Source organism: Anomaloglossus baeobatrachus, chromosome 5 (assembly GCF_048569485.1).
Source record: "Anomaloglossus baeobatrachus isolate aAnoBae1 chromosome 5, aAnoBae1.hap1, whole genome shotgun sequence".
Classification (NCBI taxonomy): Eukaryota; Metazoa; Chordata; class Amphibia; order Anura; family Aromobatidae; genus Anomaloglossus; species Anomaloglossus baeobatrachus.
In genome coordinates, this window is record NC_134357.1 from 569,623,931 (window position 1) to 569,768,109 (window position 144,179).

The 144,179-nt window shown below is 45.4% G+C and overlaps 2 protein-coding genes across 2 annotated transcripts; both read left to right on the forward strand.

The window, feature by feature from the left end:
- The first annotated feature begins 11,614 nt into the window (after positions 1 to 11,614).
- On the forward strand, positions 11,615 to 115,016 carry LOC142310583 (uncharacterized). Its single transcript, XM_075348102.1, is given in 10 exon segments — positions 11,615 to 11,762; positions 11,846 to 11,943; positions 12,451 to 12,541; positions 17,839 to 18,991; positions 22,309 to 22,382; positions 33,651 to 33,746; positions 36,918 to 37,282; positions 37,396 to 38,301; positions 69,912 to 69,999; positions 112,988 to 115,016. Coding segments are annotated over 10 exon segments (4,515 nt in total). The 5' UTR covers positions 11,615 to 11,629; the 3' UTR covers positions 114,499 to 115,016.
- Positions 115,017 to 136,063: 21,047 nt separating this feature from the next.
- On the forward strand, positions 136,064 to 143,272 carry LOC142312371 (uncharacterized). The gene is made up of 5 exons (XM_075351310.1): positions 136,064 to 136,628; positions 136,710 to 136,833; positions 136,917 to 137,014; positions 137,209 to 137,299; positions 140,767 to 143,272. The coding sequence occupies exons 1-5, from the start codon at positions 136,374 to 136,376 to the stop codon at positions 141,858 to 141,860; spliced, it is 1,662 nt and encodes a 553-aa protein (XP_075207425.1). The 5' UTR covers positions 136,064 to 136,373; the 3' UTR covers positions 141,861 to 143,272.
- Positions 143,273 to 144,179: the final 907 nt, after the last annotated feature.

Sequence of the window (144,179 nt, forward strand, 5' to 3'; positions counted from 1 at the left end):
TTCTCATGGGTCTTTGGATTGATCATTTCCCGATACAGCTTCCCCTGATGTAGGCACAGCTGGTTTCTCTCCTTCCACAGCTGTTGGGCTTCTGAGGGGGCCGCGGGATCCATCCTGGAGGAGCCCCGCGCGATCTTGGCTTCGACCAGCTAGACCGCAGGTTCCTGATCCTGAACTTCCTGCTACCCCAGGCTGGGCAGCGGGTCAAGGTTCACCTGCTGTTGATTAACGCAGGGATTTTCATCTCGTGGCCGATGGAATGCGGGTAGCTCAATTTCTTCAAGGTCATCGTCCTCCAGCCCTTCATCAGGCAGGTGCGGCATTCGGGACAACGCATCCGCATTGGTGTTCTTGCGGCCGGCCCTGTACTTAATAGTGAAATCGTAATTGGACATTCGAGCCATCCACCGCTGCTCCAGGGCACCCAGCTTGGCCGTGTCTAGATGTGTCAACGGATTGTTGTCCGTGTAGGCAGTAAACTTCGCCGCCGCGAGGTAATGCTTGAACCTTTCGGTTATTGCCCACACAAGGGCTAAGAACTCAAGCTTGAAGGAGCTGTAATTTTCGGGTTCCTTTCTGTCGGCCGGAGTTTTCTGCTAGCGTAGGCGATCACCTTTTCCTTCCGATCTTGAACCTGGGACAGGACCGCACCCAGGCCCACATTACTGGCGTCGGTGTAGAGGACAAACGGGAGGCCGTAGTCCGGGTAGGCCAGGATTTCTTCGCCCGTCAGGGCTGACTTCAACTGGCGGAAGGACTCCTCATGTTTCTCGTTTCAGACGAACGGGGGGCCTGGGGCTCTCCCATTCTTGGTCTGCCCCACGAGGAGGTCTTGCATGGGCGCAGCCATCTTCGTGTACCCCTTGATGAAAGGGCGGTAGTAGCCCACCAGGCCCAGGAACTGCCTCACTTCCCTCACCGTGGTCAGTCATGGCCAACTCTGGATGTCAGCAACCTTCTCTGGATCCGGGGCCACGCCTTCTGCACTCACCATATGTCCGAGGTATTGCACTTTGGGTTTCAGCAGATGGCACTTAGAGGGCTTCCGCTTCATCCCGTACTTGGAGAGGGCTGCGAACACTTCTGCCAGGTGCTACAGGTGGGCTTCATACGTCTTGGAATACACGATCACATCGTCCAGATACAACAGAACAGTCTCGAAGTTGAGATGCCCCAAACAGCACTCCATGAGTTGTTGGAAGGTTCCCGGGGCATTGCACAGCCCGAACGGCATACTATTGAACTCGCAGAGTCCCATAGGGGTATCAAATGCAGTTTTCTCGCGGTCTTCTGGTGCAACCGCCACCTGCCAGTATCCGCTGGTAAGGTCAAGGGTAGAGAAGTAATTAGCAGTTTTTAGTGCAGCCAACAACTCTTCAATGCGGGGGAGAGGGTAGGCATCTTTATGCGTTATCTGATTGATCTTCCGGTAATCCACACACATTCTCATGGTACCGTCCTTCTTCTTTACCAGCACCAATGGAGCTTCCCAGGGACTACAACTATCCCGGATGACCCCTGCCTCTTTCATGTTCCTCAACATGTCTTTGGCGCATTGATAGTGTGCTGGTGGTATCGGCCTATATCTCTCCTTGATAGGTGCATGTGTGCCTGTGGGGATATGATATTGGACCCCTTTAATCCTCCCAAAATCTAGCGGGTGCTTGCTGAAAACCTGCCCATACTCCTTTACTACCCTGTATACCCCATCTTTGTGATGTACCGGGGTAGATTCAGTGCCGACATGTAGCTCCCGGCACCACTCCTCTAATGGCGGAGATGGAGTGTCACTACTCATGTCGGATGTAGGGGTAGTGGGGGTGGTCTCATGGATGGTGTGGGGGTCGATAGTGAACAGCTTAGCTATGGTGGCATAGCGGAGGAGCCTAACCTCTTCCTCCCCGCAGTTCAGCACTCTCACAGGCGCTCTCCCCTTTTTGACGTCAATCACCCCTCTGGCTACCATTACTGTGGGCCAGTGCTCTGAAGGCGAAGGTTCCACCAACGCCGGGTAATCCCGGGGGGCCTACTTCTGCCCTGCACCAAATTATCATCTCGCTCCTTGGTGGGATCACCAAAGGGGCGGCGTCCATCACTCGCACTCCATCAATCTCTCCATCCGTCAGGTTCACTTGCTGCCGGTGCAGGAGGGCCCGGATCTCACAATGTAGGGCCCTCTGACGACTTCCTCCTGCAGTGGCAGACAGTTGCTGCAGCAAGTTCAGGACCTCTCCCATACAGTGCTTAATCACATTGGTCCCTAGGACCACTTTCGGGTTACGGTCACTGGACTCATTCAGCACCACAATCATCCCTTGGCATTTCAGCTGGGTCCATCCCATGGTCAGGGTCACCTCTCTGAGTCCCACTTGGGTCATGGGTAGCCCACTGGTTGCAATAACGGTCATGCTATTGTGACGCCTTGGACTAGCCAGGTAGTCACAGACATAACACCATACACACACCCCCACCCTAGACAGTTACACCAGTCAGACAAAAACCCTTGTTGCCTCCCTCCAGGATCTGATGTCCACACCAGGTGGGGCGGAGCCAGGTGGTTGGCCCCACCCACCGAGGAGTTCACAGGCCTGGAGGCGGGAAAAGGCAATGAGTTCAGTTTGAGTAGTGGAGTTGAGAGGAGTGAAACGTCTGTGTGTGCCTCGGTAGGAGCCCAGGCACTGACAGCAAGGTTGGCAGACGGTGGTGGCCGTCTGCAGGCGTGGTGGATCTTCGCGGAACCGTAGGACCGGGGTCGAGCGGTGGCACGCCGGTACCGAACCGGGGAGCGGAGTGAAGCTAAGCACACAGGCAGGGCCATCGGACCCTGACCAGGCTTGGAGCCACCGATAATAGTCAAATCCGAGTGTGACAGGAACCCCAGGGGTTTCCTAACAACCAAGACCCGATAGAAGGCAACCGTCCGCACCGAGAGGATATACAGCCACCGCTACAGGCTAGAGATCCAAGGGCCAGCGCCTGCGGGCAACACGGGCTCCTACGGCACCTATACGCCGGGGAGCGGACTACCGGTGGGCAACCACAGGAGTCAGAACATTCTAACAGGTGCAGGGAAAGACAGCCACCATCAGCCATCCGGGGAGAGCACAACAACACTGCAGCCGGTTGCAGGACCCGTCCATCCGGCCGTTTGGTTTACCAGAGACTCTGTCGTTGATTGTCTGAGTGAGTACACCGGTGCCATCCGGCACCGCGCCGCGCTGTCTCTGCAACCCTGCACTCCCAGCCATCCAGCCTCCCCGTTACACCATCGGGCCCCGGGATCTTCAAACCCCCTACCCACGGAGGGGACAACATCCTAGCTGCTCCCTACCATCTCTCCCGGGATCCCCGTCACCAGCAGCGGTGGTGCCATCATCACCACGTCCCGTGGGTGGGGTCACGGACCAACTCCCCAAACCAAACCATCCCTTTTCACTCACGGGTGAGGAGCGCTGCTCGAGTCCCCGGGTCCGGCCCACCGCTCGAGCCACCGAGCAGCAGCAGCAAAAGCCCGACACTATCATCGGGAGGGGAAAGTTCACTAGGCCCAATATTGCTGATACAATGAATAAGGCATAGTGGTTACCTGCGATCCAGTGTCCAACAGGGCCATGGTCGGGACGCCATCCACTGCCAGGGAGATGATGGGGCAGCCTCCTACAAACCGCTCTCGCCAATCAGTCAGGCCATGGGGTCTTCTCCTGAGGATTGGCCCTTGGCCTCAGGGGTTGCTCGTTTAACGGGCATTGCCTAGAGTAATGTCCACGCTTGTTGCACCTGTAGCACACAGGTGGCCCATACCGCAGGTCGGTGTTCTTCCTCCGCTGCATCCAAGGGACGTCCTCTGGGCTGTCGGCGAGCTGGATCTTCTCCTGGGGCTTGACTCTCGTCGGGAGCTGGAGTGCGGCGAGGATCCGGGTAAGATCTTCATTCATACATTGGAGCTGTGAGGCCAGCGCTTCTATCGTCCCGACGGGCGTAGCAGGGGCCGGTAGAGCTAAGGGAGGGGGTGCTACCGAGACGGGAGCGGTTTCGACCGGCCAAGGGGCCGCGTCAGGAGTGCCAACAGTTGATGCTTGTAAGGCCTTGATGGCCTGCTCCTTTAGTACTGTAAAGTCTAGGTCGGCGTGCTCCAGAGTCCATAACCGCAGCTGTTTGCGATCTTCAGCAGACCCCAATCCCTGTAGAAACTGCTCCACTAACATCTTGTTGCTGTCGGCCTCTCTGATGGTGTCCACCCGCTTCAGGGTCCGGAGGGCCATCTGCAAGCGCAAAGCATAGTCTCTGATACTGTCTGCGGGCCGATGCCGACACTGGTAGAACCGCATCCGCAACTCAGCCTCGGTACGGGTTTCAAAGGCGGTCTGGAGTTTCTCGAAGAAAGTGGTTACTGAGACCCGGTCCGCGTCCGTCCAGGTGTCCGTCTCCTGCTCGGCCGCGCCGGTCAGCTGCCCGACTACTACCGTCGCACGCTGTCTGCCAGTCATGGCATACAAGTCAAGGATCAGGTTTATTTTTTCCGGAACACCTATAAGGTGTGACGCCCTGGGCAAGCCAGGGGTCACAGGTCATCACACCACCACACCCTACATCCCAGTTAGGAACACCAAAGCTACCAAAATCCTTGTTGCCTTCCTCCAGGGGCTGATGTTCACACCAGGGGGTGGGCCAGGCGGTTGGCTCCGCCCACCGAGGAGTTCACAGCCCTGGAGGCGGGAAGAACCAGGCAGATAGAGAAAGGAGGAGGAAGTGAGAGGAGTGAAGCTAGGGAAGTGAAGGAGTAAACAGCTAAGTGAAAGTGAAGTGGTAGTGGAGCAAAGAAGTAAAGGAACAAAAGGGAGCGTAGAAAGGCCTGAAGTAAGTCCAGCTAAGTGCAGGACAGGTCAGCAAGGTCAGCAACAGCGGTGATCGTCTGGAGGGGGACTGCTCGGAGGTTGCTGGAAGGACCGCGGTCGAGTAGTGGCCCGGCGGTCTGGAGCAGTATACGAAGGACAGTCAGCACCAGGGCAGGGGCCTCTCGGACCCCGGCAAGGCTAGGAGTCACCATAATTTGCCGAATCCGTCAGTGAAGGGGACGTCGATCCCCCAACAACCAAGTCCCGATTGAAGACAACCATCCAACCATTAGTGAGGAACACCGCCACCGCCAGGGCACCAGCTCCTCAGGGCCAGCGTCTGCGGGCAAAGTAGGGCTCCTCCGGCCCATATCCAAGCCGGGTAGCGGGTTACCGGTGGGAACCCATCGCTACCAACTTAGAAACATCAGGTGCAGATCAGAGGGACATCACCGTTACCTACTGGGAGAGCAAGTGCAGCCGTCCGTGGTAACCGTCTTTCCAGCCGTGTGGTTTACCGTAAAACTGTGTCAACGTCTCAGGCTGAGTGAGTACCACAGTGCCGCAAGGCACGGCGCTGTCCCCGCGTCCCTGCGGCCACCCTTCCACCCCATCACCGGGCCCTGGGATCACCAACCCCTACCCACGGAGGGGCAACACAACACCTGGCTGCTCCGCATCACCACTCCCGGGATCCCCATATTGAGCAGCGGTGGTGCTACAAATCACCACAACCGTGGGTGGCGTCACGGACAATCTCCCCAACAAAACCCCTTTCACTCACGGGCGAGGAGTGCCGCTCGAGAACCCCCGGGATCCGGCCCACCGCTCGAGCCACCACTGAGCAGCAGCAGCCGGACCCAAGCAGAGGGGTGAGCGCGGTGCCGGCACCCTCCTCCCCGCCCGCGACAACTTGGCGTCACAAACAGGATCTTACCGCTCTGCCGTTGGGTAGAGGTGCGCCTTGTAACCGCCGGAGGTATCCGGCTGAAAATTTCCAGAAGTCGCCATCTTTGGCGCGAAAAGTTCCCGCTCGAGCGTCTTCTCGAGTAGCAGAGGCGCGAAGGCCAAAACTCCGCCCCAACAGAGGAGTGGCCGAAAGGAAGCTAAGGGGGACGCGATGGCGGCTGGCGGCATGTAACCGCAGCTATAAAAGCAGGGACGCCAGGACTCTGCAGTCACTCCGTTCCTGGAAGAAGAAGTCGCTATGTGGATGCCGTCCCGAAACACCGTGGCCCCCGCGCCGGGAACCGCAGCGTGGGTGGAAATCCGGACCGCACAGCTCCACCTAAGGCTGCAGGTCAAGATGCAGCTCCTCTTGGAGGAGTGGGAGACCGACATGGCGGACGTTATAGCCACCGTGCGGAGACGCGAGGAGGAGGCGGAGGAAGGGAGGGTGAGTGACCCATGCCCCTATGTCCCCGAGGGACCGGTCGCTGCGGCTGAGGGACCCGGTCCAAGCCCTCTCCCTCCGCTGCCTTCTTCGCCACCCGTCTTGGAGGCCGTGACCCCGCCACTAGGCCCGCTGCCACCGCAACTGGTAGCGATACCCAGCATGCCCGCCCCGGCGGGCCGACCTGTAGCCGGAGCCCGTAGCAAGTCGGAGGTGTTGCCGTGGAAGGCCCCGAAGTCTGCACCGGAGGCAGCCCCTGAGAAGTTCCCCGAGTCGGAGCCGATGACCCGCTGCGAGCCGAAGGCCAAGCCGCGGAAAGCCCCTGTGCCCATCCCCCACACCTCGGCTGAGGTAGTGCCGGGTTGTTGCTGTAAGGCAGCGCCCAAGGCCAAGACACCACGGGACACGCTGCCCAGATTCCTGACAGTGGGCAATGTCCAGGATGTCCCGCGGGGCCCGACCCGTGCGCCGGAGCTCGCAGCAGCGCCGTATTGGGACAGGGAGCCGGTACCGCTGGGCCTGGAGATCGGAGAGAGGGAGAGGAAGAAAGCCGAGCTGGTGGCCCGAGCTATCCGGGAAAAGGAGAATCTCCGCCAGGCCACGTTCCGTGTCCGGGGTCCGCTGTACGAAGGGCAGGTGAGGCGGTTTGATGTCCGCCGGGGCTACGGGTTTATCTATGAACCGGGCCTGGAGGCCGAAGTGTTTGTAGCCCGGCGGGATGTGAATGCCCACCTGCCTGAGGAGCATCCCGGCCGCAACCTAATGCCGGGAGACATTGTTCAGTACACCCGACACTGCGGAGAGAGGGGGTGGTTTGCCCTAGATGTCAAACTGCGGGGCAGCCAGGAGAGCAGAGTGAGTCCTGCACCCCCTCCCTCGGATGAAGCTGAAGGGCCTGGAGTAGGGCAGCGGAGCACCGTTGTCCAGTCCCCGTTGGGACCACCTTGAGTTTGTTTAAAAGTTTGAAAAGTTTACAGAGATAGAATAAGAAAAATGATGATTACCGAGTACTTCACCTGATTCTTTGTGATTGACCCGGCCGGAGCCGGCACCGTTGTCCCCGTGGGGACCGTTAAAAAAGTTAGCATGGGAACTATCCATGGACAAGCCCGTGAACTTGCAGGGCAACCACAAACGTTAAGTGGCTTGTAAATATGTTGTTTTACCGTACCGTTTTCCGCAGTTGCTGCCTCCGGAGAGGCAGGTTGGAGGGAGGGCCCTCAGCAGAGCAGGCTGGGGCCCAGCCACCAAAGGAACCGGTGGCTACCTTCTGGAGGGGAAGGACAGATCCCGCTCGGGTAACTTGTGCTGGACTGTGGGTCAAGGGGTGCTGCCTGGGCTTTAGGGGCAGCATCAGGGCCAGGTTGCTTGGGTGGGAGAGAGCGGAAACCGTACCCGTAAAACCGTTTAGTAACGTTTAAGAAATGTGCCTCCCGTTGTGGGATGATGTTATGCTTTACATGTTATCTTTTTACATTTACAGAAAATAAAACCGGTGTTGGACGGGCAGCCCGCGGACGGTCTGCATTTTGCTAAGGGGGAATGTGACGCCCTGGGCAAGCCATGGGTCACAGGTCATCACACCACCACACCCTACATCCCAGTTAGGAACACCAAAGCTACCAAAATCCTTGTTGCCTTCCTCCAGGGGCTGATGTTCACACCAGGGGGTGGGCCAGGCGGTTGGCTCCGCCCACCGAGAAGTTCACAGCCCTGGAGGCGGGAAGAATCAGGCAGATAGAGAAAGGAGGAGGAAGTGAGAGGAGTGAAGCTAGGGAAGTGAAGGAGTAAACAGCTAAGTGAAAGTGAAGTGGTAGTAGAGCAAAGAAGAAAAGGAACAAAAGGGAGCGTAGAAAGGCCTGAAGTGAGTCCAGCTAAGTGCAGGACAGGTCAGCAAGGTCAGCAACAGCGGTGATCGTCTGGAGGGGGACTGCTCGGAGGTTGCTGGAAGGACCGCGGTCGAGTAGTGGCCCGGCGGTCTGGAGCAGTATACGAAGGACAGTCAGCACCAGGGCAGGGGCCTCTCGGACCCCGGCAAGGCTAGGAGTCGCCATAATTTGCCGAATCCGTCAGTGAAGGGGACGTCGATCCCCCAACAACCAAGTCCCGATTGAAGACAACCGTCCAACCATTAGTGAGGAACACCGCCACCACCAGGGCACCAGCTCCTCAGGGCCAGCGTCTGCGGGAAAAGTAGGGCTCCTCCGGCCCATATCCAAGCCGGGGAGCGGTTACCGGTGGGAACCCATCGCTACCAACTTAGAAACATCAGGTGCAGGTCAGAGGGACATCACCGTTACCTACTGGGAGAGCAAGTGCAGCCGTCCGTGGGAACCGTCTTTCCAGCCGTGTGGTTTACCGTAAAACTGTGTCAACGTCTCAGGCTGAGTGAGTACCACAGTGCCGCAAGGCACGGCGCTGCCCCCGCGTCCCTGCGCCCACCAGGCCCTGCACCCTTCCACCCCATCACCGGGCCCCGGGATCACCAACCCCTACCCACGGAGGGGCAACACAACACCTGGCTGCTCCGCATCACCACTCCCGGGATCCCCATATTGAGCAGCGGTGGTGCTACAAATCACCACAACCGTGGGTGGCGTCACGGACAATCTCCCCAACAAAACCCCTTTCACTCACGGGCGAGGAGTGCCGCTCGAGAACCCCCGGGATCCGGCCCACCGCTCGAGCCACCACTGAGCAGCAGCAGCCGGACCCGAGCAGAGAGGTGAGCGCGGTGCCGGCACCCTCCTCCCCGCCCGCGACAAAGGCGTCAGGCTTCCCATCGTATTGGGGTAGCCAGGTAGCACCGGGCACGTATGGCAGGGAGATCGGCATTACCTGGGCGACTGCTGCGACCGGAGCGGGGGCCGCCACGCTCCTGTCTTCGGGTGCCGCCACTCCTGCGGCTGACGCCCCTCCGCCGTCTCTGGTAGGTACGGACATCTTCTTCCCATCCCCCCTTGGTCTTTTCCGAGCACTTCTCCAGCTTTTCGCTCCGCTTCGCTCTCGGGGGGTGGGCCTCGCTTTTGCTCCCTTTCTGCTCAGGGAAGTCGGCTCGGGTGGAAACTCTTCGCGCCAAAGATGGCGGATTCTCAAATTTTTTAGCGGGACGCCGCTGACGAGGACTTCAAGGCGCACTTCCACTGGTAAGTGGACTGGTTCAATCCTGTTCGCAGACGCCAGAAGAGTTGATGCGACCGCCGAGCCGCTCGGATCCGTGCTTGTACTGCGGGTCTTGGCTCGAGCCTCTCACGGACCCGAGGGTCACGTCGCTCTGCAAGGAGGGGTTGGCGCTACACACGGGGATTTGGGGTATTTGGATTTGAAGTGATAGTTCGTGACGCCACCCACGGGTTTTGGTGATTGTAGACACCACCGCTGCGGTGAAGGTGTTGGGGGCCCCCGGGAGCGGTGTAGTAGCGCAGCTAGGTATTTACCCCTCCGTGGGTAGGGGATGTTGGTCCCGGGGTCCGGTGGGCTGGGTCCCGGGTGTAGAGTGTAGTGTTGCGGTGCAGCACGGCGCGGTGCCGGATGGCACTGGTGTACTCACTCTGACACAAGACACTGGAGTCACTTGTAAACCAAACGGAGTGATGAACGGGGCCCGCAGCCGGCTGCAGCTTCTCCCAGAGTAGGTTGGTAATGTCCGCCTTTCTCCTGCATCTCTGTATGTGAATCTTGACTCCTGTGCCTAGGCACCGGTAGTCCGCTCCCCGACTTGTATCTGTCATAGGAGCCCGTTTGCCCGCAGACGCTGGTCCTTTGGATCTCTGGCCCTTGGCGGTGGCACTTATCCAGAATGGTTGGGCTGTTGCCTTCAATGGGACTTAGGTGGGAATGAACCCCTGAGGTCCAGACCGCAATCAGTGAATTTGACTATGGTGGTGGCTTCTAGCCTAGTTCGGGGTCTGAGTATCCTGCCTAGTTCTCCGATATCCAGTTGGCTCCCCGGTTCAGTTCCGGGGGGCCACTACCCTGTCCCAGTCCCTTACGGTTCCACCGGTCATATTCCCCGTTTCCTGCAGGTGGCCACTACCGTCTGCCTCCTTGCCAATGGTGACTGGGCTCCAACCCAGCCACTGGAGTAGTCTTTGGTAGGCCTGAGCACAGGTATGCTTCTGGACTTGCACTTGACTCCTTCCAGAGCCTGAGCTAGACTCCAACTCCAACTACTCTGTTCTCCCACCTCCAGGCCTGTGAACTCCTCGGTGGGTGGAGCCAACTGCCTGGCTCCACCCCCCCTGGTGTGGACATCAAACCTGGAGGGTGGTGACAAGGCTTTTAGTTTGACTGCTGTTACCTAACTGGGAAGGGGGTGTGTAGTGTTGTTGTGTCTACCTGGGACGACCTGGATAGTCCAGGGCGTCACATGTGTTTGTTGTGAAGGGGTTTTTCTTCAACAAGGAAAGGATTTAGCGATCATCCACCACTGTCATCTTTGGATGTCCAGGCCTCGTTGAGTTTTCAAGCTCACCAGTGTCCTTTTTTTTTGAAGAATGTACCAAACTGTTTATTTGGCCATCACTAATATCTCTGCCATCTCTCTGATGGATTTTTTTTTCAGCCTAATGGAAATGCCAACAATTTTATGCCACTGTCCAAATATTTCTGGACCTAACTGTACAAAAATAAAATAGGTAAGGGTGAACTTGAGAACATTTGTGATACATTTTCTCTAAAGTTGCAGTTGATGAATGGTCCAAAAACACATGAGAACCACAGCTGTGAGGATACGTATATATAAAAAAAAAACAAAATACAGGTGAACACTATATAATGGCATCATTTGTGTGGTCAGTAATTAGATATAAAGTCTTCAGTAATTGCATTCTTTATGATGTCACATCGTCATCTTCTCCCCCATTCAGTTTTTTATAATATCGGATCCTCTCAGTGGAAATCTTCTATATATATGAGAATTCTCCTGCTTGCTCCGTGAAGGATGGATATGGACAGGGACAAGATGGCGGAGAGGATATTACACCTCACCCTAGAGATCCTCTTCCGGCTTACTGGAGAGGTGAGAGTTTCTGATGACGTCACATTACATCATTCTTATCTATGGGAATAACAGATGGACAGAACTGGAGAGGTGAGGACTCTGGAAATGTCTGTAGTGAGATTTATTACTGTGTCTCTCCATAACCAGGATTACACAGTAGTGAAGAAGACCTCTAGTGAGCGCTGTCAGGCCCCTGTGTCTGAGGGATGGGGAAGACCCCTGAGCCCAATCACGGGGCCTCCACCTCACCCCCTGATACATGGGGACATCAATGACCAGAAGATCCTAGAACTCACCTACAAGATGATTGAGCTGCTGACTGGAGAGGTGACACTGCTGGGAATGCTGGGACATTATACAGTAACGCTATGAAGGGATCGGGGGTGACGGTATCATTGTATGTGTCAGGTTCCTATAAGGTGTCAGGATGTCACCGTCTATTTCTCCATGGAGGAGTGGGAGTATTTAGAAGGACACAAAGATCTGTACAAGGACGTCATGATGGAGGTTCCCCAGCCCCTCACATCACCAGGTAATAGACAGGACTAAATACACACGGCCTATAATTATCTGTATGTAAGGAATGAATTCAGTCCCTATATGTGTCTCCTCCAGTTCTATCCAGTAAGAGGACAACACCAGAGAGATGTCCCCTTCCTCTTCTACCACAGGACTGTGAACAAGAAGATCACGATGTTCCTCAGGATCATCAGGTAGATGGAGAGAAGGTGCCATGAAATCTCCCTATGATGTGTAGACGGCTGTGAAGGTCTTGTGCTCAGTCTTGTTTTATCCTCCAGTATTATATTATTATTATTATTTATTATTATAGCGCCATTTATTCCATGACGCTTTACAAGTGAAAGAGGGTATACATACAACAATCATTAACAGTACAAAACTGACTGGTATAGGAGGAGAGAGGACCCTGCCCGCGAGGGCTCACAGTCTACAGGGAATGGGTGATGGTACGATAGGTGAGGACAGAGCTGGTTGCGCAGTGGTCTACTGGACTGAGGACTATTGTAGGTTGTAGGCTTGTTGGAAGAGGTGGGTCTTGAGGTTCCTCTTGAAGCTTTCCACGGTAGGGGAGAGTCTGATGATTATATGTTTTATATGTTTTATACTTGTGTAATGAGAACGGTGGAGATGGCAGGATTAGAGCTGATCATAGATGGGACTTCTCCATCTGTCTGTGACTTTTACAATATTTGTTTCAGGGGGAAGATCTGCCCCGTATTAATACTACAGAGACATATATGAGGGGCGATGAGCGGAGTAAAGAGGAGATTCCTACAGATAACAGCCCAGGTGAGTACTATCTTTGTAGCTTCTATATTTATTACTTACCAATTCGGAGACAAGAACACACAACCAGTGTCTGTCGGCGTACCAGCTTGTTTGGACTTGGACACCAAGAGACGAGTATTTATTACATTAGTACTAGAGCTGGTTGAACTCGGAAAAAACCCGATCCGCTCCAGAATCCGGTACCCATATAAGTCTGTGGGGACCAGAATCCGGAGATGAAAAACATTGGTGGAAGGGATAGGAGGGTAGGAGCACGCGCGGTGTACTCACCGATGCTGTGTCATGGCGACACACTCCTTCTGGGTCACACTTTCCCTTCCGGAGCCGACAAGTAATTAATTGAATATTCACTGTTTTGCCCGCCCAATGACGTGTGTAATTGGTTGCAGTTAGACGTGCCCCCACCCTGAGTGGCTGCGTGTCAGCTGACTGCAACCAATCACAGGCGCCAGGACGGCTGGTGGGCGGGAAAGGCAGGCAAGTGTCTGCAGGTCAGTATGCTGGTATGTAAATAAATTAATAAATAAAACAATCGGCGCAGTGTCACCCATATTCTGATACCAGCACAGATGAAACCCATGGCTGCAGCCCCCAGCTGTCGGGCTTTTTCTGTGCTGTGTATCAAAATAAACCCAGAGTCACACGTGCGAGGGACTCGCATCACCCGGCACGGCCTGCCGCTCTTTAAACAGGAGCGTGCATGTACATAGAAACACATGCGGCCTGCTCCTGTCAGAAGAGTGTGCGGCTGTGCCGGTTGATGCGATGCCAGACTCGTGGAAGTCTGGCATGACATCGCTTAGCACAGCCTGCCGCTCTCAGAACATGAGCGTGCTTGTACATAGAAACACAACGGCCGACCAGCTCCTGTTAGGAGAGTGTGCGGCTGTGCCGGGTGATGTGACACCTCGCAAGTGTGACTCTGGCCTAATAGAAACTGCATGCGGCTTTTTTTATTAATTTTTAAATAAATAATTTAAAAAAAAGAAAACAAAAAACGACGTGCGGTTCCCCCTAATTTTGATACCCAGCCAAGATAAAGCCAGCTGAGGGCTGGTAGCAGCCTGCAGCCGCCCAGTATTGCCGCATCCATTAGATGTGACAATCCCAGTGCTTTACTGGCTCTTCCCGTTGCCCTGGTGAGGTGGCAATCGGGGTAATAGTAGGGGTTAATAACAGCGCACAGCTGCTACTAAACCCTAAGTTAGTGATGGCAGGTGTCTATGAGATACCTGCACCACTAACCTGTAAAGGAAAATAAATAAGTACAAACACAGAGAAAAAATCCTTTATTTGGAATAAATACAAAAACCCACCGTCTTTCATCATTTTATTAACCCCAAACACCCATCTAGGTCTGGTGTAATCCACACAAAGTCCCACGCCGCTTTCAGCTCTGCTGCATCTCACAGCAAGCGGCCATAGTACAAGACCGCCTGGTGTGAGTGCAGACAATGACTGAGCTGCGATGAGTGCAGGCAGATGCTGTCACAGGCTGGGGGCGCATCTGACTGCAACCAATCACAGACGACAGGACGGCCGGAGGGCGGGGAAAGCACAGAAAGCTGTGTGTATGCACAAGCCTACTGCGCAGTACAAGAAGTGAATGTGCGACCTGGAAGCAATTTGCCATCATGACACCGAGTCTCCGTAAGCCTGAAATGCTCGCTTAATTCTTGTTTTCTTAATTTTCCCTTTAATTTCCTACGTGTCGAATCTGGATCATACACCCAGAATCCCGGTCCCGGGTCCGGCACCCGGGCATCTTTGAAACTGCGTGGATCCGGACTTTTACAGTCCGGGTCCGCTCAGCCCTACTTAGTACTTATCTAAAAGGCAAATACAAGTGCTTCCCAATAAATTAGAATATCATCAAAGATAATTTATTTCAGTAATTCAGTACAAAAATGGGCAATACAGGGTAATATTGTGGTATTATGTTAGCCAGAAAAATCAATTGAAATACTATGTCCCAAGAATGACAAAAGTATTTTAGGAGTGATACCTTTATAGGCTAACCAGAAAAATCATATTAGCAAGCTTTCAGAGCACAAAGGCTCCTTCTTCAGGCAGATTACAAATGAATTACTGAGACCAAACACAACATTTAAATGAATGTTACAACAGGACATGGGAAAGATGATGCCTCCTAAAGATCAGCCAAGGAAATCAAATTAAGTTTTTTCTTAAGCCTGCTTTACTTGTTACGATTTCGCATAGGATATCGTATGCGATCGTAACCGCCCCCATCGTATGTGCGGCACGTTCAATTTTGTTGAATGTGCCGCACAAACGATTAACCCCCGTCACACGTACTTACCCGTCCATACGACCTTGATGTGGGCGGCGAACGTCCACTTCCTGGAGTGGGAGGGACGTTCGGCGTCACATCGATGTCACGCGGCAGCCAGCCAATAGAAGCGGAGGGGCGGAGATGAGCGGGACGTACAAATCCCGCCCACTTCTTTCCTTCCGCATTGCCGGCTGGAGCCGCGGGAGGCAGGTAACATCTGTTCAATGTTCCCGGGGTGTCACACACTGCGATGTGTGCTGCCTCGGGAACATTGAACAACCCGACGTGAAATTCGTCAGGATTCAACGACGTGTATGCGATGAACGTTTTAACGTTCAATCGCAAGCGCACGTACCTGTCACACATTACAATATACCTTACGATACCGGATGTGCGTCACTTACGACGTGACCCCGCCGACACATCGTAAGATATATTGTAGCGTGTAACGCGGGCTTTAGAAATGCAGATGAGTTGGAAGTGGTCTGTTCAGATCACTTCTGAGGTTCTTCTGTTGGAGGTGTGAAGTGTGTCCATGTAGTGAGTCATAAAACCAGGTGTTAAATTGAGTCCTTTTGTTAAGGATCCAAACATCCTTATCAGTTTGAATTCCCAAATTTTTCTCTCTCTGTCATCTTTAAAATGACCTTTCAGTATTAGTACTTTTAAATCTGTCATACTGTATCCCGGTCTGGAGAAATGTTTTCCCACAGGCTTTCCAGTTCATTTTTTATTGTGTGCCTGTGTAGATTCATCTTTGTTTGTAGTTTTTGTTTAGTTTCCCCAATATATATTCCTCCAGGGCACCTTGTGCACTGTATCAGGTATACCACATTGGAGGATGTACATGAAAAGAGGTACATGATCTTGTAGTTCTGATTTGTGTTGGCTATGTGGACCGTATTTGTTGGTAAAATGTGGGTACAGGTCTTGCATTTCTTACCATTACAGGGGAATGTGCCCATCTCTGATGGTGATAAGAGGACACTTCTAACAAGGAGATTCCTTAAGTTAGGGGGCTGTTTGTAGGAGAGAAGTGGTAATTCTGGGAATATTAATTTCAGTCTATGGTCCCTGTGGAATATGGGTTGAAGATCAGCACCAATTTTCCTTAGGATGCTCATGTGGGGATTATATGTGACCACAAGCGGTACCCTATTGTTATCCTCCCTCTTTTTGTAATCCAGGAGGCTGCTTCTTGGGATCCTTGTAGCTCTGTGAATCTGTTCATCTATTACCAGTGGATAGTATCTTTGTTGTAGGAATATATTTCTCAGGGATAGCAGATGTAGTTTTCTGTCCTCACTGTCTGAGCAGATCCGGATGTACCTCAGAGTCTGACTGTAAATCCATCATCTACACAGTCATTACACACAGTATTCTATTTCAAAAGCAGTATCATGTGGAGTGTTTGACTCTGTTGTGTGAACAGCGTTAGAAGTAGTCCTGACACTCAGCGAGTTTCTAGCCAGACATCATGTGACAAAACTATGCTAAAAATGTAGCTTTTCCATAATACAAGAATTTTTTTTATATAAAGTGAACAAAAAGTCATGTTACAAGAAAAATCGTAGAACTGAAACTGTTTAACCATCCTGAAAAAAACAAACCACAAAGTGCCTCAATCGACAAAAAATAAAGAACTTATAGCTCTCAGAACATGGCGATGCATAAACAAATTAATTTTTGTAAAATATTATTTTGTTTGTAAAAGTATCAAAGCATAAGCGAAACATTAACAGAAATAAACACGTGAGTTGCACAGACAAGCTCGGGCGTCAATCAGCTGTGCTCTTGTTAGTATTCGGGCTTGCAGGAGCTAATTTCTGCTAGTCTGTGGATTACTGCTTGAGTCACATGTTGCAGAATACCTATCACAGTCGCCTCCACCCTTTTTAAGAAGGGGGAGTCTGGTCTCCCATGCCAATGATGGCTTTTGTGATCCCAGTCCTTGTGCTTTGGTATCCTGTTGCTGGTGAACTTCTGTGTGCTGTTTGGTGTGTTGTGGAAATACTCTTATTGTCTGATTATTTCCCTCCTTCCTTTTAGTTTCCTCCTGATCATGTATTATCTATACCTCTGAGTTTTTTTCCCCCCACCCAACTACTTACTTGTGTAGGATTAATCACTCTTATCCCAGCCTTCTCCTTGGTGGAGGGGGGTAGGGGGCCACTAGACTAGGGTTCTTCAGGAGCTAGGATAAGAATGGTGTCCCAAACATCACCACTTTTAGGTGTATCTTTGGGATCAGGGTCAATGAGGGTTCCCCTAGCCTGAGGGCCAGTTTAGGCTCTACTGTTCCTAGTGATCCCGTCACATCCAGTGACACATTTTAGGCTTTTTGGGTGTGTTCTCCGTGCTGAATAAATGACTTGACAGTCATCAATTCTGTGTAAAAATATTTTGTTTATTTTTGTTTTAACTCAGAAGTTGCATTTTTAGTGGCAAAACAGGTTTTCATATGTTGTGTGTGTTGTTTATTTTGTTTGTTTTTTAACATATTTAACTTTTTTTACTTTTCACACAGTAGCACTGTTGGACATTGCATTTTTTTTTTAACTTGGTCTTTGGTCTTATTTATTGCAGTACTGGTGCACTGCAGTGCCTGAGACCTGTTAGTGTCTCACTCACTATGCCTTTTAGACTCTGCATATAGCTAGGTCTAACAGGCTATCGTACCCTGGCATCATCAGATGACCTCGGGGTGCGATTGCGCAAGGTGTCACCTGTCATATACAGCTGTCACCCACTGGATGTTTACTCACTGAGTGGCGCTATACACAATTCTCAGCAACATGAAAAAGCTGCACTGAGGATTAAGGCCCCTAATGGCTGCCGTAAAAAAGCGTATCGGCTGTCATTAAGGGGTTAATATCATAATCTATTAGTTCTTGCGTTGATGTCTGCAGTTTGTACCCCTGTCTTCATCAGCTAGTAATTGAATTTTAATACAATTTGTTTCAAAAGTCAGCATTTCTGAAAAAATATTTTTCTCTCTTGGCAGATAACTGTGTGGGAGATCTGCCATTTACTAATTTTGAAGGAGCTGATTATGGTGTAATGCCATATACATCTAAAAATCATGACATGATTCAAGATATACCGCCAGCCATTCACAACAAAAATCTATCATCTATTCCTTATCAACAGGACCTGTCTTCTGATTCATTACAGACTGTTAAGCAAAATGAAAATAACAAAAAAGATGCTGGACATCAAAACACTCATAATGGGGATAAACCATTTTCATGTTCAGAATGTGGTAAAGGTTTTAACAGGAAAAACTATCTTATCGTACATCTGAGAAGTCATACAGGGGAGAAGCCATTTTCATGTCTAGAATGTGGGAAATATTTTACTAGTAAACAATATCTTACCTCACATCTGAGAATTCACACAGGGGAGAAGCCATTTTCATGTTCAGAATGTGGGAAATGTTTTACCTATAAATTAGATCTTAAAGTACATCTAAGAAATCACACAGGGGAGAAGCCATTTTCATGTCACGAATGTGGGAAATGTTTTACCAGTGAAAAATATCTTAAAGCACATCAGAGAACTCACACAGAGGAGAAGCCATTTTCATGTTCAGAATGTGGGAAATGTTTTACCAGTAAATCAGATCTTAACACACATCTTATAATTCACACAGGGGAAAATCCATTTGCATGTTCAGAATGTGGGAAATGTTTTAACAGGAAAGACTATCTTATTGTACATCTGAGAAGTCATACAGGGTTGAAGCCTTTTTCATGTCCAGAATGTGGGAAATATTTTACCAGTAAACATTATCTTACTTCACATATGAGAATTCATACAGGGGAGAAGCCATTTTCATGTCCAGAGTGTGGGAAATATTTTACCAGTAAACAATATCTTACCTCACATCTGAGAATTCACACAGGAAAGAAGCCATTTTCATGTTCAGACTGTGGGAAATGTTTTACCAGTAAATCAGATCTTAAAATACATCTGAGAATTCACACAGGGGAGAAGCCATTTTCATGTCACGAATGTGGGAAATGTTTTACCAGTGAAAAATATCTTAAAGCACATCTGAGAGTTCACACAGGGGAGAAGCCATTTTAATGTCCACAATGTGGGAAATGTTTTACCAAGAATTCATATCTTGCTGCACATTTGAGAACTCATACAGGGTATAATCCATTTTCATGACCAAAATGTGTGTATTATTGCTTCTGTAAAACAACCCTTGTAAGGAATCAAAGAATACACACAGGGGAGAAGCTATTTTCATCCTTAGAATGGGTAAATGTTTAACAAAGAAATTACATTTTTCTTTAAAGTAGAAAAATTACACATTTTATACATTTCTTTTGATTTACTGTAAGTTATAGTCAAAGTTAAGTCAAGTCTAAAAGGGAAAGTAATTTAGAACAATAAATAATAATGAGGAAATGTACTGTATGCAATGACCAATAAACATCAGCAAGTAGAATGCATAGAACAAGCCAAAATAATTCACTATGTATAAAAAACAATGTTTATGTGAGCACTATAACTGCATCTTAAAGGGACTGACCAGACTTTCTCTGATATACATGTTCAGGATAGATGCTGAGGCAAATGTCAGACACCAAGTATGTCACGTTTAATAATTATCATGTCTTATTGATCACATGAAACTAATAGGCGTATGACAGCATCTACCCACACCTAAATGCGAGGTCACATGGAAGAGACAGGCATCAGACCACCTTTTTAAAATTTTTAACTAAGGACTAATACACATCTGTCTTTAATTCTAATATTCATCTGTCTGTTGGCCTCTTTATTTTTTATTGTTTTATGTAAGATATTGCCATAGAACTTGTTTAGTTGAGGTAGAGCTGGTGTACAGTTTGTATAGAAATATTGAAGCAAGGATATGAGCAGGAGTTCAGCTATCACTTACGCCAAGCTCACAGGGGTGATCATATGTGCACACCTTCATGATGGCCATGATGTATCCATGTGTCATAGGTCAGGAACCTCTTCCCAACCATGACGTATGTGAACATTAAAGGTTGTGAAGGGGTTAACATAATTAAACAATTGGAAAAGTATTCTCTAATAGGGGACTAGTACAATTACCTGGCTTTGCATGGGTCTATAAGGTTGTAAGAAGAACTTACATCAGTTTGAGCATGTTATCTGGCCACATTATGGATTGGTGACTGCAGAGCTGAGCAAAGCATAGTTTTTATTCTTTAATCTCTCATCTCCATTGCGGAGATATTAGAGATATTACAATGTTTTCCCAAAAATAAGACAGTGTATTATTTATTGCTCCTCCTGCTGGCCATAAGCAGTATCACCAGATGTATGTGGAATGTTACTGCAATTGGATGTGTGTGTGTGTGTGAGTGGATTGCTACTGCGATCTTGTGTGTGTGTGAGCAGTGATACATGGACCTGATGTCCGATCTATGTGTGTATCTGTGAGCGGAGCTATACTTGACCTAATCTCTGTGTATGTGTGAGCAGAATGGCAAGGGACCTGACAGATAAACAGATCTGTATGGGAAAGCCCATCTACCGTCGCCGTTTGTCACTTGTGGTGTTCAGAGTCTGGTGAGTGCAGATTGTTTTATTTTGCGGGGGGGGGGCTTTCTGCTTTCTATCGGGACTGTCTTTTTTCTTTTGGGGGTATCTGCTTTTTTAATGGGGTGTCCTGCTGTATTCTTAAACTTTTTTAGCTGCATGGACACTTTATTATTGAACCGCAAGTAGGGCTTATATTTTATGCATACTCAAATGGCCAAAAATTCCTGCTAGGGCTTATTTTCGGGGGTAGGTCTTATTGTCGGAAAAACATGATAGCTTGTAAGGTTTAGGCTATTATTTATGTTGTTTAACTGGGTATTACCAGGAATTTGTTTCTGGGAGTGTGTATATCTTCCCCTAAATGCGATTGAAAATCCTAAGTAGGCAGCATCATGTAGGGGAGAAAAGAATACAACCTCCTCTCCTCACTGATGTGTGCAGATAATATATAGAAATACAGCAGCATTACATATCATTATAAACACCTACAGATCTCATCTCCTGGCAGTCAGTGTGGGGGGAACAGAATTGATGGCAATATGAGATAAGATCTGGAAGTGTTTGTAATGATATATAATTCTGCTGTGCTGTTTCTGTACACAATAGCTGCAGAGATCAGTGACTAGAGAAGGGCTTATTTTTTTTTACCCCTGTGTGTTGTCAACCTCATGCAGTGGAAGAAGTACTGGATGTGCCCTCAGACAAATTTCTGCTAACTTTCAAGTAAATGATACCAAATTATGAACTAAAGTTTACAAGCGAATATCTCCACAACAGTGATGAGAAATTAAATAATATTAACCACATTTTTAACTCAGCATTGCAGCCACTATACCATGATGTGGCCAGTTTGTTTGCCTGTGTCGTTACAAATTACTGATATGAAGCCAATATATCTGAGTTATGTACGGGAATTTGGTGTGCTAACTGTGATAATCTATGGTGTCATTCACGTCTGCTTTTTTGTGGACCATGCTGTCCATGGAAAAACAAAGTTGACATTTCTGATTTTGATCTGTCTGTGTCGGATCCACATCAGCAATGCAAGTCTATGGGGCAGTGAAAAAATATACCACACTTGGATAACTTCTGAGTGTGGTCTGACTTTTCAAAGACTGTCAAAATAAAGAAGGTTAAAAAACTTCTCTTTTTATGTCTCCATGTATGAAAAAAACTGGTGCTGCTCAGATCACACTTTGGTTAAATGCTGATCAAAGACTGGTCACCAAAAAATCAGTTCGGTTTTCCTTGTATGTGAGAAAATTTAACGTCTAAGCAAACATGGCCAGAAAATTACGTCTGTGCAGTGATGTCCTGAAGAGATTTACAGATTTGCTTATATTTTCCATTTTTTGCAAATATGTTGAGAACGGAAGATCGTAGAGAGCTGGAACCTGTACTACATCTTTCCGAAGTGTTAGATTTAGCTATGTGGTGAATTTCGACTACATTGGTTTAAATATTTCTCCGTACATTTATTTTTGATGTTGGGTTCTATTTTTTTGTGAATATGTGGAGAACGCTGGGTCATAGAGATGTAAATCCCACTTTAAAATATTTCAAAGTTCCTCATCTACCTGTGATGCAAATTTGGTGCAGAATGGTGCAGTCATTTCATCATAAATTAATATGTGATTGTGTTAAAATTTTTGACGAATATCTCAAGAATAGCAGGTCATAGAGAACGGAAATTTTGTTTCAAATCTTCCTAAGTGCCTGATTATCGATGTGCGCAATGTGGTGCAGATTGGTCCAGTCGGTTTGGCGTCAAGAACAAACAAATAACAGATTTAATTTTTCATGTATATAATTCTATTAATCATCTAACACCACTGAGCCAGGTTCACGGGCATCTATTCATCCATTTATTCTATTATAAATTCTCACATATGAATATACCATTATGATGTACCCACTGCTCATCAAGAAAACCCAACAAGATTATCCCAGGCGTAAATAGGACTGGAGATTGGACCACCTCAAACAGGTCCATCATTTCAGGTAAATGTACATACACCGTGTGCAGAGTTATTAGGCAAGTTGTATTTTAGAGGATTTTTTTATTATTGATTAACAAATATGTTCTCAATCAACCCAAAAGACTCATAAATATCAAAGCTTAATATTTTTGGAAGTTGGTGAGGGTTTTTTTTTAGATTTGGCTATCTTAGGAGGATATCTGTTTGTGCAGATAACTATTACTGTGCAGAATTATTAGGCAACTTAATAAAAAACAAATATATTCCCATCTCACTTGTTTATTTTCACCAGGTAAACCAATATAACTGCACAAAATTTTGAAATAAACATTTCTGACATGCAAAAACAAAACCCCCCAAAATATGTGACCAATATAATAATAATAATAATCTTTATTTCTATAGCGCCAACATATTCCGCAACGCTTTACAATTCAGGAGGATCATATACAAACAAGTAACAGTTACAGAAAATACAATATTTAGAGGAGAAAAAAAGAAAAAACACAACCCTGCTCGTGAGAGCTTACAATCTACAATGAGCTGGGGGGTTAGGGGCAAGCTACAAGAGCTTATTTACAATGACAATCCAGCCATCTCACGGAAATGGGGGCTAGATAATGACTTCCTGGACCAGTGGGCCAGAGGCTTGAGATGCCTTTGGGTGCCATGGAGTTTGATGTGGAGTTATGTTGTGAGAAGTTGTAGAGGGACTATGTGAATTGAATTTGATTAGGGAGTGTGATAGGCCGCCCTAAAAAGATGCGTCCTTAGGGTGCGTCTGAAGCTTAGTAAGTTGTGATTTGTTCTAACTTCTTGGGGTAGAGCGTTCCAGGGTTGGAGCAGCTCGGAAGAAGTCTTGGATCCGGGAGTGGGAGGTTCGAATTAGTGTGGATGTTAGTCGAAAGTCGTTTGCAGAGCGTAGAGAACGGGTGGGGTGATAGACAGAGAGGAGGGTGAAGATGTAGGGGGGTGCCGCACTGTGGAGAGCTTTGTGGGTGAGAACAAGCAATTTGAATTGGATCCTATGATATATGGGCAGCCAGTGCAATGACTGGCACAGAGCAGAGGCATCCGAGTAGCGGTTAGCCAGATAAGTGACCCTGGCTGCTGCATTAAGGATGGACTGGAGAGGAGAGAGTCTAGCTAGGGGGAGACCAATTAATAGAGAGTTACAGTAGTCAAGGCGAGAATGGATCAGGGCCACGGTGAGGGTTTTTGTCGTTTCCATTGTGAGATAAGGGCAGATTTTAGAGATGTTCTTGAGGTGCAAGCGGCAGGAGCGGGCAAGAGATTGTATGTGGGAGGTGAAGGAGAGATCAGTGTCAAGTATAACACCCAGACAGCGGGCCTGCTGCCTAGGACTTATCGTTGTGCCACACACAGAGAGGGAGATGTCAGGTTTAGGAAGGTTGGAGGATGGAGGAAAAAGAAGAAGTTCAGTTTTGGAAAGGTTAAGTTTCAGATAGAGAGCAGACATGATATTGCAAACTGCAGTCAGGCAGTCACTTGTGTTCTGTAGTACAGCGGGGGTGAGCTCAGGGGATGAGGTGTATAGCTGTGTGTCATCAGCATAAAGATGGTACTGAAAGCCAAATCTGCTGATGGTCTGTGCAATTGGGGCAATGTAGAGGGAGAAAAGAAGAGGGCCGAGGACTGAACCTTGAGGGACCCCAACAGTGAGAGGAAGAGGAGAAGATGTGGAGCCAGCAAATGATACACTGAATGAACGGCCAGAAAGATAGGAAGAGAACCAGGAGAGCACAGTGTCCTTTAGGCCGATAGAATGGAGCATAGAGAGAAGGAGATGGTGGTCAACAGTGTCGAAGGCAGCAGAAAGATCAAGAAGAATAAGCAGAGAGTGGTCACCGTTACGTTTTGCTGTCAAAAGGTCATTGGTCACTTTGACAAGGGCAGTTTCTGTGGAGTGTAAAGGGCGGAAGCCAGACTGTAAAGGATCTAGAAGAGAGTGAGTGGAAAGGTAGCGGGTGAGGTGAGAGTAGACCAGGCACTCCAAGAGTTTGGAGATGAAGGGGAGATTAGAGACTGGTCTGTAGTTGCTTGTGCAGGACGGATCAAGAGAAGGTTTTTTAAAAAAAATGGAGTAATGATAGAGTGTTTGAGGGAGGAGGGGAAGATACCAGAAGAGAGAGAGAGAGAGAGACACCTTTCTTTATGATGACACTCAACAGCCTACCATGCATAGATTTTGTAAGTTGCTTGATCTGTTTACGATCAACATTGCGTACAGCAGCCACCACAGCCTCCCAGACACTGTTCCGAGAGGTGTACTGTTTTCCCTCCCTGTAGATCTCACATTTTATGAGGTACCACAGGTTGTCTATGGGGTTCAGATCAGGTGAACAAGGGGGTCATGTCATTATTTTTCCATCTCTTAGACCTTTAATGGCCAGCCACGCTGTGGAGTAGTTGGATGTATGTGATGGAGCATTGTCCTGCATGAAAATCACGTTTTTCATGAACGATACCGACTTCTTCCTGTAACCACTGCTTGAAGAAGTTGTCTTCCAGAAACTGTCAGTAGGTCTGGGAGTTTAGCTAAACTCCATCCTCAACCCAAAAAGGTCCCACAAGTTCATCTTTGATGATACCAGCCCATACCAGTACCCCACCTCCACCTTGCTGGCGTCTGAGTCGGAGTGGAGCTCTGTGCCCTTTGCTGATCCAGCCTCTGGGCCATCAAGAGTCACTCTCACTTCATCAGTCCATAAAACCTTTGAAAAATCAGTCTGAAGATATTTCTTGGCCCAGTCTTGACGTTTTATCTTATGTTTCTTGTTCAAAGGTGGTCGTTTTTCAGCCTTCCTTACCTTGGCCATGTCTCTGAGTATGGCACACCTTGTGCTTTTTGATACTCCAGTAATGTTGCAGCTCTGAAATATGGCCAAACTGGTGGTAAATTTCATCTTGGCAGCTTCACGCTTAATTTTCGTCAATACATGGGCAGTTATTTTGCATCTTTTTTTGCCCAACACGCTTCTTGCGACCCTGTTGGCTATTTGCCATGAAACGCTTGATTGTTCAGTGATCACGCTTCAAAAGTTTAGCAATTTCAAGACTGCTGCATCCCTCTGCAAGACATCTCACAATTTTGGACTTTTCAGAGCCCGTCAAATCTCTCTTCTGACCGATTTTGCCAAAGGAAAGGAAGTTTTCTAATAATTAAGCACAGCTTATATAGGGTGTTGATGTCATTACACCACACCCCTCCTCATTACAGAGATGTACATCACCTGATTTACTTAATTGGTAGTTGGTTCTGAAGCCTATACATCTTGGAGTAGAACAACATGTGTAAAAAATATCATGTGATCAAAATATTAATTTGCCTAATAATTCTGCACATAGTGTATGCTGGAACAGGAAAATATTAGCTATATAGAATCTGCTCACATGACATTTATCACATTGTGATAATTTTTTGTGAGGTAGCATTGATGCACAGTGTATAGTGTAGTAGGCTGATTGTTAGCTGCAGGGAATCACTTACATGGTGACCAGAACCTCTTTTCAGCCTTCTTTGTAAGGTGCAGGGTGGAATCCTCCATGTAATGTGCTCTGGTAGAATTTACAACATTATCCCTCCTACACTTGGAATATTGTGCTTTTTTTACTTCTTAATTAATGATCACTCTGATGCAAACACTCAGGGCTAGAGGAAGAGTTAGTGGATGCAAAATGGCTGCCTCCCGTCATGCGCTTTCCTACAGCCCCCTGTGAGGATGTATTTGGATTTATAATTTAAGAAATAAAAGATTATTTTTTTTGTGAGTGCTGTGTTTTTCGTTCTACTATTCCAGATTCCTTAACTAATGATCATTTATTGAAATAAATTGATTTATCGCAAACTTTAGTTGTGATGTTAATGTTTCTGTTAATATCGGTGTGAGTGCAGACACAAGGCAACCTGGAAGTCACAGAGGAAGAATTACTGATCCAGTAGATTAAAGCTGATATACTGCTAGAGCATTGGATCAGCCAGACGACAACAAGCCCTGCACGGGGAATTCTTACCCAACTCGATGAGATTAAACAGTGACTCAGTATTGTCACGTCTCAAAAATGCAACATCAGAGAGCCGTGACTCTACCACATTCAGAGGAATCCCTTCACCCTTTATCCCTTGTATAGAGATTCGGTGTTACAGCAGAGCACTGGGTCGATTCTAAGGGGCCGGCTGGAGTAGAGAACCAGAGGCAACAGAAATCAAGGTCAAGGTTACCGGGTCAGAAGTAGAAGAGCAGATAAGGCACAAAATCAGAGTTTCAGGGGTTTAAATAGATGACAGCCCCGCCCCAGGCTCACAGAAAGGAATCCGAACTAAGCAGCACCAAGAGACCCAGCAATTAAAGAGGACGACTCTACCGCATCAATTGCACTAAAGGTGCACATCCCAGTGACTGAAGTGGAAACAGAGGGGACAGGCACTAATCTGGATGTTACAATTAGCTCCACTGTCACGGGTGTGTCATGGTTGACAGACAACCCTGTGGTGTCTGGCTGCAGAAGGTCATTGTATTTGGGGAACAAACTGCTCCTTGATATTCCATCCTTTCCTCTGTGGTGTGACTGGAGTTTAATGTGTCTTCTTTGTTAGGGTTTACTCTTTCCCCTTTCTCACCCTACGGAGATCTTTATCCCTCACCCTCTGTGTCTTTATATACCTGCATTTCCCTTTGGTATGTTGCTGGTGATAGCGTTAAGTTTCTGTACAGTCCTGATTGCAGGCAGTCGGCTTATAATTATCTGGAGAAACATTGTATGTTGCTGTTCCTCTCCCTAAGTAATCTTGGAAATAAGTTGTTTGTTTCTTTTCCCTTGTTTACTTTCCCTGTATTCTTTAAGATGTCATGGGGTTGACTAGCGCTCATCCCGTCTGTTCACTCCTTAGGGTTTAGTTCAGGGTCAGCTGCTACAGTGAGTCGACGGAAATCCCTGCACATGTCTGCTGATTTGAACAGCAGACGTGGGGCTATCAGGTGCCGGTGGTTCTGTTGTCAGATAGGACCAAAATTGAGCTTTTTGGCCAGTGTTTTGCACTCCCTTCATTTTGCATTCTGGAGAAAGAGTTAAGGGTTCTGGAGGCCGATAACCATGTGTTGGTGCATCAGGTGGTTGCTTGATTTGGGGATTACTTTTCCAATGTTTATCTGAGAATGTGGCCTAGAGATTCCCTCAGCCATACCTTGTGTACCACTATTTCTCCTCATCACATTCAAGAAGATGAGGCTTAACTGGATATATATTCACATAGGCATCAATGTCAGATGTGATCTAGTGAGACCCTGAACATCATGTAGGCTCCTCCCGCTCATCATCACCTTTCATCTCCTGTGCGCCTGTGTCAGGCTCTTCTGCAGCATCTGCTCTTCTCTCCATTGTAGGAAGCTGCAGAGTGATGAGCAGATCCCGATGAGAGAGAGAGAGACGTGAGCGACACACAGATATCAGGTGGACAAGATGTGATTGTATTTCTAGAGGAAAGTCTCAGGGCGAAAACACCGGAGCGGACATAACTTAAAACAGAAAAGATACACGCGGCTCCGCTACACACACACACACACACACCGTAGACACACACGGCTCTGTTTCATACATGTTGTACACACACGGCTCTGCCCCTTACACGTCAGTCACATGGCTCCGCTTGGTACAAATCATTTACACAACTCTACTTCGAACACACACATGTACACACGTCATACACATGGCTCCACTACATACACGCCATATTCACACTGCTTTGCTCTGTATGTGGCGCCCTGGGCAAGCCAGGTCGTCACAGGTCCTGCAACAACACATCCCACACCCCGAGATAGGCACATCAGTCACACACAAATCCTTGTTGCCTCCCTCCAGGGGCTGATGTCCACACCAGGTGGGGTGGAGCCAGGCGGTTGGCCCCACCCACTGAGGAGTTCACAGTCCTGGAGGCGGGAAAGGAAGTCAGATCAGTTTTAGAGTTGAGAGAGTGAAGTAGTGGTAGAGGAGCAGACTGACCGTGTCTGGGTACGTGGCCCGGGCACCGAGAGCAAGGTTGGCAGACGGTGGTGGCCGTCTGCAGGAGAGGCCAATCGACGCAGAATCGTAGGACCGGGGAGGGGCGGTGGCCCGCCGGTACCGAACCGGGGAGCGAACCGGTGGGAAGTCATCGGGACCGAAGTTACACAACAGGTGCAGGGAAAGGCAGCCACCACCACCTGTCTGGGAGTGACCACCGCAGCCGGCTGCCGGACCCGTCCATCCAGCCGTTTGTTTTACCGGAGACTCTGTATTCATCATTGGCTGAGTGAGTACCACCGTGCTGTCTAGCACCGCGCTGTCCCCGCGACCCTGCACCTCACCAACCCTGCCTCCCCCGTCTCACCTCACCGGGCCCCGGGTCAACCAACCCCTACCCACGGAGGGGGAAAACAACATCCAAGCTGCTCCCCGCCATCGCTCCCGGGATCCCCGTCACTAGCAGCGGTGGTGTCCAACCTCACCACAAACCGTGGGTGGCGTCACGGACCATACCCTCCAACCCCAAACCACCCCTTTCACTCACGGGCGAGGAGCGCCGCTCGAGTCCCCGGATCCGGCCCGCCGCTCAAGCCACCGAGCAGCCAGCAGCAGGCAGCAGCAGCACCGGAGCCGAGCGTTAGCGAGAGCGCAGCGGCGGCGGCCTCCTCCCCGCAAGCGACAACTTGCAGTCACGAACAGGATCTTACCGTTCTACCGGCTGGTAGAAGTGCGCCTTGTGTCCGGCCGGAGGTGTCCGGCCGAAAAATTTCAGAAGCCGCCATCTTGGGCGCGAAGATTGTCCCGCTCGAGCATCCCCTCGAGCAGTGGAGGCGCGAAAGCCGAAACTCCGCCCCTGTAGAGGGAAAAAGACTAAGGGGGACGGATGGCGTCCGGCCACATGTAGACCGCGGCTATAAGAGCAGGGACGCCAGGACTCTGCGGCCATATTTGGTTCCTGGAAAATACCGCTGCCAGCATGCATAGTCCGTCCAGCAACACCGTAGCCCCCGCGCCCAGCACCGCGGCGTGGGTGGAGGTCCGGACCGTCCAGCTGAGTAGCCGTCTGCAGGTCCGAATGCAACTCCTCCTGGAGGAGTGGGAGGCTGACATGGCGGACGTGGTGGTGGCCATACGGAGACGCGAGTTGGAGGAAGCTCTGGAAGAGCGGGTAAGCGACCCACGCTGCTGTATTCCTACCAGGTCGGTCGTCGCGGCTGAGGGGCCCGGTCTGCGCCCGCTCATCCTGCTGCCTCCCCCGCTACCCGTGTTGGCTGCTGCTGCCCCGCCACTAGGCCCGCTACCCGCACAACCGGTAGCGGCACCCTGCCCGTCCGCCCAAGCGGACTGACCTGCAGCCGAAGCCCATAGCCGCCCTGAACCGCTTCCCAGGAAGTTGCCGAAGCCGTGTCCCGCTGATGAAGATGTACCGGAGGCACTTACAGTGATCGTGCCTTGTTCCGTGCCGGCTCCGGCGGGCCGTCCCGTGCAGGAGGAGGCGGAGGTCAAGCGGGAGAGGAGCCCTGTACCCGTTCCCCACGCCTCAGCTGAGGCTGCGCCGGGTCGTTGCTGCAAGGCAGCGCCCCAGGCCATGTCACCGTCGGAACTTCCACCTAGGATGCCAGTGGTGGGCAGTGTAGTGGAAGTCTCGTGGAGCCCGACCCGTGCGCAGGGGCAAGCAGTAGCCCCTTACTGGGACAGGGAACCGACCCCTCTGGGCCGAGAAATTGCGGAGAGGGAAAGGCAGAAGGCTGAACTGATCACCCGCACCATCCAAGAGAAGGAGAGCCTCCGCAGAGCCACCTTCCAGGTACGGGGCCCGATACATGAGGGGCAAGTAAGGAAGTTTGATGTCCGTCGGGGATACGGGTTTATCTTCGAGCCGGGCCTGGAGGCCGAAGTTTTTGTGGCCCGTCGGGACGTTAATGCCCACCTCCCGGAGGACCACTCGGGCCGTAACCTACTTCCAGGTGACTTAGTAACCTACACGCGGTTGGCCCCACCCACTGAGGAGGTCACAGTCCTGGAGGCGGGAAAGGAAGTCAGATCAGTTTTAGAGTTGAGAGAGTGAAGTAGTGGTAGAGGAGAAGACTGACCGTGTCCGGGTACGTGGCCCGGGCACTGAGAGCAAGGTTGGCAGACGGTGGTGGCCGTCTGCAGGAGAGGCCAATCGACGCAGAATCGTAGGACCGGGGAGGGGCGGTGGCCCGCCGGTACCGAACCGGGGAGCGAACCGGTGGGAAGTCATCGGGACCGAAGTTACACAACAGGTGCAGGGAAAGGCAGCCACCACCACCTGTCTGGGAGTGACCACCGCAGCCGGCTGCCGGACCCGTCCATCCAGCCGTTTGTTTTACCGGAGACTCTGTATTCATCATTGGCTGAGTGAGTACCACCGTGCCGTCTAGCACCGCGCTGCCCCCGCGACCCTGCACCTCACCAACCCTGCCTCCCCCGTCTTACCTCACCGGGCCCCGGGACAACCAACCCCTACCCACGGAGGGGGAAAACAACATCCAAGCTGCTCCCCGCCATCGCTCCCGGGATCCCCGTCACTAGCAGCGGTGGTGTCCAACCTCACCACAAACCGTGGGTGGCGTCACAGACCATACCCTCCAACCCCAAACCACCCCTTTCACTCACGGGCGAGGAGCGCCGCTCGAGTCCCCGGATCCGGCCCGCCGCTCGAGCCACCGAGCAGCCAGCAGCAGGCAGCAGCAGCGCCGGACCCGAGCGTTAGCGAGAGCGCAGCGGCGGCGGCCTCCTCCCCGCCCGCGACATGTACACATCATAAACATAGTTTTGCTTCATACACATGATTCCTCTACATATGTAGCGCTCCTGAAGCCATCAGAGTTCTACAATGTTCTGCATTCCCCCAAGGATACAGGGCCTACCCCCTAGGGCCCCGGGAGACCAGTGTCGGTAACACCAAAAACCCAGGTAATCCCAGTTTTTTCCCAACAATGCCCCATGCTATGGTGCTTAGCTAGGGTCGGACCAATGGATAGCCATCTAGAGGTGGAGCCAGACCAGTCCACTAGTTTACCAGGTGGGAGGGGCAGACTGTTGAGAGGAATCAGAGAGTTCAGAGTAGTCAGACAAGAGTAGAGTGTGGTGGAGTAAAGGTGGAAGTGTGGAGACGTGCTGACTCAGGGTAACAGTGACCTGGCTGGTACCCAGGAGAGTAGTTGCCGGTGGAGTACTCCCGAAACTACGCTCCGACGGGGTAAAGGACCCTAGGACAGGGACGAGCTCCACGCCGACCTGTTAACACCTGCACAGCGAGGGGCCATGAAGGACCTCGCTGACCTTAAAAATCTGAAGACTCAGTAGCAAAGGGAGAGACGGGGACAGGACCAGGGACTCCAACCCCACAGGGTTCACGCTACCGTCAGGCGGACAGAAGTGGACAAACCACCGGATGGGCACCCCCAGTTGCTCTACGCTACGGGGACCCACCAACCAGAGAAAGGTGCAGGGGAAGAAGGTACCAGAGTACTGAACTGGCACTAGGATGAAGGGGACCTGAAGGTGAAACCATCCGGCCTCGGGTAACCTGTTACAACCTACCAGCAGTGAATAAAAACCAGTTGCACTAAACCTCTGTGTGGACTACCTTCTTCCGACGCCCGTCACATCACCCATCCTCTGGGGCCTGGCCCTGCTTGCGGAGGCCTTACAATCAAGGCTGCAATTAACACCAGCCCCAGTAGTGACATTCTGCAGTGGCAGCTCCACATAGAGTATATATAGCCGCAACACCGCAAGTGGCGTCACGTATGAACATTACTCCAATACCCTGTAAATACACCCCATTACAAAAAGGGCCCAGGGCACGGAACCGGGCAACGGCCACCACTGTGACATTCCCAAGAGGTATACTGCCCGAAACCAAGTACCCCATATCCCTGGGCGCGATACATACACTCCATACACCTTGTATACACACGGCTCCGCTTCGTACACCTCGTACACACACGGCTCCACTCCGTACACCTCGTACACACACGGCTCCACTCCGTACACCTCGTACACACACGGTTCCACTCCGTACACCTCGTACACACACGGTTCCGCTCCGTACACCTCGTACACACACGGTTCCGCTCCGTACACCTCGTACACACACGGATTCGCTCCATACACCTTGTATACACACGGCTCCGCTCCCTACACACACGGCTTTGCTCCGTACACAACGTAAACACATTGCTCCACTCCACAAATCTCATAGACAGACGACTCTGTACAGGTCATACACACATGGTTCTGCTCCGTACACCTCATACACACGGCTCTGCTCCATATACTCACAGCTCTGTTCACCTCCTACACACACGGCTCTGTTCAGTACACCTCGTACACACACGGCTCCGCTTCGTATACACACACGGCTTCGTTCACCTCGTACACACACGGCTGTTTTACTATATTTTTAGCACTAAGGTTCAGATACGACATTAAATAAGGCAATTAAGTAATTTTATTATAAAGGTTAATATGAAATACAAACTTAAAGGAAAAGTATGATATTGCGTACACTTTTGCATATTCAACATACAAAGGTTAAGTACAGTTAAATACTTAAATCACCAAGGAGCTTTGAACATCATCTGTCTGGAAATCAGAGAAGCATGACATAGACAGAGAACTCCTGGACATACCACACGGACCGGACGTCTCACGGTGCAGGTACATGAGCTTCTGTCTTTGCCATATTTTATCTGATCTTAAATAGAGGCTTGAACAAAAATTACAAACCTTACAGTTAATGTGTTGTAGTCTTATTGATCCATGCCCTTTGATGGCCAGTCAATGGGCGTAGATGAATCAGAGATACACCACACATCAGACAATGGGGTAATAAACCCACAGCATTCAAATCTCCCAAGAATACACATCCAGTATTTGAGCTATGTAAATCATAAGGTTTCTGTTGCCACCTTGCTGCCATCTGGTGGCCATTTCACGCAATTACAATTTTCCATTTGGTTTTCTATATATAATTGTACTGTGTTGTGGGATCCTCCTGTCATCATTAACCTTGCATATAAATTGTTGTTTTAATTTTATTATTAATAAAGAAATGTATATTTTTATTGGACTTTGGCTGTTTTTCTAGTTGTCGGTTTAATATTTATATCAATAGCCTATTTATTGGAGTTGGGGGTGTATTTATTTATTTATATATAGTGACAGTTTTTATACACTATATTATACCCCCCACATTAATCTGTCTAGCTTATGCTTTTTCCTGTTATTACAGACTCTCGTGCCAATCCTACTATGGATTATAGGTCCAGGGAAACTTCCTGGACGGATCATCTCAGCAAGGTTTTTAATGGTGATTCTGGTTTTAATGGTAATAGTGGTCAGGATACTACTTTGGAGCTACAGAAAAATCTTAAAACACTTACCGTATTTTTCGCTTTATAAGACGCACTTTTCCTCCCAAAAATGTGGGAGGAAAATGGGGTGTGTGTGACGCCCTGGGCAAGCCAGGGGTCACAGGTCATAACACCACCATACCCTACACCCCAGTTAGGAACACCAAAGCTAACCAAAAGTCCTTGTTGCCTTCCTCCAGGAGCTGGTGTCCACACCAGGGGGTGGGCCAGGTGGTTGGCTCCACCCACAGAGGAGTTCACAGCTCTGGAGGCGGGAAAACCAGGCAGTCCAGCTAGGGACGTAAAGGAGTAAACAGTGAAGTGGAAGGGAGTGGTAAAGGAGCAAAGGAGAGAAGCTGAGGAAAGGGAAAGTGACAGTTTGTAAAGCCTGAAGTTAGCCCGGGTGTGTGCCCCGGGCTGAGAGACAGCAAGGTCAGCAGACGGCGGTGACTGTCTGCAGGGGTGACTGCTTGGAAGTTGCTGGAAGGACCGCGGACGGGTGGTGGCCCGGTGGTAACGGAGCGGTATACAAAGAGCAGTCAGCACCAGGGCAGGGGCCTTTCGGATCCCGGCAAGGCTAGGAGTCGCCATAATTTGCCAAATCCGTCAGTGAAGGGGACGACTGTCTCCCAACAACCAAGTCCCGATTGAAGGCAACAGTCCAACCGTAACAGAGAGACACCGCCACCGCCAGGGCACCAGTTTCTCAGGGCCAGCGCCTGCGGGCAAAGTAGGGCTCCTCCGGCCCATATCCAAGCCGGGGAGCGGGTTACCGGTGGGAACCCATCGCAACCACTATCATCTTAGGTGCAGGAAAAAGGGACCGTCACCGTCACCTTCTGGGGAAAGCAAGTGCAGCCGTCCGTGGGAACTGTCTTTCCAGCCGTGTGTTTTACCGAGAACTGTGTGATCGTCTCAGGCTGAGTGAGTACCACAGTGCCGCAAGGCACGGAGCTGCCCCCGCGTCCCTGTGCCCCACCAAGCCCTGCATCACCCACCTAAATCACTGGGCCCCGGAACAACCAACCCCCCCCTACCCACGGAGGGGAGGACTAACATCCAGCTGCTCCATACCATCACTCCCGGGATCCCCACACAGAGCAGCGGTGGTGTCAACAAATCACCACAACCGTGGGTGGCGTCACGGACAATCAACAATCCCCACACCCAAATCCCCTTTTCACTCTCGAGCGAGGAGCGCCGCTAGAGTCCCTGGGATCCGGCTCGTCGCTCGAGCCACCGAGCAGCAGCAGGCCGCAACAGCTGCGGCAGCCGGACCTGAGCAGTAGGGAGAGCGCGGCGTCCCCTCCTCCGCCCGCGACAGGTGCGTCTTATATAGCGGTACCTGGGGGGGTCCTGTCTGAGGCGATCGGGCGGCCGGGTGCCTGTGGCTGCATGCAAGAGGCCGGGTACCTGACCTTGAGTGCGGCGGCAGCCGGGTGCTGTGTGGGGTCGGCAGCCGGGTCCCTGTGCTTGCGTGCAGTGGCAGCCGGGTACCCATGGCTGTGTGCGGGCGGCAGCCGGGTGCTGTGTGCGGGCGGCAGTCGGGTGCCCGTGCGGGCGTCAGCCGGCTGCCGCCTTCACACAGGCACCCGGCTGCCGCCCTTACACAGGCACCCAGGTGCCGCCCGCACACAGTACCCGGCTGCCGCCCGCACACAGCCACGGGTACCCGGCTGCCACCGCACGCAAGCACAGGTACCCGGCGGCTTGCACGCAGGGTGGGCGGGCAGCCTGCTGGCTGCCACTCTGTGTGTGCGGGGCGGGCGGCTGTGCAGCAAGTTACCAGTTGTCCGCGGTCCCACTTTCAAATGATGGCGCCAGTGGAGCTCTTGGATGAGAGCTCCATCTGCGCACACGCTGCTCCGGGAGTCAGCGCGTGCGCAGATGGAGCCCTTGGATGAGAGCTCCATCTGCGCATGCGTCGCTCCGGGCGGCATTACTTGAAACGGGACCACGGACACACTGGGAAAACACCGCATCCGTCTGCTACACCACTAAGCAGTCGCCGCTGCTGCCACCACTGAGCAGTCCCCGCCGCTGCCACCACTGAGCAGTCCCCGCCGCTGCCACCACTGAGCAGTCCCTGCCGCTACCACCACTGAGCAGTCGCTGCCGCTGACACCACTGAACCGGGACCGCGGACACTCACTGCACGGCCTGCTGCACGGCTCACCTGCCGCCGCTGCTGCCGCCACCACGAACCCCTCGGCTCCTGCCACCACGGACGCCACCACGCCTGCAACCACGGACGCCACGGCACCTGCAACCACGGAGCCACTGACCTGCCGCGCCTGCCAGCACAACCTGTGCCTCCGCTTCACCACCACTGCTGCCCCCCTCAGGTAAGAGAACACCGGAGTATAAGACGGACCCCATTTTTCTTTTTTTTACCTTTTTTTATGTCTAAATTTGGGGTGCGTCTTATAATCCGGTGCGTCTTATAAAGCGAAAAATACGGTATGTATAAAAGAACAAGATTATGGTGGAATGGCGGTTTCTTGAAAAATTATTCCCAAAAAAGATTGATCCCTAGGGGATTGCGTATCCAAATTTTCCCCTCTTTCCCGGTTGAGGACAATAATTTTATCAAACAGTGGGAGGAAGTTTGCACTGGAGCATCATTGAAATTCATAGAACTCCTGATTGATCTCAATAAACAAAAATTAAGTGATGTAGAGAAACAAATTGATGAACAGATTAATGTCTTTACATCTAATGCGACTGGTACTCAAGTGGCGAGTTTTAATCAAAAAATGGAACAGAATTTTGACACATGGGAAAAGGAAATCCAAGAGAATCAAAGAAATTGAATCGTGATTTACAAGATGTACAGAATAATCGTGTGTACAGATGGAATAGTAAGCCAAACAATCCTCCCTATAGGAGTAGATCTGTATCTATATCTTCATTGTCATCTGGAGGTCAATCGGACAGTACGACTGGTACTATAAATACCCGATCTAATGCTAACAAGAGGAAATGGGGTCCGAAATTCAACCAGAATAAGAATTCCTATGGGGAAACCTCCAATGATGCTTTGAAGGTAATAAATTTATCTCAACATGTGTTTTCTGACTCTGACATATCGGTTTTGTCAAAAGGATTCTTCTTTTCCCCATGTAATAAATTTAATTTATTTTCAGCGGTCAAGGATCTGAATATTTTTGCCAGGTCCTTGATATGTAAAAAGTGGTTTCACGATGAGGACCTCCGTAAGCAATTTCCAACTGCCCAGGAACAGGAAGCTTTAAGAGCACTTGAGGAATTGGCGATAGAACATACCTCTGATGCCATCAGTAAGATACCTCCGTCTATGCGTTCAAGATCCACCACCTTCCCTCCTTTGTTGGTCTGCCCTACAGTGGATATTTTTGTTAAATCTGTGATTAATGAACTTAGATATATTCCTGGTAGTGTCTTTAATGACAACTTGACACAGCAGGAGAGAATGAGTCTTAACAAATTGAAAAATTTATCTGATGTTGTTTTAAGCCGGCCGACAAAGGAGGTAATGTGGTGGTCTGGCCACGTAAAATGTATGAGGGTGAGGTATATCGCCAAATCAGAGATGGTAAATGTTATAAAAAATTTACTTATAACCCGCTGTCTGCTTATAAAAAGATTTTGGATTCCTTCTTGCAGCAGGCTCTTAGTGAGGGAATTATTAGTAAAGATCTTGTTAAGGACCTCACTATTATTGACCCAGTAATCCCTACTCTGTACTTGCTTCCTAAAGTACACAAAAATGAGAGAAATTCACCTGGAAGACCGATAATCTCGGGGATTGGAAGTCTTACGGATAACATAGGCAAATACATTGACAATCAATTGCAGGGCTTAGTTGAGAGTCTACCTTCACATCTAAAAGATACCTCTGAATTCCTTCGGAAAATAGATGGTTTATGTATTGATGAGGGGATGCTTCTCGTCACTTGTGACGTAGAAGCACTATATACCAGCATCTGCCACACTGATGGTATCCAGGCTACAAAATTCTTTCTGGGAACCAGCAATATAGAGAGACCTCAGGTTGATTTTTTGACTGGGCTCTTGGAGTTTGTTCTCTATCATAATTTTTTCACATTTAATGGCTCTTTCTTCCTGCAGCTCCAGGGAACTGCGATGAGCACGGCGTGTGCGCCGGCTTACGCAAATTTGTTCCTGGGGCTGTGGGAGAGAGAGCTATTTTCTGATGAGTCTTTGGTGTCAATGGAGCGGGACATTTTTTTCATTTGGAATGGGTCATCTGTTGAGCTGGAAAGTTTCTTTCAGGCACTTAATGAGAATAATCTCAATATCCATCTGACATTTCAGTACAGTGCTACTAACATTGAATTTTTGGATGTCACTATTAAACGTGACCAAAAGAATTTCCTGCAGACAGATGTATACCGTAAGAAAACATCAGTGAACTCTTTTCTCCATGCTGGATCTTCACATCCTCCACATATTATAAAGGGGATACCCACTGGACAATTTTTAAGAATTAGACGAATATGTTCTAGTGATGTGGATTTTGAAACCCAGGCTAGTGATCTAAAATGAAGGTTTAAAAACCGGGGTTATAAACAACGAGTTATAGATCATGCATATAAGAGAGCTAGGAATTCCAACCGGCATGATCTTTTGTATAACCCCAGAAAGCAGGGTGATCCTGGCCCTGTTAGGTTAGTTATGGACTACCATTCACATTGGCGGTTAATGCAACAGTGTATTGGAAAATTTTGGCCCATCCTTATGACGGACCCTATTGTGAAACAATACATCATGCCACAAATGAGTGTTACAGCAAGGAAGAGTCGTAATATCGGGGATCTTCTTACATCTAGTCATTATGTTCCAATGGTTAGTAGGCCTTTTCATCATTGCCAGGACCTAAATGGGGGTGTATACCCTGTGGCAAGTGTGTGGCGTGCCCGAACGTGGAAACTGCCACGGATTTTATTGATTCCTCTGGCAACAAGAGATACAAAATTACTCATAGTATCACTTGCACGACTAAGGCTGTAACTTACTACGCCACATGCCCATGCCCACTCATTTATGTAGGCCTCACAACTAGGGAACTCAAAGTAAGGGTGCGTGAGCATGTCCGTGACATCAATGCTGCCAATACAACTCTAGACACCAGTACATTAAAAACAATTCCTCAACACTTTTTGGAATGTCATCAAGGGGACTCTTCGTTGTTAAAAGTAAGGGGCATAGACCACATTATTACAGGGATACGTGGCGGTAACGTCATGAAGAGACTTGCCCAACAAGAATGTCGGTGGATATGGTTATTGGATACTATACACCCCAAGGGTCTAAATGAGACAATTAGTTTTGGACCTTTTCTACATTCCAACCAATAGGATGAATTATTTTCTGATACTCTTCTGTGGCAACGGAATTTTATCCTGATCGCTATTTTATATATATATTTTTTAACTTGTTTTTAATATTTTTTATCATGATTATCTATTAAAGTGTTTTGTGGATATATTTGTATGGTCTCTTGGATGTTTTTATTTTTAAATACTATTTTTGTGTATTTTTCTAATATTTATTTTTGTTTATCGTAGCTTATTAATATATTTTTTTTTTAATCCAATCAATTTTTATTGTAGGAAGTTACATTACAAAAAAAAAAGAAATTCAGGTATCATTGGCAATAATACACAAAGAAAACAACGCTGTAACATGTGGTAGTATCACCTTGTAGCAATGTCCCCATCCTATAGTACACTCCCATCCTATAGTAATGTGCCCATCCTATAGTAATGTGCCCATCCTATAGTAATGTGCCAACCTTGTCCCCATCCTATAGTAATGTCTCCAGCATTATCCCTATTCTATAGTAATATTTCCCTATCCTTGTCCCCTTGTAGTAATGTCCCTATCCTGTAGTACTGTGCTCATCCTAGTCCCCATCCTATAGTAATGTGCTCACCTTGTCCCCAGCCTTGTCCCCATTCTATAGTAATAATGTCCCCATCCAATAGTATTGTGCTCATCCTTGTAATGTCCCCATCCTATAGTAATGTCCCCAGCATTATCCCTATTCTATAGTAATGTCCCCAGCCTTGTCCCCTTGTACTAATGTCCCTATCCTGTAGTACTGTGCCCATCCTAGTCCCCATCCTGTAGTAATGTCCCCAGCCTTGTCCCCATTTTATTGTAATAATGTCTTTTTTTTTTTTACTCCAATCAATTTTTATTGTAGGAAGTTACATTACAAAAAAAAGGAGAAATTCAGGTATCATTGGCAATAATACACAAAGAAAACAACGCTGTAACATGTGGTAGTGTCACCTTTGATTATGATTCACATTTCCTGTCACACCACCACCAATCATGTCTGATGCAAGTTGCAACTTTTTTTAGGTTAATCAATACCCAATACGTATAGAATCAACCTACCAATTTACTCTTTAATCCTCAAAATGAGGGATCCAAACAACCAGAACCAGAGAGTAAGAAAGGAAGATAAGAAAAGGGAGGGGAGAGAGAGGTGGGGGAGAGGGGGAGAACCATGGATGGTTGCAAGGAGGCAACCAGGGAGGGGGAGGGGGGGGGAGGGAATTGGATGGCGTTTTGGGGTAGCCCGAGCAGTAACAACAACAGAGATTTAAACACCTTGACTATTGACATGTGGTATGGGTGAACTCCCTGCGTAACACACACTTTGAGCCTATTTGACCCGTTTTTAATTATCAACAGTTTGCCCTGGAAACAGATGCCTGACAGGGGATGCATATACAGAGTTTAACCACGTGTCCCAAATCTGAAGTATTTTGTTTTTGGCGCGGATGGAGTGAGCCAGACAGAACTCGTATTGGCATTGGAGATTAATTCGGTTATATAGTTCAACTAATGTAGGCGTCTTTGGGGATTTCCAGTGCAAACTTATGCAATATCTGGCAGCTACTAGAATGTGAACTAATAAACCCCTGGATTCCCAAGAGAACTCCTCTATACCCACGTTTAGCACTGCCAGAGCTGGATTCGGATTAATACGATTGCCTGTCAGCTCACCCATCAGGCCAAACACCTCCAACCAGAACGAGAAAACCTTGGGACAAGCCCACCAGCAGTGACCAAGAGTACCCCTTTGGAAGCAGCCCTTCCAACAATGTGGCGAATAATTTGGGAGGAACTGTGCTAAGTTGGCTGGGGACCGATACCATCGCAGGTGTACTTTTTTCAGTTGCTCCAGATGATTTATACACTTGGAATATTTTTGGATATTTGCTGATGCCGAGTGCCAGTTTGAAGGTGAGGTAGAGACACTCAACTCCACGTCCCATTTATTCATATAAGGAGATTTTTTCTCTTCGGGGGGGTTATTGAGCCATTTGTATGTCGAGGAGATACCTTTGGATTTAATTATCTTTTTAAATACCAAAGCTTTTGTTGTAGGTAACAGAGGCTTTGACTTTGGAGGAAATTTAGAGGCCAGAAAATGACTAATTTGGATGTGTTGATAGAAACAGCCCTTTAAAGAGGGGTGTTCCCGTACTATTTCATTAAAGGGGTTAACACCCAAATCAGAGTATAGATCCGCCAGCACTGTAATGCCCGATCCCTCCCACCTGGCCAGATTCAAAAAGGGGATTTGAGATTCCAACGACTTGAGGGAAATCTCTGAAAGAGGAATCTGAATCTTATGAATCAAGTCATTTCGCCAGACCTCCAGGGAGGCTGACATGGTGGGAACACACGGGGAGAACCGTGAACGGCTCAAATATTCTGCTTCCATCATTCTTCTGACCGAGCCCTGGCGGGACAGGAAATTTTCAATCTGAGCCCATCTATGTGAATTACCTGGACGCCACCATTCCTTTAGTGATTCAATTAGTAAGGCTTTATAATATGCCGATATGTTTGGGGTGCCCAATCCCCCTAAGTCATATGGGGGGTATAACACTTTACCTGCGACCCTAGCCCTTTTATTACCCCAGACAAATGTGTTAGTCAACGATTGAAGTTTCATCAGGGTTTTGTGAGAAATTTTGATGGGAAGGCATCTGAGCACATACAATATTTTGGGTAAGAAAACCATTTTAAAGGACTGTATCCTGGCCATCCAGGACAATGATATTTTTTCATATCTTCCCAATTCCTTTTCTAAATTTTGGATCAGAGGTTCCAAATTTTCTTTAATTAACATCTGCGATGGTGTCAGCTTAATACCCAAATAAGGTATCCCCCTGTCGCACCATTTGAATTGAAAGGCCCCCTCCAGCGCACTCCTGGCCTCCGCCGGTACATTAAACGGCAGTATCAAAGACTTTGCCACATTAAGCTTATAATACGACACTTTAGAAAAGTTTGATAATGTGTTCACCACTGCTGGAATCGACACTGCAAGGTTAGAACAGGAAATTATCACATCGTCTGCGTATAAACCAAGTTTATGTTCAAATTCCCCAACTCTTATACCAGAAATGGCTATGTTTTTTCGTATAGCTTCCGCCAGAGGTTCTACCACTAAAGCAAAAATAGCGGGAGACAATGGACACCCCTGGCGGGTGCCATTACTTATTTGAAATTTAGATGACAGAAACCCCGATGCCAACACTGACGCATTTGGGTAAGAGTAGAGGGCTAGAATGGATGACTTGATGTTCCCCAAGAACCCGAATTTTGTTACAACTCTCTCCAGGTATCCCCAGTGCACCCTGTCAAAGGCTTTTTCAGCATCAAGAGACAGGAATGCACTGGGTTCACCCGATATCTCCACCAGTCCAATCAAGTCAAGCATCCGTCTGGTGCCATCCTTAGATTGCCTCCCTGTCACAAACCCAACTTGGTCTGGAGCCACTAAGGTCGGGATCACTTTATGAAGTCTATCTGCCACTAGTTTGGCATAAATTTTAACATCACAATTTAGGAGTGAAATGGGCCTAAAATTACCCGGGGTGTCTGCAGGTTTCCCTGGCTTTGGTAGCGTGATAATTATCGCTTCTAAGTTGTCTGGGGAAATTGACCCTTTATTTTGCCAAAAATTGAAGGTTTTTGACATAAAGGGGGACAGAGTGGATGTAAATTGTTTGTAATATTCGTATGGCAGCCCATCGGGGCCCGGGGCAGAGTTAGACTTAGTCATTTTAATGGCACCTAGGATTTCATGTGTAGTAAAGGGAAGATTAAGTTCCTCTAATTGCTCATCTGAGACCCGGGAAAGATCCAGGGTGTCTAGGAAACCCTGTATATCCACTTGAGTCGGCTGTGACGTATTGGAATCATATTTTAGATTATACAGGGCCTCATAGTATTTCGCAAATGCTTCTGCTATTTCAATGGGATGTCTAGTGATTGTTCCGTTCGGGTCCCTCAGGAATTCTATTTTAGATTGGATCTCACGTTTTTTCGTCCTTCTTGCCAATAAGGACCCCGCTCTATCCCCCATAGCATAAAATGTCGATTATTATTATTATTATTATAATTAAGTTTAAAATATTCTGTTAACACTGACTCTACTTCATCATGTACCTTCTGCCTACCAAGCAAGCTGGTATTCAGTCTCCACCTAGGGGAATTTTGAACATTAAAGCTACCCTGAACAGACAAAGAGATCGGCGCATGATCTGTCCAAGTAATTAAACCAATATCAGCTGCCACACAATTACTTATAGATTTGCTGTCGACCAAAAAAAAATCAATTCTACTGTATGAGCGATGCCTGGAAGAGAAGAACGTATAGTCTCTTTCTGATGCGTGCAAATATCTCCAGATGTCATGAAAATGGAATTCATTGATGAGATGCTTAAGTTCCTTAGCATGTGGGATGCTAGTGTTGGAGCAATCCATGGAGCGTATTACAGGTATATTAAAGTCTCCACAGATGATTTCCGCCCCTGTGGCAGTATCTTTGAATGCTTGGAAAAATTTCCTAGCAAAGGTCAATTGTGATGAATTTGGGGAGTAGACCGTTGCCAAGGTATAAGGGACGCTGTTGATATAACAAGACAAAATAATATATCTTCCATCCGCTCCATAACTGACATTTATCAATTTAAAGGCCACTGAGTTCTTTATTAAAATGGCCACTCCTCCTCTTTTTTTTGAGTCATTAGCAAAAAAGGTGTGTTGGAAGCTTGGATGAAGTAGCCGTTTATTATCTGTGGAAAGAAGGTGGGTCTCCTGAATGCACGCTATATCACAGTTAGATGCCTTCACCTCTCTCCACATCATTGACCTTTTTGCTGGGGAGTTGAGTCCGTTCACATTAATAGACAATATCTTAATTCTCATATTGGAGCCGCAGGGGGGGTTGAATTCCTAGGAACGCCATCAGGGATGAGAGGGGCTAGACCAGCAAGGAATTGAGAGAAATTTCCAGAAAAAATTAAGGAACATTTGTGAGAAGAGGAACAAAAACAAAAAAACTCCAACAACACCGGTTTGCCCCGAGTAGGGTGCCCGGTGTATAACCGCTCGCCATAGGCGAGAACATCAGGGGGGCTACGTGACATCCCGTGTCACAGGAGCAGGGACAGCAGGTGCCATAAGCAGAAAGGAGTCCCAGCTAAGCTACTGACCATTCAGGGTTAATCCTGTCTGGAGGGCCTCTATGATTCTCCTGCCCACCAGGGTTTGGTGGGTGGGCTATTCCCCAGTCATCCAGCAATTTGCCCAGCTGAGAAGGAGTATGACATATGTAAGTGCCTCCATCTTTGAAAATTATCATCTTCACCGGAAAACCCCACTTGTACTTGATGTCTTGATCTCTAAGGAGTTTAGAAAGGTGGGCAAATTCTCTTCTTTTATTAAGAGTTGCAGCAGAAAGATCTGGGAAGATTTTTAGTCCCATGAAAGTGTCTGGCAGGGCTGGATTTCCCCTCAGTGTGTGCAGCACAGCTTCTTTTGTTTTATAGAAATGAAGTCTAGCCAGGACATCTTTAGGCAGAGCTGGATCTATACCTTTGGATTTAGGGACTCTATGAATCCTGTCCACTATCAGGTCTCTGGTGTCCCATCCAGGGAGTATAAGCTGCAGAAACTTGAGAAAGTATTCCTGGAGGTCTTTATCTGCTACTGATGAGGGAATCCCTCTGATTTTTAGGTTATTTCTTCGGGATCTGTCCTCTATATCACTGATTTTAAGTTTTAGTGCCTCCACCTCCTTTTCCAAAGCTGTGTTAGCATCTATCAGATTGTTATGTGATGTTGCAAATTCAGCCATCTTAGTTTCTACATGCTCTGTGCGAACCCCTAGAGACCTGATCTCTTCCTTCAGCTCTCTTACTATTTCTCTGAGATCAGCCTGCAAGGAAGCCCTCAGCGTTTTCAGCAGAGCTTGCATTGTTTCCTCTGTCAGAGGAATGGCTGTGCAGCCTCTTAAACAGCCTGTTTCTCCCTGTGAGGAGTGGGAAGAAGCTGAGTGGGAAGCCATCTTGCTTGGTAAGGAGAAATCCCTATCCAGGGGGAAGAAGTCTGTCAGTTTGGCTGGAGTGCCAGTTTTTTTAGGTCTCCCCTTAGGCATAGCTGGGGGCTGGGGTTACTCACACCTCCTGTAGCTGGTAATCCTGTTATCTGTGAGCTGATAAGAGCCGGTTTATCCTGCTGTCAGCACAGAGCTCTCCTTCAAGCAGCCGTCGCCATCAGCGTGCAGGCCACGCCGCCCCGTAGCTTATTAATATTGATGAATCCGCTTTCTTCTATATTGGATTTCTTCATTTTGGAGCATTGTGGATTTTATTCCCTGGAGTACAATGGACATTAACATCTATATATATATATATATGAACAAAATTTGGATCGACTGAATGTTTTTTCTTATACATGCCATTTTTTTATAGTATCATATTATGTATATTATATTGGATTGAACACTTTTTTCACTGGTATAGATATGTATGTAATTATTATTTTATATTTCTTATTTATATATAATTCTATGTGCAACCTTTGCACATGTTTTTATATTTATGTGTGTTAATTTTCGATTTTTATTTTTCACATATTTTTTCACATTTATATTTTTTCACATATATTTCACATATTTTTTATATATATATATATATGTACATACTTCATATATATATAATTTTTTTATTACATTTTTCACATCTTACACGTGTTTGTATTTTTATACGCTAGTGTATGTATATATGTATATATATATTCATATATTTATGTTTATATTTATATTGTGTGTATATGCATCCTTTGCACAAAGTAATGTGGTTTATTATATTTACATATATATATATTTTTTATATATTTTTTATATATATACTCTTGCACTTTATTATACACTTAGTATGGTATTATTTATTATGTATGTAATGTGGTGTTTATTTATTTGGCATGTGATTATTCGATTTATATATCTGTATGTTCTATAAGTATTTCATTGTAATTTCGGGGTATATACATATTCCCATACTAATGGGCTACTCATTCCTACTTAAGCTTATCCATTTCCTTTCCCTAATATCTATATGCTCTGTGATTGTGCGCATGCGGGGATGGGGCAGGAGCGCGTCATGGCTGGGGGCGTCTACATCCGACGTGGGCCGGATCACGTGATCGGTGTTTGGCCGCGTGACTTATCACGTGGTTACTGCCGCTCGCGTCATCCTACCCGCCCTCGGATGTCGTCCTCAGTCTGATGACGGCTTCCTTTCCCTCACCTGCGCATGCGCCCTATAGTGATTGCGGTGGGGATTGCCCCAAACAGCTGATTGGCTGTTTATTGTATAAAAGGAGATTATACCAGCTGTCTCAATACACATACCCCTGACGAAGGTACGCCGAAACACGTGTAGGGTGGGTTGGAGGTTCCCTATACACGGTCCACATGGCTTCAGGTATATCCATTTGATTAAATGTATTGACATTTGTTTTTCTGCACATTGCACTTTTATATAGTCCATTTTGACTAAGTATTTGTGGATTTACCCCAAGTGGTTGGTTTGGTGCCTTTTGCATGTGACCCTACATGGAACTATCTGCCATAGTATTATTAATTATAGTGCACTTTATCACTATTTATTATTACTGTTGTGCACTTTATATTTAATTATAGCATTTGCACTTTATATATGTATATTTATATTTCTGTGGCAGTTTTTCCATGTGTGCTCGCCTGCTTTGGGCCCTTGCTGCCATCTGGTGGCCATTTCATGCAATTACAATTTTCCATTTGGTTTTCTATATATAATTGTACTGTGTTGTGGGTTCCTCCTGTCATCATTAACCTTGCATATAAATTGTTGTTTTAATTTTATTATTAATAAAGAAATGTATATTTTTATTGGACTTTGGCTGTTTTTCTAGTTGTCGGTTTAATATTTATATCAATAGCCTATTTATTGGAGTTGGGGTGTATTTATTTATTTATATATAGTGACAGTTTTTACACACTATATTATACCCCCCACCTTGGCATTAATCTGTCTAGTAAATAATAAGGTTTCTGTTACAATCGATATATTGTCTGTCCGTGTATATAGCAAACACATAAAATTTCAGATTGTTAAGCTAAGTAAATCATAAGGTTTCTGTTACAATGGATATATTGTCTGTATATTCAAGACAAACAGAAACCCTTAAGTATACACAAGATTTTACAACCATGTACACTTTGTCTGTCTAAATCAACAATATGTTTTTAACTTAACATAATGTATGGACTCAAAAATAGCCATTTTTATATTTGCAATACATTCCACCCTTGGCTATTTAAAGCCATACATTATTTATATAAGCTACCATACCCCAACAGCATGGTTTTAGCATACACTGTATACAACACAAAGAAATGTGTGCACAAATTATAGCAAATATTACTCCTAATATATAATGCATGTATGCAAAATCAGTTAACTAAGAAAATACCCATTCCCAACATCTACCTTCATCTTGTGTAAGGTGATTAATCTAGTATATCTATCTCTACTTGTGGGATTTATAAATTTAGCCCCCAAACAAGACAATTGACTGCATATGCCGCTACAGTGAGTGTTCCTACAATTATTATAGATAATCCTTGTATCTATGATTTTGTTAACAATTTTGCATCTTGTGTATATGATAAAGAGGTCACTATATTGTTAGTCTCATATTATTTCCTGCCATCGTTCAATTGCATTTTTCATCTGTATGAGAGACACAAATATTAGCAATCTCCTAATGCCCTGTCTGAGGCCTAAAACACACGTCAGTGAAAACCACATCCGTGTAAAACGGGCCTTTTTCGGGTCCGTTTTCCGTTTTTTAGGTCCGTTTTTATGGTATGTGTGGCCTGCGTATGTATCCCGTATGCTAGCCGTATGTGCGTGTGAAATGTCCGTGTGTGCGTGTGAAACTTAACTGACATCTGTTTGTGTTGTCCGTGTGTAATGTCCGTGTGTGATGCAAAATGTCGTTACTACATGTCGGCTGACAGCAGAGAGAGTAGCGCAATGAGAATGAACTCGGGTGAACTTCACCCGACTTCATTGTCATGCTGCGGCTCTGTCTGTGTGCCGTGTACTGATTAGTGGTCACCTGTGAAGGATTCACCGGTGACCGCTAATCCCCCGAGTGACTGAAGTGTCCCCCCCTCTCATACTCACCGATCCCCGATCACCGGCGCTGCACGGCGTTCACACTGCTCCGGCGGCTTTTTCTAATTTGAAAAAGCCGGCCGCTCATTAAACAATCTCGTATTCCCTGCTTTCCCCGCCCACCGGCGCCTATGATTGGTTGCAGTGAGACACGCCCCCACGCTGAGTGACAGGTGTCTCACTGCACCCAATCACAGCAGCTGGTGGGCGTGTCACTATGGAGTATAGAAATAAATAAATAAATAATTAAAAAAAACGGCGTGCGGTTCCCCCCAAATTTAATACCAGCCAGATAAAGCCATACGGCTGCAGGCTGGTATTCTCAGGATGGGGAGCTCCACGTTATGGGGAGCCCCCCAGCCTAACAATATCAGCCTGCAGCCGCCCAGAATTGCCGCATTCATTAGATGCGACAGTTCTGGGACTGTACCCGGCTCTTCCCGATTTGCCCTGGTGCGTTGGCAAATCGGGGTAATAAGGAGTTATTGGCAGCCCATAGCTGCCAATAAGTCCTAGATTAATCATGTCAAGCGTCTCCCCGAGATACCTTCCATGATTAATCTGTAAGTGACAGTAAATAAACACACACACACACGAAAAAATCCTTTATTAGAAATAAAAAACACAAACACATTCCCTGGTTGACCAATTTAATCAGCCCCAAAAAGCCCTCCATGTCCGGCATAATCCAGGATGGTCCAGCGTCGCTTCCAGCTCTGTTGCATGGAGGTGACCGGAGCAGCAGACGACACAGCCGCTCCTGTCACCTGCACGCAGCAAATGAAGACAGCCGCGCGATCAGCTGAGCTGTCACTGAGGTTACCTGGATCCAGCGGTGGATGCAGCGGTGGCCGCGGGTAACCTCAGTGACAGCTCAGCTGATCGCGCTACTCACCTCAGTTGCTGCGTGGAGCTGACCGGAGCGGCGGTGAGTACCGCGATCACCTGAGCTGTCACTGAGGTTACTCGCGGCCACCGCTGCATCCACCGCTTGATCCAGGTAACCTCAGTGACAGCTCAGCTGATCGCGCGGCTGTCTTCATTAGCTGCGTGCAGGTGACAGGAGCGACTGTGTCTTCTGCTGCTCCGGTCACCTCCATGCAGCAGCGCTGGATGCGACGCTGGACCATTCTGGATTCCGCCGGACATGGAGGGCTTTTTGGGGCTGATTAAATTGGTCAACCAGGGAATGTGTTTGTGTTTTTTATTTCTAATAAAGGATTGTTCGGGTGTGTGTTTATTTACTGTAATTTACAGATTAATCATGGAAGGTATGTCGGGGAGACGCCTGACATGATTAATCTTGGACTTATTGGCAGCTATGGGCTGCCAATAACTCCTTATTACCCCGATTTGCCAACGCACCAGGGCAAATCGGGAAAATTCGGGTACTGTCCCAGAACAGTCGCATCTAATGTATGCGGCCATTCTGGGCGGCTGCTGACTGATATTGTTAGGCTGGGGGGCTCCCCATAACGTGGAGCTCCCCATCCTGAGAATACCAGCCTTCAGCCGTATGGCTTTATCTGGCTGGTATTAAAATTGGGGGGACCGCACGCCGTTTTTTTTAATTATTTATTTTACTGCACAGTATAGACATGCCCACCGGCTGCTGTGATTGGTTGCAGTGACACAGCTGTCACTCAGCGTGGTGGGCGTGTCTGACTGCAACCAATCATAGGCGCCTGTGGGCGTGGAAAGCAGGGAATACGAGATTGTTTAATGAGCGGCCGGCTTTTTCAAAAGAGGAAAAGCCGCCGGAGTTTAGAGAACAGCCGTGCAGCACCGCGCCGGAGATCGGGGATTGGTGAGTATGAGAGAGGGGGGGGGGGGGGAAATGACCTACGGACTGGAGAGGGACAGACAAGACAGAGAGACCGACACAGAAATAAAGAAAATGACCGACATTACATGAAAATAGCACAACACGTACACGGAGCATAAAGAGATGCGTCCGTGTCACTCGGGCATGCGCACACACCCATTGACTTTCATTGGGTCCGTGCGTGCGTGTTGCGTGCTGAAAACGGACATGCTTCCGTGCCAAACGGAGACACAAACGTAGCACGCACACGGACACACGGACCTTAATGAAAAACGCACATATGTCCTCCAACATTGCATAACATTGGTGCACGTTTGGCCGTGTCTCCGTTATATACGGAAACGGACCAAACACGCACATGTTTCACGGATGTGTGTTTCAAGCCTGATTCTGTATTTTTAATTAATGACATCTGCCTATTTTGTTCCTATCACAAGTCCTTTGAGTTCTTAGGGCAATCATCTCTTCTGTTAGAGAATGTTCCCCAGTTCAGTTCATAGAGGCACAATACAGATGGGAGGTGAATTTTTTGGGTCACATCTTCTTCTATGTCTTCATTTATGTAAAGGGCTCAATAGTGCCTTCATACAAGTTTCTCATATATTGTCATCATTTGTAGTCTTTGTCATACAAAAATGTCTCGTGTTCATCAGCTGAGCCAAGTAAACCCATGGATTCTGTTTGGTTTTCAATAAGGCCACATTTTCCATAGCTGGTCTCTCTGTTTTCGGTCTGAAGATTGCTTGGCTTTGGACGGTAGTAAAACCATGCACATGGTGGCGCCAATGATGCAACTTTTCAGATTTTGATATCACCAAGGAGCTTTGAACATCATCTGTCTGAAACTGCAGTCAGAGAAGCATGACATAGACAGAGAACTCCTGGACACTCCACATGGACCGGACGTCTCGGTGCAGGTACATGAGCTTCTGTCTTTGCCATATTTCATCTGATCTTAAATAGAGGCTTGCACAAAAATTACAAACCTTAGAGTAAACGGGGCTTTACACGCAATGACATCGCTAACGATATGTCGTTGGGCCTCACGGAATTCGTGACGCACATCCAGCCTCGTTGCATGTGACACGTACGAGCGACCACTAACAATGCAAAATACTCACCAAATCGTTGATTGTTGACACGTCGTCCATTTTCCAAATGTCATTGCTGATTTTGGACGCAGGTTGTTCGTCGTTCCTGAGGCAGCACACATCGCTACGTGTGACACCTCAGGAACGACGAACAACACCGTACCTGCGTCCTCTGGCAACGAGGTGGGTGTGACTTTCATGCGGCTGCTCTCCGCCCCTCCGCTTCTATTGGATACCTGCCATGTGACGTCGCTGTGACGCCGCACAAACCGCCCCCTTAGAAAAGAGGCTGTTCGCCGGCCACAGCGACGTCGCTAGGAAGGTAAGCATGTGTGACGGGTACTAGCGATTTTGTATGCGATTTGCCCGTGACGCACAAACGACGGGGGCGGGTGTGAAGATGTAATTTACCCTCTCACTGTATATGCTGTGATACTATGTCATGATATGTATATTTCCCTGGTTGTATTAGTTGTAATTCATGTATTTTCTTGGGGGAGCTACTGGTCTCAATGTGTCTCTCTCATACAATTGTAGTCTTGGCATCTAATGTGATTATGTAAATAGCCTGTCCTCTTCTTTCCAGAGTTGTGTATCTAATCTGTAATTGCATTGGCCAGTGAAGGAATAGTCATTGTTCTTTACAGCAGGGGATCCCTTCATCTACTGTGGCTGGCAGACATATTGGAGCCCTGTGATGGACCAAACCATTGATGATAGGATGTGTGACCCCTACCCCCTGAACAAACATGGTGGGCTGGTCAAGCAGCACAGACAATGCATTTCCCTTTTTGTAACTTCAGAGTGAGCTGAAACTTGAAGAGAGCAGGAGCCCCAGCCTGGGTGGCTGTGGACATGGACGGAGCTAGGCCTGTGTGGCGGCCCGTGGGATTGTGTGGAACTCTTTGGACTACTGTAAGGACGATTGCTTTGTTATCCGGTCCGAGGATTGTCGGGAAGGGCCCCCGAATCTGTTTTACGTGGACTTATCGTGTGCTGTTCCTGTATTCTTGTGAATAAACCTGTTGGATCGTCCCTGGGCCTCGTCCATCCTTTGCTCTGTTGTACACTCCCGTCACAGCGGGTGCTTTAACGAGCGACATCGCTAGCGATGTCACTGCATGTAAAGCAGCCTTTAATGTGTTGTAGTCTTATTGATCCATGCTAATTGATGGCCAGTCGTTGGGCTTAGATGAATCAGAGATACACCACACATCAGACAATGGGGCAATTAGCCCACAGCGTTCAAATCTCCCAAGACTACACATCAGGTATTTGAGCTAGGTAAATCATAAGGTTTCTGTTACAATGGATATATTGTCTGTCCGTGTATATAGCAAACACATAAAATTTCAGATTGTTAAGCTAAGTAAATCATAAGGTTTCTGTTACAATGTTTATATTGTCTGTCTGTATATTCAAGACAAACACACAGAAACCCTTAAGGATACACAAGATTTTGCAACCATGTACACTTTGTCTGTCTGAATCAACAATATGTTTTTAACTTAACATAATGTATGGACTCAAAAATAGCCATTTTTATATTTGCAATACAACGGCTCCGCTCCATACACCTTGTACACACACGGCTCCGCTCCGTATACACACGGCTCCGTTCACCTCGTACACACACGGCTCCGCTCCGTCCACCTCGTACACACACGGCTCCGCTCCGTACACCTCGTACACACACGGCTCCGCTCCGTACACCTCGTACACACACGGCTCCGCTCCGTACACCTCGTACACACACGGCTCCGCTCCGTACACCTCGTACACACACGCCTCCACTCCGTACACCTCGTACACACGGCTCCACTCCGTACACCTCGTACACACACGCCTCCGCTCTGTACACCTCGTACACACACACCTCCGCTCCGTACACCTCATACACACAACACGGCTCTGCTCCGTACACCTCGTACACACACGGCTCTGGTCCATACACCTCGTACACACACGGCTCTGGTCCGTACACCTCGTACACACACGGCTCTGCTCCGTACACCTCGTACACACACGGCTCTGCTCCGTACACCTCGTACACACACGGCTCTGCTCCGTACACCTCGTACACACACGGCTCTGCTCCGTACACCTCGTACACACACGGCTCTGCTCCGTACACCTCGTACACACACGGCTCTGCTCCGTACACCTCGTACACACACGGCTCTGCTCCGTACACCTCGTACACACACGGCTCTGCTCCGTACACCTCGTACACACACGGCTCTGCTCCGTACACCTCGTACACACACGGCTCTGCTCCGTACACCTCGTACACACACGGCTCCGCTCCGTACACCTCGTACACACACGGCTCCGGTCCATACACCTCGTACACACACGGCTCTGCTCCGTACACCTCGTACACACACGGCTCCGCTCCATACACCTCGTACACACACGGCCCCGCTCCGTACACCTCGTACACACACGGCTCCGCTCCGTACACCTCGTACACACGGCTCCGCTCCGTACACCTCGTACACACACGGCTCCACTCCGTACACCTCGTACATACATGGCTCTATTCCATACACCTCGTACACACGCGGCTCCGCTCCATACACCTCGTACACACACTGCTCTGCTCCGTACACCTCGTACACACACGGCTCCGCTCCGTACACCTCGTACACACACGGCTCCGCTCCGTACACCTCGTACACACACGGCTCCGCTCCGTACACCTCGTACACACACGGCTCCGCTCCGTACACCTCGTACACACACGGCTCCGCTCCGTACACCTCGTACACACACGGCTCCGCTCCGTACACCTCGTACACACACGGCTCCGCTCCGTACACCTTGTACACACACGGCTCCGCTCCGTACACCTCGCACACACACGGCTCTGCTCCGTACACACACGGCTCCGCTCCGTACACCTCGTACACACACGGCTCTGCTCTGTACACCTCGTACACACTCGGCTCTGCTCCGTACACCTCGTACACACTCGGCTCTGCTCCGTACACCTCGTACACACTCGGCTCCGCTCCATACACCTCGTACACACACGGCTCCGCTCCGTACACCTCGCACACACACGGCTCCGCTCCATACACCTCGTACACACACGGCTCTGGTCCATACACCTCGTACACACACGGCTCTGCTCCATACACCTCGTACACACACGGCTCCGCTCCGTACACCTCGTACACACACGGCTCCACTCCGTACACCTCATACACACGGCTCCGCTCCGTACACCTCGTACACACACGGCTCCACTCCGTACACCTCGTACACACATGGCTCTATTCCATACACCTCGTACACACGCGGCTCCGCTCCATACACCTCGTACACACACTGCTCTGCTCCGTACACCTCGTACACACACGGCTCCGCTCCGTACACCTCGTACACACACGGCTCTGCTCTGTACACCTCGTACACACACGGCTCCGCTCCGTACACCTCGTACACACACGGCTCCGCTCCGTACACCTCGTACACACACGGCTCTGCTCCGTACACCTCGTACACACACGGCTCTGCTCCGTACACCTCGTACACACACGGCTCCGCTCCGTATACACACGGCTCTGCTCTGTACACCTCGGACACACACAGCTCCGCTCCGTATACCTCGAACATAAACGGCTCTGCTCTGTACACCTCGTACACACACGGCTCCGCTCCGTACACCTCGTACACACACGGCTCCGCTCCGTACACCTCGTACACACACGGCTCTGCTCCGTACACCTCGTACACACACGGCTCTGCTCCGTACACCTCGTACACATACGGCTCCGCTCCGTATACACACGGCTCTGCTCTGTACACCTCGGACACACACAGCTCCGCTCCGTATACCTCGTACATAAACGGCTCTGCTCTGTACACCTCGTACACACACGGCTCCGCTCCGTACACCTCGTACACACGGCTCCGCTCCGTACACCTCGTACACACACGGCTCCACTCCGTACACCTCGTACATACATGGCTCTATTCCATACACCTCGTACACACGCGGCTCCGCTCCATACACCTCGTACATACACTGCTCTGCTCCGTACACCTCGTACACACACGGCTCCGCTCCGTACACCTCGTACACACACGGCTCCGCTCCGTACACCTCGTACACACACGGCTCCGCTCCGTACACCTCGTACACACACGGCTCTGCTCCGTACACCTCGTACACACACGGCTCCGCTCCGTACACCTCGTACACACACGGCTCCGCTCCGTACACCTCGTACACACACGGCTCCGCTCCGTACACCTTGTACACACACGGCTCCGCTCCGTACACCTCGCACACACACGGCTCTGCTCCGTACACACACGGCTCCGCTCCGTACACCTCGTACACACACGGCTCTGCTCTGTACACCTCGTACACACTCGGCTCTGCTCCGTACACCTCGTACACACTCGGCTCTGCTCCGTACACCTCGTACACACTCGGCTCTGCTCCGTACACCTCGTACACACTCGGCTCTGCTCCGTACACCTCGTACACACTCGGCTCTGCTCCGTACACCTCGTACACACTCGGCTCTGCTCCGTACACCTCGTACACACTCGGCTCCGCTCCGTACACCTCGTACACACTCGGCTCCGCTCCGTACACCTCGCACACACTCGGCTCCGCTCCGTACACCTCGCACACACACGGCTCCGCTCCGTACACCTCGCACACACACGGCTCCGCTCCATACACCTCGTACACACACGGCTCTGGTCCATACACCTCGTACACACACGGCTCTGCTCCATACACCTCGTACACACACGGCTCCGCTCCGTACACCTCGTACACACACGGCTCCGCTCCGTACACCTCGTACACACACGGCTCCGCTCCGTACACCTCATACACACGGCTCCGCTCCGTACACCTCGTACACACACGGCTCCACTCCGTACACCTCGTACACACATGGCTCTATTCCATACACCTCGTACACACGCGGCTCCGCTCCATACACCTCGTACACACACTGCTCTGCTCCGTACACCTCGTACACACACGGCTCCGCTCCGTACACCTCGTACACACACGGCTCTGCTCTGTACACCTCGTACACACACGGCTCCGCTCCGTACACCTCGTACACACACGGCTCCGCTCCGTACACCTCGTACACACACGGCTCTGCTCCGTACACCTCGTACACACACGGCTCTGCTCCGTACACCTCGTACACACACGGCTCCGCTCCGTATACACACGGCTCTGCTCTGTACACCTCGGACACACACAGCTCCGCTCCGTATACCTCGTACATAAACGGCTCTGCTCTGTACACCTCGTACACACACGGCTCCGCTCCGTACACCTCGTACACACACGGCTCCGCTCCGTACACCTCATACACACACGGCTCCGCTCCGTACACCTCGTACACACACGGCTCTGCTCCGTACACCTCGTACACACACGGCTCCGCTTCGTATACACACGGCTCTGCTCTGTACACCTTGGACACACACAGCTCCGCTCCGTATACCTCGTACATAAACGGCTCTGCACTGTACACCTCGTACACACACGGCTCCGCTCCGTACACCTCGTACACACACGGCTCTGCTCCGTACACCTCGTACACACACGGCTCCGCTCCGTACACCTCGTACACACATGGCTCTGCTACATCCACACTGTAAACCCCTCCTGACCCCACACATAAACTTCCCCTCATCCAGCACCATGACACCCAGCACAGCAGAGTCCTGCATACACTGAGGAGCTGATCATGTGACCCCTGACTCCTCCCCTCCATGTGACATCATCACAGGTCCTGTAAGCACAGAGCACCATATCTCTAGTGTGCGGCTCTGCAGGTGGAGGTATGTGCAGGGGCTCTATTATTATTTTGTGGTTTTTCCTCTTTAGTTTTTCCTTCCCTGTCATGTTTAACCCTTAAACCCCCCCACTCTCTCCTGATTGCCCCCACTCTCCCCCCTGAATCCCCTTGCTCTCCTCCCTTGAATCCCCCCCCCCCCTGATCTCCCACCTATCTCCCTCCTGAATCCTCTCCGCTCTCCTCCCCTGAATCCCCCTGATCTCCCCCCTGAATCCCCCTGATCTCCCCCCTGAATCCTCCCTGATCTCCCCCCTGCTCTCCCCTGAATCCTCCCCACTTTCCTCGCCTAAATCCCTCCCCCCCCTGAATCCCCCCCCGATCTCCCCCCTGAATCCCCCCGCTCTCTACATCATGGGGGGAGAAGGGATTCAAGTGGGAAGTATACCATTTCATACCCCAATCTTCACTCAGCAATTCGTCCCATCCCCCATAGCACAGATATACCAGTACCCAAGGCTTCTGCTACCTTGGAAGAGATAACTAGCTCCAATGAAGGTGGAGTCATACCTGAACCAGATGAATCAAGTTTTTACTTTGAAGTTTATACAAGACCAAAATTGCTTTCCCAGGAGGAGATGAATGATTTGGTAAGAAACTTGAATCTTCCCAAAGATGCCGATGAGTTATTCGGATCAAGGCTCAAAAGCTGGAGTTTATTTGCCAGGTGTATCTTTTTCATGGTTCAGACATCTTGAAAAGAAGTACGTTCCTTACTTTGCTCAGGAAGAGAAGTTGGTTTATTGCATCAATGTCGAAGGTTTGATGGGTCAATTCAAAATCCAATATGATTCAGTGCAATGGCGTCTTTTTATAGATTCTTCAAAAAGTAGTCTCAAAGCATTTTTACTCCACAACAGTGGTATTTATGCTTCCCTCCCTGTAGGTCATTCTGTACACCTCAAGGAAACCTACAAGAACTTGGAATTGGTTCTTCATAAACTTAAATAGACCACGATTGGCAAGTTTTGAAAGTCATGTGCATGCTGCTTGGGCAAGAAGCAGGGTATACCAAATACTCTTGTTTTCTCTGTCTATGGGACAGTCAAGACCGACAAAATCAGTGGACCAAAAAGAGTTGGCAGCTGAGGATGCTCACAGTTGGCGAAAAAAATATCCCCTGATAAACTTTGATAGCTCCCCATAAAGTTCTTCTACCACCTCTCCACATAAAATGGGGATTGATGAAGCAATTTGTAAAATAACTTCCAAGAGATCGACAATGCTTCAAATACTTTGTCACCAAGTTTCCAGGCCTCTCGGAGACAACATTGAAAGAAGGTGTGTTCGTCAGACCAGGCATTAGAAGGCTTTTAGCTGCTTGAGAGTTTATCAATACCATGACGCATCCTCAAAAAGAAGGGTGGATTGCATTTAAAGAAGTCAGAGAAATTTTTAGGTAATAACAAAGATCCTGACTACAAAAAAGTTGTCGGACGAATGCTAAAAGAATTTCAAGCTTTAGGTTGCCTGATGAGTTTCAAAGGGCATTTCCTCCATTCCCACCTTGACAACTTTCCTGAAAATTTGAGAGCTGTGAGTGAAGAGTAAGGTGAAAGATTCCACTAGGGAATTAAAGAGATGGAAAGAATATACCATGGAAGATGGAGCATTACAATGATGGAAGACTACAAGAAGATACCAGGGAAGATGGAGCATTACAATGATGGCAGACTACAAGAAGATACCAGAGAAGATGGAACATTACAATGATGATAGACTACAAGAAGATACCAGGGAAGATGGAGCATTACAACGATGGAAGACTACAAGAAGATACCAGGGAAGATGGAGCATTACAATGATGGCAGACTACAAGAAGATACCAGGGAAGATGGAGCATTACAATGATGGTAGATTACAAGAAGAAACCAGGGAAGATGGAGCATTACAATGATGGCAGACTACAAGAAGATACCAGGGAAGATGGAGCATTACAATGATGGTAGACTACAAGAAGATACCAGGGAAGATAAAGCATTACCATGATGGCAGACTACAAGAAGATACCAGGGAAGATGGAGCATTACAATGATGGCAGACTACAAGAAGATACTAGGGAAGATGGAGCATTACAATGATGACAGACTACAAGAAGATACCAGGGAAGATGGAGCATTACAATGATGGCAGACTACAAGAAGATACCAGAGAAGATGGAACATTACAATGATGATAGACTACAAGAAGATACCCGGGAAGATGGAGCATTACAATGATGGCAGACTACAAGAAGATACCCAGGAAGATGGAGCATTACAATGACGGCAGACTACAAGAAGATACCAGGGAAGATGGAGCATTACAATGACGGCAGACTACAAGAAGATACCAGGGAAGATGGAGCATTACAATGATGGCAGACTACAAGAAGATACCAGGGAAGATGGAACATTACAATGATGGCAAACTACAAGAAGATACCCGGGAAGATGGAGCATTACAATGACGGCAGACTACAAGAAGATACCCAGGAAGATGGAGCATTACAATAATGGCAGACTACAAGAAGATACCCGGGAAGATGGAACATTACAATGATGGTAGATTACAAGAAGATACCAGGGAAGATGGAGCATTACAATGATGGCAGACTACAAGAGGATACCAGGGAAGATGGAACATTACAATGATGACAGACTACAAGAAGATACCAGGGAAGATGGAACATTACAATGATGGCAGACTACAAGAAGATACCAGGGAAGATGGAACATTACAATGATGGCAGACTACAAGAAGATACCCGGGAAGATGGAACATTACAATGATGGTAGATTACAAGAAGATACCAGGGAAGATGGAGCATTACAATGATGGCAGACTACAAGAGGATACCAGGGAAGATGGAACATTACAATGATGGCAGACTACAAGAAGATACCAGGGAAGATGGAGCATTACAATGACGGCAGACTACAAGAGGATACCAGGGAAGATGGAACATTACAATGATGGCAGACTACAAGAAGATACCAGGGAAGATGGAGCATTACAATGACGGCAGACTACAAGAGGATACCAGGGAAGATGGAACATTACAATGATGGTAGATTACAAGAAGATACCAGGGAAGATGGAGCATTACAATGATGGCAGACTACAAGAGGATACCAGGGAAGATGGAACATTACAATGATGGCAGACTACAAGAAGATACCAGGGAAGATGGAGCATTACAATGACGACAGACTACAAGAAGATACCAGGGAAGATGGAGCATTACAATGATGGGAGATTACAAGAAGATACCCGGGAAGATGGAACATTACAATGATGGTAGATTACAAGAAGATACCAGGGAAGATGGAGCATTACAATGATGGCAGACTACAAGAAGATACCAGGGAAGATAGAGCATTACAATGATGGCAGACTACAAGAAGATACCAGGGAAGATGGAGCATTCCAGTTAAAAAAAATGATTTTCAGTAAAAACAAATATTTTATAAGTCTATTTTCCTTTATTTTGAGGTATTGCCTCATTTAAAATAGTATCTTTACCATAAATAAAATGTTCATTTTTAAGATTTTGTAGGGAATCCTTTGCAACAATGGCTGTCTGAAGTTCGGGAACAATTAATGTCACTAAATATTGGGTTTCCTGCTTTGTGAGTCTTTGATGCTTTTTCTGCAGCTGCTTGTTTGTGGGTGTTTCTGCCTTAGGCCCCTTTCACACGTCAGTGATTCTGGTACGTTTGTGCTTTTTTTTCTACGTACCAGAATCCCTGACATACGCAGACCCATTATAATGAATGGGTCTGCTCACACGTCAGTGACTTTACACTGCACGTGTCTCCGTGCGGCGTACCCGCGTGTGCGTGATTGCTGCACGGAGACATGTCCATTTTTTTTCTGGCATCACTGATGTTCCACGGACCACGCAGTGGTGTGGTCCGTGAAACACGTGCCAGAAAAAAACGTGCATTTAAAATAAAAATCATTTTAACTCACCCGGCGTCCAGCGATGTCCTCTGCAGCCCGTCCTCCCTGCTGCTTCTGTGCCGGCTGATTACTGTTGCGCATCTTAATGATGCACGACACAGCCGACCCGGAAGCAGCTGCTGCGGGGGTCACCGCCGGCCGGATGCTGCACCGCGGGAGGATTCAGCACCACGGAGAGCGGGAGCGGGCACAGGTGAGTTGATTTCTAAGTGCAATCAAGGGCCACGGAGAACGGAGCCCGGATTGCACTTAGACAACCCACGTGTGCCGTGATTCACGGCACACGCAGGGACATGTGCGTGTTTTACACGCCAGTGGAAAAACGTCACTGTTTTTCACTGACGTGTGAAACGGGCCTTAATCATGTGAAATGCAGCTCGATGGGGTTCCCATCTGGTTATTAACTCAGCCACTGCAGAATATTCCACTTCTTTGTCTTAAAAAAAAACCCTCCTGGTTTGCTTTCGCAGTATATTTTGGGTCATCGTCTATCTTTACTGTGAATCGCCGTCCATTCAATCTTGCTGCATTAGGCTAAGTTCACATTTCCGTTGTTTTCAATCCGTCAGGTCCGTCAGCAATGGATCAGTTGTTTTTTAGATGTCAACTGATGCAACTGATGTTTTTCACAGGATTCCTTTCACAGGAATCCTGTGAAAAAACGGATCAGTTGCGTCCGTTACATCCGCTGTGCGTCCGTTTTTTGACGGATCAGTCATGATCCGTTTGTGTTTGGGACAGCCCAGTGGGCGTGCCAATATGCTGGGCATGCTCAGTAGAGCATGACGGAATCCAGCGCTGGATTCCGTCGTAAGACGGATTACGACGGAATCCAGCACCATAGACATACATTGCAAGTGTGACGGATGGCGACAGATTCCTGCGTGGTGCGTTGTTTTCGACGGCCCGAAAAACGTTACATTCTGCGTTGCTCCCCGTCCGGCGATCAGTCAAAAAACGACGGACCGCAACGCAGCGGACACAACGCAGGGTCATCAGTCGCAATCCGCCACTAATGCAAGTCTATGGGACACAACGGAATCCGCTAAACGTATTCCGTTGTTTACCATAGCGGCGGATTTCGACTGATACATTTTAGCGGAAATGTGAACTTAGCCTTAGGTGTAATCTGAGCAAAAAGTCTCACCCTGTGCACTTCAGGATTCATCCGGCTGCTTCTGTCTTCAGTCACGTTATCAGTAAGCATTACTGACACAGGGCCATTGTTAGCCCTGCACGCCCGGCCATCACACTGCCTCCACCATGTTTTACAGAGGATGTGTTGTGCTTTGAGCCGTTCCAAGCAGGGCTGTGGAGTCGGGAGTCGTGGCGTCGGAGTCGGTGTTCATTTTGGTGGAGTCGGAGTCGGTATAAAATGATCGACTCCAACTCCTAAAATATAAAATAAATTGGGTACAATAGTTCAATGCAGAATGTGCTGAATATTTTTTTTTATAGGAATTTGGAAAAGTTATGTCCTATAAATGGCTGTTCTATTCCTGATCTAAGGCTACATTCACACACAGCGTTTTTGCTGCGATTTTTGAGGATACGTTTTTCGGCTGCAAAAGCAGATCAGCTTTTTAAAAAAAACGTATCACATGAAAGGTTTTTGAGCTCATAAATAATGTTTTCAATAGCAAAAGCAGATTAGAAAAACGCCACAAACTGACAATCATTCTTTGTAAGGATTCGTTTTTGAGCCCAAAAACGGATCCTCACAAAACAATGCTTCAAACATGATAAGTACAATTAAAATGATGAATGAGAGTAATGAGCAACAGCTAGAAGAGAATTTAGGATTCAGTATGTTTGAGATGGAAGTCCACAGTGTTGTTCATGTAACTGAGGAACAAACAGATATTACAACAGAAGAACAGCAAAATGATACTTTAGAATTAGATGATCTTGTTGAAGCTGCTTCAAAACACTTTCATATTTATCACATGCGCTTTGTTGTGCACACGCTGCATCTGGCAATGAGAGAGTCTGCAAGAGGGACATGCTGGAAATCTGATTGGAAAAATGAGGAAATTGGTTATTGCCGCCAGAACCCCTAAAATTGATTCCATCTTGAAGAGACGTGCTGGGGAAGGGGCAATTTTCGATCAAGCCACTCGGTGGAGCAGCTCTTATTTAATGATTGAGCGACTGCTTGAACTAAAACCGTTTCTTATAGATATGGCGAACCCTCAGGTAACACTAAATGAAAGTCAATGGACACAGGTGCCTGAATTGAAGTAATTGCTTAATCACCCATTTACCGTGACTAAAAAATTACAGGCTGAGGATTTAACTCCTGGCATTTTCATAAGGGAGTGGAAGAACTTGCTATTTTGCCTGTCCCAAAGAGGAGGTTTAATCGCAGATGGCATTTCTGCTTCAATGAAATGGAGAGAGACACAGCTATTGGAAAATAAAATTCCTCTGGCAGCTGTTTATGTGGACCCAAGGCATCGTATACTGCTTGATCAACAGCTTACTAAAGGAAAAGAAGCTCTGGCTGAGGTAGCAGTTAGGATGAGTAGCCTACAGGACTGCCAGGCACAAGAGGACTTTGGGCCTTACAGTGCTACTGCTGCCATATCTTCATCCCCATCAGATGACGAGTTTAACTTTGACAAGTATTTGTATGACATGGAGCAGGCAAAGCGTTGCCACAAGGAATAATATTTCACTCCGTCTCCCATAGCAAGCAGATTGACCAGATTTCAGCAAAATTTTTCACTTGCTCTCAAATAATAGAAAGATTCAACCGTTCATCAAAACTGACTGTGCATGAGGCAATTCCTTTACACCCAGAAATTGTTAGAGATGTTGCCCATATGGTTATGGCTTTGCCTCCAACCCAAGTTAGTGTAGAGAGGTTGTTCTGTAGCCTTAAAATTATTAGGTCAGATTTGAGGTCATCTATGAATCTATGAAGGAGGATCTGATGGAGGCAATTCCATTTCTTAGAACAAATTCATAGCCTGCACAAATGTTATTTAGTATGTTTTTGTTGAAAACCTTTTTTGCCACTTACATAGTTTTACATAGTGTCATATATATATATATATATATATATATATATATATTACATAGTGTGTTCTAAAGTTGTATTCCAATAAATATATTTTATGTTCTATCGAAATATCTTGATTATTGTATCATAAAAGTGATTAAATGTCTGATGTTCACATTGTCCTACAATACATTTTTCACTTAAATATAAGCAATATATGTGGGAGTCGGAGTCGCAGGTTTGGATTACCGACTCCACAGCCCTGGTTCCAAGCCTTATCCATACTTTCTTCTTCCCATTATTCTGGTACAAGTTGATCTTATGGAGAATGTAAGGTGAGTATCTGCACCCTAACTCACCACCACATAGAGAGTACGCAAAGTGTCAAACAAGGAAAAATGTAAAAGAGTAATACGGCTGCGCAGATGGCTCTCTTACTGGGGTCAGACACAAATAAAATGAATTAACAAACAGTGGAGCACCTTAGAGAGTTGTATAAAACCCCCCCACATATTTCTCAGTCAAGGGAACGCTCACTGTGACCATACGTAACCGGAGGTACAGATCAGGAGGGCTCCATATTAAGGCTGGTTGCAAATCATTCACTTGCAGGAATGCAATTCCAGAACTGTGTCCGAGTGATCTCCAGTTACGGAGTGCTTAGAATAAAGTAGATCTGCTTAAACTTGCGCCAACCTTGGTATGGTTCCTTGGTCTGAGGAACTGTGAGGGTCTATCCCAGCACAGTAGAGCAATTCCCCGGTCTGCTGGGTGCGATGCTGCTGCTAGACGCCTCGGCCGTCGACGTCCCAAACACAGCAAAGCACCCAACACAGAACAAGCAGGAGGGGGGACGTCACTACTGAGTACGCCGGCCTCTAACGGCCAAAACTACGCATTTCGAAACTACCGTATTTTTCGCTTTATAAGACGCACCTTTGTTCCCCCAAATTTTGGGGGAAAGTAGGGGGTGCGTCTTATAAACCGAATATACGGGGGGGTGTACATATATATCAGCCACAACGCGTTTCGATATACACTATCTTCATCAGGTGGATATCCACCTGATGAAGATATTGTGTATATTGAAACGCGTTGTGGCTGATAGAAAACAATAAATTCTAAAAAAATTAATCTAATACTGTGGCCTCCTTAGCGCTCTATCAGACCGTGCTTCTGTACTTTACTATTGCCTTATATGTGTCCTGCAGATAGGGGGAGAAGAAAACAAATGTCCTTTTCCTTTCCTTCCTTCCTCCCCTCCCCCTCCCTCCTTTTTATATAAAACCAGACCTATTATATGAACCTTAGAGTGGTGAATAAGAATGTAAACTACTCTATCGTTAGTTGTACACAGTTATAGATAAATAGAGGGCTTCTCTTTTTTTTTTTCTTTATTGTTTAAAGCAGGGCTGTGGAGTCGGTAAGCCAAACCTTCGACTCCGACTCCGACTCCGACTCCTCAAATTCTCTTGCACCGACTCCGACTCCGGCTCCGACTCCGACTCCGGCTCCGACTCCGACTCCTACATATATTGCTTATAGTTAGGTGAAAAATTTATTGTAGTACATGAATATGTGTATGTGAACATTAGACATTTAATAATTTTTATGATACAATAATCAAGATATTTGGATAGAACATAAAATATATTTATTGGATACAACTTTAGAACACAAAAAACTGTAATAAATTGTAAATATGTAATACACTATGTAATATACAGTAGATTACATATATATCTTGTGTGTGTATATACACTGTGTATATATATATAATATTACATATTTACAATTTATTAGTTTTTTGTGTTCTAAAGTTGTATCCAATAAATATTTTATGTTCTATCCAAATATCTTGATTATTGTATCATAAAAACAATTAAATGTCTGATGTTCACATTGTACTACAATAAATTTTTCACTTAAATATAAGCATTATACTAAATGTTATTATTTAGTAAAATATTCAGCACATTCTGCATTGCACTCCTGTCCCCAATTTATTATATATTTTAGGAGTCGGAGTCGGTGCATTTTATACCGACTCCAACTCCGACTCCGACTCCACCAAAATGAGCTCCGACTCCGACTCCACGACTCCGACTCCGACTCCACAGCCCTGGTTTAAAGAATATACCGTTTATTACACAGTTATAAATGAATGTTCATTGATAACTGTGTAATCAACGGTATATTCTTTAAAAAAAATAAAGAAAAAAAGAGATAAAAAAGTAAAAAAAAAAGCTAAAATAAAAACAAAGATTTTTTAAACAAATGTTTAAATAAAAATTGTGAATAAATAAGGGAAACAAAAAAAAAAGGAATTGTCAAAAGATTTTTTTTTGGAAGGGGAAGAAGAAGGATAAGGAAAGAAAAAAGAAAAGGGAAGAAAAAAAAGGGGAAAAAAGAAAATAATCTTGGGAAAAAAACAAATGAGGAATAAAGCTTTTAGAAAATTTTTTATTTGGGGGGGTGATTTTTTTAGCCTTTTCAATAATAAAATGTGATTTCTAGATAGCTATATATGTGAAGCCTGTTATCCCTATATTACTATACAAGTGGTTCTAGTAAACACTTTATTGTTTTTTAGCTATTTTAACAATAAAAATAAATTTTGGTGTTTTAAATTTTTATAATAGGTCTGCTTTTGTATAAAAGGAGGGAGGGGGAGCGGAGGAAGGGAGAATGAAAGAAAGGAAAAGGAATTATTTTTTTTCTTCTCCTCCCCCTATCTGCAGCACACATATGAGGCAGTAGACAGGCAATGAGGGTATCCCTGAGGAAGAAACAAGTAGTTTCGAAACTCGTCGGATTGGCCCTTGGAGGCCGCCATACTCGGTGGTGACATCCCCCCTCCTGCTTCTGCACATTCTGTGTCGGGTGCTTTGCTGTGTTTGGGACGCCAACGACCGAGGAGTCCAGCAGCAGCATCGCGCCCAGCAGACAGGGGGATAGCTCTACTGTGCTGGGATAGACCCTCACAGTTCCCCGCACCGAGGATCCATATCGAGGTTGGCGCAAGTTTAAGCAGATCTACTTTATTCTGAGTACTCCATAACTGGAGATCACTCGGACACAGTTCTGGAATTGCATTCCTGCAAGTGAATGATTTGCAAACAGCCTTAATATGTAGCCCTCCTGATCTGTACTTCCGGTTACGTATGGTCACAGTGAGCGTTCCCTTGGCTGAGAAATATTGTGTATGTGCTTACTTTTATACACCTCTCTAAGGTGCTCCACTGTTTGTTAATTCATTTGATTTGTGTCTGACCCCAGTAGGAGAGCCATCTGCGCAGCGGTATTACTCTTAAGGTCCAGTCACACTAAGCAACTTACCAGCGATCCCAACAACGATAGGGATCGCTGGTAAGTTGCTAGGAGGTTGCTGGTGAGATGTCACACTAAGCGACGCTCCAGCGATCCCACCAGCAACCTGACCTGGCAGGGATCGCTGGAGCGTCACTACACAAGTTGCTGGTGAGCTCACCAGCAACCAGTGACCAGTGACCAGCCCCCAGCGCCGCGTGGAAGATGCTGCGCTTGGTAACTAAGGTAAATATCGGGTAACCAACCCGATATTTACCTTGGTTACCACCGCACGGAGCTACACGTGCAGAGAGCAGGGAGCAGCGCACACTGAGCGCTGGCTCCTTGCTCTCCTAGTTACAGCACACATCGGGTTAATTACCCGATGTGTGCTGCAGCTAAATGTGCACAGAGCAGGGAGCAGCGCACAATGCTTAGCGCTGGCTCCTTGCTCTCCTAGTTACAGCACACATCGGGTTAATTAACCCGATGTGTGCTGCAGCTACATGTGCACAGAGCAGGAGCCGGCACTGACAGTGAGAGCGGAGGAGGCTGGTAACAAAGGTAAATATCGGGTAACCAAGGACAGGGCTTCTTGGTTACCCGATGTTTACATTGGTTACCAGCCTCCGCAGAAGCCGGCTCCTGCTGCCTGCACATTTAGTTGTTGCTGTCTCGCTGTCACACACAGCGATCTGTGCTTCACAGCGGGACAGCAACAACTAAAAAATGGCCCAGGACATTCAGCAACAACCAACGACCTCACAGCAGGGGCCAGGTTGTTGCTGGATGTCACACACAGCAACATCGCTAGCAACGTCACAAAAGTTGTTCGTTAGCAGCGATGTTGCTAGCGATGTTGCTTAGTGTGACGGGGCCTTTAGACATTTTACAGGTTGATCTTAGTCTCATCTGTTGACTGAATGATTTTCCAGAGATGGTTTTTGGCAAAGTCTAAGCCGGCCTTTCTATTTCTAAAGGCCCCGTTACAGGCATCGATTTATATACTAGATTAATCACATTACACAAGATGAAGGTAGATGTTGGGAATGGGTATTTTCTTAGTTAACTGATTTTGCATACATGCATTATATATTAGGAGTAATATTTGCTATAATTTGTGCATACATTTCTTTGTGTTGTATACAGTGTATGCTAAAACCATGCTGTTGGGGTATGGTAGCTTATATAAATAATGTATGTCTTTAAATAGCCAAGGGTGGAACGTATTGCAACTATAAAAATGGCTATTTTTGAGTCCATACATTATGTTAAGTTAAAAACATATTGTTGATTTAGACAGACAAAGCGTACATGGTTGCAAAATCTTGTGTATACTTAAGGGTTTCTGTTTGTTTGTCTTGACTATACAGACAATATATCCATTGTAACAGAAACTTTATGATTTACTTAGCTTAACAATCTGAAATTTTATGTGTTTGCTATATACACGGACAGACTATTTTCTTTTTTCCCCTTTTTTTTCTTCCCTTTTCACATCTCTATGATGTTACATCGTCATCTTCTCCCCATTCAGGTCCCTACAATATCGGATCCTCTCAGTGGAGATCTTCTATAGAAGAGAATTCTCCTGATTGCCCCGTGACGATAGATATGGACAGGGACAAGATGGCGGAGAGGATATTACACCTCACCCTAGAGATCCTCTTCCGGCTTACTGGAGAGGTGAGATTCTGATGACGTCACATTACATCATTCTTATCTATGGGAATAACAGATGGACAGAACTGGAGAGGTGAGGACTCTGGAAATGTCTATAGTGAGATTTCTTACTGTGTCTCTCCATAACCAGGATTACACAGTAGTGAAGAAGACCTCTAGTGAGCGCTGTCAGGCCCCTGTGTCTGAGGGATGGGGAAGACCCCTGAGCCCAATCACGGGGCCTCACCCCCCGATACATGAGGACATCAATGACCAGAAGATCCTGGAACTCACCTACAAGATGATTGAGCTGCTGACTGGAGAGGTGACACTGCTGGGAATGCTGGGACATTATACAGTAACGCTATGAAGGGATCGGGGGGTGACGGTATCATTGTATGTGTCAGGTTCCTATAAGGTGTCAGGACGTCACCGTCTATTTCTCCATGGAGGAGTGGGAGTATTTAGAAGGACACAAAGATCTGTACAAGGACGTCATGATGGAGGTTCCCCAGCCCCTCACATCACCAGGTAATAGACAGGACTAAATACACACGGCCTATAATTATCTGTATGTAAGGAATGAATTCAGTCCCTGTATGTGTCTCCTCCAGTTCTATCCAGTAAGAGGACAACACCAGAGAGATGTCCCCGTCCTCTTCTCCCACAGGACTGTAAACAAGAAGATCCCGATGTTCCTCAGGATCATCAGGTAGATGGAGAGAAGGGGCCATGAAATCTCCCTATGATGTGTAGACGGCTGTGAAGGTCTTGTGCTCAGTCTTGCTTTATCCTCCAGTATTATATGTGTTATACTTGTGTAATGAGAGCGGTGGAGATGACAGGATTAGAGCTGATCATAGATGGGACTTCTACATCTGTCTGTGACTTTTACAATATTTGTTCCAGGGGGAAGATCTGCCCCATATTAATACTACAGAGACATATGTGAGGGGTGATGAGCGGAGTAAAGAGGAGATTCCTACAGATGACTACCCAGGTGAGTAGTAGCTTCTATATTTATTATTTGCCAGTTGGTACAATTAGTACATGCTAAAAATGTTTGTTTTTTTTTAAATCAAAATATATAGCTTTTTAATTTCTATTGTCGTGGAAACTCCTTTACTGGGTGAGATAATTTGTGGTGAGATACACGGGATCTCCAGATCTGCCAATGTTGGTCGAATTAATAGCGATGCATCGGACACAAGAGCACACAGCCGGTGTCTGTCAGTGTACCAGATTGTCTGGGCTTTGGCGCCAAGAGACGAGTATTTATTACATCCACAGAAGAATGGGATGGCTTAGTACTTATCCAAAAGGCGAATACAGGTGCATCCCAATAAATTAGAATATCATCATAAAGTTAATTTATTTCAGTAATTCAATACAAAAAGTGAAACGCATATATTAAATAGTCATTACACACAGAGTGATATATTCCTATATATTATATAGAGTAATTACACACAGAGGGATCTATTTCATGTGTGTATTATGTATTCTATATGATACAACCACTGGAAAAAAAAGAAGAAAAGCCTCACCGTGAACATTTATCATGCCGACCAGGTGCACAGTAAGTGAGACTCTAGCCAACCACCCGGACTTTGGGTGTCAATAGGCAAAATTATGTACAAGGCGAGTCTCAATAAAAAATATACCTTTATTGACACAGATTCAAAGTCCATAGCAGCAATTATGCTCATCTCAACATGTTTCTGGCTCCATGCGCCCTTAGTCAGGGAATAATACAATCTTGCATCATGGGACATCTTTAAAAACATTAGTTAGCCAATCACAGGGCAGTAATATACAGACAAAGAAAAAGTTAACATTGATAATACAATTACAAAATACCAGTGTGTGCAACTGAATTCTAATAAATAAATAGCGTGTCATTTCTATCATTCATTCCATATGGATATTTGCTATTCATTTGTATAATCCAAAAAGCTTCTCTTAAGCCTGCTTTACACGAGACGACAGATTGTGCTATAGCACGATCGTTCGTACCCGCCCCCGTCGTTTTTGCGTCACGGGCAATTAGTTGACCGTGGCACACAAACTCGTTTAACCCCCGTCACACATACTTACCTTCCGGACGACCTCGCTGTGGGCGACGAACGTCCACTTCCTGGAGTGGGAGGGATGTTCGGCGTCACAGCGACGTCACACGGCAGGCGGCCAATAGAAGCAGAGGGGCGGAGATGAGCGGGACGTAAACATCCCGCCCACCTTCTTCCTTCCACATAGCCTGCGGGAGCCGCGGGACGCAGGTAAGCTGCTGTTCATCAATCCCGTGGTGTCACACGGAGCAACGTGTGATGCCACGGAAACGATGAACAACCACCGCCATTTTAATTAAACAATTTTATGAAACCTAGCGACGAGTACACGACTCACGATTTGTGAGCAATACTGCGTCGCTAGGAGGTGTTACACAGCCCGACGTCGCAAGCGATGCCGGATGTGCGTCACAAAAACCGTGCCCCCGACAATCTATCTCACAATAGATCGTCTCGTGTAAAGCACCCTTTACTCTTACTTTTTTCGTCCAATCACCTCCAAAAAATTGGGGTTTATATACTCTTTCTACCCCAAAAAATCCAAAATTTTCCAAATTACCTCCATGATGTTCCACAAAATGTTTTACCGCACCTGAGTATAACGCATTTTTATTATTAATATTTGTAATATGATCCCCAATTCTCCGTTTTAATTTACGAATCGTGCATCCTATGTATTTTATTTTACAACTTTTGCAGAAAGTGTAGTATACAGTATGAGTGGTATCACAATTTATGAATCTAAATATTTTCTTGTTCTCACTGATATTTTTTGTCTGCACCGCATACTGACAAACATTACATTTTGAGCCTGCACATTTGTAAAAAGTAGTACAAGAAAGCCAATTAGCATAAGTAAGTAACAGGTGCATTGTATAGGCTGAAGGAGAGAAAATTACCCAAGCATTTTCCTTTTCTAGCTACACAGTTGATTGTTTTCATTTAAAATTTTATTGAGGATAGGATCTTGATATAATATAGGAATATATCTTAGTGAGTATAAGTGAGTCTTAGGCCCGATCTTTACAATTTATATATTGAATAAATTCTGGAACTGGAGTAACATCTCATGACCAAACTTTAGGTCAGTTTCAGTACTTTCCACTTTCTACTACTATGCCTCTCCTCCTCTCCTTTACTTCCTTCTCTCTCTTTCACTCGCCCCTCCCCCTCGCTGGGTCTCTCCCTCAGGTTGGGTGGCTACTATCCAATCAGTGCCCTTCCCTTTTACCTGTTTCTAGGCAGTCTCCCAGTTTGGTTTTAGGGTTGTGTGTGGCCTGAAGGTGCTGGTGTGTTTGGTGGCCTTAGTTTTCCGGGGTTTGGGTTTTCCACGGGTTACATTTGTGGCACCTGGTACCTCAGGGGTGCTACACATTCATACAAGAGTCCCACTCCTGCAATCTCGACCATAAAGGCTTTCAGATAAAATATCCATTAGTGTATCACTCCCCCTCGCCAGACTCTAGGTAAAGAGGGACAGCCATCTTGATTGGGGGTGTGGTTCCTTGGGAGTTTATGGAGTCGAGCTCAGATGAGAAGGGGAGGGTGCTCTTAGTCAAGGGTCGTCTAGCTTCTCAAATATTTACCCTAGCAGCGGCATAACTACCAAACATCGGACAATGTTCCGCACTCCTCCGAATCCTGGAAATGGTGGAGGAATTCGCGGAGGGTACATTGGTGCTTGTGGGACCTTAATGTAACCATTGACCCTGCTATAGACTGTTCAAAGGGGATCTCGATTCTGTCACAGTCAACTCAAAGATGTATTAGACGAGGTTTCCATGATCACCAGCTGATAGATGCCTGGAGGTTGTTGCACCCATCAGAGAAGGATTATACCTTTTACTCGGTGGTCCGTGACTGCTACTCTCGCCTGGATTACTTCTTTGTTAAACATGGAGATTCACATTCTCTGGTGGCGGCATAAATCGAAAATATCACATTTTCAGATTACACTTTGGTCACCATGTCGATCAAATTGGGGAACCCGATTAGTAGGCAGACTCGCTGGACCCTGAACAACTCGTTGGCTAATCCGACGGTAATGGAGGAGGTGCAGTTGGCTCTGAAAGAATACCTGGAGAGGAATTCATCAGGGGAGTTGTCACCTAATATGGTGTGGGAGGCACATAAATGTGTTGTCAGGAGTCTTTTTCTCAAGCATGGGGCTCGGTTAAAGAGGGAACGGGCTGAGGAGGTCTCTGCTCTTTTGTCCAAAATCTGACAGAACTTAAACATAAGGGTTCCATGGATGTTGCTGTGGACTCCCTTATGATTAGGAAACGTGAGGAACTACGTACACTGCTGAACGGCAAGGCCAAAGGTGTGTTGGCCAGATGCCGTCGTCATTTCTATGAGTTTGGAAATAAAAGCAGTAGAATTTTCATAGTATCATAGTATCATAGTTTTTAAGGTTGAAGGGAGACTCTAAGTCCATCTAGTTCAACCTGTAGGCTAACATGTTGATCCAGAGGAAGGCAAAAAAACCCCAATGTGGCAAACAAGTTCCAATGGGGAAAAAATTTCCTTCCTGACTCCACATCCGGCAATCAGACTAGTTCCCTGGATCAATACCCTGTCATAAAATCTAATATACATAACTGGTAATATTACATTTTTCAAGAAAGGCGTCCAGGCTCTGCTTAAATGTTAGTAGTGAATCACTCATTACAACATCATGTGGCAGAGAGTTCCATAGTCTCACTGCTCGTACAGTAAAGAATCCTCGTCTGTGATTATGATTAAACCTTCTTTCCTCAAGACGTAGTGGATGCCCCCGTGTTCCAGTCGCAGGCCTTGGTGTAAAAAGATCTTTGGAAAGGTCTCTGTACTGTCCCCTCATATATTTATACATTGTGATTAGATCCCCCCTAAGCCTTCGTTTTTCCAAACTAAATAACCCCAAGTTTAATAACCTGTCTTGGTATTGCAGCCCACCCATTCCTCTAATAATCTTGGTGGCTCTTCTCTGCACCCTCTCCAGTTCAGCTATGTCCTTCTTATATATCGGTGACCAGAATTGTACACAGTATTCTACGTGCGGTCGCACTAGTGACTTGTACAGAGGTAGAACTATATTTTTTTCATGAACACTTATACCTCTTTTAATACATCCCATTATTTTATTAGCCCTGGCAGCAGCTGCCTGACACTGTCCACTAAAGTGAAGTTTACCATCCACCAATACACCCAAGTCTTTTTCTGTGTCTGTTTTACCCAGTGTTCTACGATTAAGTACATAATCATAAATGTTATTTCCTCTACCCAAGTGCATGACCTTACATTTATCTACATTAAACTTCAATTGCCACTTCTCAGCCCAATCCTCCAATTTACATAAATCTCCCTGTAATATAAAATTATCCTCCTCTGTATTGATTACCCTGCAGAGTTTAGTATCATCTGCAAATATTGAAATTCTACTCCGCATGCCCCCAACAAGGTCATTTATAAATATGTTGAAAAGAAGTGGGCCCAATACTGACCCCTGTGGTACCCCACTATGAACTGAGACCCAGTCCGAGTACGTACCATTAATAACCACCCTTTGTTTCCTATCACTTAGCCAGTTTTTAACCCAGTTACACATATTTTCCCCTATCCCCATTATTCTCATTTTATGTACCAACCTTTTGTGTGGCACCGTATCAAAAGCTTTTGAAAAGTCCATATACACAACATCCACTGCATTTCCCTGGTCCAGACTTGAACTTACCTCTTCATAGAAGCTGATCAAATTAGTTTGACAGGATCGATCCCTCATAAACCCATGTTGATACTCTGTCATAAGGTTATTTTTCTTGAGATACTCCAATATAGCATCTCTCAAGAAACCCTCAAGGATTTTACCAACCGTAGAGGTTAAACTTACTGGCCTATAATTTCCCGGCTCAGTTTTTGTCCCCTTTTTGAATATTGGCACCACATTTGCTATGCGCCAGTCCTGCGGTACCGACCCTGTTATTAAGGAATCTGAGAAGATTAAAAATAATGGTCTATCTATCACAGAACTCAATTCCTGTAGTACTCTGGGGTGTATGCCATCCGGGCCCGGAGATTTGTCAACCTTAGTGATTTCGAGGCGGCGGCGTACTTCCTGCTGGGTTAAGCAGGTAATATTCAAGTGTGAATTTATGGTATCACTGGTCATGTCATCTGCCATGGCATTTTCTTGTATAAAAACCGTAGAAAAAAAGTCATTCAGCAGGTTGGCTTTACCCTCATCCCCTTCCACCATTTCACCAAGACTATTTTTAAGGGGGCCAACACTATCGCTTTTCAGTTTTTTACTGTTTATGTAGTTAAAGAATATTTTAGGATTATTTTTACTTTCTCTCGCAATGAGTCTCTCTGTCTCAAACTTAGCTAACTTAATTTGCTTTTTACATATTTTATTTAATTTTCTATAATTATATAATGCCTCATCACTACCTACCCTCTTTAATTCTTTTAAGGCTTTCTGTTTTTCTTTTATTGCTTCCCTTACAGCTCTATTTAGCCATAGGGGTTTCCTCCTATTTCTAGCATGTTTGTTCCCATAGGGTATATTTTCTGCACAAGCCCTATTCAGGATGCTCATAAAAGTCTCCCATTTGCTTTGTGTACTTTTATTACTTAGTACATCATCCCAGTTTATTGCACTAAGATCATCTCTCAACCGTTTAAAATTTGCTTTCCTGAAGTTTAGTGTCCTTGTAGCCCCTCTACTAGACATCTTACTAAAGAATACATGAAAACTTATTATTTTGTGATCACTATTCCCCAAGTAACCCCCAACTTGTATATTTGATATGCGGTCTGGCCTATTGGTTAGTACAAGGTCTAGTAGTGCTCCCCCTCTTGTGGGGTCCTGTACCATTTGTGAAAGGTAATTATCTTTCATTGTTATCAAAAATCTATTTCCTTTGCTGGAACTGCAAGTTTCTGTTCCCCAATTTATATCAGGATAGTTAAAGTCCCCCATAATAATTACCTCTCCGAGACTCGCTGCTTTATCAATTTGCTTTATGAGGAGATTCTCTACCTCTTCCATAATATTCGGCGTCTTATAACACACCCCTATCAGTATTTTATTATTCATTCTCCCCCCCCTTATCTCCACCCATAGGGACTCTACATTCTCAGTACCCTCACATATGTTGTCACGCAGGATGGGTTTTAAGGATGATTTTACATATAGACACACACCTCCTTGCAGACTTGCAGACTCTGAGGTTACAGAGGTTGCGACGGTATATTCCTAGGGTGCGGTCCTCTGGGGGGGGATGGCGGTGCTCCCTAAGGACGTTGCAGCAGCATTTAAGGATTTCTGCTCTTCTCTCTACTCCATTGGAGCCTCCCGGTCAGAGGGTCCTCTTGAGGACTTTCGTAAGCGTATACAATTGTATATACAGAGCTCAGGTATGAGGGGGCTCGGTTCAGGAGACATCTTGGTCTTGGAGAGACCTATCTCAGAAACAGAGCTTATCGCTGCAAATAGGGACTCCCCTTCGGGTAAGGCCCCAGGCCCGGATGGGCTCCCCCTAGTTTACTACCGGAAGATGGGTCCCCTTCTCTATCCAGCGTTCCTACGGGTTTTTAATAATGTGGCTATGTGTCCCTTATCTCCGCTCCCCAGAGACACACTGGCGGCCAACATTGTTGTGATCCCGAAAGAGGGTAAAGACCCCTCCCTTTGCTCAAGTTATCGCCCTATGTCCCTCCTCAACTCGGATTTGAAGCTTTTTACGAGGCTAGTGGCTGGCAGATTGTCACCCCTGCTGGGAGTGGTCATCCACCCAGACCAGACAGGCTTTTTAACTACCAAAAAACAACCTATTATACTTGGCTAGATACGAAGTGAAAGCACACTCAATTGTTTAGAAAAGTAGAAAACTTTATTTAAATCATTAATTTCTAGTAAACAATTAAAACAGGAAACCACCAAGCGGGACACATGATCCCAGAACATGACCTTTACAGTCAGGATTTTCACAGAAATATTGATACAAATTCATAAACCATCCATAGGATAAATAGCCGGATGTCCAGATTTTGGATCATATATGAGCAATTTTTGAGTATCCCCTATTATAGCTAACAAGCAATTCTACTTTTCTAAACAATTGAGTGCGCTTTCACTTCATATCCAGCCAAGTATAATAGGTTGGTTTTTAGTAGTTGTATGCTTTGAAGTGTGCGCTATATAATAGGACAATTGGTAAATAATCAGGCAGGCTTTTTGAAAGGTAGAGAGGCTAGGGACAACACCACCAAGGCCATAAATTGAATACATCAGACAAAAAGTGGGGGTTGCCTTTGATGCTTCTTTCCACTGATGCAGAAAATTCCTTTGATAGAGTGAATTGTGTGTTCATGGAGGAGACTCTCCGGACACTAGGACTTGGGAGGTCAAAGTTATGGTGGATCGGTTCTCTATATAGTACCCCTACAGCAGTGGTTAGAGTGAATGGTCAAAACTCAGAGAGGTTTCTTATTTCTAATGACACCAGGCAGGGAGACCCTCTGTCTCCACTGATCTTTGTTTTAACACTAGAGCCCTTCCTTTGCCATGTTAGGCTATATGCGCACAGTGCGTTTTTCGCGGCGTTTTTGCGCGTTTTTCGGGTGCGTTTTTGGCCTCAAAACTGCAGGACTTTGCTTCCCCAGCAAAGTCTATGAGTTTTCATTTTTGCTGTCCGCACACATCTGTTTTTTTTACCTGCGTTTTTGAGTTAAAAAAAAATGGACATGTCAGTTCTTTCCTGCGTTTTTCTGCGTTTTCCGCCCATGTAATGCATTTGAAAAACGCAGCAAAACGCAGAGATCAAAAACGCAGCAAAACGCAGCCAAAAACGCAGCAAATCGCGGCAAAAACGCATGCGTTTTTTTATGCGTTTTTTCGACGCAGGTGCGTTTTTGTGCGTTTTTAGCGGCCAAAAACGCACAAAAACGCAGCGTCAAAAAGACGCAGTGTGCGAACCTAGCCTTAGGAATAACGTTGATATCACTGGCCCATGTCTTCTTTTCTTTTCAATATTCTTTTTATTATAGTGAAAAAAAGCATATGAAACACAATGCACACCTTCCAAGTATTGTTCGGAGCCAAAAAATTGATATATCGTAACATAAAACAATGAATAAATTTGAGAAAATATAAAGGCATTCGAATCCTGGAGGGAAGGATTTAGATCCAAAGTTCGGTCCACAGTTCTGGATAATTTTTCTTCCCTTGTCGGAACTACCTCAGTTAGGTGTGTTTACCATTGCAGTCCATGTGAAATCAACAATAAACTTTTGTGAATAACATTAGTGAAATGAACATATGTAAAACATGTCAATAGTAGGATGGGGGGTGTAAAGAAAGGTAAGGATGGTTTCAAGAAGATAGTGAGAGACAGGAGGTGTGAGTGGGGATTAATCTAGATGAGAAATATATCATGGCTGGCTCAGGGGAGGGGGGTGGGAGCAGGACAAGACGCCACCAATTCAAAGTACTCGGAGGATTCTCGGAACTTCAACCAGGGGGCCCAGATGAGTCTAAATTTATCTTGAGAGTGATAAGCTAAAGCTGCCAGCTCTTCAATATGATATAACTGGTCGATTTTGAGCATCCAAGTTTGGTTAGTAGGTATACTTGTCGAGCGCCAAAGGGGGGGATGAGCAGTTTGGCCGCCGCTAGTAGAAATAGGAGGAGAGTTTTGTTCGGAGTGTTTTGTGGGTTACTGACCATGTTCAGGAAGATTAGGCTGGGTTGGGGGTTAAAGGACAGTTTACAGATCCGCTTGGTCTAGGTAATCACATTTTTCCAGAAGGGCTGCAACTGGTCGCACTGCCACCAAATGTGGAAGTATGTACCTCGCTCTCTATTGCACCTCCAACATGACTCTGGAGAGGAAGGGAACCATGTGCTAATTTGAGAAGGTGATACATACCATCTGGTAACTAATTTGTATGAGTTTTCCTGTACCTTCACGCAATGTGATGGGCCAAAGGATGTCTTATAAATTTGGATCAAATCTCCTTCTGTAAAATTCCTGCCTAGATCTTTTTCCCATAATGATATGAATGCCCGTTTCTGCAGTAGCTTATTTAAGACCAGTATTTGATATAATTTAGACAGGACTTTCTGAGGGCATTTTGTTTGCGTAATCATAGATAAGTGGAAAGGTCCCTTCGGGGCAGCCCATTTGGTAAGTGATTCCGTACCGCTAACTTTAGTCTTTCATATTGAAGGAAGTTGAGTGAGTTTGGGGCTATGATCTTATTAAGCTGAGTCAAGGGTGTTAATGTTCCATCCTCTAACCAGGGCTGTGGAGTCGGAGTCGTGGAGTCGGAGTCGGAGTCAGAGTTAGTTTTGGTTGGAGTCTGAGTCGGAGTCGGTAGAAATGTACCGACTCCAGCTTTAAAAAAAATGTATTAATATTTCATAATTGAACTTTCATATGAATTTTATAAATGTTACTCAAATATATATGTTCTATCAAACTATGAACAACAGTGATAAGCAGTTCTGCTGGAGATAGAAAAAAAAAAATTGTTTAAAAGAACTGAGAGTCCTCAGTGGTTGATACCTTTTAATGGCTAACTGAAAAGATGGTAATAATTGCAAGCTTTCGAGACTACTCAGGTCTCTTCATCAGGCATGGTATAACACAAAATCTGAAGAGTCACATATTTATACACAACAGGACATAGAAAAGTGCAGTAAAAAAAAACAAACAAAAAAAAACAAAACAAAAAAAAAACCAAGTTATATAAAACAGAACTATCTCTATGGCAGGGGGCAAACTGTTGTGGCCATAAATTTTGCTGCAGTTCAGTGTGAAAGTTTTATTGTCCTTTGATAAGGGTCTGGTCCAGGCTGTGACATGCTCGGATGGTCAGAGGAGCACATCTTTTAACTGATGTAAAAAGACATGAATCCATGAGACACATTCATTCCTACTCTGAATGTGTCAAAGGTCATCATAAGTTTGTACTCCCAAAGTCTCCTATCTCTCTGGGACTTGAAGTTTCCTTTCAAGAGACCTGAGTAGTCTCGAAAGCTTGCAATTATTACCATCTTTTCAGTTAGCCATTAAAAGGTATCAACCACTGAGGACTCTCAGTTCTTTTAAACAATTTTTTTTATCTCTACTGGCTAACACGGTACAAAGATATATTTTACTTGTATCAAGCTGGAGATAGAGACATTTCTTACTTCTTGTGTGTCACTGTTCTCCACTGCCCTTATCTAATCTTATACTTGGTTAACCTCATGCTGCCCCAACCCCCCTACTTACAATGTATGAAACTGAAAGTGAAAATGTGTTGCAAATTCTTAGTAGTAAAGCTCCTCCTCTAGACTAGATCATTCTAGATGTGCGTCTTCCAAGCATCTCACAGCTGCCTGCTACTCAGAAGAGGAAGACTGTAAGGCTATGTGCACACAGTGCGTTTTTCGCGGCGTTTTTGCGCGTTTTTCGGGTGCGTTTTTGGCCTCAAAACTGCAGGACTTTGCTTCCCCAGCAAAGTCCTCTGATTGGGGTCTGGTCCGGGCTGTGACACGCTCGGATCGTCAGAGGAGCACATCTTTTAACTTATGTAAAAATACATGAATCCATGAGACACATTCATTCCTGCTCTGAATGTGTCAAAGGTCATCATAAGTTTGTACTCCCAAAGTCTCCTATCTCTCTGGGACTTGAAATTTCCTTTCAATACCAGCAATTTCATGTCCATGATGCTGTGGTCTGAGTTACAAAAATGTTTGACCACAGGTAGATCCATCCTTTTTTCTCTAATTGTGTGGCGGTGAGAATTCATCCTTGTCCTGAGCTGTTGTCCGGTCTCCCCTACATACAGACCCCCAGTTGGACATTTGGTACATATAATTAAGTACACCACATCGGTTGTGGTGCAGCTGAAGGTACCTGGGATCTTGTAGTCCTGATGTGATCTGGGAATCTTTATCTTGTCCGTTGTCAATATTAATGGACAGGTCTTACATTTTTTCTGGTTGCAGGGAAATGTTCCTGTTGGTGTTGGAGAGGACAGGGAGCTTCTGACAATGATGCTTCTTAGATTTGGGGGCTGTCTAAAACACAGAAGTGGGGGGTCTGGAAAAATAGATTTTAACCGGGCATCTTTTTGCAGTAATGGTTGTAGTTTCCGTGCAGCTCCTCTAAACACCTCCAGATGTGGATTGTATGTGACTACAAGAGGGACCCGGTTTTTTTCTTCTTTAGTTTTATAATGTAGTAGATGGTTTCTTGATATTCTGGTGGCTCTTGTAATCTGCACCACAACCGATGTGGTGTACTTAATTATATGTACCAAATGTCCAACTGGGGGTCTGTATGTAGGGGAGACCGGTCAACAGCTCAGGACAAGGATGAATTCTCACCGCCACACAATTAGAGAAAAAAGGATGGATCTACCTGTGGCCAAACATTTTTGTAACTCAGACCACAGCATCATGGACATGAAATTGCTGGTATTGAAAGGAAATTTCAAGTCCCAGAGAGATAGGAGACTTTGGGAGTACAAACTTATGATGACCTTTGACACATTCAGAGCAGGAATGAATGTGTCTCATGGATTCATGTCTTTTTACATCAGTTAAAAGATGTGCTCCTCTGACCATCCGAGCGCGTCACAGCCCGGACCAGACCCCAATCAGAGGACAATAAAACTTTCACACTGAACTGCAGCAAAATTTATGGCCACAACAGTTTGCCCCCCTGCCATAGTAATAGTTCTGTTTTATATAACTTGGTCGTTTTTTTTTTTTTTGTTTTTTTTTTTACTGCACTATTCTATGTCCTGTTGTATATAAATATGTGACTCTTCAGATTTTGTGTTATACCATGCCTGATGAAGAGACCTGAGTAGTCTCGAAAGCTTGCAATTATTACCATCTTTTCAGTTAGCCATTAAAAGGTATCAACCACTGAGGACTTCAGTTCTTTTAAACAAATTTTTTTATCTCTACTGGCTAACACGGTACAAAGATATATTTTACTTGTATCAAAATGGAGGATACCAGAATGTACCGCATCTTTATGGAACTAAAGACATTTCTGAAGAAACGCGCACAACTGGACAGCGACATATTTTTCTTATCCAAATGCAAAAAGGAGAATCTGATCCCCAAAGGACTCTGGATTACAAACCCAATTCTACATACCTACAATACCCATTATGCACAAAACCTTTGTCACAGGACTTCTGAGAGACTAAGGAACCACCTTTTGCATGTTGTCTTCTACAGCATCAAGAGTAAAATCCAGAGGGAATTTGAAACACAAAGGAAGACACTACCAGAAAGCACAGAACAAAAAGTACAACAATACTACTACAGACTACCAACCCTTCTGATCCACAACAAGGAAAAGAAGCTACATAGACTGCGCCTCAATTCAGGACTTAATACAAACAGGTGGAGAACAAAGCCAAAACCTGACAACTTGGACAACCACTCCATTCAAGGCACAAAAGCATCTAACTGTGTTATCAATCTCTCGGATTACAAACCAAACAAAGTGGAACTTAATGTGCTTTCTAGAGGACTCTCATTTTGTCCTACTAAAGCTCTAGACAAAATTGAACTCTGCAGCGACATGGAAGATTACTTCAGGAGACTACGTCTGAGGGAATATTTTAGCGATGCAGATGTTTCAGAATCCACCCAGACTGAAGGAAGACAGATCTTGACAACCAGGAAAAGATCAGATTGGACACCTCCACCAGGACGCAACCCTCATCTGGATAACTATATAGACACTTTCAGACATTTGGTAAAATCCACTTTCCTAGACACACACAGGAGGCAACCATCCAACATCAGTTCCCAGGAGAGAAGGGCCATAAAATCTTTGAAAACCAACAAAGAAATCATCATTAAACCTGCAGACAAGGGGGGTGCAATAGTCATGATGAACAAATCAGACTACATGAAGGAAGCACACAGACAACTGATGGACACACGCTACAATAAGAAATTGGAGTCTGACCCTACACAGGACTATTACAAGGAACTTAACAAGTTGGCCTCTGGTCTGCCTGACATATCCATATGAACTGATACCGGTGAGTCCAAGAATAGGCACATTCTACATGCTTCCCAAAATTCACAAATCCGGAAACCCAGGAAGACCCATCATTTCATGTGTGGGCACCCTCACTGAACAAGTCTCTGGATGGGTAGAGGGTATCCTTAAACCGTTGGTAAGGGATACAACCAGCTACATCCAGGACACTACTGACCTATTGAAAAAACTATCAGCAATAGGTCCTCTTCCAGAGGGAACCATCCTTGCTACCATGGATGTGGAATCCTTGTACTCGAATATTCCACACCAGGATGGATTAAATGCTTGCAAAATTTTCCTGGAAAATACAGGAACTGATGCCAATTCTGTGGTGAAGCTTACAAAATTCATCCTCACCCATAATTACTTTGCATTTGACAATGACATATATCTACAGGAGACTGGGACTGCAATGGGAAGCTAAATGGCACCATGGCCAAGCTTGAGAGTGACTTTTTATTCTCTTGTCCTATCAGGCCTCTGGCCTACTACCGTTACATTGACGATATTTTAATCATCTGGACAGTCTGAGCAGCAGCTGAAGACCTTCCATGAACAATTTAATCAGTTTCATCCCACCATCAACCTAACACTCAACTGCTCCTGCACTGAAATCAACTTCTTGGACACCATCATTAAACTACGGAACAATGAAATAGAGACATCCCTGTACAAGAAGCCAATTGACCGTCCAACATACCTGAAATGGGACAGTTTTCATCCAAAACACATAAAAAACTCTATTGTATACAGCCAGGCTATCAGGTACAATCGGATATGTTCCAACAGTACAGATAGAGACAATCACCTTGAGGGCCTCAGAAAGACCTTTCTGAATCAAGGCTACCACCCATGAACAATTGAAAACCAGATTACAAGAGCCACCAGAATATCAAGAAACCATCTCCTACATTATAAAACTAAAGAAGAAAACAACCGGGTCCCTCTTGTAGTCACCTACAATCCACATCTGGAGGTGTTTAGAGGAGCTGCACGGAAACTACAATCATTACTGCAAAAAGATGCCCGGTTAAAATCTATTTTTCCAGACCCCCCCACTTCTGTGTTTTAGACAGCCCCCAAATCTAAGAAGCATCATTGTCAGAAGCTCCCTGTCATCTCCAACACCAACAGGAACATTTCCCTGCAACCAGAAAAAATGTAAGACCTGTCCATTAATATTGACAACAGACAAGATAAAGATTCCCAGATCACGTCAGGACTACAAGATCCCAGGTACCTTCAGCTGCACCACAACCGATGTGGTATACTTAATTATATGTACCAAATGTCCAACTGGGGATCTGTATGTAGGGGAGACCGGTCAACAGCTCAGGACAAGGATGAATTCTCACCGCCACACAATTAGAGAAAAAAGGATGGATCTACCTGTGGTCAAACATTTTTGTAACTCAGACCACAGCATCATGGACATGAAATTGCTGGTATTGAAAGGAAATTTCAAGTCCCAGAGAGATAGGAGACTTTGGGAGTACAAACTTATGATGACCTTTGACACATTCAGAGCAGGAACGAATGTGTCTCATGGATTCATGTCTTTTTACATCAGTTAAAAGATGTGCTCCTCTGACCATCCGAGCGCATCACAGCCCGGACCAGACCCCAATCAGAGGACAATAAAACTTTCACACTGAACTGCAGCAAAATTTATGGCCACAACAGTTTGCCCCCCTGCCATAGTGATAGTTCTGTTTTATATAACTTGGTTGTTTTTTTTTTTTGTTTTTTTTACAGCCCCATTCTATGCCCTGTTGTGTATAAATATGTGACTCTTCAGATTTTGTGTTATACCATGCCTGATGAAGAGACCTGAGTAGTCTCGAAAGCTTGCAATTATTACCATCTTTTCAGTTAGCCATTAAAAGGTATCAACCACTGAGGACTTCAGTTCTTTTAAACAAATTTTTTTTGTTATGAATTAGCCATTTATGAAGGAGTCGGATTCGGAGCCGGAGTCGGAACCTGATAAAATCCAGGAGTCGGAGTCGCAACTGTGGCTTACCGACTCCACAGCCCTGCCTCTAACACTAGTTCCACTCACGTAGTGAGTGTATTAAACTGATCAGGAGTGCGTGATTGTGTGCTATCTGAGTACAGCCCCGGCAAATCCATTATTCGGATTATCGAGGAAGGTGGGGGAATAAGATAATCTGCATGTTTTGTCCAAGTTTGAAACGCGTTCTTAAAGATTAAATTACCCGTCGTCGGGTCTCGAAGAAAATGTTTTGCCGAGTGAAGGATGGGTCTGAAGTTCACCGGACTGATGGAGTCTGCGATCAAGGTCCAAAGTTTGTTTTTAGATTTGCGAATCCAATCTATTATCATTGATAGTATTGCTGCTGTGTGATATTTTTGTGGGTCTGGTGTCCCCATTCCTCCTTTGGACCTAGGTAGTACTAGGGTATTATAATTCAACCTCGGCCGCCTACCCTTCCAAATATAGTTGATAAAGAGGGTTCTAGTTTTATGGAAAAAGGTCTGTGGTACCTGAATTGGTAACATCTGTGATACATAACTAAATTTTGGTAACACAAAGCTTTTTAATAGATTTTTACGTCCCATCCATGAGACAAATGGGGCTGACCATGAGGCTATTACTTTTAAAGAAGATTTTAATAACGGGAAAAAGTTTAAAGAAGGTAAATGTGAGCATATCTTTATTCCCAGGTAGGTAATAAACTTGGGGGGCCACTTAAAGGGGTATTTATTTTTTAGGGTATCCATTGTTGCTTGAGGGAGCTGTATACCCAAAGCCTCCGATTTGTCCAAATTAATTTTGAAATTTGACTGTGAATGCCAAAATGTTTGAAGATATCGAAGATAGCCAGAAATTCTTTGAGGGGTTCCGTCAACAGGAGAAGAAGGTCGTCGGTGAAGGCTGCCGCTTTATGTATAGTTCCAGCTATGGAAGCCCCTTTTATGTCCGGATGCTGTCTGATTCGTTGAATGAGGGTCTCCATCACTAAGATGAACAGAGATGGAGAAAGCGGGCAGCCCTGCCGAGTTCCATTGTTAATGTTGAATGGGCTAGAAAGATCCCCATTTATCCTAATACGCGCTGTGGGGTGTGTATACATCTGAAAAATTGCCTCTATGAATGGGGTAGGAAAGGCGAAGCGCCGTAGTGTTTCTCTCATGAATATCCAATCGATCCTGTCAAAAGCCTTTTCCGCATCAGTGCCTAATAGCACTAAGGGTCTGCAGTGAGTAACGGCATGCTGCATTAGATGGAGTATGCGTATGGAGTTATCTCGTCCCTCTCTTCCCTTCACAAAACCCACTTGTTCGGGCGAGATAAGTGTAGGTAGAATGGCACTTAAATGGTGTGCTACAAGGCTCGCAAATAATTTCAAATCATTATTCAAAAGTGAAATCGGTCTGTAGTTGCTACAGATTTCAGGGTCTTTTCCCTCCTTATGTATGAGGGTAATATGTGCTTCTAATGATTGTTTTGGAAAAGGGGAGCCCTGTAGCACAGCATTAAAGAGGTGAAGGAGATGAGGGAGTAGAGTTTCTTTAAAGGTCTTGTAATAAGAGATCGGGAGGCCATCTGGGCCAGGGCTTCCCTGCGGGGCACTTTGACAGGATCGACTGGAGCTCCTCAATAGAAAATGGCCTGTTCAGATTTGTTATATGGGTTGTGTTGAGCGTTGGAAGACGTAGTTCTGACAGAAAAGAGATTATGTCCCGTTGTCTTTTATCTGCTTGTTCTGGTGTCTCGTGCTCTCGAATGTGATACAAGGAGGAGAAATATTTGCTAAAGGCATCAGAAATAGCTTCAGTGTCTGCAAGTTTTTTGTTATTTGAATCTTTTAAAGAATAAATGTACGTACGTGCTTTCCTTTTTTTGATCAGGGAAACCATAAGCTTAGATCAGGGGTGGGCAATTTAATTTTCCCATGGGGCCGCATGAGAAATTGGGATGGTTTTAGAGGGCCGGACTAATATAATTAACTCGGTTCTACATATATATATGTATATACAAACACGCATATATACTGTGCATGTATAACATATATACATGCACACAATGTATTCATACACACACAATCCCCATATACTACATCACTACACCCACCACATACTACACCTGTAATATACATCACTATACACTACACCTGTAATAAACTACACCTCTATATACTATACCACTATATACTACATCACTACACCCCTATATACACCTGTAATATGCTACATCACTATATACTACACCTGTAATTAACTGCAGCACATCACTATATACTACACCTGTGATAACCTACATCACTACACCCCTATATACTACACTTGTATTATACTACACCCCTATATACTACACCTGTATTATACTACACCACTACACCCCTATAAACACCTGTATTATACTACACCACTACACCCCATATACACCTGTAATATACTACACCTCTATATACACCAGTATTATACTACACCCCTATATACTACACCTGTATTATACTACACCACTACACCCCTATAAACACCTGTATTATACTACACCACTACACCCCATATACACCTGTATTATACTACACCCCTATATACACCTGTATTATACTACACCACTACACCCCTATATACAACTGTATTATACTACACCCCATATACACCTGTAATATACTACACCACTATATACATCTGTAATATACTACACCCCTATATACACCTGTATTATACTACACCCCTATATACACCTGTATAATACAGGTGTATATAGGGGTGTAGTGGTGTAGTATAATACAGGTGTATATAGGGGTGTAGTGGTGTAGTATAATACAGGTGTATATAGGGGTGTAGTGGTGTAGTATAATACAGGTGTATATAGTGGTGTAGTATAATACAGGTGTATATAGGGGTGTAGTGGTGTAGTATAATACAGGTGTATATAGGGGTGTAGTGGTGTAGTATAATACAGGTGTATATAGGGGTGTAGTATATTACAGGTGTATATAGGGGTGTAGTGGTGTAGTATAATACAGGTGTATATAGGGGTGTAGTGGTGTAGTATAATACAGGTGTATATAGGGGTGTAGTATATTACAGGTGTATATAGGGGTGTAGTGGTGTAGTATAATACAGGTGTATATAGGGGTTCATGCAGCATTTGCTTGGACCTGTCCCGCCCACAGCCATGACTCAGTCATGGGTACGGGACTGCAATAGACCAGGTGAGTGCTGCTGAGAGCAGTTCTGCTATTTATATGTGAGGCCGCATGGCACATTTTATAAAAATATTTTAGTGTAGGACTGCTTCAAATGAGATTTGCCGTGACGTGGCGAAGCAGCTCAAGAAATTGCAATTTTTTGCCAAAAATCTCAAAAAAATTTTTATAATGCAGTTTGGAATATTTGATGCCTTAGTGCACATTGGTGCTGGCTCTTTGTTGTTTCTTTGTTGAATTGGTCGGTGGTTGACCTCCACCTTGCTATGCACCCCAATTTGGGATGTATTCCATCTGTATAGATTTTGGCGTTTGGTGACTGTTCACATTGGGTCATCAGGCTTTGTCCACAGGCTATATATATACTTCATGCAGCATTTGCTTGGACCTGTCCCGCCCACAGCCATGACTCAGTCATGGGTACGGGACTGCAATAGACCAGGTGAGTGCTGCTGAGAGCAGTTCTGCTATTTATATGTGAGGCCGCATGGCACATTTTATAAAAATATTTTAGTGTAGGACTGCTTCAAATGAGATTTGCCGTGACGTGGCGAAGCAGCTCAAGAAATTGCAATTTTTTGCCAAAAATCTCAAAAAAAATTTTATAATGCAGTTTGGAATATTTGATGCCTTAGTGCACATTGGTGCTGGCTCTTTGTTGTTTCTTTGTTGAATTGGTCGGTGGTTGACCTCCACCTTGCTATGCACCCCAATTTGGGATGTATTCCATCTGTATAGATTTTGGCGTTTGGTGACTGTTCACATTGGGTCATCAGGCTTTGTCCACAGGCTATATATATACTTCATGCAGCATTTGCTTGGACCTGTCCCGCCCACAGCCATGACTCAGTCATGGGTACGGGACTGCAATAGACCAGGTGAGTGCTGCTGAGAGCAGTTCTGCTATTTATATGTGAGGCCGCATGGCACATTTTATAAAAATATTTTAGTGTAGGACTGCTTCAAATGAGATTTGCCGTGACGTGGCGAAGCAGCTCAAGAAATTGCAATTTTTTGCCAAAAATCTCAAAAAAAATTTTTATAATGCAGTTTGGAATATTTGATGCCTTAGTGCACATTGGTGCTGGCTCTTTGTTGTTTCTTTGTTGAATTGGTCGGTGGTTGACCTCCACCTTGCTATGCACCCCAATTTGGGATGTATTCCATCTGTATAGATTTTGGCGTTTGGTGACTGTTCACATTGGGTCATCAGGCTTTGTCCACAGGCTATATATATATACTTCATGCAGCATTTGCTTGGACCTGTCCCGCCCACAGCCATGACTCAGTCATGGGTACGGGACTGCAATAGACCAGGTGAGTGCTGCTGAGAGCAGTTCTGCTATTTATATGTGAGGCCGCATGGCACATTTTATAAAAATATTTTAGTGTAGGACTGCTTCAAATGAGATTTGCCGTGACGTGGCGAAGCAGCTCAAGAAATTGCAATTTTTTGCCAAAAATCTCAAAAAAATTTTTATAATGCAGTTTGGAATATTTGATGCCTTAGTGCACATTGGTGCTGGCTCTTTGTTGTTTCTTTGTTGAATTGGTCGGTGGTTGACCTCCACCTTGCTATGCACCCCAATTTGGGATGTATTCCATCTGTATAGATTTTGGCGTTTGGTGACTGTTCACATTGGGTCATCAGGCTTTGTCCACAGGCTATATATATACTTCATGCAGCATTTGCTTGGACCTGTCCCGCCCACAGCCATGACTCAGTCATGGGTACGGGACTGCAATAGACCAGGTGAGTGCTGCTGAGAGCAGTTCTGCTATTTATATGTGAGGCCGCATGGCACATTTTATAAAAATATTTTAGTGTAGGACTGCTTCAAATGAGATTTGCCGTGACGTGGCGAAGCAGCTCAAGAAATTGCAATTTTTTGCCAAAAATCTCAAAAAAATTTTTATAATGCAGTTTGGAATATTTGATGCCTTAGTGCACATTGGTGCTGGCTCTTTGTTGTTTCTTTGTTGAATTGGTCGGTGGTTGACCTCCACCTTGCTATGCACCCCAATTTGGGATGTATTCCATCTGTATAGATTTTGGCGTTTGGTGACTGTTCACATTGGGTCATCAGGCTTTGTCCACAGGCTATATATATACTTCATGCAGCATTTGCTTGGACCTGTCCCGCCCACAGCCATGACTCAGTCATGGGTACGGGACTGCAATAGACCAGGTGAGTGCTGCTGAGAGCAGTTCTGCTATTTATATGTGAGGCCGCATGGCACATTTTATAAAAATATTTTAGTGTAGGACTGCTTCAAATGAGATTTGCCGTGACGTGGCGAAGCAGCTCAAGAAATTGCAATTTTTTGCCAAAAATCTCAAAAAAATTTTTATAATGCAGTTTGGAATATTTGATGCCTTAGTGCACATTGGTGCTGGCTCTTTGTTGTTTCTTAGGTGTATATAGGGGTGTAGTATTATACTACACTCCTATATACACCTGTATTATACTACACCCCTATATACACCTGTAATATACTACACCACTACACCCCTATAAACACCTGTAATATACTACACCCCTATATACACCTGTAATATACTACACCACTACACCCCATTATACACCTGTAATATACTACACCCCTATATACACCTGTATTATACTACACCCCTATATACACCTGTATAATACAGGTGTATATAGGGGTGTAGTGGTGTAGTATAATACAGGTGTATATAGGGGTGTAGTGGTGTAGTATAATACAGGTGTATATAGGGGTGTAGTATATTACAGGTGTATATAGGGGTGTAGTGGTGTAGTATAATACAGGTGTATATAGTAGTGTAGTATTATACTACACTCCTATAGACACCTGTATTATACTACACCACTACACACCTATAAAACTACACCACTCCACCCCCCATATACCACACCTGTAAAACTACATTCCCATATACTAAACCACTACACCCCAAATATTTGTCAAAAGTTACCCCTCTCCCCCAGCCCCCCGCCCGCCCGCCCCCATTGTCCCCGCAGGTTACTAGTAACCACTCACCTCTCTTCTTATTGTTCCTGTCCTCAGGCACCTCCGTACGAGCCCCCCGCTGAGCTGCTTCTCCTTCACATGGCCAGGCTGCGCCGACGCTGTATTCCTAGGAGCCCCCGCCGCTGCCTCTCCATACGGCCCCGGCTGCTGCAGCTTCTCCTGCCGGGCGGGAACTTTTCAAATGACACGCGCGCCGTACTGACGATATCAGGGCGTGCGTGTGTCACAGAGAAAAGTGTCGGGCAAGGAACAGAGGAGAGATTCCTGCATTCCGCTGCCTACACTGTGCGGAGCTTCAGGATCTGTCCTCTGTTTCCTGCCCGACACGCAGCGTCTGATGAGGGTCAGGGCCGGCTCCAGGTTTTTGTGGGCCTCGGGCGGAAGAGTCCCAGTGGGCCCCATCCACACACATACGTACACATACATATACATATTTAAAGACAAACTCACAAAAATACATATAGAACTGGCACATCTATACAGCCATATACACTGACATACATAGATACACATTATACATGCCTACAGACACACAGCTCTGCAGCATACATACAGATACACATAGCTCTGCTACAGACACACATAGCTCTGCTACATACATACACACATAGCTCTGCTACATATATACATACATACACACATAGCTCTGCTACATACATACATACACACATAGCTCTGCTACATATATACATACATACACACATAGCTCTGATACATACATACACACATAGCTCTGCTACATATATACATACATACACACATAGCTCTGCTACATACACACATAGCTCTGCTACATACATACATACACACATAGCTCTGCTACATATATACATACATACAAACATAGCTCTGCTACATACACACATAGCTCTGCTACATACATACATACACACATAGCTCTGCTACATATGTACATACATACACACATAGCTCTGCTACATATATACATACAGACACACACGCGGCTCTGGGGGGCCCACACAAGCGGCTCTGGTGCCCAGCACATACGGCACGAGGGGGGGGGAAGGGCATACACCTAGGGGGGGGGGAGTTGCCCATACAGCTCACCAGGGCCCATAAATCGGGCGGTGGGGAGGGCACATACCGCTCAGGTCACGGTGGAGAGGGGGCCCACACAGAGCCGGAAAGAAGCACTGTGCTGGAGGTCGCTGGCTGGCACTGCAACTCTTTCATCTGTGGGATGAGCAGGCCGGTCGGTAGCTCCGCCCACAGATGAAGTTCAACCAGGAAGTCTGTGCTCCTTAAAGGGACGGCGCCGCAGATTCCTGCCGAGGACTGCGGTCCCCGGAACTCGGCCCGGGGGCAGCAGAACTAAGGCGAGTGGGCCCTGGCCAAGGGTCACCAGAACTGACGAGGCCGAGTGGGCCCCCCCGGCTCTCCAGGGCCCCGGCATTTGCCCGAGCACTGATGAGGGCATTCTGACCACGCGCCTCCCGGAGCCTGGAGCTCCGGACAACAGGTCAGATTGCCCTCATCAGTGACCGGCCAGCAAGGACGCCCTGAGCCAGGCGGACCGGTCACAGAGAGTAGGCGGGCCGGATGTTGCCCGCGGGCCGCCCCTTGCCCAGGTCTGGCTTAGATACTTTGTCTCCATATACAAAGAGGCGATTCCTCCAGTTCATGTAGAACTTTGCAGACTGTTTGTTTAAGATATCTCTGAGCCTTTGTCTTAATTGTGTTAAGGGACTGAGGATGTTTGGTGACTGAGAGGTTTTATGTTGCAGTTCCATTTTTTGTATCTCTGAATACAATGATGCCACCTCATCTTTTCTGGATTTATTTAAGAACGAGGATATGGAGATAAACTCTCCGCGTATTACTGCCTTGTGCGCTTCCCACACTGTAGGAAAAGGGACTGTATCTTGAGTGTTAATATCAAAGTAATTTTTCAGGGCTTTCGTAACACGTGTCTTATACTGAGATTGAGACAAGAGAGATTCATTCAATCTCCATGTCCTATTCCGGACCCTCTCCCCATGTGTGATTCCCAGTTTTAAGATAGAATGGTCCGAGTGGACGCTAGTAATAAGTTTGGCATGTTGTATCATGGAAAGAGCTAAGAAAGGAACAAATATGTAGTCAATTCGGCCATATGAATTTTGTGCAGGTGCGTAATGAGAGTAATCTCTCTGTTGGATGGAGGTGTCTCCAGGCATCGACCAGTTGGGCCGAATGCAAGGATTTATGTATACGCGTCAGCGCCTTTTTAGGAATAGAGGATCTGTTTGTGGAGGAATCAAGTTCCGGATTAAGGGCCACATTTATATCACCTCCCAGGATGAACGTACCCTCAATAAAATGTTTAGCTTCCTTCAAAACCTTCGATATCCAGACATTCTGCTTAGTGTTCGGGGCGTAGATATTTCCTATTGTTACTAGTGTATGTGCTATTTTCCCTTTGATAAATACAAATTGGCCCATATTGTCTGAAAAGGTATCCAGCAATTGAAAGGGTGTGTGTTTTGATAAGGCAATGGCTACTCCCCTGGCTTTTTTTGTAGTTGAGTATGAGTGTAACCATGTGTTGTAAAATGCTTTATCAAAGTTCGGTGACTTCTCTAGCATTAAGTGCGTTTCTTGTAGCAGAAGTATGTCTATCTTTTCTTTTTTAAGGTGGGCTAGAATTTGTGAGCGCTTGACGGGAGAGTTAAGGCCTCTTGCATTGTAAGAGGCGAGTGTCAGCAGGTTGTGTTGTTTAGCCATAGTTAAACTGTGTGGATGCCCAGCTCAACCCACTCCCACCTTGGATCTAATGTAAAAGTGATACACAGAGAAAGGCAAAAGAGAGAGCATTAAGAGAAGGGGTATTGAGGGGGGAAGGTGTGACATAGAAGGAGAGGAGAATGGTGTGGATAGCAGTCTTGTCCTTGTGAACCGTAACCATGGGGGATTTCTTGGGGTTCATTCAAATAGGCGGACGATTTTGGTCTGCCAGGGAGAACCCAATAATTAATTATAACAATATATGCAGAAGTTCAACCTAAATGAAAAACATTTTAAATCTGTAGGATGATAAGAGGGAGAGAACAAGAGACAACAGGTCAAATATTCAAATTTGTCAGAGGTATACTCCTCACATATGCAGTCTTTATTCAGATGGAACAGGCGCCTTCCATCAAACAGCCTCGTGTCTGGTTTCGGACAGAGGTGGCCTGGTAGGTCTTCGTCTGGGGCGTTGACTTTTCGGATATTCCACGATTTCCCATGGCTGCTGCGTGGGGAGTGGTGGAAGATGTAGAGCAGGTTGGAGGAGATTCAGATCTGGAGTAGATCCTGGTGGGATGTCCAGTTCCGCGCAAAGGTTGGAGAAGTCCTTGGGAGATCTTGCAGTGAACTTCTTCCCCTTGGCCGAGACCAAAATACCGAAGGGGAACAGCCAACGGAATTGGAATTGTTGTTTCCTCAGTTCGTCCGTGAGAGGTTTAAGGAGGCGCCTCTTGGCTAATGTAGAAGGGGCTATGTCTTGGAAGATTGCAATGTTAGATCCTTCATGTTGGATGTTAGGGTCTGATCTGGCTTTTTGGAAGATTTTGTCCTTAAGGCGGAAATCTAGAATTCGGCAGATAACATCTATGGGAGGATCGTTGGGATTGGGTTTTGGGCGTAGTGCTCTGTGTGCCCTCTCTGGTGTTTTTCTTCAGCATCCAAATAGTTTGAGAAGAGGGCAGTTAGTGTTTTAGAGATGTCCTCCGCGATTACCGTTTCCGGAAGATCTCGTATCCGGAGATTGTTTCATCTGTTCCGGTTTTCCAGGTCTTCCATTGCGGCATATATTTTATAAATGTGATCATCATGTACATGAAGGTTGGCTTCCAGCTCTTGGGCATGGGATATGATGGCCATCTGAGACTGCTCCAGCTCCTCCACTCTGTGACCCAGTTGGTGAATGTCTCTTTTAATGTCAGATAGATCTTTTGCCAGAGGTGCTAAGGCTGTTTTGAGTATTCTGGTAATAAATGCCCTGGAGATTGGCTTGTCTGGGCTATTAAGCAGTTCTGCTTTTGTGTCAGAGACATCTGAATTGTGGTTAGGTGTATGTTGTCCTCCTTTGCTCTGCTCTGTTTATTGTTTATTTTTCTGTTGCTTGTTAACGACTTTGTCCATCTCTTTCTTGTGGGGTTTGGATGCGTGATATACCTCTGTTGATGTGGATTTCTGGCCAAACTTAAGCATGTTTTATCCTGTTCATCTGTAGGTTGAGCTGGGGTTCTCCCAGGTAGCAGAGAGATTGATTTATTGCATTCCTCTAAGACCCACTACCTGCTAGTCCATTTAAGTTAGGTGCTTGGTTCTGGTGTATGTATGAACCTGGTGTCCCAGGGGGTATGTTCAGTGACCAGGCTTCCTGAGACAAGCAGTAAAGAGATATATGTAAGGGGATATCATCTTCTTATGATCTACTTGCTAGGATGTAGGTCGTTTCTAGTGATGTGTCGTTCGCGAACGAGCCGATTCTTTGAGCCGGCTCTTTGAAGTGAACGATATGAGCCGAATCATCAAAGTGAACGAGCCATAAAGAGCCGCTTTTTTTTTTCTCTGCTTCAGGGGGAAGCAGGAGATAAGGAGAAGAGTAAAGTAAACACAAGCTCTGGGCAGGAGCTGACACTTAAAGCTATACACACATAGTGGTTCTTCCTTAGTTCAGTGGGCACAATTGAGTACCAGGGAATGATGTGCTAGGGTTAAGTTTTCTGACCTCGACTGGCACATATGGTAATGTGTAGGAGGAGAGGGCTCAGCTTGTTTGCTGATAACAATGATCATCTTCTCTAGGTATTAGTCAGGGTTCAGGACCACTACAGTAAAGACCTGACCAGTTGTTGGGTAAGTAATAGCATTTTAGACCAAACATATGTAAAGAAGTGTATACAGCTTCAATCATTGTATACAGTTAGTAACAGAAGTCAGCACTTAGTGTCCAGTGTGTGCACAGCACAGATGACCCCTGACATGTTCATGTAACCCTGTAAGGTTTTCTTTCTGGCATAAAAAAGAGAAAATCATTGATAATAAACCATGTCTCCATTCCTTCAATGTTTAGTGGAAGATGCTGCTGTGTGTGTGTGTGTGTGTGTGTGTGTGTGTGTGTGTGTGTGTCTGTGCATGTGTGTGTGCGTGTGTGTGTGTGTGTGTGTGTGTGTGTGTGTGTGTGTCTGTGTGTCTGTGTGTGTGTGCGTGTGTGTGTGTCTGTGTGTGTGTGTGTGTCTGTTCATGTGCGTGTGTCTGTGCATGTGTGTGTGTGTGTGTGTGTTATTTTTTTTGTGACCACAATTGATATTTTTTTACTAGTTTAGTGACTACATACAACATATTCATTAGCCTCTATATGCATGTGTCTGTGGCGTTGTGGTGTCACAATTCTCGCAGTTAAGACTTTTTTTCTATTTCTGTTAACAAATCCTGGTATTTTTAGATGTAAATAGATCTGACATCTGCACACAACCTCTATACATTTGTTTTATGTGCAATACTACCTCAATGACATTTATTGTCACTTAACTGTTAAAAAAGTTGGTATGTAACTAGTGTTGCATTGCCATATTGTGTTCCACTTGCTGGGACTTGTAGTGCTGTGCACCACCAGCAGAAGTTGGACCCATGCTATGTTAGCATTTAAACATTTCTGTTCCAGGTTGTGTTGAAATAAACTGATTTTGCTATTCAGTATCCTATGCTTCCATATGTTGGTGTGCGTACAGTATGTGTGTACAATGTGTGTATGTGTGTCCTTTGTGTTCAGTGTGTACAGTGTGTGTGTTGCACATATAGTGACAGGCAGCACAGTAATTGCAACTCGCCTTTATTTTCAGGAATTATAATCTTTTGTAGGAGCGACACATATCAGAGCACTGACTAATGTAGAAAGGACATGTACAAAAAACACCACATAAAAGAGGAGCGAGGGCCCTGTCCAGAAGAGCTGACAATCTGAGGAAGCGGAAACAATAATGCTAAAAACTGTTTTTACTGCTTCACTAGATACATACAAGGGTAGAATGAGGCTCCCAATGTACAGGGGAGGTTCTGTATCATCACAAGGTGTAGCAGAGGGTTTTTTTTAAAAAAAAGAGCCGTTTTTTGAGCCGAAAGAGCCGATTCTTTTTGGTGAGCCGAGCCAAATGAGCCGGCTCATCAAAAAGAGCCGGACTGCCCATCACTAGTCGTTTCCCCTTCACAATATAATCAGGTGTGTCCCCTACTGGACCTTATCTGGTTAATATTTGTTTAAGCTGCTGCCAGGAGGAGAAGTGGGGGGAGGTGTATTCCTGTATATCTGCTCCTCAGTGTCCCAAACAAGCTGTTCAGGACAGCGTTTCCCTGCCTCTAGTCACCAGCTCCTGGACCCAGTCACATACGGCAGATAAGTCACCACAGGGGGGAGGATTGTTTGAGGTGCTGCAGGTGATAAGGCCCTGTGTGCTATGGCCTCAGCAGCCGCTCTCACTAGCAGAAATCCCTGAGACAATGACTCCTGGGCAGTTCAGGGAGATGAGAGGGGTCAGGAGAGTGCTCTGTTTACCTCTGAGGGAGGGAGGAGGTTTGCTGGGTGCTATTCTGTGTCTGGGCAGAGCTTTCCTCCAGGCCGCGGCTTCCTCATGTGGACTAGGCCGCAACTTCTCCCCACAGATACCCCCAGGGCTTGCTGCACAGAGGGTCCCTCAATGCTGGGGTCACCAGAGGACAGGTCCCACCGCTGGGTAAGCTTTAAAAGACTCGATGCCTTCGGATTTTTTCACTTTTTAGCAGAGCTCTCCAGCCTCACGTCTGCTCCTTGCTCCAGTCAGGCCACCCACTGGCCCATGTCTTCGTAAATTTGATTGCGGCATATGCTGACGATCTTTTATTCTTCATCACCAACACCAGGATTTCCCTGCCTAGTCTGTTGAAAGAATTTGATAAATACTCAACCTTATCCAATTTCAAGATAAACATGTCCAAGTCTGAGGCTTTAAATATCTCCCTTCCTTCGGAATGGGTGGCCTCTTTGCAGTCGGCATTTAGCTTTGGTTGGACCTCCACATCCCTGAAGTACAGTGCCTTGCAAAAGTATCCGACCCCTTTGAGTTTTTCAACCTTTTCCCACAATTTAGGCTTCAAACAAAAAGATAAAAATTTTAATGTTATGGCGAAGAATCAACAACAAGTAGGACACAATTGTGAAGTTGAACGATATTTATTGCTTATTTTAAACTTTTGTATAAAAGAATAAACTGAAAATTGGGGCGTGCAATATTATTCGGCCCCTTTACTTTTAGGGCAGCAAACTCACTCTAGAAGTTCATTGAGGATCTCTGAATGATCCAATGTTGTCCTAAATGACTGTTGATGATAAATATAAGCCACCTGTGTGTAATCTAGTCGCCATATAAATGCACCTGCTCTGAGATAGTCTGTGTTCAGTGCAGAGAGCATCATGAAGACCAAGGAACACAACAGGCAGATCTGTGATACTGTTGTGAAGAAGTTTAAAGACGGATTTGGTTACAAAAAGATTTCCACAACTTTAAACATCCCAAGAAGCACTGTGCAAGCAATCATATTGAAATGGAAGGAGTATCATACCACTGCAAATCTACCAAGACCCGGTCGTCCCTCAAAAATTTCATCTCAAACAAGGAGAAGACTGATCAGAGATGCAGCCAAGAGGCCCATTATCACTCTAGATGAACTGCAGAGATCTACAGCTGAGGTGGGAGAGTCTGCAAAAGACCTGAGACTGGAAGGAGATTTGTCTTCCAACAAGACAATAATCCCAAACATAAAGCAAAATCTACAATGGAATGGTTCACAAATAAACATATCCAGGTGTTAGAATGGCCAAGTTACAGTCCAGACCTGAATCTAATCGAGAATCTGTGGAAAGAGCTGAAAACTGCTGTTCACAAACGCTCTCCATCCAACCTCACTCAGCTCCAGCTGTTTGTAAAGGAAGAATGGGTAAGAATTTCACTCTCTCGATGTACAAAACTGATAGAGACGTACCCCAAGCGACTGCAGCTGTAATCGCAGCAAAAGGTGGCGCTACAAAGTATTAACTTAAAGGGGACGAATAATATTGCACGCCCCAATTTTCAGTTTAGAATTTTTTATAAAAGTTTAAAATAAGCAATAAATTTCGTTCAACTTCACATTTGTGTCCCACTTATTGTTGATTCTTCACCATATAATTAAAAAAAATTATCTTAATGTTTGAAGCCTGAAATGTGGGAAAAGGTTGAAAAACTCAAAGGTGACAAGTACTTTCGCAAGGCACTGTATCTGGGGATCCGTTTGCTGGCAGATGGTAATTCACTTTTCAGTTTAAATACTCCCCCTTGCGAACTTTGGAAGATTGTCAGAGGTGGTCCAGGGGCCGTTTTACCTGGTTTGGGAGATGTGACATTTTCAAAATGAATGTCCTTCCTCGCCTTTAATATCTCTTTCAAGCGCTGCTGATATGAGTCCCTGGTTGTTTCTTTAGGGAGGTCGCATCCCTTCAAACAAAGTTCAGCTTGGCTAATAATCTAGCGAGGTTATCTCGCTCCCTGCTAACCAGGTACAAAGGGAGGGGGGGCCTGGGTATCCCAGACTTGAAGCTATATTATTAGTCTTCCCACTTGGTTAGAGTGGTGGACTAGTGTCGGCATGCCTCGACCAAGTCCTGGGTGTCCGTGGAGCAGAGCTTCTCTGACATTTTTCTCCTGGCCGCTCCTTGGCTTGCCAAAACCCTCCCACCGTCCTTGGGGTCCCATCTGACTATCGGTGCAACGCTGGAATGCTGTGCACAAAGTACTGTCCGTAGGTATCTGCTTCCTTTTACCCTCTCCACTTTCACCCATAATAGGCTCTCCTGAGTCTCCTCCAGGTATCACAGATCCTGTCTTCAGAAGTTCGAATCTAAGCAACAAGTTCAGAGCTTGTCAGCTAGGGGTGGGAGGTGACTGGCCCTCCCTGTCTAACCTTCTGGGTGTTGCGCTACCTGGGCCGCTGGGGATGTGGAGGTCTATGCAACTCGGACACTTTCTTGGGTCTCTACCTACTTATGACCATTTCGCTGCCCCTCCGACTATATTTGAAAAGATTTGTATGGGGGAGGGGACTGTGCGCCTTTCCCTTTCCTTGGTTTATGCCATGTTGGCCAACCCAGGGGATACTTCGCCCTCTAGATACATTTGACAATGGGAGAGTGACTTTGGGATTACCTTGTCAGATGAGCAGATACGGAAAATCCTGGTTCTTGCTCATAAGCCTTTGATTGAGGTGATCAAGGGGTTCTTGCTGTACCCCACCCTTTCACAGCTGAATGCACTTGTATGTGTATATACTGGGACAGCTCAAAGTCTGCACCAGACTTTGTCTGCACCATGACAAGTCTGCACCATATAAGTATGATGCATTGAATTAGGCCAGAATTGGGCCGGAAGTGACCGGAAGGTATTTGACCACATAGTCAATGTAAACAATGTTCACGTGTCTCTTAACTTTCACCTCTATAATACTACACTTTCTACCGCCCCCTCTGATCTCTACACTCAGTAATGAACTTTTCATCTCTCCCTCCATCCTCCCCACCCATCTCACCTTCCCCTCAGACATTTTCCTCAATATTACACCCAGTTTCTCCAGACACTCACGGCCACCTCCTGGCCTCTCCTGCTCCCACCTACTAACACTCTCACTGCTTCTCCTTACTGCTGGGGATATCTCTCCAAATCCTGGTCCTCCTTACCACATCCCTATTGTCACTTCAAACCCACATCCACAACCTAACACAAATTTCCGCACCCTCTCAAACCTCATACACATTCACCCAGCCCCGGCTCCCCCAGTCCCACTAACAGGAGCACTATGGAACGCTCGCTCTGTCTGCAACAAACTATCCTACATTCATGATCTTTTCATCACTAATAAACTTTCCTTCCTTGCCATCACAGAAACCTGGCTCACCCCCTCTGACACTGCCTCTCCTGCTGCACTTTCTTATGGCGGTCTCCAACTCTCTCACACCCCCCGCCCCAGCAACAAGCATGGTGGAGGAGATGGTTTGCTCCTTTCCGACCAATGCTCCTTTACACCAATTCCACTACCACCCTCTGTTACTCTCCCATCTTTTGAGGTGCACTCCGTACGCATCTACGCCCCCTCCAACCTTCAACTGGCTGTCATTTACCGCCCTCCAGGGCCAGCCACTGCCTTTTTTGATAATTTCACCACCTGGCTACTACATTTGCTTTCCACCGACATCCCCACCATCATCATGGGTGATTTCAATATCCCCATTGACACTTCCCACTCATCTGTCCCCAAAACGTCTAACACTTGCTTCCTCCTTCGGCCTCACCCAATGGTCTTCTGCAGCTACTCACAGAGATGGCCACACGCTGGACCTCATTTTCACTCGCCTCTGTTCCCTATCTAACCTCTCTAACTCACCTCTCCCCCTATCTGACCACAACCTACTCACATTCTCTTCTCTCTCTTCTCCAACTACGCAACCCCCCCTCCACAAACTTTCACACCCTCGCAGAAATATAAAACACCTTGATTTACACGCCCTTTCTCAGTCCCTTCTCCCTCTCACAGATATTGCATTTCTACACGATGCAGATGCTGCTGCAACTTTATACAACACTACAATCTCTGCAGCTCTCGAATCAGCCGCCCCCCTCACACACACCAAAACCCGCACAATCAACAGGCAACCCTGGCACACGAGGCAGACTAAAGAACTGAGACGGGCTTCCAGAATTGCTGAGCACAGATGGAAGAGGTCTCATTCCACTGAGCACTTCATTGCATATAAAGAGTCCCTGACCACTTTCAAGTCCACACTCACTGCTGCAAAACAAACCTACTTCTCATCCCTCATACCCTCTCTCTCTCACAGCCCTAAACAGCTATTCAACCCTTTTAATTCTCTCCTCCGTCCTCCAGCACCACCTCCCTCTCCTCTCCTCTCAGCTGAAGACTTTGCCTCTTTCTTCAAGCAGAAGATTGACGCCATCAGAGCAAGCTTTGGCCCACAATCACCACAGCCCCTCATCATAGCTACTCAGCCTTCTTCCTCCAAATCTAGCTTCTCCACCATGACAGAAAACAATCTTTCCACTCTACTCTCAAGATCACATCTCACCACCTGTGCACTGGACCCGCTCCCATCGCACCTCATCCCCAACATCTCCGCAGTCCTCATCCCAGCCCTAACCCATCTCTTCAACCTATCACTAACAACTGGTGTATTCCCTTCATGCTTTAAACATGCCTCTATTACACCCATCCTCAAAAAGCCCTCCCTTGACCCATCCTCTGTGTCAAACTATCGCCCCATATCCCTTCTCCCCTATGCCTCAAAACTACTAGAACAGCACGTCCATCTTGAACTGTCCTCATACCTCTCCTCCTGCTCCTTCTTTGACCAGCTACAATCTGGCTTCCGACCGCATCATTCCACTGAAACTGCCCTAACTAAAGTCACTAATGACCTACTAACTGCCAAAGCCAAGCGACACTACTCTATCCTCCTCCTCCTGGACCTGTCCTCTGCCTTCAACACAGTAGACCATTCCCTCCTACTACAGATTCTCTCATCTCTGGGCATCACAGACTTGGCCCTATCTTGGATCTCCTCATACCTAACCGACCGAACTTTCAGCGTCTCCCATTCTCACACCACTTCCTCATCTCGACCCCTATCTGTCGGTGTCCCCCAAGGCTCAGTTCTCGGACCCCTGCTGTTCTCCATCTACACCTTCGGCCTGGGACAGCTCATAGAGTCCCACGGCTTCCAGTATCATCTCTATGCCGATGACACACAGATCTACCTCTCTGGACCTGACATTACCTCTCTACTAACCAAAATCCCACAATGTCTGTCTGCTATTTCATCCTTCTCTGCGCGATTCCTAAAACTTAACATGGACAAAACAGAGCTCATTGTCTTTCCTCCTCCTCACTCATCTCCTCCAACAAGCCTTTCCATCAAACTCGATGGTTGCTTACTCTCCCCAGTCTCACAAGCACGTTGCCTTGGAGTGACCCTCGACTCTGCTCTATCCTTCAAGCCACACATCCAAGCCCTCTTCAGCTCCTGCCGAATACTACTCAAAAACATCTCCCGGATCCGTGCTTTCCTTAACCAAGAATCAGCAAAAACATTAGTGCATGCCCTCATAATCTCCTGCCTCGACTACTGCAACCTCCAGCTCTCTGGCCTCCCTTGCACCCCTCCAATCTATCCTAAACTCTGCGGCCCGCTTAATCCACCTCTCCCCTCGCTACTCCCCAGCCTCGCCACTCTGCCAATCCATTCACTGGCTTCCCATCACCCAACGACTCCAGTTCAAAACACTAACCATGACATACAAAGCCATGCACAACCTGTCTCCTCCCTACATCTGTGACCTAGTCTCCCGGTACCTACCTGCACCTAACCTCAGATCCTCACAAAATCTCCTTCTCTGCTCCTCTCTTATCTCCTTTTCCCACAATCGCGTACAAGATTTCTCCCGTGCATCCCCCATACTCTGGAACGCTCTACCTCAGCACATCAGACTCTCCCCTACCGTGGAAAGCTTCAAGAGGAACCTCAAGACCCACCTCTTCCAACAAGCCTACAACCTACAATAGCCCTCAGTCCAGTAGACCACTGCGCAACCAGCTTTGTCCTCACCTATCGTACCATCACCCATTCCCTGTAGACTGTGAGCCCTCGCGGGCAGGGTCCTCTCTCCTCCTATACCAGTCTGTTTTGTACTGTTAATGATTGTTGTACGTATACCCTCTTTCACTTGTAAAGCGCCATGGAATAAATGGCGCTATAATAATAAATAATAAAAATAATAATAATAATAAGCCTACAATTAGCTCTAGACTTTAAGAATCTAATTTTAAATTACTCGCAATATGGTACAAAGACCCTAAAAAACTACACCAGATGTTCCCGAGAGTGGACCCAGTTTGCTGGAGATATGGCGAGAGGAGGGAGATTTCGTACATGTCTTTTGGTCTTGCCCAGCCTTGCAGAGATTCTGGTCGGAGTTGGGGAGGGTGATCAGACGGATGACAGCCACGACTCAGTTGTTTCTGTTGCAGCTGTCGGAGTTGTCAGTCAAATCCTACAAACACACTCTGTTACGATTTCTGGTAATGAATGCAAGGGCGTGTATTCCACTGAGATTGAACTCAGTCACCCCCCCACATTGACTTAATGGGCCTCCAAGGTTAGCGACCTCATGCAAATGGAGGATATGACGTCCTCTCTATACGATTGCAATGAGCGCTTCTATGGTACCTGGTTCCCATGGCTAGATTTCAAATTCTCAGCGGATTATGACACCCTGATTGTAGACAGTTTTCCTGCTGGAGTTGATACGGGTAAGATATCTCTTGGGTGGAACCCCCCCCCTCCTCTCTTCCTCTTGTTTTCCCCTAAACATTTTCTTCTTTGTCATTATTGGCTGATCCTTGAGTGTATGTTTCCTTGTCTCTCTCTCCCTCTTTCTTTTCTCACTCTTTCTTGATCTTTTTCTTTTTTATTGAATTTCTTTACTTCTTTATAGACACATTGTATTAAGTTTAACCCCTTCAGCCCCCGGGCATTTTGTGTTTTTCCGTTTTGTTTTTTTCCTCTTTTTCTTCCGAGAGCCGTAACTTTTTTATTTTTCTGTCAATCTTGCCATATGAGGGCTTTTTTTTTTGTGGGACAAGTTGTAAATGAAACCATAAGTTTTACCATATAGAGTACTGGAAAACGGCAAAAAAATTCCAAGTGCGGAAAAATTGCAAAAAAAGTGTGATCGTACAATAGTTTTTGGGATATTTTATTCACCGTGTTCACTATATGGTAAAACTGATGTATCTATGTGATGCCTGAGGTCAGTGTGAGTTTGTAGACACCAAACATGAATAGGTTTACTTGTATTTAAGGGGTTAAAAAAAAATCACAAGCTTGTCCAAAAAAAGTTGCGCACGTTTTGCGCCATTTTCCAAAACCCGTAGCGTTCTCCTTTTTCGGGATCTGAGGCTTAGTGATGGCTTATTTTTTGCGTCTCGAGCTGCATTTTTAACGGTACCATTTTTGCGCAGATGCTACGTTTTGATCTCCTGTTATTGCATTTTGTGCAAAATTTTTGGCAACCAAAAAACGTAATTTTGGTGTTTGGAATTTTTTTGCCGCTACGCCGTTTACTGATCAGATTAATTGATTTTATATTTTGATCGGGCATTTCTGAACGCGGCAATACCAAATGTGTGTATATTTTTTATTTTTTTGACCCTTTAATTTTCAATGGGGTGAAAGGGGGGTGATTTGAACTTTTAGGTTTTTTGTTTTTTGTTTATTTTTTAAAACTTTTTTTTTTATTTTACTAGTCCCCCTAGGGGGCTATAGCGATCAGCAATCCGATCGCTCTGCCCTATCTGCTGATCACAGCTACAGAGCTGAGAACTGCAGATTTGATGCTTTACTTTCAATGCCGGCTGTATTCCAGCATTAAGAGGAAGTGACTCATGTTAGCTACAGGCGTCATCACATGACCCTGTGCTACCATGGCAACCACCGAAAGTCACGTGATCATGTCATGTGACTTCCGATGGGGGCGGGGTAAGTCACTGTCATGGCGGCGCGCATATACATCTCGCTGCCAGATTTTGGCAGCGAGATGTAAGGGGTTAATGGCCGCGGGTGGAAGCGATTCCACCCGCGACTAGCAGGCACACATATCAGCTGTTGAAAACAGCTGATATGTGCGCGGATCGCCGCCGCCTGCCCACGGCAGGGGGCGAGGATTAACCTCACACGATCCATGACGTACCCAGTACGTCATGGGTCGTTAAGGGGTTAAAATACAAACCTGGGACCGAGAAAAGTTTGACTTGCTTTTCAAATCTTATGGCACGTTAAATGATTCTATTATATATTGTTGACTCTGTTTTCATGCCAATGTTGTTGGTTTAACTAGTCAGGGGTTGTTGTTAATGAATTTTAAAAAAAAAATGAAAATCGTGCTAAGATATATTCCTATATTATATCAAGATCCTATCCTCAATAAAATTTTAAATAAAAAATTCAACTGTGTAGCTAGAAAAGGAAAATGCTTGAGTAATTTTTTCTCCTCCAGCCTATACAATGCACGTTTTACTAATGCTAATTGGCTTTCTTGTACTACTTTTTACAAATGTGCGAGCTCAAAATGTAATGTTTGTCAGTATACGGTGCAGACAAAAAATATCAGTGAGAACAAGAAAATATTGAGCTTCATAAATTGTGATACCACTCATACTGTATACTGCATTTTTTGCAAAAGTTGTAAAATAAAATACATAGGATGCACGATCCATAAATTAAAACAGAGAATTAGGGAACATATTTCAAATATTAATAATAAAACTACGGTATACTCAGGTGCGGTAAAACATTTTGTGGAACATTATAGAGGTAATTTGGAAAATGTTGGCTTTTATGGGGTAGAAAAAGTAAATAAACCCTTGCGGGGAGGTGATTGGACGGAAAAGGTCAGCGTAAGGCCCCTTTCACACGTCAGTGATTCTGGTACGTTTGTGCTTTTTTTTAAACGTACCAGAATCACTGACATACGCAGAGCCATTATAATGAATGGGTCTGCTCACACGTCAGTGATTTTTCACTGCACGTGTCTCCGTGCAGCGTACCCGCGTGTGCGTGATTGCTGCACAGAGACATGTCCATTTTTTTCTGGCATCACTGATGTTCCACGGACCACGCAGTGGTATGGTCCGTGAAACACGTGCCAGAAAAAAACGTGCATTTAAAATAATAAACTCACCCGGCGTCCAGCGATGTCCTCTGCAGCCCGTCCTCCCTGCTGCTTCTAAGCCGGCTGATTACTGTCGCGCATATTCATTATGCGCGACACAGCCGACCCGGAAGCAGCTGCTGCGGGGGTCACCGCCGGCCGGATGCTGCGTCGCGGGAGCGATCAGCACCATGGACAGCGGGGCGCAGGTGAGTTGATTTCTAAGTGCAATAACGGGCCACGGATAACGGAGCCCGGATTGCACTTAGACAACCCACGTGTGCCGTGATTCACGGCACACGCAGGGACATGTGCGTGTTTTACACGCCAGTGAAAAACGTCACTGTTTTTCACTGACGTGTGAAACGGGCCTAAGAGAAGCTTTTTGGATTATACAAATGAATAGAAAATATCCATATGGAATGAATTATAGAACTGACACGCTATTTATTAGAATTCGGTTGCACAGTTACCACTGGTATTTTGTAATTGTATTATCAATGTTAACTTTTTCTGTCTGTATATTGCTGCCCTGTGATTGGTTGACTGTTTTTAACCCTTTCAGCCCCCAGCCTGTTTTCACCTTAAAGGCCCGGCCATTTTTTGCAATTTTTACCAGTGTCACTTTGACAGGTTATAACTCTGGAATGCTTCAACGGATCCTGGCGATTCTGACACTGTTTTTTTGTGTCATATTGTACTTCATGTCAGTGGAAAATTTAGGCCGATATGTTTTGCGTTTATTTGTGAAAATTTCGGTAATTTGGCAAAAAATTTGAACATTTCGCAGTTTTCAAAATTTGAAATTTTCTGCCTATAAATCTGAGAGATGTCACACAAAATAGTTACTAAATAACATTTCCCACATGTCTGCTTTACACCAGCGCAATTTTTGAAACAAATTTTTTTTTTCCTTTAGGAAGTTAGAAGGGTTCAAAGTTCATCAGCAATTTCTCATTTTTCCAACAAAATTTACAAGAAAAATTTTTTAGGTACCACATCATATTTGGAGTGATTTCAGAAACCTAGGTGACAGAAAATACCCAAAAGTGACCCCATTCTAAAATCTGCACCCCTCACGCTGCTCAAAACCACATCCAAAAAGTTTATTAACCCTTTAGGATCTTCACAGCAACCAAAGCAATGTAGAAGGAAAAAATAAAAATTTTACTTTTTTACACAAAAATGTTATTTTAGCCATAAAATTTTGCATTTTCACAAGGGTATCAGGAAAAATTCACCATAAAATGTATCGTGCATTTTCTCCTGAGTACGCAGATACCTCATATGTGGTGGAAATCAAGTGTTTGGGCACATGGCAGGGCTCGGAAGGCAAGGTGCACCATTTGAATTTTTGAGTGCAAAATTAGCTGCACTCATTAGCGGACGCCATGTCGGGTTTGAAGACCCCCTGAGGTGCCTAAACAATGGAGTTCCGCCACAAGTGACCCCATTTTGGAAACTAGAGCCCTCAAATAATTTTTCTAGATGTTTGATGTGCACTTTGAACCCCTGGGGGCTTCACAGAAGTTTATAACGTTGAGCCGTGAAAAGAAAATTTTTTTTTACCACAAAACTATTGCTTCAACTAGGTAGCTTTTTTTTCACAAGGGTATCAGGAAAAAATGCACCATAAAATATATTGTCCATTTTTTCCTGAGTACGCAGATACCTCACGTGTGGTGGAAATCAAATGTTTGGGCACACGGCAGGACTCGGAAGGCAAGGAGCGTCATTTGAATTTTTGAGTGCAAAATTAGCTGCACTCATTAGTGGACGCCATGTCGGGTTTGAAGACCCCCTGAGGTGCCTAAACAATGGAGCTCCCCCACATGTGACCCCATTTTGTAAACTAGACCCCCCCCCCATACAAAAAAAAATTAGTTTGGAGAAATAAAAAATACGGACATCAGTAAAAAAAAATAATAAAATAATGAGCGACTGCAACTAACACTATGGCAAGTGCACACGTGAGAGCGATGCACGAATCTCGCATCGCATCATCCGGCACAGCCGCACACTCCTGTCTGGAAGAGAGCGACCGTGCCGGATGATGCGATGTGAGACTCATGCATCGCTCTCACGTGTGGCACTGGGCTGACCCTTATTAAGTAAAAAATACTGTAGTTGGTGATTACTACAGTATAATTTTATTATGGCCCTAAACTAAGTTTATTTGTATTTCTTTCTTAGTTTACAGAAAAAAAAATCAGGACGAATGCACGGATGTGCTACAAAAAGGGGGGGACTAGGTGGAATGAAAAAAAAGATGGATGGAGGATGGGAGAGGGCGCGGCGGAGGATGGGAGAGGGCGCGGTAGATGGAAGAGTGGTGGAGGATGGGAGAGGGCGGGCAGCAGATCAGGGTGAGAGGTGGTGGAGGGGGCAGCAGATCAGGGAGGGTGAGAGGTGGGGGAGGGGGCTTCAGATGAAGAGGATAGGAGAGAGCAGGCAGCAGATCAGGGAGGGTGAGAGAGGGGGCAGCAGATCAGGGAGGGGGGCAGCAGCTGATGAGGGAGAGTGGGCAGCATATCGGGGAGGGTGAGATGGTGGAGAGCGGGCAGCAGATCGGGAAGGTGAGATGGTGGAGAGCGGGCAGCAGATCGGGAAGGTGAACTGGAGAGCGCAGGCAGCAGATCGGGAAGGTGAGCTGGAGAGAGCGGGCAGCAGATCGGGAAGGTGAGCTGGAGAGAGCGGGCAGCAGATCAGGAAGGTAAGATGGCGGATAGCGGGCAGCAGATCGAGAAGGTGAGATGGCGGACAGCGGGCAGCAGATCGGGAAGGTGAGATGGCAGAGGCGGGCAGCAGATCGGGAAGGTGAGATGGCGGACAGCAGGCAGCAGATCGGGAAGGTGAGATGTAGCACAGCGGGCAGCAGATCGGGAAGGTGAGATGTAGCACAGCGGGCAGCAGATCGGGAAGGTGAGATGGCGGACAGCGGGCAGCAGATGGAGAGGGTGGGAGATGGACAGCGGGCAGCAGATGGAGAGGGTGGGAGATGGCGGAGGCGGGCAGCAGATCGGGAAGGTGAGATGGCGGACAGCGGGCAGCAGATCGGGAAGGTGAGTTGGCGGACAGCGGGCAGCAGATCGGGAAGGTGAGATGGCGGAGGCGGGCAGCAGATCGGGAAGGTGAGATGGCGGACAGCGGGCAGCAGATCGGGAAGGTGAGATGGCGGACAGCGGGCAGCAGATCGGGAAGGTGAGATGGCGAACAGCAGGCAGCAGACCGGGAAGGTGAGATGGCGGACAGCGGGCAGCAGATCGGGAAAGTGAGATGGCGGACAGCGAGCAGCAGATCAGGAAGGTGAGATGGCGGACAGCGGGCAGCAGATGGAGAGGGTGGGAGATGGCGGAGGCGGGCAGCAGATCGGGAAGGTGAGATGGCGGACAGCAGGCAGCAGATCGGGAAGGTGAGATGGCGGAGAGCGGGCAGCAGATCGCACAGGGTGGGAGATGGTGGAGGGGGCACCAGCTCACGGAGGGGGGCAGCGGCTGATGGGAGAGAGCGTTGGCAGATGGAGGCGGCTGCACAGATAGAAGAGATCAGCGGCGGTGGATCGGCGGCGGTGGCAGCGGAACGGGGGCAAGGGCTTACCAGGGCACTTGCAGGGATCTCTCCCCTCGGCTTCCACAGATGGAGTAAAGCAGAGGGGAGTGGTCACCGGCCCCAGATCCACGGTGATTGGAGAGATTGGTCACAAGGCCGATCTCTCCAATCAGAGCTGGGGGCGGGTGAAGCACCGATCACCCAGCTCCAGCCAATAATCAGTGCTACAGCTGCACTGATATGGCTGGATTTCAATGTTTCAACCATTTTCAATGGTTAAAACATTACAGTGGCTGTGATTGGCTGAGCGGTGTTCGTCAGCCAATCACAGCCTCCGTAGGACCGGGGAGGAGGCACCACCCCTCCTGAGGTCAGGCAGAAGTCCCCTCCTCCCCGAATCCAAGGTTTGTGTGAACCGATTGCACTCACCGGGGCTCCGGGGCCGCGATTTCGCCATGACATACTGGGTAAGTCTTGGGTCGTTAAGCACCATGTCACCATGACGTACCCAGTACGTCAAGGGTCATTAAGGGGTTAAAGATGTCCCATGATGCAAGATTGTATTATTCACTGACTAGAAGCTCATAGCTCCAGAAACATGTTGAGATGAGCATAATTGCTACTATGGACTTTGAATCTGTATCAGTAAAGGTATGGGTTTTTTTGAGACTTGCCTTGTACATAATTCTTGTATATATTCTATAGAGTTATTACACACAGAGGGATCCATTTTATGTGTGTATTATATATTATAGAGTCATTACATACAGAGGGATCTATTTCATGTGTTTTATATATTATATAGAGTAATTACACAGGGGGATCTGTGTCACGTGTTTATTATATATTATATAGAGTCATTACACACAGAGTATATTATATATGATATAGAGTTATTAGACACAGAAGGATCTATTTCACGTGTTTATTTCTGTTAATGTTTTGTTTATGCTTTGATACTTTTACAAACCAAATAATATTTTACAAAAATGTGTTTGTGCATCGCCATGTACTGAGAGCTGTAAGTTCTTTATTTTTTGTAGATTCAGGCACTTTGTTTTTCCTCAGGACGGTTAAACAGTTTCAGTTCTACCATTTTTTTTGTAACATGACTTTTTGTTCACTTTTCATAAAAAATGATTGTATGATGGAAAAGCTACATTTTTAGCATTGTTTTGTGACACGATGTCTGGCTCGAAACTCGCTGAGTGTCAGGACTACTTCTGATGCTGTTCACACAACAGAGTCAGACACTCCACACGCTACTGCTTTTGAGTTGCACAGATAGGCTCGGGCGTCAACCAGCTGTGCTCTTGTTAGTAATCGTATATGCAAATCAAAAAGGTCCGTGGAGCCTCTGTTAGGAGTCTCGACACAGAAAATAGCTAGATATCCCTCCGACAAGGACCTCGTAATCGTATATGAAAGACGTACTTGTTAGTAATCGGGCTTGCAGGAATTAATTTCTGCTAGTCTGTGGATTACTGCTTGAGTCACATGTTGCAGGAGACCTATCACAGTCGCCTCCACCCATTTTAAGATGGGGGAGCCTGGTCTCCCATGCCGATGATAGCTTTTACGATCCCGGTCCTTGTGCTTTGATATCCTGTTGCTGGTATAGTTCTGTGTGCTGTTTGGTGTGTTGTAGAAATACTCTTGTTGTGTGATTATTTCCTTCCTTTTATATTCCTCCTGATCATGCATTGTCTATACCTCTGTGAGTTTGAGGTTTTTTTTCCACCCATCTACTTTTTTTGTGCAGGATTAATCACTCCTATCCTAGCCCTCTCCTTGGTGGAAGGGGGATAGGAGGCCACTAGCCCAGGGTTGTTCAGTATCTAGGATAAGAAAGGTGGCCCAAACATCTCCACCTTCAGGTGTACTTTGGGATCAGGGTCAACGAGGCTTCCCCTAGCCTGAGGGCCAGTTTAGGCTCCACTGCTCATAGTGATCCCATCACACCCCGTGACACATTTTAGGCTTTTGGGGGTTTTTGCCTGTGTTCTCTGTACTGCATAAATGAAGCGGCAGTCATCAATTTTGTGTAAAAATATTTTGTTTATTTTTGTTTTAAACCAGAAGCTGCCTTTTTAGTTGCACTGAGTGGCGCTATACACAATTCTCAGCAACATAAAAAAGTAGCACTGAGGATTAAGGCCCCTAATGGCTGCTGTTAAAAAAGTTTATCGGCTGTCATTAAGGGGATAATATTATAATCTATTAGTTCTTGCATTGATGTCTGCAGTTTGTACTCCCGTCTTCATCAGCTAGTAATTGAATTTTTATACAATTTTTTGTTTCAAAAGTCAGCATTTCTGAAAAAATATTTTTTTTTCTTGGCAGATGACTTTGCATCAGAGGGAGATCTGCCATTTACTAATTTTGAAGGAGCTGATTATGGTATAACGCCATATACATCTGAAGATCATGACATGATTCAAGATATATCCCCTGCTCTTAACAAAAATCTATCATCTATTCCTGATCAACAAGACCTATCTTCTGATTCATTACAGACTTTTAAGCAAAACGAAAATCTCAATAGGGATTCTGAACATCAAAACACTCATAATAGGGATAAACCATTTTCATGTTCAGAATGTGGGAAATGTTTTAACAGGAAAGATTATCTTATTGTACATCTGAGAAGTCATACAGGGGAGAAGCCATTTTCATGTCTAAAATGTGGGAAATATTTTACCAGTAAACATTATCTTACCTTACATCTGAGAATTCACACAGGGGAGAAGCCATTTTCATGTTCAGAATGTGGGAAATGTTTTACCAGTAAATCAGATCTTAAAGTACATCTGAGAATTCACACAGGTGAGAAGCCATTTTCATGTTCAGAATGTGGAAAATGTTTTACCAGTGAAAAATATCTTAAAGCACATCAGCGAACTCACGCAGGGGAGAAGCCATTTTCATGTCTAAAATGTGGGAAATATTTTACCAGTAAACAATATCTTACCTCACATCTGAGAAATCACACAGGGGAGAAGCCATTTTCATGTTCAGAATGTGGGAAATGTTTTACCAGTAAATCAGATCTTAAAGTACATCTGAGAATTCACACAGGGGAGAAGCCATTTTCATGTTCAGAATGTGGAAAATGTTTTACCAGTGAAAAATATCTTAAAGCACATCAGAGAACTCACATAGATGAAAAGCCATTTTCATGTTCCGAATGTGAGAAATGTTTTACCAGTAGATCAGATCTTAACACACATCATAGAATTCACACAGGGGAAAATCCATTTTCATGTTCAGAATGTGGGAAATGTTTTAACAGGAAAGTCTATCTTATCGTACATCTGAGAAGTCATACAGGAGAGAAGCCATTTTCATGTCCAGAATGTGGGAAATATTTTACCAGTAAACAATATCTTACCTTACATTTAAGAATTCACACAGGGAAGAAGCCATTTTCATGTCCAGAATGTGGGAAACGTTTTACTAAGAAACTATATCTTCAAGCACATCTGAGAAATCACACACAGGAGAAGCCATATTCATGTCACGAATGTGGGAAATGTTTTACTAGTAAATCATATCTTAAATCACATCTGAAAATTCACACAGGGGAGAAGCCATTTTCATGTCCAGAATGTGGGAAACATTTTACTAGGAAATTATATCTTCAAGCACATCTGAGAATTCACACAAAGGAGAAGCCATATTCATGTCACGAATGTAGGAAATGTTTTACTAGTAAATCATATCTTAAGGCACATCTGAAAATTCACACAGGGGAGAAGGCATTTTCATGTCCACAATGTGGGAAATGTTTTACCAAGAAATCATATCTTACTGCACATCTGAGAACTCATACAGGGTATAATCCATTTTCATGACCAAAATGTGTGGATTGTTGCTCCTGTAAATCAACTACTGTTAAGAATCAAAGAATACACACAGGGGAGAAGACATTTTCATCCTAAGAAAGGGAAATGTTTAACAAAGAAATTACATTTTTCTTTAAAGTAGAAAAATTACACATTTTATTAAGTTAAGTTATAGTCAAAGTTAAGTCACAAGTCTAAAAGGGAAAGTAATTTAGAACACTAAATATGGAAATGTACTGTATGCAATGACCAATAAACATCAGCAAGTAGAATGCATAGAGCAATCCGAAATATTTCACCATGTATATAACTGCATCTTAAATGTCAGACATCAAGCATGCCACATCTAATAATTATCATGCCTTATTGATCAGCTGAGACTAAATGTAGACTGGATTGTTCCCTGTTCATTTGTGCTAATCAAATACGCGTATAACAGCATCTACCCACACCTGCTCCGAGGTCACATGGAAGCGACAGGCATCACCCACCTTTTTAAAACTTTTGACTAAAGATTAATACATATCTGCCGTTTAATTCTAATATTCATCTCTTGGCATCTGTATTTTTTTATTGTTTGTATATAAGATATTGCCTTAGAACTTGTTTAGTTGAAGGAGAGCTGGCATACAATTTGTATAGAAATATTGAAGCAAGGATATGAGCCGGAGTTCGGCTATCACTTACGCCGAGCTCACGGAGGTGATCATATGTGCACACCTTCATGATGGCCATGACGTATCCATATGTCAAAGCTCATGAACCTCTTCCCAGCCATGACGTTTGTGAGCGTGAAAGGTTGTGAAGGGGTTAAGATAATTAAACAAGTGGACAAGTATTCTTTTATAGGGGACTAGTACAATTACCTGGCTTTGCATGGGTCTATAAGGTTGTAAGAAGAACGTACATCAGTTTGAGCATGTTATCTGGCCACGTTATGGATTGGTGACTGCAGAGTTGACTAAAGCATAGTTTTTATTCTTTAATCTCTCATCTCCGTTGCGGAGATATCAGAGATACTACAGTGTTTTCCATAAATAAGACAGTGTTATATTATTTATTGCCCCGAAAAATGTGCTACAGCTTATTTTTAGGAAAACTGCTAAGTTTACCCCCAAAAGAATAAAACCCCACCCCCACCCCAGGAGAATTGCAGTTACCAGACCCTGGACATCTGTGTCGTTGTCAGGTGCTCATGCGTTCTACGGTTACTCCCTCTTCTAGCCAGAAGCAGTATCACCAGATGTGTGGAATGTATACTTGACCTAATCTCTGTGTATGTGTGAGCAGAATGGCGAGGAACCTGACAGAAAAACAGATCTGTATGGGAGAGCCCATCCATTGTCGGCGCTTGCCCTTGTGGTTTTTGGAGTCTGGTGAGTGCCGATTGTTTTATTTTGCAGAAGGGGGCTTTCTGCCTTCTATCGGGACTGTCTTGTTTTCTTTTGGGGGTATCTGCTTTTTTTTTCTTTTCTTCAACTTTCTGTTTTTGAAAAACATTTTTGAAACATATTTTACAACAAAAGAAACAAGACAATTGTACAAGTAAAGGAAACATTTCCCAAGTATGCATTTAAGTACACTGTATAATATATATACTAGAGGTCAAGTAAAGGTTGAGTAGACTCCCATCACACGAGAGTCCCAGAGAAGGGAGAATTCAGGGCTAGGCCAAAGGGACTCAATGTTACATTCACATAACCCCTCGATCCTGCACATAACAGAAACACCCGCTGCAGTAATTACATTCTCGGTCTTCAAATCTGGTATGTGTCTCCAAGAGCAAAGAGACCATGTCGCTATAAACCCATCCATTGTGTTATGGAGCTAAGCTGTCAGCCTTTCCATATTTCTAACATCTTTTATCCGAGCATACAGATCTGAGACAGATGGTGGAGCCACCCTCTTCCAGAACAGTGAGATTAGGCACTTGGCAGCTGTGAGGATATGAAGTAGAAGCTTTGTTTCATGTTTGCTTAGGGACGACGGGAGGGCATTTAGTAAGTACACCACCGGGTCTCTTCTCAGACTTTTACCCACCAATCTACCCATCAGGGTCTCCACCTCCGCCCATAAACCATTGATGGCTGGGCATGTCCAGAATATATGATATAGGGATGCCCCACAAAGCCTACATCTCCAACAAACATCTGGGTAAGTACTGTTAAACTTGTGTAGGAGCTCTGGAGTGTGGTACCATGTCATAAGGACCTTAACTTGATTCTCCTTGTAAAGAGTGCTAATTGAGGACCGGAATGTCCTTGCCCACACCACTGACCAGAGTTTTTCCGATAGAGGTCGTCCAACCCAGTCTTCCCATCTCTTCATATATGTGTGCTTCACTGTGTCTGAAGGGTTCCCAGTTGTCAGTATGTTATAGATAGCTGAGATTAGTCCCTTGGTCGAGGTCTGGCCAGAGCAGAGGGTCTCAAATGCCGAAGGGCGACCTACTCCCCTCTGTCCCATAATGTCCGTGAAAAAGTGTGTTATCTGTTGATATGAGAAATATAGATGAAAAGGTAATTTGTATTGGTACCGTAAGTCTGAGAATGGCTTTGGTCTTAGTGTGGATGGCTTGACTATATACCGAAAACAATAAAGGCCTGCTTTTGCCCACTGCCCCACTACTCCTCGACTCATGCCTTCCACTAAGTGTGGAGTAAACAAGAAAGGGGTCAACAGAGAAGACTGCGATGCCAGCTGGAACTTTATCCTGCACTGCCTCCACAGTTCTCTTGTAAATGCCATAGGACGTCTCTAGAGGGAGTTTCGCTAGGGCGACCCCAGATTAGAGAGCTTGGGTGAAAAGGTGCCATCCAAAGCTTCTCTATCTCTGTCCATTTGTTAAAGGCCGGCAAGGTTGTCCATGAGGCCAGGCTACGTAAATGTGAAGCATAATAGTAGAGTGTAAGATTCAGGCATGACAAACCCCACTTTGTACATGGTGCACTCAGGACTGAATCTGGAATGCGATGTCTTCCTGAGTGCCAGATGAATTGCAGAACTAATGACTGGACTTTTTTCAGCACCCCCAAGGTAACCCGCGCCGGGAGTGTTTCAAACAAATACAGGAATTTAGGGATGACTGACATTTTAATTGTAGCTATTTTACCTAGAAATGAGATCTGTAGGGATGACCATTTTCTTGTGGGAAATTTGCCTGATATATTGTTTTATAGCTGGGGGTTATTTTAACTCCCAAATATCGTAGGGAAGCCGAGCGCCAAGAATACTTAAAGTTTTGTTTAAGGGACTGCAATTTAATTTCCGGGATGTTGAGAGGTATCGCCTCCATTTTGTCAGAATTAAGTTTATATCCCGAAAGCCTAGCATATCGGGTTAGTACTGCATGCAGATTTGGTAGGGAGATGACGTGGTTAGTCAGGGACAACAAGACGTCGTCTGCAAATAAGGCCACATTGAAGGTTTTCTCCCGAACCTTGACCCCCATAATGTCAGGATTAAGTCGGATTTGCGCTGCAAGTAGCTCAATGCTGAGAACGTATAGCAGGGGGGACAATGGGCATCCCTGTCTGGTTCCATTTTGGATAGGGAGGGGTTCTGAATGTGCATGAGGAAGGCGAATTGTCGCCGCAGGAAGAGAATACAAACCTCTTAGTGCGGAAACAAATGGCCCCGACAGGCCAAAATGGCCGAACACAGAAAACATGAAGGACCAATCCAGCCTGTCAAAGGCCTTCTCCGCGTCCAGCCCCAGAAGAAGTGCCTCTACTCCCTCCCTGTTCACCACATCCACCAGATCCAAGATCCTTCTGGTGTTGTCTCCCGCCTGTCGGTAGCGAACAAATCCCACCTGGTCTTTGTGGACCAGATGCGGTAGCCAATTATTTAGGTGGTCAGCCAACAATTTAGTGAATGTTTTAAGATCAGAGTTTAAGAGGCTAATAGGACGGTAGTTCGAACATTGCATAGGGTCCCTACCTGCTTTGGGAATAATAGTTATATAAGAGTGTAGGAATGTATTTGGGATAACTGCACCTTCCATAAAAAAATTGAAAAGATGTGTCAGATGAGAAGACAGCTCTCCTACAAAGGTCTTATAATATAGGTAAGTGAACCCGTCAGGGCCCGGGGCTTTATGACCTGGCAGGTCTTTAATGACTTGGTGGATCTCATATGGTAATATTTTCCAATTGAGATCCTCCAGTGTCTCCTGGGACAGTTTTGGGAGGTGACAGTCAGTCAAATAGTCATTCAATATTTTTGTTCTATCTGCTTGGGACATTGGTAATGGCGGAGGGATAGAGTACAAAGATGTGTAGTGTGTATGAAAAAGTTGGGCTATTTTTGTGGGGTCATAATATGGGGTACTTGAAGTATCCTTTATAGCGCAAGGGGCACAAGTTATCGTTTGGTCTCTAAGCTTTCTAGTTAGCATCGTATGCGGTTTATTGCCATATTTATAGTATTTCTGGTGGGAGTAGCGAAGGAGTTTCTCTATTTTTCCAAGTAAGATCTCTTTTAATTTAGTTCTCAGGTCTATTACCTTTTTCAAGCGAGCCTTAGTGGGGTGGGTACGAAGGTGCCCTTCTGCCAGACGGAGATCCGTTTCACACTGGTGGTAAAGTTGCTGTGAGTCCTTTTTAAGCTTAGAAGAAAGGGCTATGCACTCCCCTCTGATAACTGCCTTGTGTGCTTCCCATATCATCGGGAAGGATGGAGGGGACTGAGAATTTTCCATAAAATAGTTCTGTATAGCCTTACGAAGGGATTCTCGAGAGGGAATATTGATAAGTAAGGATTCATTCAGTCTCCAGTGGGTTCGTTTTAAGGGGGCAGTGGATAAGTTAAGAGATATTAACAAGGGGGCATGGTCCGACCAAGTGATACTACCTATTTGTGCTTGTTGGAGTGTTCTAAGTGTAAGGATATTTCCAAAGAAGTAGTCGATTCGACTATGTGAAGTATGGGGATGTGAAAAGAAGGTGTATTGTCTTGCCGTCGGATTGTCAATTCTCCAAAGGTCAAACAATTGGTATTTGCGGATCAGTTTGCGGAAACCGGTAGATAAATGTGGTGATCTATGTGGGCCTACAGGGTGTGAAGGTGCAAGCATTCTATCAGCCCTGTCTGAAAACACCATATTGAAGTCCCCCCCTATAATGTGAATGGCCCCACGATTTGTTGGCAGGCGTGACAAAACCGAGTAAACAAATCTAATCTGATTAGAGTTTGGAGCATAAAGGTTACACAAGATTAGTTGTATCCCATTCAGGGTGCCCTGGACAATCAAGAAGCGACCTGAAGGATCCGTTTCCCACTTACTCACTTGGAATGGGCAGGTGCGAGAAATCAATATGGCCACCCCTGCTTTCTTTTTTGTGTTTGTGGCTGAAAAAGATTGGGGAAACCAATGGTGGGCAAAGTTAAAAGAACTTTTTTCTGTGAAATGTGTCTCTTGTAGAAACACCACTTCCGCCATTGATTTTCGCATCTCCTGGAGAACTAGTCTCCTCTTTACATCAGAATTCAGCCCCTTAACATTAAGACTCATCAACTTAGCCATCCCAGGTTCTCAACATACGCTAATGTGGAAGTCAGTGCCTGATACTCCCTCTTGGTGTGTGTAATGTATTCCATGAGCCCTTCTGTGACAAAGCATATATATCTTCGTGAATTGCATACCTGTGGATATAACCAGAACATTAAAAAACAGACAAAAACATAACTATGTTCAACTACAAAATAGGAAGTTTTCAAATATGAGATAAGTGTATGGTAGTCAACACCAACCGTCCACTATCCCAGTACCAGAGTCGACTTACAATTACTCAAAGTAGAGAATATCACACTAAATATAACCTGCACCGTAAACCAATGTGCGAATAAACCAGTACGACTCTGCCAGTGGGTGAGTGGCAAAACTCCACCAGTTAGACACATGGGTCTCAGCCCTCCCCCGGGATTCCATAAAAAAGAGAAAATCCCAAAAAAGAAGAAAAATGGAAGGCTATCTAGTTAAGCCAAATAACAACAATAGATTTCTATGAATAACCGTAAGTCCACAGGAGGATACGTTCAGGTGGGTCCCTCTTCCCTACAACTCCTGGACCGCCCTTTGCGTGATGTAGTGGCTGGCTGCCACGTCTGAGGAAGCGGCGGCATCTGTTGGGGTAAAGTCCAGTCTGGTAGGTCTGGAACAGAAAGGTCAAAAGCCCGACAGAAAGGTTCCAGATCTGCAGGGGCCCGTAGGCTAGCCGACATTTCCCCCCGCCGTGCGGTGAGGCTGAACGGGAACCCCCATCTGTAGAGAACATTGTTGGCCTTCAGGGACAACAGTAGTGGGCGGAGAGCCTTCCGCTTCTGCAGTGTTATCCATGAGAGAGACCCATTGGAATTGCTGGATCTTGGTGCCTTGGTACATCACTTGTTTTGACGGTCGTGCTTTAAACATTATTTCTTGTTTAAGTTGGAAGTCAATGATATGACAAATAATGTCTCTTGGGTTCCCTTTCAAATTTTTGGACGAAGGGCCCTATGCGCTCTATCCATAGGAATTGGGTTGTCAGGGGGCCGCTGTAAAAGTGAGTTGAATATGGTCTGCAGAATTGTTGCAACATCCTCCTTCGCTTGGGCCTCAAGTACGCCTCTGACCCTTATATTATGGCGCCTGCCTCTGTTAGCCAGATCTTCAATATGACGTTGTAGCTCTCTTATGACGTCTGCTTGGGAGGACGTTTGGGACTGGAGGCGACGAATAGTCATTCTAGCTTCATTATGATCATTCTCCAGTTGGTTTATTCTTTTAGAGATGGAAAAAACGTCCTGCCGGACTGCCGCTATTTCAGATCTGCAAGTGTCCTTGACTTCTGAAATGAGTGCCTGAAAATCTTTCTTGGTAGGGAGCTGCCAAACAAATTCCCACCACTCTGCTGGAGGGCACACAGGCTGTGTAGGCGAGGATCTGGCCGTCACACTCTCTGGAGCCCTTTTCCTGTTGGTTTCTATGTCAGGTGGGCCAGGTGGCGACCCTGGGACCCCCTTCTGCTGGGCCACAGGACTCAGACCCCGGAACCCCAGATCCCTTGTTGGTTTGTGGGTTCTTTGGGGCCTGGGAGTGAGAGTCTCATTTAATAACATTGGTGGCCCCAGCGGGGAAGACAGGGGATCATCTCTGATTGTTATTATGCTGTCCCATGGGGGCTGGGGGACTTCAGCAGAATGAAAGGCCATATTTCCGGCCCCCAGAGCCTCCTTTGGGGCCTCCCCCCGCTCACCTCCTGGTCGCCTGCTCTCTCAGAGCTGCAGCTTCTTAGATCCGTGCCCCCGTCCAGCCACTCCGTGTCATCAGCTCCCCTCAGCATGGTGTCCATGGGAGCAGCCGGGCTCCAGCCACCGCCGCGCTCCAGCACCTCTATGGGGGGGGGGCGGCATTATTACCTCCGTCTCCGTTTGACTGCCGGGACCTGTATCAACAGAGAATGTGAACCTTGCACCTGGCCTGGTGGTCCGGAGACGTGCAGTGTCGCCTGGTTCAAAGTGATCCTGCTGTGTCTCTCCTGCTTCCCGTGCGGCCTCCTGTTCCCACTCCCCCGATGGCTCCCTTGTCAGATAGGAGTCCAGGGTAAGCGGCGCCCAGGGTCCTTGGCATTCCTTGGGGGGGTTTTCTTTCCTATTTTGGCATCTCAATGCTTATGCAGTCGTGCTAAAGTAATCTCGGGTGAAGGAGCTCAGTCCCTAAGCGTCCTGCTCCATGGAGTTCCGGACACGCCCCCGGGGGTACCTGCTTTTTTAATGAAGTATCCTACTGTATTCTTAAACTTTTTTTAGCTGCATGGACACTTCATTATTGAATCACAAGTAGGGCTTATACTCCAAAATGGATAATCAAGCAATATTAAGAGGCATAAAAAATAACTTTTAATCTAGTTATGATAAAAGTTTTTTGACAAATAGTAACCCAAAGCTCACTGGACTGCTGATATTCTCAGCTTCAAGTACAACGTCCAGGGAGCCTATGATATATAACAAAATAAACAAAAAAACACAACATACATAACAAAATATTGAATGTGATAATCTCACTCAAGTAAGAGACACTTAGTGCCACTACAATGTTCCTGGCCCTCGTTTCGACACGTTTCATCTCTCTAGAATCATCAGGGGACTCCGGTAACACATAGGAGGTCAGAGGTCCTAAGCCCAAGCTCACATAGCACACGGAGGAGAGAGAGAGAGGGTTAGATGTGGTCTGCCCTTGTAAGGGCGGAAGCTATTGGGGTAACAGACATTACTAGTTTTCCTCAGGGATATTATAGGGTCAGCTGGATGCTGTGAGGACCCATACAGAGGAAATACTGTATACCCCAAGCTGCGATGAATGGGTGAGATCGTTTACAACTCATTCCTAAAATAAGCTTTTACATTGGTGAATTCCTCTTTGAGGACCACCTTGCACTCACTATATGGTTTTCTTGTATTGAGTTAATTTTGATAATTTTTTTGGCACTCATATATGGGACCACTGTCTCTTCCTTGAGTGAGATTATCACATTCAATATTGTGTTATGTATGTTGTGTTTTTTTGTTTATTTTGTTATATATCATAGGCTCCCTGGACGTTGTACTTGAAGCTGAGGATATCAGCAGTCCACTGAGCTTTGGGTTACTATTTGTCAAAAAGCTTTTATCATAGCTAGATTAAAAGTTATATTTTATGCCTCTTAATATTGCTTGATTATCCTATTTCTAAGTGGTATCCCTCATTGGAGGATTGCTGTATTCATATTATACTCCAAAATGGTAGAAAATTTTGGAAAAACACAATAGCTTATAAAGTTTAGGATATTATTTGTTATAATTCAACTGGGTATTACCAGACATTTGTTTCTGGGAGTGTGTACATCTTCCCCTAAATGCGATTGAAAATTGAAAATCGTAAGTAGGCAGCATCAGAATACACCCACCTCTCCTCACGGATGTGTGCAGATAATATGTAGAAATACAACAGCATTACATATCATTATAAACACCTACAGATCTCATCTCATGGCAGTCAGTGTGACGGGAGGAACAGAACTGATAGCAATATGAGATAAGATCTGGAAGTGTTTGTAATGATATATAATTTTGCTGTTCTGTTTCTGTACACAATAGGTGTAGAAATCAGTGAGTAGAGAAGGGCTTATTTTATTTTTATTTTTTTACCCCTATGTGTTCTCAACCTCATGCAGTGGAAGAAGTATATGCCCCCAGAGACAAATCTCTTGTAACGCCCACTTAAATGATATCAAATTATGAACTAAAGTTTATAAGCTAATATCTCCACAACAGTGATGAGAAATTACATTATATTAACTATGTTTAACTCAGCACTGCAGCCACTATACCATGATGAGGCCACTTTTTGTTTGTATGTATTGTTAAAAATTACTGATACGAAGCCAATATATCTAAGTTATGTATGGAAATTTGACATTCTAACTGTAATAATCTATGGTGTCATTCATGTCCATGATCTTTCGCGGACTGTGCTGTCTATATAAAAACATATTGGAAATTTCCGATTTTGATCCGTGTGTCGGATCCACATCAGCAATACAAGCCTATGGGTCAGTAAAAAAATGGAACCGCACTCTGATGACTTCTGTTTGCTGTTTGATTTTTTTACAGACAGATTGAAGAAGGTTAAAAAACTTTCTTTTTCTTTTTTTGTACGAGAAAAACAGATGACAATCGGACCACACTCTGGTCAAACGCTGATCAAAATCTGGTCCAAAAAAAATCACTCAATTTTTCTTGTATGTGAGAAAATCTGATGTCTGAACAATCCAACATGGGCAGAAATTTGACGTCTCTGTAGTGGTGTCCTGAAGAGATTTAAAGATTTGCTTTTATTTTACATTTTTTTTTCCAAATATGTTGAGAACGGAAGATTGTAGAAATCTGGAACCTGATCTAAATCTTCCCGAATTGTGTGGTTTAGCAATGTGGCAAATTTAGGCCAGATTGGTTAACATGTTTGCTGGTAAATTTATATTTGCTGTTGTGTTCCCTTTTTATGTGAATATGTGCAGATCGCTGGGTCGTAGAGATGTGAATCCCAGTTTAAAATCTTTCAAAGCGCCTCATCTGCCTATGATGCAATTTTGGGGCAGAATGATGCAGTAATTTCGCCATAAATTAATATGTAATTTTGTGTTGAAATTTTTGGTGAATATCTTGAGAATAGTAGATCGTAGAGAATGGAAATTTTGTTTATAATCTTCCTAACTGCCTGATTTACCGATGATATATCTAATTTGGTGCAATTGTTTCGTCATGCATAACAAACAAATAACAGAATTAATTTTTTATTTATATACAGTAAACCAGTAATTCTATTAATCATCTTACACCTCTGAGCCAGGTTCAGGGGCATCTATTCCTCCATCTATTCTAGTATACATTTTCACATATCACTATACCAGTATGATGTACCCACTGCTCATCAAGAAAACCCAACAAGACTACCCCAGGAATAACTTGGACTGGAGGTTGGACCACCTCACACAGGTCCATTATTTCAGGCTAAATGTTACATATACTGGGACTGGAAAACATTAGCTACATAGAATCCGCTCACATGACATTTATTACATTGTGATGACTTTGAGGTAGCATTGATGCACGGTGTATAGTGTAGTAGGCTGATTGTTAGCCGAACCGTAGGGAATCAGTTATATGGTGTCCTATCTGTAAAGAACCCTTTCCCATTTAGCTGCCGGAATCGCTTTTCTTCCACTCACAGTGTATGCCCCCTCGGTCCTTAGTATATTCTTTGGAAGGAATAAGTCATGTGCCATCCTTTGTATTGACCACACATGTATTTATACATATAAATGAGATCTACTCTGAGACCTCTTTTTTCTAAGCTAAACATATCTAACATTTTCAACCTCTCATCATACGGACGGCCTCCATTCCTTGTAGTAGTCTAGTTAGCCACCTTTCAACTGACTCTAACTTCTGAATGTCCTTTTTAAAATGTGGAAGCCAAAACTGGATCCCATACTCTAGATGTGGCCTTACAAGTGATTTATAGAGGGGTAAACAATACGATGGGATCACAGGATCTAATCTCTATTAATACACCCTAAAATCTTGTTTGCTTTAGCAGCTGCTGCTTGACATTGAGTGCTGCTGCTCAGCTTATTTGTAATGAGAATACCCAAGTTCTTCTCATGTTCTGTAGTCCCGAGTTTACTTCCATTTAATGTATACGCAGCTCTAGGATTACTCCGTCCTAGCTGCATTACTTTACATTTATCAACATTAAATCTCATTTGCCAAGTATCTGCCCATTCTGACATTTTATCCAGATCTTTTTGTAATATTCTACTATCAAGGTCAGTTTTTAATATCCTACATAGTTTGGTGTCATCAGCAAATTATCAATATCAACTATCAATTCCATCCACAAGGTCATTAATAAAGAGATTAAAAAGAATCGGTTGTAGCACAGATCCCAGCGGTCCCCACTGCTGACTATAGCCAATTTAGAGAATGTACCATTTCTGACTAGTCTTTGTTTCCTATCTTTTAGCCAATTCCTTTCCCAGTGGCATGTAGTTTCCCCTAGTTCTTGCTTCTGGAGCTTTAGTATAAGGCTATTATGTGGTACAGTATCAAATGCCTTTGTGGGTCAGTCTTTTTGTATATGTACAGGCTACACACCGGATAATCCTCCCAGGCACCAAGTTGTTCTCAGAGGCACCAGCATATTACCACTTTGCCTTTATATACTGATTGTCTGCAGCCCTGGCTTTTTTTTGCTGTTTCCTTGCCCAGTAACAAGGCACTCATAGCATTTCTTCTGTTAAATATACTGTATTTCTGCCAGATGTCTCATAGTCAACCTCAAGATAATTTTGCGGAAGGAAGGAGGTGGGCGTGATGTTTATGTCCCGCTCAGCTCCGCCCCTCTGCTTCTATTGGCCGCCTGCCGTCGATGTGATGCCAAACGTCTCTCCCACTCCAGGAAGTGGACGTTCGCCGCCCACATCGAGGTCGTATGGAAGGTAAGTATGTGTGACGGGGGTTAATCGTATGTGCGGCACGTTCAACAAATTGAACGTGCTGCACATACGATGAGGGCGTTGCAAATCGCATACGATATCGTATGCGAAATTGCAACGTGTAAAGCAGGCTTGACTTTTACCTTTAAGTTCTGTCTTTCCTCCAATTGCTTTGGGAATCCTTCTCCAGTACCATCTTCAATGCTAGCTTCTTCCAAAACCTCAATGAGTTGATCATTGGACAGTCCTCTGTAAGTAACTCCTAATTCACAGGCCTTCGTTTGTAGGTTCACCACAGTATAATTCCTATATCTTGAGGTTCTTTTTCCATTCGTTGCCAGATCGCTTTTCTCCATTTCCTCTTATCCTCTTATCTTATCTTATCTTATCTTATCCCACTTCTGCTAACCAGTTTGTGATGGGGCGTGTGATAGAGGAGGCCAGGGCAGTAGACTGATAACCAATCGAACAACCTTTATTACGTCACTTGCAGAATATTCTACCAAACATTCTGTAGTTATAATTCTCGAAGTCTGTAACAGCAATAGGAACAAATCCCGGGGGGGGGGGGGGGGGGGGGGCGCCACCCAGTAATCCAACGCCAAGGAACATAAAACACCGGTCCTTAGACTAGCTCCTCAAATTCCACAAGGTGGTCGATGATCCCATCTCTAACAGTTCCTAACGTCCTCGCATACTCTATTTATAACATCATTATTAATTCCCTCAAAGACTCCAAATATGATGACCCTGACATCATGAAGGGTCCTCCAGCTCATCATTACTTTACATCTTATATGCACCTGAGTCAGGACCTGCATTGTCTGATCTCCTCTCCATTGTAGGAAGTTGCAGAGCGAAGAACAGATCCCGATCAGAGAGAGACGTGTGTGCGCACAGAGATCGGGGAGGACGAGATGTGATTGTATTTCTACAGAAAAGTCTCAGTGCGAAAACACAGGAACGGACGTCACTTATAACACAGTAATGGAAATGACAGATACACGCGGCTCCACAACATACACACAGCTCCGCTCCATACACACACATGGCTCCGCTCCATACACTTCGTACACACTGTAACAATTATGTCAATGCTCTGGAATCTAATAGCATGATATATAATGAAACTGAGACAAAGGTAAGGTGAATACTCTATTAACAAACTATAAACAGTGCAAATAACAGAGAATAACAGAAGACAACTACAAATTAAATGTAAGTGCAATAATATGTGAATGTCCTGACAGCATATGCAGTATTGTGCACAGAAAACAAGTGGTGAATGCCAAGAATAATATGCACAGCAAACAATTAGTAAAAAACCAAGGAGAAAAATTGTATGAAAAATACCCTGAATATAAATAAATAAATTGCAAGTGCTTAATAACAGGGTACTTAGTGTATACATTTTTGCAAAAAGGTAAAAAGCTGTCTCACCTCGTCACGGTGTACCCATCTGAGACAGTCCCTAACCTACTGAAGTTAAAAACATTATCAATACCTGACTTGTGTCATGTCAGAACTCCAATATGGATGGTGGCAAGTGGTTAGCTGTGTCCCAGATAAAATACACAGCAAAGTGAGACGCAATCAGCTGTTCAGTCTCAGTACTAGGAGGGCTGCACCCCCAACTTGCAACCAAGCAAGAAAACATACAAAAAACACAAAAACCTGAGCTGAAACAATGTTCAGTAAACATGCAACATTAAGCATGTGAATTGCAGCCTTAAGACTAGAAAAAACCAAGGAGAAAAATTGTATGAAAAATACCCTGAATATAAATAAATAAATTGCAAGTGCTTAATAACAGGGTACTTAGTGTATACATTTTTGCAAAAAGGTAAAAAGCTGTCTCACCTCGTCACGGTGTACCCATCTGAGACAGTCCCTAACCTACTGAAGTTAAAAACATTATCAATACCTGACTTGTGTCATGTCAGAACTCCAATATGGATGGTGGCAAGTGGTTAGCTGTGTCCCAGATAAAATACACAGCAAAGTGAGACGCAATCAGCTGTTCAGTCTCAGTACTAGGAGGGCTGCACCCCCAACTTGCAACCAAGCAAGAAAACATACAAAAAACACAAAAACCTGAGCTGAAACAATGTTCAGTAAACATGCAACATTAAGCATGTGAATTGCAGCCTTAAGACTAGAAAAAACCAAGGAGAAAAATTGTATGAAAAATACCCTGAATATAAATAAATAAATTGCAAGTGCTTAATAACAGGGTACTTAGTGTATACATTTTTGCAAAAAGGTAAAAAGCTGTCTCACCTCGTCACGGTGTACCCATCTGAGACAGTCCCTAACCTACTGAAGTTAAAAACATTATCAATACCTGACTTGTGTCATGTCAGAACTCCAATATGGATGGTGGCAAGTGGTTAGCTGTGTCCCAGATAAAATACACAGCAAAGTGAGACGCAATCAGCTGTTCAGTCTCAGTACTAGGAGGGCTGCACCCCCAACTTGCAACCAAGCAAGAAAACATACAAAAAACACAAAAACCTGAGCTGAAACAATGTTCAGTAAACATGCAACATTAAGCATGTGAATTGCAGCCTTAAGACTAGAAAAAACCAAGGAGAAAAATTGTATGAAAAATACCCTGAATATAAATAAATAAATTGCAAGTGCTTAATAACAGGGTACTTAGTGTATACATTTTTGCAAAAAGGTAAAAAGCTGTCTCACCTCGTCACGGTGTACCCATCTGAGACAGTCCCTAACCTACTGAAGTTAAAAACATTATCAATACCTGACTTGTGTCATGTCAGAACTCCAATATGGATGGTGGCAAGTGGTTAGCTGTGTCCCAGATAAAATACACAGCAAAGTGAGACGCAATCAGCTGTTCAGTCTCAGTACTAGGAGGGCTGCACCCCCAACTTGCAACCAAGCAAGAAAACATACAAAAAACACAAAAACCTGAGCTGAAACAATGTTCAGTAAACATGCAACATTAAGCATGTGAATTGCAGCCTTAAGACTAGAAAAAACCAAGGAGAAAAATTGTATGAAAAATACCCTGAATATAAATAAATAAATTGCAAGTGCTTAATAACAGGGTACTTAGTGTATACATTTTTGCAAAAAGGTAAAAAGCTGTCTCACCTCGTCACGGTGTACCCATCTGAGACAGTCCCTAACCTACTGAAGTTAAAAACATTATCAATACCTGACTTGTGTCATGTCAGAACTCCAATATGGATGGTGGCAAGTGGTTAGCTGTGTCCCAGATAAAATACACAGCAAAGTGAGACGCAAACAATTAGTGAATGTCCTGAAGTTATATGCACAGCAAATAAGTGGTGAATGTCCAGAAGTGATATGCTGGTGCGTGCACTGCATTTATGCAAGAGAATCCAGAAGTTATGTCCAGCATAGTATGCAGGAGTGCACACAGCAAACAAACAAGAGAATGTCCAGAATCCTATGCAGGAGTGCGCACAGTAAACAAATGGTTACCAGTGTACTTCCAGGGCTGACAAGTCCTGCAAAATTCCAGCACACAGCCTGTACAGATAGAGTCCAGGAATAATTACACTGATATCAAACAGAGAATCTAGTTCTTACAGATCTGGGTACTCCAGAAATATAGAGCTCTTCTCCTAGAAGCCTTAAAGGGAGGTAACCACAGCCAGGATCAGTGGGTGGAGCACAAAACTAACAAGTGACAGCAAGAAGTCCAGCAGCACAAAATACTCAAGCAAGGAATAAATCCTGGAACAGGACTTATAAGAAGGGCAGACAGGAAGTTCAAGGGCAAAATGAGGCAACAGACTCCTAATAAAATAGTATAGACTGCATCCCATGGGTATATTCAAAAATGTCTTATTTTTATTTCATCTAATGACGTTTCGCCCTACATATGGGCTTTTTCAAGCATACAAAAAAACAAAACAAAAGCAGGTTTAAGTACATCAAGCCCACAAAAAAACACCAATCTGGGGCAAACCCAACCCGTGTGTAATTAACCAACCATGGCAGATCTCCCCATACAACACATAAACATACTGCTATCTAACGATCATACTGACCCATAATAACTTAAATAAATTGTAGTATACAGATGAAAAAAGACATACAGTTCCTTCATGTTTCCTACCTCGTAGGTCCAGTACGATCGGTGATACATATGCCACATGTAGAGGGATCCTTAATAGAAAAAAACCCAGGATGGCGGCGACCCAATTACCATGGTACCTGCCCACCAATAGCGTAGCTCCAAAGCTCACATGTGATAAAAGAGTCCAATGTCTATGTAAGCGCTCCTGCACATGCTTCGGCGTCATAATCCCATAGGCCAAGAGCCATCAGATGACAAGGTCCTTGCGGATAACAGTAGTGAAGAAATCCAATGGAAGCGAGGATGCTCAAGCGCATGCATCAGTATCACAATCCCATATGTCAAATAGCATCAGATGACAAAAGTCCTTACAGGTAACATATAACGGGAAAGTCCAGTACATGTATCGGCACTGCATGCACAGTGATAACGATATACATACAAGTGTTGCAAAAGCACATATTCCAATAGCCCCAAAGGGGCATATCAGAACACATTATGGAGGACCAATAGGTTGCATGTAATAATCAACTACAGAATGAAAGCTATGAATATGATGCATGTGTATATAGAACAATAGGTTTGAACAAAAACCTGTAATCCTATCCAGGGCCAGGACAGGTCACGAGTAAACCCACAAATATATAATATCTTAGAAGGATATGTACAATACATTTATTAATAAAATTTTAATACACAAAGAAGATAACAACTACCCAACCTATAAGGACTCCAGAATGTGTTATGAAAAATGAGCAGGCTATAGATCACATATACAAACATAAATAAAGGGATGTATACGAATCAACACCTTGCATAGAGAAATGCTATGATATGAAACCCATGACCCCCCCAAAACATTGAATGCTGGTCACGCATATGGCGCTCATTTAACGTTGATGCTCAAAGTGGCCACTGTCAGCTGCAATGCAGATCTGGACTCTGGACAGCATACTGTATCTTGCTGCACGTGGTGCAATATGGTAGGTGACACATTTGCACAAGCATCTGTAATACGTCGTTGTAGGTCCTGCAATGTTGGTGGAGGGGTCAGGTGAGCGTGAAGGCCACTCCACGCAGTCACCATACCCAATGACTTGTAGGAAGGTCTCCATGAGGTATCTCTTCACGTCCGCAGCCTTGTGAGTTTTATACGTTGTAATCATAGCATTTCTGTATGCAAGGTGCCGATTCCTATTGAATTGATAATGCCCTACAACTTTGTAATTCACTTTTTTTCTCTATTTCGTTCTGTTTTTGAGATAAAAATGCTAACTTTGTTGTTTTCCACCAGGTGGCGCTATAGGTGAATTCATTGCGTAGTGCATGGATACTTTACTATACCTAGACACCACTTCTATGCCTATAGCTGCCGCCGTTCTCAAGTTAATGGCGGTGGACAGGATATGGGTGGACACACTGTATACCTCGGTACTCTTGCTGGTAGCCCCACAATAATCTCATGCAAAAATGATGTCGCTGCCACCACAAACCTTTAAGATTGGACACTCGTTCCAGATAGCATAATGCTTTCCGGGTTTGGGGTTCGTATATAGAGCAAGAGGAAAGAAGCTATTAAATTTTATACATTTAATCCAGAATAGAAGGTAGTGTTTATAAAATATACAGGAATTGACAGAAAAGAACAGCACAATACAATACAGTAACATAAAATAAAAAGGGAAAACTTAAAGAAACTACTACATCTGGTCAGATATGACTCAGATATTGGGGAGAGGCACCCCAGGAAATGGACAATCCCATACACCGAATGTATTCCTCTAGGCATTGCCCCAGGGTGTAATGAGGCATTTGCTTATATTAACCTCTGCCACACCGCCCACCTTTGCTGACATGGTAGTTGGGAGGGGGCTGCACTCTCACTTTCTTCACATCTCCGCTTGGGTGCATCCAATGCGGAAGATATTGCCCTCATATTTCATATTACGATATTAGTAGAATGTGGATACTAAACAACGGACATCTAGTATGTTCTGGATGGCAGATATTAATTTGTGGCTCTTCTGGAGGTCCTACGATTAAGTTAAAATAAGTCTCATGGGCGCGGGAGTAACCTAGGGCCGAAGGTAGGCCCGTCCCATTTATATGACTTATGCCCATCTCAATATTAATACTTTTCCAATTGGAGTCAGTTCGGCTGCTGGAATTCTTATTTCCCACAAATGGTATCCAGTAGCAACGCCAGTTCGCCGCCTACATGTATACAGATCCCAGGCTCCTTGTGTCCGAGTCAACAGGGGGTCTTTGAAGTACTAGGTGAGAGCTCTTGTAGTTTAATTTATATATACCTGTTACATCCCCTTGCTAAGAAAGCATTTGCTGGCTGTTATTTACAGTTTTTCTGGGGGAGGGGGGCTACTCCTGATCCAGGGACCATGAAAACATATCTGCCTAATATATTTTCATAACAAGTCCCTTAGGTTGAAGGCAATCTAATTCAAAATTCCAACTGAGTTCTTTTCTTTTCAAAATACCCAATCTGTCACCTCCCCTCCTAAGCGGCAGAAAACCATCAATCACACGGAATCTCAGTTGGTTCACATTATGTCCTCTCTCTTTGAAATGCTTAGGAATAGGAAGCTCCACCATTCCTGTTCTAATAGTGCTCGTGCTTACTAATATGGGCCTTAACCTCGATAGTAGTCTCACCCACGTAGAGCAACCCACAGGGTCAGGAGACATACATCAGAAAGGAACGAGCTGGTGCGCCTATATTTCCCCCCCATGTGGCAGCGTTTGCCAGTACGAGTGTGAGAAAACATGGAACCTGTTGTGAATACATTTTCCAGTTTGGGGCTCCTTCTTGTGGTCAGTGCTGGCGGTGCAGTTGATGTGTGGAATGAAAGCCATACACCTGTGGAGGACTGGCAATTAGGCATTTCTGATTGGACTATATAACTGAGCAGTTTTCTCCTGTTACTTGCCGGTGCTCAATGGATATCCTGTATGTTAAGGACATTCTGAAACCAGCCCTGCTCTCTACCAAACCTCCTCTCAGATAAGTAGTCTTTGTTCCTTTGTTTATTGTTTCCACTTTCTTGTTGCTTTTCCTGCTTTGATACTAATGCTTGATTCCTATTTTGTCTGTGTGGAGTTCTTGGTGGAATTGGATCATTCCCTGCAGGCAGTGTCTGTATACTTAGCTCCATGATTCTGCAATGTGTTTTGTCATGCTTGGTATTAATTCAGTCCCTCATCTATATTAGAGTTTTTGGATTCCAGTAACAGAGTGCTGATTCAGTGGGGGAGAGGTCGAGTAACCTCAGGGTTATTTCCATATCAGGCGTGCTGGTATTTATTAGGGTTTTTACGGCTGCAGACAGTGCGCCTTCCTATCCTTTCCTATAAAGATAGTTTGGGATTCACCTTTGCTGAATCTGTTTTTCTAGCTTTGTATTGTGTTTTCCTATATCACCGTAGCCTTTACATGTGGGGGGCTATCTATATCTCCGGGGGATATCTATATTGCTCCAAGGCAGATTAGCTTTCTTATATCTCTATGTGTAAGAATATTTAGTTCTCCAGCTGTGTCGAGATGGCTAGGTCATCGTAGGCTCGTCCCACGACTACTTCTAGTTGCGTGTAGGGATTAGGTCTGCAGTCCGTTAAGGTTCCAGCCACTCTGTTACCTTTTGGGTTTCCTCATTTTTTGATCCTCCTAGGTTCCTGAATCATAACTTCAACATGTTCCCACGACAAGCACAGGCCAGACAGGGAAAATTTCCTGTCCTAGGCTGTCCAAAGGCAGTTTGTACCATTTTCTTTAGAGGGCCTATGTTGGAGTGTACCAAGCGGTCCCCAGATTCCACCCACATTCATAAGAAATAAGGGAGAAGAAAGAAATTCCTTCACCTCAGGGTGTCCCCTAGCAAGTAGTGGCCAGGCCAGTGCCTCCTAACTATCCCTACAATAGTGTTACTCAAACGATTGAGGGTTGAGACCCACGGAATTCTCTTGGGAGTAACCCTCCCTGTTGTAACATGTAACAAGTCACCACGTGATTGCACCATTGCCCTCTCTTTAAATCTTTTAAGATCCTGTTTGGGGTAACCTCTTTGTAAAAATCGAAAGCACATTTCGCCCAGTCGCTGATCAATAACACCTTCACCGACTACAATTCTTCTAACACGTAACAATTGGCTCCAAGGTAATGAAGACATCATTCTCCTTGAATAGCCGTTGGTAAAATGTAACATACTGTTTCTGTCAGTGCTTTTTACAAAAAGGTCAGTGTAGAGAACGCTGCCTATCTTCTACGCTAAAGTGTCCAAGAACTGCACATCTCAGTCAGAGAAGTCGTCAGGGTAAATTGTAGCTCCGGAAAAATAGAATTCAAATGATTTTGAAAAGCCAACAGTGTATTAAGGTCACCATCCCACACCACAAAGAGATCATCTATATAACGCCACCAGCTCCGAACATGTCGCCCAAAACAGGACGTGTACACATGCCTGTGCTCAAAGACCACCATAAAGATGTTAGCATAAGTGGTAACAGACTCCATCTTGGATGAGGGCAAAAAAAACAAACAAGTTTCATGGAAACCCTAGACCTTATACACATACATGTCCGCTTCATACACCTCGTACACACACGGCTCCGCTTCATACACCTCGTACACACACGGCTCCGCTTCATACACCTCGTACACACACGGCTCTGCTCCGTACACCTCGTACACACACTGCTCTGCTCCGTACACCTCGTACACACACGGCTCTGCTCCGTACACCTCGTACACACACGGCTCCGCTCCGTACACCTCATACACACACGGCTCTGCTCCGTACACCTCGTACACACACGGCTCTGCTCCGTACACCTCGTACACACACGGCTCTGCTCCGTACACCTCGTACACACACGGCTCTGCTCCGTACACCTCGTACACACACGGCTCTGCTCCGTACACCTCGTACACATACGGCTCTGCACCGTACACCTCGTACACACACGGCTCAGTTCTGTACTCATCCTACACACACGGCTCCGCTCCATACACCTCGTACGCACACGGCTCAGTTCTGTACTCATCGTACACACAAGGCTCTGCTCCGTACACCTCGTACACACACGGCTCTGCTCCGTACACCTCGTACACATACGGCTCTGCACCGTACACCTCGTACACACACGGCTCTGCTCCGTACACCTCGTACACATACGGCTCTGCACCGTACACCTCGTACGCACACGGCTCAGTTCTGTACTCATCGTACACACAAGGCTCTGCTCCGTACACCTTGTACACACACGGCTATGCACCATACACCTCGTGCACACTCGGCTCTGCTACATCCACGCTGTCTCCTGACTCCACACATAAACTCCCCCTCATCCAGCACCATGACAACCAGCACAGCAGAGTCCTGCATACACTGAGGAGCTGATCATGTGACCCCTGACTCCTCCCCTCCATGTGACATCATCACAGGTCCTGGAAGCACAGAGCAGCCATATATCTAGTGTGCGGCTCTGCAGGAGGAGGTAGGTGCAGGGTATTATATATCTAGTGTGCGGCTCTGCAGGAGGAGGTGTGTGGAGATTCCCCATTACTGGGCTCAGGCTCCATACACATTAGATGCTGGGGGAGAACAATCGCTCTATAGAAGAGAATTCTCCTGATTGCCCCGTGAAGGATGGATATGGACAGGGACAAGATGGCGGAGAGGATATTACACCTCACCCTAGAGATCCTCTTCCGGCTTACTGGAGAGGTGAGAGATTCTGATGACGTCACATTACACCATTCTTATCTATGGGAATAACAGATGGACAGAACTGGAGAGGTGAGGACTCTGGAAATGTCTGGAGTGAGATTTCTTACTGTGTCTCTCCATAACCAGGATTACACAGTAGTGAAGAAGACCTCTAGTGAGCGCTGTCAGGCCCCTGTGTCTGAGGGATGGGGAAGACCCCTGAGCCCAATCACAGGGCCTCCACCTCACCCCCCGATACATGAGGACATCAATGACCAGATGATCCTAGAACTCACCTACAAGATGATTGAGCTGCTGACTGGAGAGGTGACACTGCTGGGAATGCTGGGACATTATACAGTAACGCTATGAAGGGATCGGGGGTGACGGTATCATTGTATGTGTCAGGTTCCTATAAGGTGTCAGGACGTCACCGTCTATTTCTCCATGGAGGAGTGGGAGTATTTAGAAGGACACAAAGATCTGTACAAGGACGTCATGATGGAGGGTCCCCAGCCCCTCACATCACCAGGTAATAGACAGGATTAAATACACACGGCCTATAATTATCTGTATGTAAGGAATGAATTCAGTCCCTGTATGTGTCTCCTCCAGGTCTATCCAGTAAGAGGACAACACCAGAGAGAGGTCCCCGTCCTCTTCTCCCACAGGACTGTAAACAAGAAGATCCCGATGTTCCTCAGGATCATCAGGTAGATGGAGAGAAGGGGCCATGAAATCTCCCTATGATGTGTAGACTGTGAAGGTCTTGTGCTCAGTTTTGTTTTATCCTCCAGTATTATATGTGTTATACTTGTGTAATGAGAGCAGTGGAGATGGCAGGATTAGAGCTGATCATAGATGGGACTTCTCCATCGGTCTGTGACTTTTACAATGTTTGTTTCAGGGGGAAGATCTGACCCATATTAATACTACAGAGACATATGTGAGGGGTGATGAGCGGAGTAAACAGGAGATTCCTACAGATAACCGCCCAGGTGAGTAGTAGCTTCTATATTTATTACCGATGCATCAGAGACAAGAACACACAGGCGGGGTCTGTCAGTGTATGAGCTTGTCTGGACTTGGACCTCAAGAGACGAGTATTTATTTTATCCAAAAAACATATAAGTTTCACAACAAAAAGCCATAAAACGTAGACTTTATTGAATTGGTGTCACATGGAGTGACCGGAATGGAGGTTGTCTGTAAAGGGGACCCATCGCTGACCCTTAGACTAAAGGGTGCTTTACACGCTGCAACATCGCTAGCGATCTCGTTAGCAATGTGACACGCCAGATCGCAGATAAGATTTTCCGAAATCGCACATAAGTCATTTTTGTAGCGCCGGTCAACTGTGCGATCTCGGCAAATAGTATGTGTGATCTGGCATGTTACATCGCTAACAAGATCGCTAGTGATGTCGCAGCATGTAAAGCACCTTTAAGAGTACCCTAGGCTTTCCCTCAACCCAGGGGTATGCTTAATGGTAGCGAGGCCTGGGACCCCAACATCTCCTTTTCTCCTGTCCATGTCCCCGATGGTAAGACACACAACCCACCACCCAAGGGAAGGGCAAGAACAGATGTGGACAACCCCATCGACTAAACTGACAGCCAGAAAGATAAACAAAACTCACTTGAGGCACAGTGTAGACTCCACTGTTCCTTGTTATCCCATGACAAGTTTTAGGGGTTGTTTTTTACTATGTTCTTAGTACGGAATAAATTATGTGACAGCCATTCCGGACATGGCAATATCAATATTTTTATATTATTTTTCACTTCGCCCCTCTGTTGGACATGAATATTTTTTTACTTTGACGTTTGGTTTCCTATATTGCAGTACTGGTGCCTAAGATCTGTTAGTTTCTTACTGACTCTGCCTTTTAGACTCTGCATATAGCTTGGTCTAACAGGCCATCGTACCCTGGTGTCATCAGATAACCTCGGGGTGCAATGGCGCAAGTTGACACATGTCATGTACAGCTGTCTCCCCTGAATGTTTGCCCACTGAATGGCGCTATACACTTAATCCTCAGCAACATGAAAAAGTGGAACTGAGGATTAAGGCATCTAACATCTGCCGTGAAAAGTCATATTGGCTGTTGTTAAGGGGTTGATATCATAATCTACAGTGCTGGCCAAAAGTATTGGCACCCCTGCAATTCTGTCAGATAATACACAGTGTATTCTTGAAAATGATTGCAATCACAAATTCTTTGGTATTATTATCTTCATTTCATTTGTCTTCAATGAAAAAAATAAAAAAAATTGTCATAAAGCCAAATTGGATATAATTCCACATCAAACATAAAAAAGGGGGTGGACAAATGTATTGGCACTGTTTGAAAAATCATGTGATGCTTCTCTAATTTGTGTAATAACAGCACCTGTAACTTACCTGTGGCACCTAACAGGTGTTAGCAATAACTAAATCACACTTGCAACCAGTTGACACGAATTAAAGTTGACTCAACCTCTGTCCTGTGTCCTTGTGTGTACCACATTGAGCATGAAGAAAAGAAAGAAGACCAAAGAACTGTCTGAGGACTTGAGAATCCAAATTGTGAGGAAGCATGAGCAATCTCAAGGCTACAAGTCCATCTCCAAAGACCTGAAAGTTCCTGTGTCTACGGTGCGCAGTGTCATCAAGAAGTTTAAAGCCCATGGCACTCTGGCTAACCTCCCTAGATGTGGAAGGAAAAGTAAAATTGACGAGAGATTTCAACGCAAGATTGTGCGGCTGGTGGATAAAGAACCTCGACTAACATCCAAACAAGTTCAAGCTGCCCTGCAGTCCGAGGGTACAACAGTGTCAACCCGTACTATCCATCGGCGTCTGAATGAAAAGGGACTGTATGGTAGGATACCCAGGAAGACCCCACGTCTTACCCCGAGACATAAAAAAGGCAGGCTGGAGTTTGCCAAAACTTACCTGAGAAAGCCTAAAACGTTTTGGAAGAATGTTCTCTGGTCAGATGAGACAAAAGTAGAGCTTTTTGGGAAAAGCCATCAACATAGAGTTTACAGGAAAAAAAAAGAGGCATTCAAAGAAAAGAACACGGTCCCTACAGTCAAACATGGCGGAGGTTCCATGATGTTTTGGGTTTGCTTTGCTGCCTCTGGTACTGGTCTGCTTGACCGTGTGCATGGCATTATGAAGTCTGAAGACTACCAACAAATTTTGCAACATAATGTAGGGCCCAGTGTGAGAAAGCTGGGTCTCCCTCAGAGGTCATATGTCTTCCAGCAGGACAATGACCCAAAACACACTTCAAAAAGCACTAGAAAATGGTTTGATAGAAAGCACTGGAGACTACTAAAGTGGCCAGCAATGAATCCAGACCTGAATCCCATAGAACACCTGTGGAGAGATCTCAAAATGGCAGTTTGGAGAAGGCACCCTTCAAATCTCAGGGACCTGGAGCAGTTTGCCAAAGAAGAATGGTCTAAAATTCAAGGAGAGCATTGTATGAAACTCATTGATGGTTACCGGAAGTGGTTGTTCGCAGTTATTTTGGCTAAAGGTTGTGCAACCAAGTATTAGGGGCACTTTGCACACTACGACATCGCAAGCCGATTCTTGCGATGCCGAGCGCGATAGTCCCCGACCCCGTTGCAGCAGCGATATCATGGTGATAGCTGCCGTAGCGAACATTATCGCTACGGCAGCTTCACATGCACTCACCTGCCCTGCGACGTCGCTCTGGCCGGCGAACCGCCTCCTTATTAAGGGGGCGGGTCGTGCGGCGTCATAGCGACGTCACATGGCAAGCGGCCAATAGAAGCGGAGGGGCGGAGCTGAGCGGGACGTAAACATCCCGCCCACCTCCGTCCTTCCGCATAGCCGGCGTGAGCCGCAGGACGCAGGTAAGGCGATGTACCTCGCTCCTGCGGCTTCACACACAGCGATGTGTGCTGCCGCAGCAACATCGTAACATCGGTCCTTCCGAAATTATGGAAATGACCGACCGATGATACGATTTGGACGTTTTTGCGCTCCTTAATCGTATCAAAAAGGATTTACACACTACCATATCGACTGCAAGACCGGATGTGCGTCACTTTCAATTTGACCCCACCGACATCGCAGCTGCGATGTCGTAGTGTGCAAAGTGCCCCTTAGGCTAAGGGTGCCAATACTTTTGTCTGGCCCTTTTTTGGAGTTTTGTGTGAAATGATCAATGATTTGATTTTTGTTTCATTCTCTTTTGTGTTTTTTCATTGCAAGCAAAATAAATGAAGATAATAATACCAAAGAATTTGTGATTGCAATAATTTTCAAGAATAAACTGAGTATTATCTGACAGAATTGCAGGGGTGCCAATACTTTTGGCCAGCACTGTATTTGTCCTTGCCTTGATTTCTGCAGTTTGTATTACTATCTTCATCAGCTAATAATTGAATTTTAATACAATTTGTTTCAAAAGCCAGCATTTCTGAAAAAAAAAATGTCTTTACAGATGACTGTGCATCAGAGGAAGATCTGCCATTTAAAAATTTTGATGCAGCTGATTATGGTATCACGCCATATATATATGAAGATCATGACATAATTCCGGATATACCGCCAGACCTTCAGTACAAAAAACTATCATCTATTCCTTATCAACAGGTCCTGTCTTCTGATTCATTACAGATTAAGCAAAATGAAAATATCAAAAGGGATGCTGAACATAAAATAGTTTATACAAGGGAGAAATCATTGTCATGTTCAGAATGTAGGAAATGTTTTACCCGGAAATCAAGTCTTACTGTACATCAGAGAATTCACACAGGGGAGAAGCCATTTTCCTGTTCAGAATGTGGTAGATGTTTTAGTCACAAAGGAGATCTCGTTAAACATAAAATAACTCACACTGGACAGAGGCCATTTCCATGTTTAGCATGTGGGAAATGTTTTGCCAAGAAATCAAGTCTTACTGTACATCAGAGAATTCACACAGGTGAGAAGCCATTTTCATGTTATGAGTGTGAGAAACATTTTACTTACAAACGAGATCTTGATAAACATAAAAGGACTCACACTGGGGAGAAACCATTCTCGTATTCAAAACGTGGAAAATCATTTAGTACTAAAAAATCAAAACTAGTTAGTGATCACATAATCCACACAGGGGAGAAGCCATTTTCATGTTCAGAATGTGGAAAATGTTTTAACAAGAAAGAATATCTTATTGTACATCTGAGAATTCACACAGGGGAGAAGCCATTTTCATGTCCAGAATGTGGGAAATATTTTACCAGTAAACAATATCTTAACGCACATCAAAGAACTCACACAGGGGAAAATCTATTTTCATGTCACGAATGTGGGAAATGTTTTACCAGTAAATCATATCTTAAAGCACATCTGAGAATTCACACAGGGGAGAAGCTATTTTCATGTCCACAATGCGGGAAAAACTTTTCTAGGAAACCTGATCTTGTTAGACATGAGATAATTCACACTGGGGAGAAGCCATATTCTTGTTCGGAATGTGGGAAAGGTTTTACCAAGAATTCATATCTTGCTGCACATCAGAGAACTCATACAGGGTATAATCCATTTTCATGACCAAAATGTGGGGATTGTTGTTCCTGTAAATTAACGCTTGTTAGGAATCAAAGGATACACATAGGAGAAACCATTTTCATTTTGAGAATGGGAAGATATTTAACAAAGAAAGTACATTTTTCTTTTAAATGCAGATAAAGTATTCATAGTTTATAAAATTATTTCATGTAAAAACATTAAAATTAATACATCTAGTTATCAAACATTTTATAATAGGACATATTAGATATATGTTCACAGTTCTGTCTATGTTGGAAGGGCATAGCTTATTGATAACAGTACTTACAGTGCCTACAAGTAGTATTCAACCCCCTGCAGATTTAGCAGGTTTGATAAGATGCAAATAAGTTAGAGCCTGCAAACTTCAAACAAGAGCAGGATTTATTAACAGGTGCATAAATCTTACAAACCAACAAGTTATGTTGCTCAGTTAAATTTTAATAAATTTTCAACATAAAAGTGTGGGTCAATTATTATTCAACCCCTAGGTTTAATATTTTGTGGAATAACCCTTGTTTGCAATTACAGCTAATAATTGTCTTTTATAATACCTGATGAGGCCGGCACAGGTCTCTTGAGTTATCTTGGCCCACTCCTCCATGCAGATCTTCTCCAAGTTATCTAGGTTCTTTGGGTGTCTCATGTGGACTTTAATCTTGAGCTCCTTCCACAAGTTTTCAATTGGGTTAAGGTCAGGAGACTGACTAGGCCACTGCAACACCTTGATTTTTACCCTCTTGAACCAGGCCTTGGTTTTCTTGGCTGTGTGCTTTGGGTCGTTGTCTTGTTGGAAGATGAAATGACGACCCATCTTAAGATCCTTGATGGAGGAGCGGAGGTTCTTGGCCAAAATCTCCAGGTAGGCCGTGCTATCCATCTTCCCATGGATGTGGACCAGATGGCCAGGCCCCTTGGCTGAGAAACAGCCCCACAGCATGATGCTGCCACCACCATGCTTGACTGTAGGCATGGTATTCTTGGGGTCGTATGCAGAGCCATCCAGTCTCCAAACGTCACGTGTGTGGTTGGCACCAAAGATCTCGATCTTGGTCTCATCAGACCAGAGAACCTTGAACCAGTCTGTCTCAGAGTCCTCCAAGTGATCATGAGCAAACTGTAGACGAGCCTTGAAATGACGCTTTGAAAGTAAAGGTACCTTACGGGCTCGTCTGGAATGGAGACCATTGCGGTGGAGTACGTTACTTATGGTATTGACTGAAACCAATGTCCCCACTGCCATGAGATCTTCCCGGAGCTCCTTCCTTGTTGTCCTTGGGTTAGCCTTGACTCTTCGGACAAGCCTGGCCTCGGCACGGGTGGAAACTTTCAAAGGCTGTCCAGGCCGTGGAAGGCTAACAGTAGTTCCATAAGCCTTCCACTTCCGGATGATGCTCCCAACAGTGGAGACAGGTAGGCCCAACTCCTTGGAAAGGGTTTTGTACCCCTTGCCAGCCTTGTGACCCTCCACGATCTTGTCTCTGATGGCCTTGGAATGCTCCTTTGTCTTTCCCATGTTGACCATGTATGAGTGCTGTTCACAAGTTTGGGGAGGGTCTTAATTAGTCAGAAAAGGCTGGAAAAAGAGATAATTAATCCAAACATGTGAAGCTCATTGTTCTTTGTGCCTGAAATACTTCTTAATACTTTAGGGGAACCAAACAAAATTCTTGTGGTTTGAGGGGTTGAATAATAAATGACCCTCTGAATAAACTTTTCACAATTTAAAAAAAAAAATAAAAAAAGAAATAACATTCTTTTTGGTTGCAGTGCATTTCACACTTCCAGGCTGATCTACAGTCCAAATGTCACAATGCCAAGTTAATTCCGAATGTGTAAACCTGCTAAATCTGCAGGGGGTTGAATACTACTTGTAGGCACTGTAAATTAAGATAAAGGTATCTGTATTGAATATCTGTATCGAATCTAGGTAAATGCTGACATGGTATGATATATATATCCTTCCATTTGGAAGCTTCTAGAGATTACACCATGTAACATGCGTTCAGCTGAAATACCCTATATGGTTTGGACAGTTGTCATATAACATGACACAATGGAGGGGGCCTCTCACTCCTGCACGTCGCCAACTGACCCAGGATCCTTCCAGCCTGCAAGATGAACACATGCTGTCAAGCCTACAGTATATCACCCCTGCCTTACCATTCAGGATCCAAGGAGAGATGAAGATTTTCTATTGATCAGTATGGACTAATTATTAACTTTTTACGTAAGCAAATAAGAATATTATTGTTCATTTCTGTAACTGAACTTTGGAAACCAATTGAATTCCCCGGGTATGGCTTACCATGGCCACGGTGG

Bases quoted from the DNA above. Each gene is read 5' to 3' on its own strand.
- LOC142312371 (XM_075351310.1), top strand. From the start codon at position 136,374: ATGGACAGAACTGGAGAGGTGAGGACTCTGGAAATGTCTGGAGTGAGA. The intron at 136,629-136,709 runs GTGACACTGCTG...TGTATGTGTCAG, and splicing joins TTGAGCTGCTGACTGGAGAG to GTTCCTATAAGGTGTCAGGA. The intron at 137,015-137,208 runs GTAGATGGAGAG...TGTTTGTTTCAG, and splicing joins ATGTTCCTCAGGATCATCAG to GGGGAAGATCTGACCCATAT.